This window comes from Dama dama, chromosome 3, assembly GCF_033118175.1.
Source record: "Dama dama isolate Ldn47 chromosome 3, ASM3311817v1, whole genome shotgun sequence".
In the NCBI taxonomy this organism is placed as follows: domain Eukaryota; kingdom Metazoa; phylum Chordata; class Mammalia; order Artiodactyla; family Cervidae; genus Dama; species Dama dama.
In genome coordinates, this window is record NC_083683.1 from 36,531,775 (window position 1) to 36,675,953 (window position 144,179).

General features: G+C 39.7%; 2 long non-coding RNA genes across 4 annotated transcripts; both read left to right on the forward strand.

Annotated features, from left to right (window-relative positions):
- Positions 1 to 8,863: 8,863 nt before the first annotated feature.
- Positions 8,864 to 21,457, forward strand: LOC133044177 (uncharacterized). Its single transcript, XR_009689894.1, has 3 exons — positions 8,864 to 8,951; positions 13,827 to 13,944; positions 21,335 to 21,457. It is a non-coding gene; the product is annotated as an uncharacterized LOC133044177 (long non-coding RNA).
- A 7,042-nt stretch (positions 21,458 to 28,499) lies between these two features.
- LOC133044188 (uncharacterized) lies at positions 28,500 to 89,741 on the forward strand. 3 transcript variants are annotated; one of them, XR_009689896.1, is made up of 5 exons: positions 28,500 to 28,579; positions 41,016 to 52,940; positions 71,442 to 71,496; positions 73,229 to 73,393; positions 77,572 to 78,897. It is a non-coding gene; the product is annotated as an uncharacterized LOC133044188 (long non-coding RNA). The 3 variants fall into 3 exon arrangements; XR_009689897.1 differs by lacking the exon at positions 41,016 to 52,940 and adding an exon at positions 88,938 to 89,741 and having other exon boundaries at positions 28,513 to 28,579; positions 77,572 to 77,740; XR_009689895.1 differs by lacking the exon at positions 41,016 to 52,940 and having other exon boundaries at positions 28,513 to 28,579; positions 77,572 to 78,912.
- Positions 89,742 to 144,179: the final 54,438 nt, after the last annotated feature.

The window sequence follows — 144,179 nt, forward strand, 5'->3', positions numbered from 1 at the left end:
CACTTCCACTTTTTCACTTCATGGTTGTTCTATTGTTAGGTTTCTGAGAAAACTTCATACTGTTTTCCATAATGGCTCACTAATTTATCTTCCCTCAAATTGACTACTTATTAAACTTTCTACAAGAAAACATTCTCCTAGTCTCTTCTGGGTCCTTCTGTAGATAATGTGATTTCAAATCTTTTGCGAACTTTCAGAATTAGAAACTCAGCCAAAAGAGTAAAAACTTGCATCTGAAGGATGGAAAACTTCTTTGGAAAAGAAATGAAATTAAAGTTATCCAACATCAATCTTAGTACCACAATTTGCAAGAGCTGATAAAATTCTCTTTCCTTTGGCTGATAAAATTCTCTTTTCCTTTCATCTCTTACTGGTTGCACAATACCAAATTGGTATCTATGCACCATTAAAACAAAACAAAACAAAACCATCTTAGTTCCCAGTGCTTCATTGGTATCAATCCATTCTGACTTTGGTGTGTTGCCAACCAGTTTGACAGATGCACAAGTCTGAGTGAACATACTCCAAGAACGTTGAGAGATGTTTAAATTGCTTACTGTCCACGAGTGGGTATTTCAGAATATCTCCCAATTTTTGATTACTCAAGTACTGCTGACCAAGTCAGGATTAATCATCTGTCACTTTTCAGATATATCACTAACAAATTGAGAAATGTTATTTTATGCTAATAAAATTCTTGGTAAACTTTGCCAGTCACTTTTCTTTCTAATAAATCAAAACTATCCTTTCACTTAAATGACTACTCATAGATGGGAACTGCCAACCCACAAACCTGCCCACTGCAGAGCTGGTGCTTTATCTTTGTCACTGATACCCAGAGCTCTATCTCCTCCCCAAAATTAAGACTTATCAGGGTGTTTGTTGAGAAGGTTGTGACCCTTCTGGCTCAGTCTGCCCACAAGTACTAGTGTTCTAGTGAGAGTTTCCAGATTTGGGAAACACTAGCCATCAGGCAACAGGGCAAGGGGCCCTTCAAATGAGGGGGCCTTATTGAGCGGAAAGGAATGATCCAGAGAAAATGATATTTTATGACTCTTCTTGCTGCCCTCCATGAACTAAAATTTTACAGAGATCACATCAGATTAGACAATACCTTCAGACAGCCCAAAAGAGGGAGGAGGAGGAATAAATCACATATATGAATGAATGGGATTACTCTATTCTCTACACTCTCATAACCATTTAAGAAACTTGTAGTTTACTATAACATATTTCCCTTTATAATTGGGTATGTTTGCATGCTTACCTCTTCTGCTGAGCAGCACTTCAAATTCAAGAAGGTGGAACATGGCCTCTTTTGCTTTTGTATTCAGTATACAGTTCAGCCTGGAGGAAGTCATGTCAACCCACTCCAGTATTCTTGCCTGGAGAATCCACTGGACAGAGGAGCCCGGTGGTCTATAGTCCACAGGGTTGCAAAAAATCGGACGTGACCAAAGTGACTTAGCGGACACGTACGCATACGGTTCAGCACAGTATCTGGTCAGTGGTGCTCAGTAAGGGTTTGTTGACTATGTAGCGGATGAGGGGGCATTATCATCCCTGTGGCCTTTGCCTTGGCCATGGTAGAAATTAAACGGTTCTTGTCAGAGTGTATATAAAAGCTACTACCTCACATCTATGGCATCTTTGCATTCTCCATCAGGCGTTTCCCCTCTCACTACCCTCTTGAAGTTACTGTCAAGCTGCCATGGCTGTCAGGGCATTTTGAACCATCAGACCAAATCTATTCACCCAAGGCTGCCATATTTTAGTGAAGCAGAATCCAAGATTCAGGACAAGGGAGAAATCCATGGCTTGTACAACATAAATTGGTAATGAACACCTCAGAAGGCAAGAGAAGGGGACATTAGCTTTACCAATAATTGCTTGGTGAAGTGACTAAAAGAAATCAGGTAGAGAGGCACAGAACAGGGGCATCCTGAAACAGAGGTGTAAAGACAGAAAGGGACATCCAACTACATACACACACAGACACACACCAGCATCCTAGTTCCAGGGCTGAGTCTGTAAGCATGTTCTTTGACTTGGCGTCTTCACGTGCTTTCACACCCCCTCCTGACTCCCAGTTTTTTAAAAAAGAGATACTGCATTTGAGCTTTCTTTTGCAGGAGTACTTTAAAAAGTTATTTATTAAAAAAACAAAAGCCCTGTCAAACAGGATGAGCTCCTCAGAGACAAATAACAGCTCTCATCTATGAGGTACTCCCTTGAAATTATCCTAAGTGTTAGACAGTGGTAAGAGATAGATATCTAGATAGAGTCTGGTCACCTATATGCTAAATAAGCAACCATCAGTGGCTAGATGAACTGCTTTTTTATTTTTTTGAGATACCCCCACAACTATTTCCTGTGACCCTTTCTCCTTAAAAATTCCTTTATGAAGGAAGTGAGGGTAGGAAAAGATCAGGTCAAGAAAGTAAAAGATTTTTTTAATGACACAAATTTACACATAATAACATCTTTTGATAAAGCTGTTTAAGGATAAAAGAGTCTATGAACATCTGTGAAATGTGCGTCTTGCAAAAATGAATAAATATTGACATCTGGCTGCTCTGACTAGGAAATATAATGGAAAAAGAAATCCTATTGTTTGAAAATTGGTTCTTATATGTGATTTTAAAGATTTGTTACTTTTTTTTTGTAGAAAGAACATGTAAAGTTTCATTTTAGAAATTTTAGTTTGATCAATTTTATAATTGATTAACTTTGTTACAGTTAACACATTTTATTGGAATGAAAAGAAAGGAATATGTGAGCATATATACAAAAAATAGTAAATTCTGAAGTACAAACTATGAAAAAGTTACCACTTATTAGTCTTTTCTAGGCGATTTCCAAATAATTTTCATCTTAAGTGCTTTAAGACTACATTTCTTTTCTTTTAGGAATGTGAATGAGACATTCCTAAAGTCTAATTTTGAGTGATCCTTTTACCACTATCAGAAGTAACAAACATCTTCTAAATATCCTCATCAAAAACTTGGTGATGCAAGTCAAATGATTTGGGAAGAAGAGGAGCAAGTTGTTAATTTGTGTCGTTTAGAAGAATCTCAACTGGAATTTAGGAACTCACAATTTGTAATTAATTATGATATTTTTGATGAATGGGAAAAGTGAAATAAGGGATTTTACCATCGTCTACAGATGCATGGAACACTTCCTATTTGTTCTAAAAGCAATTACAGATATCAGAGTATGTTCCTGAGAATTCATTTTCAGCTTGACTCTCGCTGTATCAAGATTTTTGTTACTAATCCATTAATTCATCATAATGATCCAGGCACAGAGGCAGTGAAAGGTCCTCAAACACACACATCCCCTTATACACACACACAAACACACCAAAAGTCATAGGTTCAAGTATTACTAATCCAGCATCCTTTAGGGTCCAGAGTTTCTTATGCGTGAAAATACCACATTATTCTCAGACTATATCAAATGTATTAAAGAATAATGGTTCTTATAGCTTAGAAAGACTTAAAAAATGAGGGTATTTAAATTAAAAAAATCCAGATATCCCTCAGTCAATCATAAGTACACAAATATACTAGGACATACCACTTTGCAAGCACTGAGGTTTTATTTGACCTCAATTCAATCTTCTGGTTTGGTTACAAAATAAAATACAAACAGAAGTAGCAGCTGTATTGAGAGCTACCACTTTTTGGGTGTCAGATCATCCTTGTACACCCGCCATGTAATTTTCATAATAGGCCTGTGAAGTTGAGGTTATTATTCTGTTTCTAAAGATGGAGTCAGAGATTCAAGAAGGTACAGAGCTGAATTTGAACTGAGTCCATTTCACTTCAAGCCTGTGCTTTGTGGTTTCAGAACTGTGGTTCTAAAACAGCAGAGGCAGTCATGCCCTATTTACTGGGATATTTGCATTTTAGCCAAGTTTGTTATAGAATGCATTTTTTCTGAAGGAAACTCTATTTTGCCAATGACTTATATTACACTATTTGAGACTGTTTACCAGTACACAAGTCTTACGAGGACTGAGACCATGTCTTTTTATTAATTTTCTTGCAGACACAGTGCTTGGCAGACAGGAGATATTCAATAAATATTTGTTAAATAAATTAACCATGGGAAACATTTTCTTGAATATATAATAAAAGCATAGTTATAAATTCAGAAAAGAGTTATGCATTTTAGTTTTAAAAAATGAATGTTACTCAAATATGTTTACACATTCAAAGTAGTAGTAAAATTCTTTGCTATACTTTAAACAATAAAGTATTTCTGATAGTCAAATATAATGTATATCAGGAATTTGGGTATTATGAATGCATGCTTTATGATTTTCTCCCATTATAAAGTAGTCAAGCCTTAGAAATTGAGCAATTTCAATGTGATTGAAATTGATCAACCTCAGTTTTTTTGAACATATATAATTTCAATTTCAGAATAAATTTCTTTAATTTTTGATATCACTGAAACTTGCTGAATTTTTTTCCATTCTGATAAATTTTATAACCTGCTTTAATTTGCCTAGGTAATCAATGACTTACATTCTGAATTCCATCTCTTTTTATGCTGTGTTTAAGATGTTCTATAAGCATCTTAAATTTAGGAACACTATAGTATTCATCATTGTATCTTTAAGACTCAACATGGATCTACTGTAGAGACTCAAGAAATTTTTGTGAAGAGAAAAGAAGGAGGAGAGTAAGAGATGGGGCGGGGGGTGGGGGGTGGGGACGAGAAGGGAAGGGAGAGGGGAGAGAGGAGGAAAAAAGAAAGTAAATTGGTTCTTGGATTAGAAGAGATAAAGCCAAGGATCAACAAGGTGGAATCCTTGCTTAGAAACAGAGATCTCCTGCAACATCTGCCAAGATGTTTATGTGTTAAAAAACCACCCAGAGTCTAACAAAGCCCATGAATAACTGCCACTTTTGAGTAAGACTTGTGTCTTTACTGATACTTCAAATCGGATTTTTTTATTGAGCCTAAGGAAGTGCTAATCATCCTCTGGCATTTCACTACAACCCATAAATTGCATTTTAGTAAAAATCGTTCAGAAGACTGTTGCCACAAGAAAACATTTATTAATTAGTAGCTATAAACCCTAGATTCTCCAGGTTTTAGGGGATGTAGTGAATTTTTGACTGGTGTTGTTTCACTAATTTTGACTCTGTATCATACACTCACAACACATGCCATTTGGTAATACTTTTTTTATGTGCATCTTAAGGACTCATATTTCCAGACCTGAACTTCTGTGTTGCTTCTATTGCTGGTACTAGCAAATATAAGGAGGCTTTTCAGAAAAAAAGGGAAAGGGAATAAAAAGCAGAACACAAATTTTGTGACAACAAATTATAGAATTTCTCACTAGTAAGAGACCATTTCTACCCCTCAAAATCAATCAGGCAGCAATCATTTATTGAAAACCTAAAGAATGAACTGTTTAAGGCTCTTAAATAGCAATAATCTTCAGGACTATTAATGCCAACCAAATACTTATTTTCTATGTCACTCAGAAGAGGAGTCATATAATGCCTTTCTGAACAGCTGATTAAAACACTTAACATTGATTCACCTTTTATCTAAAGATAAAATAAATTGAATGGGGAATTACTGAAGAGTTCTCAAATTTAGATTATGCATGTGTCTAGTGCTCTTATTCTTATTCTCAGGATGCAAACAAATAAGAAATTATTGAAGGGTCTTTACCTAGAAAATGTACAAGTAGTAAGTAAATTATATATCATTTTAGAATTCGAGAGTCATATATTTAGTGCCGATCATGCTGAGTAAGGATGTGGGACAGGGACATTGCAAATTTCATAAAAGTATCTGAAGCTCCTGTGAATATGATTTTTACTTTAATAAAATTTTAAGAAAATATTTATTTTTTTGGCTGCTTTGGGACTCAGCTGTGGCATGCAGATCTTTGATGCTTCATGTGGGACATTTTATTTCGGTGCATGGATTCTCTAGCTGCCTTGTGTGGGCTTAGTTGCTCTGCAGCATGTGGGATTTTAGTTCCCCAACAAGGGATTGAACCTGCAACCCCTGCATTGCAAGGTGGAAAAGCCATAGCTTTGACTAGACAGAACTTTGCTGGTAAAGTAATGTCTCTGCTTTTTAATATGCTGTCTAGGTTGGTCATAGCTTTTCTTTCAAGGAGTAAGCGTCTTGTAATTTTGTGGCAGCAGCCACCATCTGCAGTGATTTTGGAGCCCCCCAAAAATAAAGTCTGTCACTATTTCCCCGTCTATTTGCCATGAAGTTATGGGACTAGATGCCATGATCTTAGTTTTCTGAATGTTGAGTTCTAAGCCAACTTTTTCACTCTCCTCTTTCATCTTCATCAAGAGGCTCTTTAGTTCTTCTTCACTTTCTGCCATAAGGGTGGTGTTATCTGCATATCTGAGGTTACTGATATTTCTCCCGGCAATTGTGATTCCAGCTTGTGCTTAATACAGCCCAGTGTTTATCAAGCTGTGCTCTGCATATAAGTTAAATAAGCCGGGTGACAATATACAGCCTTGACGTACTCCTTTTCCTATTTGAAACCAGTCTGTTGTTCCATGTCCAGGTCTAACTGTTGCTTCCTGACCTGCATACAGATTTCTTAGGAGGCAGGTCAGGTGGCCTGGTATTCCCATCTCTTTCAGAATTTTCCGTAGTGTGCTGTGATCCACACAGTCAAAGGTTTTGCCGTAGTCAATAAAGCAGAAGTAGATGTTTTTCTGGAACCCTCTTGCTTTTTCAATGATCCAATGGATGTTGGCCATTTGATCCCTGGTTCCTCTGCCTTTTCTAAATCCAACTTGAACATCTGGAAGCTCACTGTTCACATACTGTTGAAGCCTGGCTTGGAGAATTTTGAGCATTACTTTACTAGCATGAGAGATGAGTGCAATTGTGTGGTAGTTTGAGCATTCTTTGGCATTGCCTTTCTTAGCAATTGGAATGAAAACTGACCTTTTCCAGTCCTGTGGCCACTGCTGAGTTTTCCAAATTTGCAGGCACATTGAGTGCAGCACTTTCACAGCATCATCTTTGAGGATTGGAAAGAGCTCAACTGGAATTCCATCACCTCCACTAGCTTTGTTCATAGTGATGCTTCCTAAGGTCCACTTGACTTCACATTCCAGGATGTCTGGCTCTAGGTGAGTGATCACCCCATAGTGATTATCTGGATCATGAAGATCCTTTTTTGTATAGTTCTTCTGTGTATTGTTGCCACCTCTTCTTAATATCTTCTGCTTCTGTTAGCTCCATATAATTTCTGTCCTTTATTGAGCCCATCTTTGCATGAAATATTCCCTTGGTATCTCTAATTTTCTTGACGAGATCTCTAGTCTTTCCCATTCTATTGTTTTCCTCTATTTCTCTGCATTGATGGCTGAGGAAGGCTTTCTTATCTCTCCTTGCTATTCTTTGAAACTCTGCATTCAAATGAATATATCTTTCCTTTTCTCCTTTGCCTTCTGCTTCTCTTCTACTCACAGCTATTTGTAAGGCCTCCTCAGACAACCATTTTGCCTTTTTGCATTTCTTTTCTTTAGGGATGGTCTTGATCCCTGTCTCCTGTACAGTGTCACAAACCTCCATCCATAGTTCTTCAGACACTCTATCAGATCTAATCTGTTGAATCTATTAGTCACTTCCACTATATAATCGTAAGGGATTTGATTTAGGTCATACCTGAATGGTCTAGTGGTTTTCCCTACTTTCTTCAATTTAAGTGTGAATTTGGCAATAGGGAGTTCATGATCTGAGCCACAGTCAGCTCCCAGTCTTGTTTTTGCTGACTGTGTAGAGCTTCTCCACTTTGGCTTCGAAGAATATAATCAATCTGATTTCAGTGTTGACCATCTGGTGATGTCCATGTGTAGAGTCTTCTCTTGTGTTGTTGGAAGAGGGTGTTTGGTATGACCAGTGTGTTCTCTTGGCAAAACTCTGTTAGCCTTTGCCTTGCTTCATTCTGTACTCCAAGGCCAAATTTGCCTGTTACTCCAGGTGTTTCTTGACTCCCTACTTTTGCATTCCAGTCCCCCATAACGAAAAGGATATCTTTTTTTGGTATTAGTTCTAGAAGGTCTTGTAGGTCTTCATAGAACCATTCAACTTCAGCTTCTTCAGCCTTACTGGTCAGGGCATAGACTTGGATTACTGTGATATTGAATGGTTTGCCTTGGAAACGAACAGAGATTATTCTGTTGTTGTTGAGAGTGCATACAAGTACTGCATTTTGGACTCTTTTGTTGACTATGATGGCTACTCCATTTCTTCTAAGGAATTCTTGCCCACAGTAGTAGATATAATGGCCATCTGAGTTAAATTCACCCATTGCAGTCCATTTTCGTTCACTGATTCCTAGAATGTCAATGTTCACTCTTGCCATCTCCTGTTTGACCACCTCCAATTTGCCTTGATCCATGCTCAGATATTTCGTTAAACATTATTCTGGGTATGTCTGTGAGGCTTTCAGAATGAGATTAGCTTGAGTCAATAGACTGAGCAAAGCAGACTGTGTTTCTCAATGTGAATGGGTTTTGTCCAATCCTTCAGAGGCCTGCGTAGAACAGGAGGGAGGGTACTGGAGAATTCTCTATTTTAAGCTGAGACACTGGTTTTGTCCTGTACTTGAACTGGAAAACTTACACCATCAGCTCTTCTGGTTCTCAGGTCTTCAGATCTGAAAGGGGTTGTGGAAAAGATGGTCATTACCTGGCAGAAGTTAAGAGAGCTGAGACTCATTTCAGAAGTTGAAGCTGGCAAGTGCAGGGTTGGGAACTGTGATGGGAACCTGGAAAATGAAGATTACTGCCACTTTAAATAAAGAAGTTCCAAATGGCCTAACAAGACTTCATCTTACAGGTTCATTTCCACTTCATTCTGGAGTGGAAAGAAGTCAGGAAAAACAATCAAAATATTGACAAATGGCAGAGGAAGGACCACCAGTTACAGTGAGTACCTCATGATGTGCCATTTAAAGAGATGATGGAGGTCTCTGTATCTCCACCCTGGTGCTACCCACTGAGACTTGTTCATCTATGAAGAGGCTATTTCACTTAATGGATTTCTTTTCAGTGCATCTCTGGAGTACTGTTGAGGTCAAACAAAGTAGTCCCTATACAGTTTGACAACTCTCTTTCCTCTTTGCCCTAGGAGAGCATCATCTACCAAAATGTGCTCAGTGGAATTCATAAGTGAAGTGTGAAAGTCACTCAGTTGTGTCTGATTCTTTGTAACCCCATGGACTATACAGTCCATGGAATTCTCCAGGCCAGAATACTGGAGTGGGTAGCCTTTCCCTTCTCTAGGGGATCTTCCCAACCCAGGAATCAAACCCAGGTCTCCCACACTACAGGCAGATTCTTTACCAGCTAAGTCACAAGAGATATTCTGTTGGGTAGAAAGGGGTTCTACTGACAGCCAGGTTTAGAAACAATAGGTTAACAAAGATAAATGAGTTTCATTATACCAGGTTTTCTCATATCTTTCAATACATCAGTGCACATTGTGAATCTACTTGGAACAGATATATCTGAAGCATCTTCCATAAACTTTTGACCCTTGCATTAGTCAGGATACTCTTAGTTTTTAAGTTACAGAGGTCCAGCTTCAATAGGTATAAAGCCATACTGGGAACTTACTGGCTCGTAGAACCAAGGTTGAATCACAGGCATGGCTGAATCTGGAGGCCTCAAATGATGTAACCAGTGTCTGTCTCTTTCCATCCCTTGGCTCAGCTCTTCTCTGGGTCAGTTTTGTTCTCATGAAGTCTTTCTCTGTGCAGCTCCAGGTTACATTATACCTAAAGTTGCATATGCCACTTTGGAAAAAATCTCCATAGAGGATAAAACTTAAGTGAATTGTTTTTTAATTGAGAAGTATTTATACCATAAGCAATTAATTTATAATTATGAGATATAAAATATAATTTCTGAAGACCTTGTTTTTGCATAAAAATCTTCTTGATGACAGCCTATGGTATTGGTGCTTGCTAATACTATGACAGTTCCTAATGAAAGCTGTTCCTCAGAGGAATGAATGTACTGGAGAACTCATCAATTGCTTACCAATTCCCTAACATTGTCATATCCCAAAAATAGTGCTTAATAATCTGTACAGTGTTTTCTTACTGCTTCCAACATCATTTGGAAACACCTTGGTTTAAGGAAGTAGGTTATCAACACATCAAGGTAATCATTTGTTGTTGTTGTGCGTGTGTGTTCAGTCAAGCCCAATTCTTTGTGACCCTATGGACTGTAGCCTGCCAGGCTCCTCTGTCCATGGGATTTTTCAGGCAAGAATACTGGAGTGAGTTGCCATTCTCTCCTTCAGTGGATCTTCTTGACCCAGGGATCAAACCCGTGTCTCCTGTGTCTCCTGCATTGCAGGTGAAATCTTAACCACTGAGCCATCAAGGAGGCACTGATTTAACAACTACATACTATAGTATTTAAAGTGGAACTGCGAAAAAATCTTAAGCTATTATTCTTATATTACTCTATAATCTCCAACCATGAACCTATTTAAATTGCATTGTTAAAAAAAGAAAACAACTACAGAAGATATGCCCATTTGAAAACTTTCATTAGTTGTTGACTTTACTATAAATTTATGACTAGACTGCAGATATATTCAACTGTGAATCACAGGATTCTTCATTAGTGTCTCAAATTGGCTCTAAATCATAAACATCATATCTCGACACTGGTAGGAATTGCTGAATAGTCAATATGAAAGAAGCTTCTCTTTAATTGGTCAACTAGTAATCATTTTAATTTTGAAGTGCATAATGGTAATGACTCTATTTTTACATATGGGATATTTTGAGGGATTTTTATATTTCTGACCTAAGGAAATTATTCCAGCAAGTTAGAAACTGAATTCCTTGGAGACGGTCATTACTTTTCCTATATATTTACTGTGTCTTTACAGTTAGGTAGGAAGAGAACTATAATGAAGGCAAAGCACCTTGAATTTTTATAGCTGGAACCATGAACACTGTTCAGTCTATTCCATGACACTGTTCAATGTTTTCTGATGACAATATTTTGAGAAATTTGAAGATTCTTTAACAGTTTCTGAATCATCAAAAGAGAGCATAGTATGTCTAACAAAAAACTAACAACTGAATATTATTTATAATATTGCTTGAAAGCTAGTTATCCATATTAGCATCATATGTGTAATTCTTTGAATTGTTTAATCAAACAGATCACTCTGAAACATAGTAGAGTTTCCAGCACAATTCTCTATCTTGAAGCGTTTGAATAAAAGGTTTAAGTGTTCTTCTATATCAAAATATCTTTTGGGGAACATCTAATTTGTTTTTCAGTCATGAAGTTGTGTCTGGCTCTTTATGACCCCGTGGACTGCAGCACGCCAGGCTTCCCTGTCCTTCATTATCTCCTGGATCTTGCTCAAACTCATGCCCATTGAATTGGTGGTGCCATCCATCTTATCCTCTGTTGTCCCCTTCTCCTCCTGCCCTCAATCTCTCCCAGCATCAGGATCTTTTCTAACGAGTCAGCTCTTTGCATCAGGTGGCTAAAGCATTGGAGCTTCAGCTTCAGCATCAGTCCTTCCAATGAATATTCAGGACTGATTTTCTTTAGGATTGACTGGTTTGATCTCTTTGCTGTCCAAAGGACTCTAAATAGTCTTCTCCAGCACCACAGTTTGAAAGCATCAGTCTTCAGTGCTCAGCCTTCTTTATGGTCCAACTTTCACATCCGTACATGACTGCTGGAAAACAGTGTTAATTGATAAATAGCTATTAATTGATAAATGCCCTGTTCATATAATGTAATTTAATCCTCACAATGACTTTATGAAAAAGGTAAGATTTTTTTCAAACCTAACTTTACAGAGGAGGAAACTGAGGCATGTGGAAGTTAGTTAAGTGCCTAATGTTACATACTTGCCAATGGCAGAGCAGGACTAGGGAATTCAACTCCAGAATCAGTGATAGTAACCACAGGTGATATAATGGTTGATCGCTTTACCTATGAGCAGATTACTTGACAACATGACCCAAGGCACAAGTACAATTCGAGCTTTATCTCCAGTGTAGCAGAATCCTAGACTGAGTGCACCCGCACATGTGGCAAGGCCTGCCTGATGGTTCAGCACATTATGGTTATTGCGTGGCTTTTGTTTTCTTGACTTTGGTTAAAAAGACTTTAACAAAGCTCCCATAAATAAGAGACCGAGTAAATAAAAATCTCATATTTGTACTGTTACACTAATAAGCTTAATAACAATGATCCACAAACATCTGCAATCATAAAATAAAAACTTCATTACCATTTCAATGCAGTCACTACAAATCTTCAGGTTAGCCAGTGCCCCAGCTGTGTCCTGGTGCTTCACAACACAAAACAGCAATTCATCCCAAATTACCGCTCTCTGTTAGTGACTCTTGCTCACTGGCTCCCATCCCAAACACTCCTGCTGTTCAGGTCTATTGTTTCTTCTCACTAGAAGCCTTTTATTTCCTGGGAAAGCTTGAAGGATTGTCTTCAAGAAAAACTAGGCCAGTCTTCTAACTTCTGATGTCCCACTATAGGTCCTTCCAATATTCTGGGCATACTTAGCCTTTCTTCCCCTCCATCCAGTTGCCTCTAACATCCATTTCTAGGAATGTGAATAGAAAACATTACCCAAAGAATGAAACTGAAGGAGTTAAGAAAGCTTATGCTCTTTTGTGGCTTTGTAAAATGAACTAGTCAAAGATTCAGATAATGAGCTTTAGTCTCTATTGGAGCTTTAGAGTTGAGAAAACTCTCTGTCCATAATTCCTGCCATGGGCCTCTAAGTCATCAAATTCCATATAAAATTACAGAGGACTTCCCTTTGAGAGTTTATGGCCTTGGAACAGCAGGTTAAAACCAGATTGGGGGAAAATGAAGGACTGTCTTTGAGCCACATGTAACACATATACCAGCTTATAGAAATTTTATACTACTTATGAGATTATATTTACTAGGCAGTTTATTTTTATGCCGCAAAATAATTATTTATTCTCGTTTATTTGCATCTTAAATGTTTTTGCGATCCTGAATACAATTGAAGAGAGGGAAAGAGAAGATATTTGATTTTAGCCTTACTGGTGATATATAAGATTTCAGGAAAACACTGTCTTTTGCACTAACTCTTTCAGTGTATAAACATAACTAAGAGATTTGTTTCTTTTAGGATATGGAAATCCAAGTCTACTAACTATCAAAAATAGTGGTCATTTATGATTTCTAGTCAGACAGTAGAAAGCATAGGGAGAATACTTTTTTTTGTTCTATCTTTTGTTTTGTTGTCGTAACCTAGTATCGTGTGTAGATGATTTCACGTTGTTTTTCTGGGGACTTGGGGATCTGTTTATAAAGCCCCTTTAGATTGTCATCTGGGAGCCTTTTATGGGGCAGGTAGATATCCTACTAGAGCTGTGAGCTGGCTTCAGAGACCATCTTCCCCTTGGAGTATGGTAACTGACTAAAATGAGATTAATCTAAAGCTTGTACCACAGATATTTCACCTCTTTGGTGATGTGCCTATTTTAACCCCGTCAATAAAAGAGAGCCACTCTGCCTGCTGACACAGAGTAGAACTGCTGAGAAGAAATGTGGCAGCCATTCATGAAACCATACACCCTTTCAACCTGTTACACAAATGAAATGTCTGTACATGGCAGATTAACAAAGGCAGGAGGTAAGAGAGTAGAAAAGACAGTCTACAGGGTTCCATTGTACATTATAGGGACAGATATTGGAGAAAAATTGGTAATAGACATGGTAATGGGCTCATGTTCATGTGAGTTCCTTAATCTTCTCTAGGGCTGCCTTTAAATCTTGACTGCAAATTTGCCGCAAAGAAGTAGAGGCACTGTGATATGAAGAATGTAGTAAATGGGATGCTCTGAAAAGTTGATTCATTTTGAACACCAAGCTAAGGGTAAGCTAACCTATTTCTTATTTCTATGTAATCTCTCTGGTAGCTAGCACATGGTTCTTGAAATATTTGTCAAGATAGAGAAATAAAGCAACATCTATTTACAGAGTTCACTGGCAGATCCACAAGTTGTGGGCTGTTTTGACAATTGGTTTCTAAAAATAGATTGAGGACAAATGTAGGCATTCTTTGGCCTGGTTAGAGTCATCACAGAATGCCTGCATGAGCTACTCCTGGCACCTGAGCGCCTATTTTTAGGAGGACTCAAGGACTGAGTTGTAGTTACTGTGTAGCCATCTATGAAGTCCCCTGTAATTATTAGATGATGGATTTCAATTCTGAACTCTCAGAAATAAGATTAAAGGACTGAAAACACTTATTAAGCACTACCTTGAACATTGTTTCACCATTCCAAGATATTGTATTATAACATACCATTGCACATTTCTGTGATTGTGGTTTTGAGTCTGTCCACCCTCTGAGAAGGATAAGAGGCTTTTGAAAGCTTCCTGATGGGAGAGACTGACTGAAGGGGAAAGGGGGAAACTGGGTCTTGTTTTGATGGGTGGGGCCATGCTCAGTAAATCTTTAATCCAGTTTTTTGTTGATGGGTGGAGTTGCGTTCCCTCCCTGCTATTTACCTAGGGCCAAACTACAGGCTTCCTTGTTAGCTCAGACTGGTAAAGTGTCTGCCTAAAATGTGGAAACCCAGGTTCAATCCCTGGGTTGGGAAGATACCCTGGAGGAGGAAATGGCAACCCACTCTAGTACTCTTGCAGTCCCTGTGGTTGCAAAGAGTCAGACATGACTGAGCAACTTCACTCACTTCACTTAAACTACAGGTGGAGGTAATGAAGATCTAAACACATGGACCACAGCCTTGTCTAACTCAATGAAACTATGAGCCATGCCGTGTAGGGCCACCCAAGATGGATGGGTCACGGTGGAGAGTTCTGACAGAATGTGGTCCACTGGAGAAGGGAATGGCAAAGCATTTCAGTATTCTTGCCTTGAGAACCCCATGAACAGTATGAAAAGGCAAAAAGACAGGACACTGAAAATTGAACTCCCCAGATCGGTAGGTGCCCAATATGCTACTGGAGATCAGTGGAGAAATAACTCCAAAAAGAATGAAGAGTTGGAGAGAAAGCAAAAACAACACCCAGTTGTGGATATGATTGGTGATGGAAGCAAGGTCTGATGCTGTAAAGAGCAAAATTGCATAGGAACCTGGAATGTAGGTCCACGTATCAAGGCAAACTGGAAGTGATCAAACAGGAGATGGTAAGAGTGAACGTTGACATTTTAGGAATCAGCAAACTAAACTGGACTGGAATGGGTGAATTTAACTCAGATGGCCATTATATCTACTACTGTGGGCAAGAATCCCTTAGAAGAAATGGAGTAGCCATCATAGTCAACAAGAGTCCGAAATGCAGTACTTGGATGCAATCTCAAAAATGACAGAATGATCTCTGTTCATTTCCAAGGCAAACCATTCAACATCACTGTAATCCAAGCCTATGCCCTGACCAGTAAGGCTGAAGAAGGTGAAATCGAATGGTTCTATGAAGACCTGCCTTGATGAAAGTGAAAGAGGAGAGTCAAAAAGTTGGCTTAAAGCTCAACATTCAGAAAACTAAGATCATGGCATCTGGTCCCATCACCTCATGGGAAATAGATGGGGAAACAGTGGAAACAGTGTCAGACTTTATTTTTTTGGGCTCCAAAATCACTGCAGATGGTGACTGCAGCCATGAAATTAAAAGACGCTTACTCCTTGGAAGGAAAGTTATGACCAACTTAGATAGCATATTAAAAAGCAGAGACATTACTTTGCCAACAAAGGTCAGTCTAGTCAAAGCTATGGTTTTTCCAGTGGTCATGTATGGATGTGAGAGTTGGACTGTGAAGAAAGCTGAGCGCCGAAAAATTGATGCTTTTGAACTGTGGTGTTGGAGAAGACTCTTGAGAGTCCCTTGGACTGCAAGGAGATCCAACCAGTCCATCCTAAAGGAGATCAGTCCTGGATGTTCATTGGAAGGACTGATGCTGAAGCTGAAACTCCAATACTTTGGCCACCTCATGCGAAGAGTTGACTCATTGGAAAAGACCCTGATGCTGGGTGGGATTGGGGGCAGGAGGAGAAGGGGACGACAGAGGATGAGATGGCTGGATGGCATCACCGACTTGATGGGCATGAGTTTGAGTAAACTCCAGGAGTTGGTGATGGACAGGGAGGCCTGGCATGCTGCGATTCATGGGGTTGCAAAGAGTCGGACACAACTGAGTGACTGAACTGAACTGAGGAAGACCTACAAGACCTTCCAGAACTAATACCCAAAAAAGATGTCCTTTTCATTATAGGGGACTGGAATGCAAAAGTAGGGAGTCAAGAAACACCTGGAGTAACAGGCAAATTTGGCCTTGGAGTACAGAATGAAGCAGGGTAAAAGCTAAGAGAGTTTTGCCAAGACAATGCAACTGGTCATAGCAAACACCCTCTTCCAACAAGACAAGAGAAGACTCTACCCATAGACATCACCAGATGGTCAACACCGAAATCATATTGATTATATTCTTTGCAGTCAAAGATGGAGAAGCTCTGTACAGTCATCAAAAACAAGACCAGGAGCTGACTGTGGCAAAGACCATGAGCTCCTTATGGCCAAATTCAGACCTAAAGTGAATAAAGTAAGGAAAACGACTAGACCATTCAGGTATAACCTAAATCAAATCCCTTACGATTATACAGTGGAAGTGACAAAAAGATTTAAGGGACAGGTTCTGATAGACAGAGTGCCTGATGAACTATGGATGGAGGTTCATGACATTGTACAGGAGACAGGGATCAAGACCCTCCCCAAGGTAAAGAAAAGCAAAAAGGCAAAATGGCTGTCTGAGAAGGCCTTACAAAGAGCTGTGAATAGAAAAGAAGTGAAAGGCAAAGGAGAAAAGGATAGATATATTCATTTGAATGCAGAGTTTCAAAGAATAGCAAGGAGAGATAAGAAAGCCTTCCTCAGTGATCAATGCAGAGAAATAGAGGAAAACAATAGAATGGGAAGGACTAGAGATCTCTTCAAGAATATTAGAGATACCAAGGGAACATTTCATGCAAAGATGGGCTCAATAAAGGACAGAAATTATATGGAGCTAACAGAAGCAGAAGATATTAAGAAGAGGTGGCAATAATACACAGAAGAACTATACAGAAAAGGATCTTCATGATCCAGATAATCACTATGGGGTGATCACTCACCTAGAGCCAGACATCCTGGAATGTGAAGTCAAGTGGACCTTAGGAAGCATCACTATAAACAAAGCTAGTGGAGGTGATGGAATTCCAGTTGAGCTCTTTCCAATCCTCAAAGATGATGCTGTGAAAGTGCTGCACTCAATATGCCAGCACATTTGGAAAACTCAGCAGTGGCCACAGGACTGGAAAAGGTCAGTTTTCATTCCAATCCCAAAAAAAGGCAATGCCAAAGAATGCTCAAACTACCACACAATTGCACTCATCTCTCATGCTGGTAAAGTAATGCTCAAAATTCTCCAAGCCAGGCTTCAACAATATGTGAACTGTGAACTTTCAGATGTTCAAGCTGGATTTAGAAAAGGCAGTGGAACCAGAGATCAAATGGCCAACATCCATTGGATCATCAAAAAAATGAGAGAGTTCCAGAAAAACATCTACTTCTGCTTTATTGACCATGCCAAAGCCTTTCACTGTGTGGATCACCACAAACAAAAAGAGATGGGAATATCACACCACCTGACCTTCCTTTTGAGAAATCTGTATGCTTGTCAGGAAGCAACAGTTAGAACTGGACATGGAATAGCGGACTGGTTCCAAATAGGAAAAGGAGTACGTCAAGGCTGTATATTGTCACCCTGCTTATTTAACTTATATGCAAAGTACATAATGAGAAACAGTGGGCTGGATGAAGCACAAGCTGGAATCAAGATTGCTGGGAGAAATATCAATAACCTCAGATATGCAGATGACACCACCATTATGGAAGAAAGTGAAGAACTAAAGAGCTTCTTGATGAAAGTGAAAGTGGAGAATGAAAAAGTTGGCTTAAAACAACATTCAGAGAACTAAGATCATGGCATCTAATCCCATCACTTCATGGCAAATAGATGGGGAAACAGTGACAGACTATTTTTTTGGGCTCCAAAATTACTGCAGATGGTGACTGCAGCCATGAAATTAAAAGACGCTTACTCCTTGAAAGAAAAGTTATGACCAACCTAGACAGCATATTAAAAAGCAGAAACATTACTTTGCCAACCAAAGTCTGTCTAGTCAAGGCTATGGTTTTTCCAGTAGTCATGTATGGATGTGAGAGTTGGACTATAAAGAAAGCTGAGCATGGAAGAATTGTTGCTTTTGAACTTGTGTTGAAGAACACTCTTGAGAGTGCCTTGGACTGAAAGGAGATGCAACCAGTCCATCCTAAAGGAAATCAGTGCTGAATATTCATTGGAAGGATTGATGTTGAAGCTGAAACTCCAATACTTTGACCACTTGATGCGAAGAGCTGACTCATTGGAAAAGACCCTGATGCTGGGAAAGATTGAGGGCAGGAGGAGAAGGGGATGACAGAAGATGAGATGGTTGGATGGCATCACCGACTCAATGGACATGAGTTTGAGTTAACTCCAGGGGTTGGTGATGGAGAGGGAGGCCTGGCATACTGCAGTCCATGGCGTTGCAAAGAGTCAGACAGGACTGAGTGACTGAACTGAACTGATTGCAAATTTAGTAGATTCACATGTGTGGTTTATATAGGCTCGGTTCAAAGTACACTATTCTGCAAAGGGGCTTGGAAAGTTAACTGACTTTGAATACCACCTCTCAGGTGGCAGGACATGTACCCGTGTCAGTGTATGACAGAAGAAGTCAGATTCTGGGAGGCAAGACAACTTTTAATAGTAATTCAGTCACTTATTTGATGGTTCCAGCTTGTTACAGGGTATGACACTCCGCACCTTGTGTAGACATAGAATAGAAAGAGTGGATAGCTGGATAACTTTTTCTGGATTATTTAGAATACTGAATTAAAAGCTGGAAGCCCCTTAAAGGAGACAGAACCCTCAAACAAACTCTTCACCAGGAAATATACTATGTCCTAAGTTGCGTCAGTCATGTCCGACTCTTTGCAACTCCATGGACTGTAGCCTGCCAGGCTCCTGTGTTTATGTGATTCTCCAGGCAAGAATACTGGAGTGGGTTGCCATGCCCTCCTCCAGGAGATCTTCCCAACCCAGGGATTGAACTTGTGTCTCTTACATCTGCTTCAGTGGCAGGTGGGTTCTTTACCAGTAGTGCCGCCTGAGAAGCTCAGATATACACACACACACATACACATACACACACATGTACAATATTTTTTGTGTAGAAAATATCCATATATTTGAGGTAAATTAAATATCTTCATGCACTTGGCAACCATCTAGGAATAATACATAATAAACCTAGCAAATAAAGTCCATATTAATCAGAATATGTGGTTTAGTTTAGAGGACAGGATACTGTTAAACAAAAAAGTGAGACAACAGAATTCTTTATGAAGAAAATCTTGATTCAAGTAAGCAAATAATGTTGACATTTTACCCAAGATAGGATTAGGTTCAAATTTCTTGTTTTTGTGATAACCTCTAACAAGTCTTTCTATAATTTGACTTTTTTTTCATCCTTTTCGCTCTTCACATGTTATCTTGACTTACATCCTGATATTGGTGATAAATACCCTTTGAATGCTTCCATTCTGTCTTATTGATCAGTAGATTTCTTTAATATAATCTCATTTTCCAAAGGCCAGGTAAATTGTTCTGTCATTAAAATGTCTTTTGATTTCTAAAGATGATTCATCCTAATTTGAAAATCATTCTCAACTCCTCAGAAACTCAAGGGTAGATTAATTTGGCAGTAATTGAAGAAAAAAAATATGTAGATGTTAAACTCAGCTAAAGACAATCTGGGATTTAGGGGTGAAGGCAGAACTGGAAGTGGGGGCAGAGGAAGGGGATAATTAAAACCACTTTGATTAAATTCAGCATATTGAAATATTTCAACAAAATGAGAATGATCATTCATGCCCTGAGGGAAAATTGCCATTCCATTCTGGATGGAATTCCTATTTTTGAGAACTGCAAATTTGCTAAAGTAGTAGATTCATCCAAAATTAGCTTGTAAAATGCTTGCAATAAGCAACATCTCCAAATCATGGTTGAAAGGCATTTTGTTCAGATATTTCATGATGAAATATCTCATGTAGGTTAAAGTACAATTATGAAAATGTCTTCTGTTTCTTCAGGGTTTTATAACCACATTTTGTAAATTAATATCATATACTGTGCTAATATTAGCCAAAAATAATATACTTCTAGGCCTGGCAAGGATATGCAGCTTCTGTACTTGAGAACCAAGGGAGGCTGTCCCTAAAAATGTGTGAGATTTTTCATCCAGTGAAACATTACTGACGTCATGGTTGGTCACCAGCCTCATAACTTATCTCAGCAAGTCAAATGAGAACTATTTATTAAATGATGGTAGTGTGTAAAATCCTGTATGATAATGATAAAATGACACAATATTAGTTTAATGAAAAAGAAAAGAAAAAAATTGTAGTACAGGGTGACATGGAGTAAAAGCTCAATAATGATTAATTTCTTTCCTTACTTATAATGGGGAAGGGAGGTTAGGATAAAGAGAAGTAGGAAGAAGTTAAGTGGCATTCAAGGAAAGGTCCCATGGTTTGAGGTGTTCTCGGGGTCAAGGAAGGGGTTAAGATCTATTGGTAAATCAAGGTGCAGGTTTACGCTATAGCCAGTTTGCCTTAGAGGTATAGTGAAAACAAAGATTGACCTTTCTCATGGGAACTGAATCTACCATCTTGTCCTCTCTAGTCATTATTTCAGTAAAATATAAGAGCAATATCAATGAGTGGTGGATTTAGAAATCATGCTTAACTTTAACCTTTTGACAGAGACATCAGTGTAATCCTCTCTCTTAACAACTATACCTAAGTGACCCACTATTCTTTCATTTGGAAGAATCTGTTGGAAAATTATTTAGGTTATTTTGACATCTATATAGATCAAGGTAAATCCCCAGTAGGGTTATAAACCACAGGTATTTTCAAACCTACATAGCCCCCTGATCTTTAAATAGTCCCAAGGGGCCCTAGGCCACCTGGAAGTTAGAATCCAACCTGAGCATCTGAGAAGTTCTCACTATTTTCCTGCCTTGAAGAAGATCCAAAAGCAGGGAGTCATGTCCTCTGGTCTCTGGTGGGATTGAATCTACTGAGGGAAGGGACTTCGTAAACAATGGAATTAGTGCCCCAACAATAAAACCTTTGATTTATTTCTCATTTTATAGATATGGTGAATTTGGTACTGTGATGGATCATGAAGAGAGAGCCTCCTCCTTGAATTGAGTTCATCTTGATATATTTTGGTGACAGAATGTGGTGGAAGTGATGCCATGTAATGATACCTCTTGGAACTTTGTAAGAGGCCCAAGAAACATGAAGAGATCTTGTGGAGGAGAACCCAGGTGCTCAAGCACAGACCCCAGCTGAGCTTCCAGCTGCGTGTGAGTGAGCCATCTTGGATTCCAGCCTAGTCCAGTCTGGAGTGCAACCCCAGCTGACAACATGTGGAGCGGAGGAACCACTTAGCTGAGGCAATTAACTCACAGTATCTTTGGGGAGAAAATGATGACTGTGGTTGTTCTGAACACTGAGTTTGGAGTGCTCTGTTATGTATCAAAACCGGTACAGACGTGAATACTCTACAAGTTTGCTTTGAGTCCAATGGCATTGATTTGAAAGGTGGCTGGCAGCAGAATAGCTATGTTTTTGAAATATTTTTTCTCAAATGTAATTGCTTAGAGTGGATAAAAATCAAATTTGGGGCCATGATGGGAAGAGCTCCATGCACACTTAAATCACTGGGAAAGGGGTGAAGACGAATGCTGTGAAGACGGTGAGTGCTGCTGGGGAAGAGGTGTCTGTGTAGGGAGGGCTGTGGCAGGATGATGTGGTCACTGTCATGGCTAGTACACCCTGGGCGAAGTCCCTGGACTTCACACTTCTGCCCAGATTTTTTGGGTTGCCTGAGTAGATCTTCTTTCTTTTATTATTTTCATATTGAATTAGAAGCTCTTTTACATAAATGTGATTTTCTTTAGCATCTGTTGATTTTTTTGGACCATGAAATTTAGCAGGATATTAAAAGCATGAAGACTTACATGGCATAATGCTGAGTTATGCAAGTTTGAAATAAAACTTTATCTAATTCTATCACAGAAGTCTGTGTTTCAGAAGCATAAGGCCTGCCAAACTCACATAACTCACATTTACATTTGTGAATGCCACCTCATTCTCCTCCCAAGATGCTTTTTTGTGCACCAGTGTGGTGGGCCAGTAGAAAATGCATTTGCCAAGAGCCTGGGTCAGGTGCCAGCTACTTTTGGGCTCCTCTGATACCCATGTCCCTTCTGGAGAGGACAGGTTGCCAAGGAAGTAGCAGAAGTCAGAACCGAGTCAAGGTCAGGAGACAATGGACATGGAATCAACTCTAGTGGAAATGAGCAGAGTTCACCACGGGATGCAGACATTAGGTACAGGGCCAAGAATTTGACCAGAACCATTCAGGCTGGTATTGAATTTTAGGGCCCTGAGTTTCCTATTTATCCTATGATGAAGCAGTTAAATTCTGCGAGAAGAAATGGGCTAGAAAGTGTATGAGGTTATTTTTGTGCCTACTTAGAAATAAAAGGCCAGATCTCAATGAAAGCTGCTGGCTTTTGAGCATTGAGACAAGAGGACTGATGGTGAAGTACTGGGTGAATAAGACAGGTAATAAAGGGAGGTGTGATGTGTCAGACCAAAGAAAGCAGGCTGAAAACAAGAATGCAACCAGTCATGAAGGAATGGCAACAGAGAAGACATATAATTCAAGTTTGTGAAGCAGAGCTTAGAAAGATTCCTGGATGCAAACTGGTACAAATCCTGGAAGATTTTAAAATGTCTATAGTCAAATCATGTGGGAAAGCAGGGAGCAAAATAAGCATCAGAAAGATTGAGAATCAAAAGGCTGTAATATAAACCTAGTATAGAAGCTAACTAGCTTGCTGACTTTTAGGAGGTCATTTTGTACCAAGAAATCAATGGCAGAATGAAAGGATTGGTACAATCAAGTAGTTGTATAACAACTGACTTTGAGTATCCATTTACTATTAGAATCTGTGCTGTGCTCCACAAGGATGAGCTTCTGAGATGAAAAGACTATAGATCACATATTCAGATTCTAAACAGAGTCCCATCTTTGTTGTCACTGAAATCTTCTTATATCTAAAACCCCATTTAGCTATGACTCTACATGCTTCCCTGGTAGCTCAGATGGTAAAGAATCTGCTTGCAATACAGGAGACCCAGGTTGAATCTCTGGGTCAGGAAGGTCCCCTGGAGAAGGAAATGGCAACCTACTTTAGTATTCTTGCCTGGAAAATTCCATGGACAGAGGAGCCTGGTGGGCTATATATAGTCCATGGAATCACAGACAGTTGGACACCACTGATAATGTCTACATGCTTATTTATTTATTCATTTTTAGTCTTGAACTTAGAAGTCAGAGTTAATTTTCATGATTGATTTGACTATCAACCTACAGTCTATAGGAAACAGTCTAATGTTATTGGCATTAGAAATGTGGAAACAACTCTTGTCCTCACTCAAGACCAGGATTCTTAAGTGTGGGTTAGAATCTGGGCATAGAGTCCTTGAACCATCCTTTATGAATCCACATGAGGGAGGGCTGCCATGATTGTGGGTCAGAGGGGTGCAGTCTACGAAAACTGGGGGATCAGAGTATATGAAGCTCAACTCTGTCTCTTGACAGTCAGCATGTAGGGACTTGTTTGAGGGTGAAGGATTGTGGATCTTTAGCTAAAAGACACACATTATCTGTAGGACAGAGGTCCTGATCCATCAGAGTTCTTCAGTAGTTCCCTTGAGACAGACAGGGAACACAGAGGGCAACTGTTTTATATAGACTAAGAAATATATCGTTCTATGTACTGGTTGTCACTTGTCTTCTGAGAGGCAAAAACGTATCCTACTCTTCTCTCCCAAATTCTGCATAGGAGTGTTCTGAGATGTGTATTAAAATGAAATAGTGGAGTCCCAGTTTCCTCTTCTCATTCATGCAGAAGATGGAAACACAGGCCCTGGACACAGACTAAACTTTGTTTTTATAGTTAACAAATATACTGTCAGTTTTATCAGTATATGCTTCTAGGTAAATTACTAAGGATCATTCTAATTATGGTCAGCAACATGACTGCAATTCCAAATTAAAGGTGCTTACTCCACCCCAGGCACTATGCCAAGTACCAGCGTAGTGTAACTCACTGAATGCGCCCAAGAATGTGATGCCATTGGTATCATAGTCCCTATTCTCATGTATGACTCAGTGGATGGGAAAATGCAAATTATTTAACAACCAGTCCCACCAGATCAGTGACAGATCTGAAGTGGTGCACAGATATCCTAGTGTTAACAGGTTGAAAGTTAGCCCTCTCTTCTTCTCGACTCTCTTCCCAGTTAAGATAAAATTCTTTTTTTTGAGTCTCAGTTTAACTATTACTTCTTCTAAAGGTGCCCGGCCACTGAGGGCCCGGCTAGTGTCCTCTCTGAATGTCCGCATAATACTGCCCTGTGAGTGAAACCCATCACATCCCTAACAGCTTAGGGTCTGTCATCCTCATCAGAACAATATCCTTTTAATTACGTTCCTCATCCTACCCCTCCTTTGATGAATGGATGTATTCTTGGGGGAGGGGTCTATCAGTTTTCATAAAGATTAGTTAAATTTTGTATTTTCATATGATTATAGCCATACACACACATATATATACAGATGTGTATGTATTTTTTTCCAATTATGTTGACACCAAATAATGGGCCTTGAGTTGTCATGGGTTAATGACAGTAAAAGAGAGGTGATCACAACATGTAAATCCCAGTATTTGTGCCAAGTGATGATCAAATAGTTTCACATTTATGCCACCTAAAGATTCATAGGTGTTCATGCAGAGAACATGTGTGGGAAAGAGCACACTTTTTTTAAGGTACTGGAGTACACTTGAGTCACTATTGGTTTCAAAAGAGTGGCTCTTAGGATATGTAGTGATGCTAATTTGAATTTTATTGGTGTTGAAGTTCTGCCTCCATCAATGCTGTAATTTTGATATATTTTTGTAAACGCAAGATCCAGGTGCACAATGTACTCATATCTAGTTATATATTTATATATTTTTATATACCATTGTAATATAATTAATTTAAATCACCACTAGGTGTCTGGGAGGATTTGTTTTTGCCCATAAAAAGGAGACACTGGATAAGACAGTAATTTCCATGAAGTCAGGACTTCTGTTTTCTCTTGTTCGCAGCTTTATTTCTACATCTAGTAGTCTGTGTAGTCTGTGCCCACTACTAAAAACATGTGTGCATACAGGGTAAGTCGCTTCAGTCATGTCTGATTCTGTGTGACTCTATAATAGACTGTAGCCCGCCAGGCTCCTCTGTCCATGGGATTCTTCAGGCAAGAACACTGGAGTGGGTTGCCATGCCCTCCTCCAAGGGACTTTTCTAACCCAGTGATTGAACCTGAGTCTCTCAGCCCTCTACTCTGGCAGGCAGGTTCTTTACCGTTCGCGCCACCTGGGAAGCCTACTGAAAACACAGTATGTTCTTAATAAGTACTTGATGAATAAATAGAGGCTAGATCTTTTGTCTTACTGATGAATTCTTTCTTTTCCTCATCTGTCCTCTTGCGTGAGGTCCATTCTCTGGGCTTCACAAGGAACGCGCATTGGCTTATCTGACTTTCTCTTCCTGCTAACCTGATGCCATGCCCTGTATTGTATCTGCTTCTGACAACACCCTTGGTAATCCCCACACTGCTTGCAGAACCTCTCAGAAAAAACAGGACATACTGCTTTATAAAATCAGTGATCACCAATCTCCTTTTCATACCAAACATTTTTAGAGCACTTTGTAATATGATCCAGTTTTCTGAAAGTTTTCAAAAACTTTCAAAGAGCACATTTTTGCATGACCATATTTAGAACACTGTATCTGGTGAAACTGAACATCATAACACAGGAGATTTCTTTGACATGAAGTCATTGAAGCACCCAAATAAGAGATAGAATGAAATGGGCTTGCTCTCTTTTAAATGTATTAATAGTGAGACACGTATCAAAAATATTTTACAAGTACACAAAATATTAGGAGACACAACATAAAAAACGTTTATAAAAAATGTTCTCTTTTCCACCAAATTTCTAAATAATCTGCATTGAAATAATCAGGTATTTTGTCTGTTTCTAGGGATTAAAGAATGTAGAGACAGTTCGGTGAACTTGCATTAAGTATTGATATACCGGTTGTTTCTAGACACTGAGTTTCTTTGGGTCTCTTACTTAATTTTCACATGGTTATTGTGAGATAATATATATGTGGAAGTTTTTTTTTCTACTGGAAAAGACTATATTTATTATAAATGTTTTAAAAACAACTGAAGTTATTTGATTAGCTAGCTCGTAATGAGAGCTGCTATTGACTGGTTCCTTTAAAACCATTTAAGTGACTCTCCTACCAGCTTTAAATGGGTTTAGTAATTATACCCGGGCTGCATGACTGTCACAGAGGTGGCCAGAAGGTGAAGTGCATTATGGTGCCCATTTCACAGGGCTTTATCATTGAGCTGAAGTATTGCATGTATAGTTGTTCCCCTGTCTATTTGGCATCCATTAAAATTGTTTTGGAGTTATTATTATATGACATCATCTAGATTATACAGATATTAAAAATGCAGATTAAAGTGTGAATGAAGTAAGGCAACAGAACATATCACATAGAAGGAATTTTTTCTAGAATGTGTTATTTCTCCTTCCCTATGAATGAGGTCTGTGACAGATGGGAGATGATAAGGGTCATCTGGTGGTGGGAAGCTGCCATTATGACAAACACCTGTTCTGGGGTGTCACCCTCCCCCTCCTCTTCACAGTGGTAGAGAAATCAGTTCAAAGGAAATATTTCAAAAGAAAAACACAAAGAACTACAAAAGAAACTTAGAAACAATGGAATTCATTGTTGCATTTTTATGTGGTTCTTACACTACCTGAATCACTGCTGTGGGGCAATGAGACCAATGGGATCTTCTGACAAAGTGCAGTCAAAAGAATTGTCTTCTGGACCACTCTGCCATTTACTATCAGAGATCTTGGGCAATCACTTAATTTTTCTAAAGCTCAGTGTTCTTAATCCTATGTCAAAGGTTCGCTGGGAAAATGCATATAAATTTTCTAAAGTGATATAAATTCTAAAATTTCTAAAAATTTTCTAAAGTGATATACAAAACCATCAAAGTTACAGAAGTGTATTGAAGCAGGATTCCCTAGAATGTGTCATATGCTAGCAATGTGTATTATGCAAGTCAAACAGAACTAGCATTGCGCATTTCTCAAACTTATTTGCGTAAGGAAGTTTTTCATCTATTAATATAATTGTGTTCAACCGAGACCACACATCAAAATCACCTGAGACGGCATGGTGGGCTTACCTAGACCCTCCCCACATTTCTTAAGGCAATGTGGCTAGTGCAGAGGTAGTGGGGAGCAAACCTCCCCTTGATGGGGAAAGTGTTTCAGTGGTTGGAGGGCTTTGAGCCATAAAGGGAAGACAGAACAAGAATTCGGAGAAAGTCCTACACAGAGTTTTCTATTTTGACATTTTTGCACCACCTGGGTCCTTAATATTTCTAATGGGAAGAGTTTTGAATAATGTTGAATTTATTATAATACAATCAGTCTTTAAAGGTATATAATTTTTAAATTTTGAAAAAAAAATTAAAAATAAGACATAAAAATACTGAAGTGTTCTGTGTAGTGCCTTTTTCCTGAGAATCCATGTTTTTTTTTTTCTTCAGGTTTTAAATGATTAACATTTATGGATGTGGGTTTATAACAGAATTCTGTGGCTCTCTTTCCTATTAACACCTTTCAAGGTAGTGAGAATTCAGGTTTATTTCCGTGTATGTGCACATCTCATTGATTCTTTATCCATTTTCCATATTTTGCTATAGTTTTTAAAATTTTAGGTTTTTAAGTGTATGTTACTATAAATTAGGTGCAGTAATCAGTGTCATGTGCCTCTGAGTGTATAGTTTCAAAACCTTATGGAAAGGCCCACAGACAGTTTCCATCTTGACACATTTAGAAGCAAATGTTTAATTTTCAGAAACATTTAACAAGATTGAAACTAAACACACTTGTTTAAGGATATTTTAAGTACTCAGCATTTTCAGAGAAATTAATAAAGTTAGTTATTTGATATGAGATTGTTTACAATGAATTCTCAGAGTTTACAGAGTAACCAAATGCATGAAGAAACACGAAATGGTTAAAACAGTGATTCAGCCGTGAAGATGACTCAAGTGTTTACTTTTAGCTTTGAGAGGCTCCATTGATCTGGCCATTCAAATCTGTAGGAGAGAACCTCCATTTTAAGCAGCCCGTCCCTGGCTTCAGACTTCCCTTGTGGCTCAGACGGTAAGGAGTTTGCCTGCAATGCGGGAGACCTAGGTCCAATCCTTGGGTTGGGGAGATCCTCTGGAGAAGGAAATGGCAACCCACTCCAGTATTCTTGCCTGGAAAACCTCATGGATGGAGGAGCCTGGTGGGCTACAGTCCACGGGGTCGAAGAGTCGGACACGACTGAGCGGCTTCTCTTCCCTCTTTCTCTTCACCCGCAGACTGTCAGCTGCTCCCCTCTTTTCCCCAATGTTCCTTTGGCTCTTAGGTTTATTCTCTGATCAGTGAGTGGCCAGAAATGATAAACAGTGCTGGCAAGCAAAATGCTATGCCAATTCCATCAGGAAATGTGCCTAATAAACAGAGTGGATGGCTAAGTAAATACTGGATGTCTTAATAAACGCTACATTTTAAATGTCAAGTATTTACAAGTATTTACAGGGAGAAGAGACCAAAGAATTGAGTGTTTTCAGTGGTAGAAGGATTCAAGCACAAAAACTGTCTTCGCTTCTGATAATGATTTAGTTTTTGGAACCTAGACCCAGGCTTCCTTTTGGCCATTCTCTAATCCTCATCCCTTCCTCTGCTTCTAATTCTGCTGGGTCCTCTCCCCTAGAAAAAAATGTGTTATCCAATCCCCCCAAAAGGATTGGATCAAAATGAGTGAATCTGTGACTCTCTGAAGCCACAGGTTCATTAGGAAAGGATCATCTCACAGATGGCCTCTGCAGGAGCCCTGAGTGCTATTTTCATAAGTTGTTTAGACCTAGTTCTATTTATATCGGTTATGTGGTCTGTGTAGTGTTTGGAAAACATTAGTGGAACCTGCCAGGCCCACCATTATTAGAAATGTGAAGGACTGGAAAAATTAGGTTGTTTTTTTAAACTGTTTTTTTCATTTCTAAGGATTCCCCATGCGAATATTTTCCAATTTGGGGGCGGAGGAAAGGAAAAATGTAGAAATTTTCCTGCCATATTTTTACCCAATCTTTGGGTCACTAATCATAATATGGATCATGTAGCAGTAACACCCCTCAAAATTTCCAGGGTAAATGTCTTCAGTGTGTTTGCCGTTTTTGTTTAAGGATGGCAATGTTAGCTTAGTTCTGTGGTTTCAGGGCAAAAAGCTGTTTTTAGAAAACACCAGATTCAGCCTTTATATTGGTTGATAGGAAATATGCTTGGAGATTCTGTTACTTCTGACAAAACAGCTGGCTACAGCTGTAGCCTAATTTATATAGATACGACAAGTCCAGCTGAGAAACTGCCAAACGTAATAGATTGAGCCTTGATGAAAACTAAGGCAAGACACTGCAGGAAAAATTCTCTGTTCACTGGGTGACCTTGTTCAAGTCACTTTTTAGAGGACACACTGGTTTTCTCTCTGGTTACTGATCTTCCATTGCCATTGATAAATATCCATTAAGGTCCACAAATTCTTTCTTGACGTTTTACTCCGCTTTCTAACTTCTCTGTCTTTACTTTTTTGTGTTACATTAATTATTTGAAGGCTTAAGACTGAGAGGAGGCTTATTTTCTTGGGCTCCAAAATCACTGCAGATGGTGATTGCAGCCATGAAATTAAAAGATGCTTGCTCCTTGGAAAAAAAGCTATAACCAACCTAGACAGCATATTAAAAAGCAGAGACATCATTTTGCCAACAAAGGTCCATCTAGTCAAAGCTATGGTTTTTCTAGTAGTCATGCATGGATGTGAGAATTGGACCCTAAAGAAGGCTGAGCGCTGAAGAATTGATGCTTTTGAACTGTGGTGTTGGAAAAGACTCTTGAGAGTCCCTTGGACTGCAAGGAGATCCAACCAGTCCATCCTAAAGGAAATCAGTCCTGAATATTCATTGGAAGGACTGACGCTGAAGCTGAAACTCCAATACCTTGGCCACCTGATTCGAAGAGCTGACTTGTTAGAAAAGACCCTGATGCTGGGAAAGATTGAAGGCAAGAGGAGAAGGGGATGACAGAGGATGAGATGTTTGGATGGCATCACTGACTCGATGGACAGGAGTTTGAGCAAGCTCTGGAGATGGTGAAGGACAGGGAGGCCTGGTGTGCTGCCCACGGAGTTGCAAAGAGAGACTGAACGCAGTTCTAACGCGTGTGTGCTCAGTCGTGTCTGACTCTTTGTGACCCCACAGACTGCAGCCCACCAGGCTCCTCTATCCATGGGATTTTCCAGGCAAGAATACTGGAGTGGGTTGCCGTTTCTCACTCCAGGCTCCAGTCTAGTACCTGTATTTTAACAGAAGAGAAAACTCGGCCTAAGAAGGCTCAGTGCCTTGTCCCACGGCACAGAGTTAGTTTGTGGAAGAAGCAGGACTCCTGTCTGAAGTGGACCTTGGTCTCACGTGGGAAAGCCCCCCCACAGACCGTGCCACAGGTGAAGGGTGCATCCCCCAGCTCTGCTTTCGTCACGCTTGCTGCCTGGGAGGCAGATACCAGAGACAGCACAGTGAACGTGAGAGGAGGGAGGAAGATAAGGAACAAGGCGATTGCTGTTTACCCAACTGTAACAAGGGCTACCTTTGCTTATCAGTCTTAAAGAAAGAACAAAGGTTTCTTTCAGTGGGAGTTATTTATGGCACTCTGAAGGCTTTGCCAGTTAGAAGGGGATTTCAGAGTTGAGTCTCCCTCTCCCTCCCTGCTTTCCTCTGAATTCTAAAACTGGGTTCTATATATATGATATGTTAATTCATATGACTCCAGTGTGGGTGTGGAGTTGATAGAAAGGTGGGAGATGCAGGCCACTGAAGCAAAGGTACTAAGAGAAATTTAGATGGCACATATCGGGTACACGGCTCTCTCCAGGGAGTTTCTGCTAGGACGTAAGGTCCCTGGGGGTGGAGACTGCTGCTCTATCCCCTAGTACGTAATGGATGTTAATAAATATTTGTTGAGTGAATGAATTAAGGAAATGGCCTAGGTGTAAGGATATTCACATACACACTGCTAAACAAACCCCAAACACACCCAGAACGTATATGTCTCTCCCACTGCACTCTTTTCCTCTTTCTTTCAACTACTCAGGCAATTATACGATGACAGTGATGGTTAAGAGCAGGCATTCTTTGGTCACTGAGATGCCTTCAGTTTCTCTGGAACCATGCTTCTCTGCTGACATTTTAATTAAAAAATTATAATTCCCCTTGAGTGGAATTGCAGTGATAGCAAATGAAGCCCTGCCTTTCATCAGGAAGGTCTGACGCTCTACCCTTCACTGATGCTCTTTCTGTGGGACCATTGTTCCATGGCTTTCCTTGGAAGCTTATTTTCAGTTCTATGTCCAACAGAAAAATGCAGAGTGACTGGTCTTCTATTTTAATTTTGCTTAGGAAACGAGTTCATGCTTGGGGGAGGCGTGCTGTGAGTAGGACGATTTTGAGAGTAGCCACCAAAAAAACATGTGTACTTCAGCTGACATTTAACAAAGTTCTAGTAAAATAAGAAAGAGACATTACTTTCATTACCAGCATATCAGTATTTGGGGTATTAATTGTGCACATGTAGAGCAACACAAAGGTACTTTTCTATTTGTGAATTAGAAATAATTTTACCCCTACAAGGCACAGATATTATGGGAGTTGCCAGAAGCCAAGAAAGGGCATAAACACTTCTGACTAGTGAGCAAACAGGCTCAGAGATGGGATATATTCCTGGGGTGAGCTGGCAAGCTTAGTTAACTTTCATAGTATCACTTCTTCCTCTTCACCAGGTTTCTTGAGAATGCAGAACTGGTACCCACAAGTATGTTACAGCATAAATCCTCCATTCCTTTTTGTAGGAGAGTCAGAAAAGCGATCTGAAGTGCCCTTTAGCAGACTGTTCCTGGCATCAAAGCCACAGGAACATGTTTTTAGATGAATGAGAGTTGGGAGTCCTTTTCTCGATCAGTAGAAATAGAAATATAATGTGAGCCAAATATACAATTTACAATTTCCTAATAACCACATAAAAAATAAAAAACAGGGGAAATGATGTTAGTAATGTATTTTATTTAACCTATGATATCCAAAATACTCTCAACATGTGTGCTTAGTCACTCAGTCATGTCCGACTCTTTTCGACTCTGTGGACTGTAGCCCGCCAGGCTCTTCTGTCCATGGAATTCTCCAGGCAAGAATACTAGAGTGGGTAGCCATGCCCTCCTCCAGGGGATCTTCCTAACTCAGGGATGGAACCTAGTTTTCCTGCATTGCAGGCAGGTTCTTTTCTGGCTGAGCCACCAGGGAAGCCGACTCTCAACATATTCTCATCATAAATATTATTAAAGAGATATTCTGCATTCCTTTTTTCATACTAGGTCTTTGAGATCTGGTGTGCATTTTACACACCAAATTTTACACATCTCATTTTGGACCAGCCATATTTCAAGTGCTCAACAGTACATGTAGTCCATGGCCGCCATATTGGACAGTGCAGTGTTAGATAGTCAAGGTTCAGTATGGCTGAGGTAAAATATATAGTCATTTGACATCCATATGGAGTTACCTCTTTTACTCCACTTGAACGTACACCAACTCTGAGAGTGGTTTTATAAGTTAGGAAACCAAGTTTAGAGATAGCAGTGAATTCTCCAAATCCTGGTGGTGACTTTTTTCTTCAGTTATGCGGCCTTCTAACTACTCATGTTCTAGAGAGCTGCCACATCATCTTGGAAACTCTGGCACAGTAGGCACTATAGATAATAAGTGACATTAAGACTATTGACAGGTAAAGATCACCTTGACATCTGTCAGCTGTTGGACACTGTACCAAAGGGTAGGTATTAACAGTCAGTAACCCATGGTAACAAACAGACCCAGCTAGGAAATGTAGAATGTGGGTTCTGTAGGAGGAGCAAATAACCTGCTAATATTTGGGATATATCAGCCTGTGGACAAAGAAATAGCAATGAACATAATTTCACTTATTTGTAGAACATGTCAGCCACAAAATGACAGATTTTGTGTTGGATACACAAATTATCCAGAGTTTACTGATGCTGATCACTAAATAAATAGTTGTACATAAACTCAGCACATTTCATCACCCACAGGTATGAACTAGATTCCATGGGAGCATAGAGGAGAAAGCTCTTTGCTTAGAAAAAGGGAGGAGATATATTTGAATTGAATCTTAAAGAAGATACATTTTACTAAGTGAACATGGCGGGAGAAGGTTTTTTCAGGCAGAGGCAACAGCAAGTATTAATGAAGCTAACACTTATCCAGTGCTTATATGTTCCAGGCACCATTCTAAGCTCTTTACAAATATAATCTAACTTTATTCTCAAAGCAACCCTATTAAACATTTAATTCTAAGTGCAGTAGGAAGCAAGTAGGTGATTCTGAATATGCTCTCTTTTATATTAAAAGAAAAAAAAAAAAGATTACTCTGGTGGCTGTGTAGAGACCAGACTGACAGTGGTTTGCCAGAACGAAACAAGGAGGCACATGAGTGTGAATTTCAGTGGTTGAGGCAAGAGGTGATGAGTTTTGGATAAGGAGTTTTCAGAACATCTAGGTTTGCTTTTTGAGCAGGAAAATCTGAAGTCAACAGTACACTGCATAGCCTAATATAAGGGGGAAGGAAAAGTGGAGGGTAAGTTTCAATGTTGGCTGACCAAAGTATTTTAATAAAACAGGGGCAGAATCACTTAAATCTTCTAAGATTTTGAGCTACCACCTGTGTCCAAGACAAAGAGTCAAAAGAGAATACATTGTTCTTTCATGTTCCCTAAAGCCCATATGATGGAAAAGAATTTAAAAAAAGAAAAACGAAAACATATACACAGTATTATATTTAAAGTAGATAACCAATAAGGACCTACTGCATTGCAGAGGGAACTCTATTCAATAACTTGTAAAAACTTAATGGGAAAAGTATTTGAAAAAGAATAGATACATGTATATGTATAACTGAATCACTTTGCTGAACACCTGAAACTAACATAATATTAAAAACTAACTATACTTCAATATAAAATAAAAATTAGAAAGAAACCACAACCACACACACAAAACAAAAACACTTGTATTTTGTTTTAAATGGCCACAATAAACTTGCTGTAGAAATAAAGTGTGTAGTTTGGATCGCCAAAGCATTACATCTCCCAGTTACTTGTTAGATAACAGTGGTCTTCCTTCTGTCACCATCATTGTATTGAGTTTCTACAAAGAGTAGTAACAGTTTGGATGCTTCCTATTGAAAGTATCAGCAGATCTGATTTAAATGGGCTCATGAAATAGAAACTTTCAGAGGCAGATTAACTTTAGGAAAGGCTTGATTCAGTGATCTATCAAGGTGACCAATGGCCTGGCTTCTTTAGCTTTCTGTCTAGAGATGTCCAACAGCAGGTCCCAAGGCCATTTGCTTTCTTGTTCATATCCAAAGCCTCCATGTCCCAGGATTTTCAATAAAATCTTAAGGTTCAGCAGACCTTCTTTATGTACCTGTCTCTGGACTCATCATGGAGGCAGGAAGATGCAGTCCTCTGAAACTAGGTCTGGGTCAATCTTACATGATTAATATGGTTGAAAATGGGTGAAATGAGGGATTGATTTCTCCGAGGAAATTTGGAATTCTCTTCCCAGAAAGTAGAAGAATAAACACAGTGGAACAAGCGTCCACTGATCCAAATGATGTCTTTTTATCACCATCGTACTTTGTCTCTCTACCTAATGTTAGCCTGTCTCCTCTTCTTTGAAAGAATCTCGTTCCTTGATTTCATGACACCCATCATTCCTATTTCTTGCTACTTTTATGACTGTTATGCTCATCCTTTAGAAGATTATCTTCTGTCTGCCTCTTAAACACTGATGCTCCCCCAAGTTTTCTTCTTAGCCTCATTATCTTCCTACTCTGTCCTTGAGTGGAGAGACCTAACCCAAGAGCCAACTGTCACTGGTGTGGAGAGTCTTGATCTGGGTTTTGGAAACTCTTAAGAGTAAGAGTAAACTTAAACTCTAAAAACTTAAACTCTAAAACAAGACTTTAAGAGGATAACTGTATGCACATAATATATATGTACACATACTGGGAAAAACTGATAGTTTTCATAAGTTTTTTAAAAAAAATTCATGAATAAAAGTTTAAAAATCATGCTTATTTTTGCCATTATCACCCCAAAATACTATCTCTGAATAGATCTCTCACCACAGCTCTAACTCTGCCTTTCCTACTGTCTCCTTCCTGATGTCCAGCAGGCACCCTAGTTCAGATTAACACACATTTTTTATTAAAAAATTTTTTTTAAAGACAGGGGCCAGTCACTTACTCTTTTAGGTTATTCAGGGCTAAGAAATTGTCCTTGCTGTCTGGTGGTTTTTAGTTTAGCAAATCACACTGATTCACTTTAAACTCAATATTCACTTTCCTAAACCTCTTTTCTTGTATTCCCTATATTATTTAGGAACCACAATTGACCTTTCTGCTCAGATCTAGAAACCCAGGAGCTCTTTAAGCACACTGACTCTAGTGAGGACAGTGGGAGTTTATAGTCTCTCTAGGTTATCCTGTAGATGAATATTTCTATTTTACAATAAAATGTAAATTTATATTTGAAAATCCTATTGTTTTGTAATAAAAACTATATAAATAAAATTTGACAAAATATTTCCTGGTCAGTAGGAATAAACTAAAGAGAAGTTGATTTTTAAGTGATAGGGTGGGGCATATTCCACTAGAGGGGTACATAAGAATTTGTTGGGGGGGGGGAAATGTAAGGTTTTTCTATTTATGAAAAAGGGATCATGAATTAAAATGGAGATTCACTCTCCTGGAATATCCCTTTAAGAACATATGTAACATAAAACTTGTCCTTCCTACATTCCAGATCTTTCTTGCTCATTGCTGCTGCTTGAGTCCCAGGTCCCTCTGCAGCATAATTTCCCTGGTCTCTGGTACTATTGGCAAATAGTACCCTACCCTTTCTGGCATCCAGTCTCATCCTTTCCCTTCCCTTCTCTCCACTCTACACAGAAGTTGAGAAAGATCATTGTTAATCATAAATCTAAATTGCTGTTATGCTGGTCACTCCAGCATAAAATCATTTTGTTGTTTTTCAGTTGCTCAGTTGAGTCTGACTCTGTGACCCCGTGGACTGCAGCACGCCAGGCTTCTCCATCCTTTACTATTTCCTGGAGTTTGCTTAAACTCATGTCCACTGAATAGATAATGCCATCCAACCATCTCATCCTCTGCCACTCCCTTCTCCTTTTGCCTTCAATCTTTCTCAGCATCAGGGTGTTTTCCAATGAGTCAACTCTTCGCATCAGGTGGCCAAAGCAATGGAGCTTCAACTTCAGCATCAGTCCTTCCAGTGAATTATCAGGGTTGATTTCCTTTAGATGGACTGGTTTGATCTTCTTCCTGTTCAACGGACTCTCAAGAGTCTTCTCCAGCACCACAGTCTGAAAGCATCAATTCTTTGGTGCTCAGCCTTCTTTAAGGTCCAACTCTCATATCCATACATGATTACTAGAAAAGCCATAGCTTTGACTACCCATTTTCTACAGGAAAATAGTCACATTTTTAAGCACATTGGATCACTTTATAAACATACAATCTGGTTTCTTTTCACCTTTCCAGCTTCCTCATCTCTTGTCTTTCCTTCCCTATTTAACATATATTCCTGAGCTTTTGAGATGCTCTCTTCAAAGGCAGCCATGGCCTCCAAAACTTATTGCATTGTCTTATCCTCTATCCATGATGGCATCTCCTCATTTTTCACATTATCAGTATAGAAAACCAAACACAACATAGTCCTTGCCAGTGGTGATCTAGCAGCAATACACTCACACTAGAGAGAGCATGATCAATTCCCTCATTCACAGAGGTCCTCTCTGGGCACTCATCTTCTAACTATACAGATGTGTCCTTACAGTTTCTGATTTGTATAATGAGTACAGGACACAGCACTTTTTTTCTCTCTTTAGTAACAAATTTCTGCATCCTGAAATTTGAAAGGGATCTACAGAATATTAACATTTAACTGACATCAGGCATTTTTTCCTTCTCATTAATCTTAAACTCTGAAGGATTTACTGAAGTCTCATATCCCTTGATCTGACACTTTAAGAGTTAGGGACAGCCACAAAGACTACAGCTGGGAGATAAGATGCAGATTAAAAGAACCATTAACTCACAATGGCATTAGAAAACCATAAGTGTTGAATTCAATTTGGATGCGGTTCAAAGCACCAAGTAAAGTGGGAGGAGGAGGCTGTAAATAGTTTTTAGTGCCCTGAAACTCAACTTTTTCCCTTGGAGCAGCAAGAGAGAAATCACTTTGCTAAAGATTAGGTAATTTGTTAGCCACTCTCTCCTTCTTCATGAACCACTACATTTCTGTTGCTTTATTCAGAGAGGCCATATGTCTAGCAGATAGGAGTGCATCCTTGGAACTCTACTGCTAAATTTGAATTCCTGAATCTTGACCTCAGTGTAAGACCTCAGGCAGGCACTTAACACTCTTGTGCTTCACCTTTAAGTGGGGATCATAGCACCTGCCTCGGGTGGTGCTGAGAAGTTTTAATAGACAATGTGTTTAGAGTCCTGAGGACAATGCCTCTCATACAAGTGCTTTACACGTTTGTTGTTTAGTCACTAAGTCATGTCCAGCTCTTTGCAACCCTATGGACTGCAGCACGCAAGGCTTCCCTGTCTTTCACTATTTCCCAGAGTTTGCTCAAACTCATGTCCACTGAGTTGGTGATGCTATCTAACCATCTCATCTTCTGCCTCCCCCTTCTCTTCCTGCCTTAAATCTTTCCCAGTACCTTTTCCAATGAGTTGGCTCTTCCCATCAGGTGGCCATAGTATTGGAGTTTCAGCTTCAGCATCAGTCCTTCCAATGAATATTCAATTATATGTTTAGTTTTTATTACTTTTGAATGAGGATTATGTCTTTTCAAGGGAATTTATCAATTATATTTATTTCCCCAGAGTTGTGAGGGTATACTAATAATAGTAAATACTTATGAAGATATCCCATGTACCAGGCACTGTCCTAAGCACATACATATATACCCCGGTCTCAAATATGAATAAACTGAAGCACACAGAGGCTATACAAACTTGCTCAAGGGGCTACAACTTTGAACCTGACTGTGGCGTCCATGCTCTTAACCACTGCAGTGAGGGAAATGCTGGAAGGGCACTTTGCATAAGAAGGAGTAAAATTTTGAGCGGGTCTCCCTGTTCTCATTGTGTCTCATTATGTTCTCATATGTTCTCATTATGTCTGATTCCTCCTCTTAAACACTGCAGTCCAGGCACCTGGACCCCAGCTGGGTAGATTATCGTGGCCATGGTCTCAGGTTAGGATTACTGACAAGATGCACCCAACTAGGGTACTCTGTAGACCAGTGTGCGCCCAAGGTGGTAAACACTGACCAGTATTAGTACACTAGTTTTAGACCTACTACTCAGAAGAGAAAGATTCCTTCCAAAATGTTACTGCTCATTGACAATGCACCGTCTCACCCAAGGGCTCTCATGGAGGTACAGAATGAGATTAATGTTGGTTTCATGGCTGCCAACACAACATTCTTTCTGCAGCTCATAGATCAAGCAGTAATTTTGAATTTCAAGTCTTATTATTTAAGAAATAGATTTCAAAAGGCTACAGCTTTCATATTAAAAAGCAGAGACATTACTTTGCCAACAAAGGTCCATCTGGTCAAGGTTATGGTTTTTCCAGTGGTCTTGTATGGATGTGAGAGTTGGACTGTGAGGAAAGCTGAGCACCGAAAAATTGATGCTTTTGAACTGTGGTGTTGGAGAAGATTCTTGAGAGTCCCTTGGACTGCAAGGAGATCCAACCATTCCATCCTAAAGGAGATCAGTCCTGAGTGTTCATTGGAATGACTGATGCTAAAGCTGAAACTCCAATACTTTGGCCACCTCATGCAAAGAGTTGACTCATTGGAAAAGACCCTGATGCTGGGTGGGATTGTGGGCAGGAGGAGAAGGGGACGACGGAGGATGAGATGGGTGGATGGCATCACCGACTTGATGGGCATGAGTTTGAGTAGACTCTGGGTGTTGGTGATGGACAGGGAGGCCTGGCATGCTGTGATTCATGGGGTCGCAAAGAGTCGGACACGGCTGAGCAACTGAACTGACTGACTGACTGACAGCTTCCAAAGATGGTGATTCTGAAGAACCAAAGCCAGATGGAGCGTTTAGCTGTCTCACTGGCTTGAAAGGTTAAGGGGTGGGAAGATGCTGGTCTATAGCAGGGCACAGTGGCAGAGGTGGGCAGTGGCACCTGGAATAAGGCCCTGGGCCTATAGAAGGCAGTGCCATCGTTGATTATGCAGTGGCATTGGCAGGGAGCAGAGAGAAACCCAGGAGGCACAGGGATTTGGCATGAAAAAAGTATTCCTGAGTATGTGCAAAACAAAACGCAGCCATAAATGTTCTTATATTTTTGAGTCATAGTACTAGCTCTCTGGGGATAAAGAAAAATCACTGTTTCCTAATATCCACAAAGACAAAAATGCAGGAAAAAAATGAAAAAAAAGACACATGCACAGAGATTCTCATTATAGCTGCTGCTGCTGCTAAGTCACTTCAGTCGTGTCTGACTCTGTGCGACCCCATAGACGGCAGCCCACCAGGCTCCCCCATCCCTGGGATTCTCCAGGCAAGAACACTGGAGTGAGTTGCCATTTCCTTCTCCAATGCATGAAAATGAAAAGTGAAAGTGAAGTTGCTCAGTCGTGTCCAACTCTTAGTGACCCCATGGACTGTAGCCTACCAGGCTCCTCTGTCCATGGGATTTTCCAGGCAAGAGTATTGGAGTGGGTTGCCATTGCCTTCTCTCTCATTATAGCATTATTCAACAAAATAGTGGAAAAGCTAGAAACTGCCTAAAAATTCAATAATAATGGAAATAACTAGTAAAATAAGAAAAGTACCAGGTGATTTAATATTATACAGTCATAAAAGTGGTAATGATAAAGACTATGGAATAGCAGAGAAGTATGCTTAAAAATATTTTAAGTGAAAGAAACAGGGCATAATACTGCATCTCTATAACCATGTAAAGTTACGTAGTGAATATAATTGGGGTTGTGAATGATTTTTTCTTACATTGATTTGAGCTTTTATTAGTACGTGTAGACCTCATTTTATCACACTTTGCTTTATTGCACTTTGCAGATACTGCATTTTTTAGAAATTGGTTTGTGGCAACTTTGCCTTGAACAAGTCTAGCAGTGCCATTTTCCAACAGTGTTTGCTCACTTCTTGTCTCTGTGTCACATTTTGGTTATTGTATTATTTCAAACTTTTTCATTATTATGATATTTATTATGGTGATCTGTGATCAAGGATCTTTGATTTTTTTGGAGCACCACAAACTGCACCCATATATAATGGTGAGCTTAATAAATGTGTGCGTTCTAAGTGCTCCACTAATTGGGCCATTTCCCCTCTCTCTCCCTCTCCTCAGGCTTCCTCATCCCTTGAGACACAACAATAATAAAATTAGGTCAATTAATGGCATCTATGGAGAAGGCAATGGCACCTCACTCCAGTACTCTTGCCTGGAAAATCCCATGGACAGAGGAGCCTGGGAGGCTGCAGTCCATGGGGTTGCTAGGAGTCGGACACGACTGAGTGACTTCACTTTCACTTTTCACTTCCCTGCATTGAAGAAGGAAATGGCAACCCACTCCAGTGTTCTTGCCTGGAGAATCCCAGGGACAGCGGAGCCTGGTGGGCTGCCGTCTATGGGGTTGCACAGAGTCGGACATGACTGAAGCGACTTAGCAGCAGCAGCAGCAATGGCCTCTAAGTATTCAAGTGAAAGGAAGAGTTGCGTTTCTCTCATTTTAAATTGAAAGTCAGAAATGAGCAAACTGAGTGAAGAAAGTATGTGAAAAACTTTGCCTCTTGCACCAATGAGTTAGTCCAGTTGTGATTGCAAGGAAAAAGTTCTTGAAGGAAATTAAAAATGCTACTCCAGTGAACACATGAATGATAAAAAAAGCAAAGCAGCCTTACTGCTGCTATGGAGAAAGTTGTAGTGGTCTGGACAGAGGAGCAAACCAGCCGCAACATTCCCTCAAGCCAAAGCCTAATCCAGAGCATCACCCTAGCTCTCTTCAGTTCTGTGAAAGCTGAGAGGTGACAAGCTGAAGAGGAAAAGTCTGAAGCTAGCAGAGGTGGCTTCAGGAGGCTTAAGGAAAGAAGCCAACTCCACAATCAAAGGAGAGGGTGAAGAGAGCTTCCCTAGGGTCTTGGATGGTAAAGACTCTGCCTGCAATGCAAGAGACCTGGCTTTGATCCTTGAGTTGGAAAGATGCCCTGGAGAAGGGAATTGCAACCCACTCCAGTATTCTCACCTGGAGAATTCCATGGACAGAGGAGCTTGGTGGGCTACGGTCTGTGGGGTCACAAAGAGTTGGACATGCCTGAGTGACTAACATTTTCACTTTCCATTTTTATAGGGTGTAGCAGCAAGTGCTGATGCAGAAGCTGCAGCAAGTTATCCAGAAAATCTAGCTAAGATCATTATTGAAGGTGGCTCACTAAACCGCAGATTTTCAATGTAGATGAAATAGCATTCTATTGGAAGAAGATACCATCTAGGACTTTCTTAGGTAGAGAGGAGAAACAAATGTGTGGGTTCAAAGCTTTAAAGTACAGGCTGACCCTCTAGGGGCTAAAACAGCTGGTGACTCTAAGTTGAAGCCAATGCTCATTTACTAGTGCAAAAATCCTAGGGTCCTTAAGAGTTACACTAAATCTATTTTACCTTTGCTCTAGAAATGACACAACAAAGCTTGGATGACAGCACAGTTGTTTATAACATGGTTGACTGTATATTTTAAGTCCCCTGTTGAGGCCTACTACTTAGAAGAAAAAGATTCCTTTCAAACTATTATTACTCATTGACAATGCCCCTTATTACTCAGGAGCTCTCATGGGGATGCATAATGAGATCAACATTGCTTTCATGGCTGCTAACTGTACAAAAAAAAATCTTCTTGACCCATATAATCACGATGGTGTGATCGCCTACCTAGAGCCAGACATCCCTGGGATGAAGTCAAGTGGGCCTTAGGAAGCATCACTATGAACAAAGCTGGTGGAGGTGATGGAATTCCAGTTGCGCTATTTCAGATCCTAAAAGATGGTGCTGTGAAAGTGCTGCCCTCAATATGCCAGCAAATGTGGAAAACTCAGCGGTGGCCACAGGACTGGGAAAGGTCAATTTTCATTCCAATCTCAAAGAAAGGCAATGCCAAAGAATGCTCAACTATTGCACAATTATACTTCTCTCACATGCTAGTAAAGTAATGCTAAAAATTCTCCAAGCCAGGCTTCAGTAATACGTGAACTGTGAACTTCCAGGTTTTAGAAAAGGCAGAGGAACCAGAGATCAAATGGTCAACACCCTTGGATCATCGAAAAAGCAAAAGAGTTCCAGGAAAACATCTATTTCTGCTTTATTGACTCTGCCAAAGCCTTTGACTGTGTGGATCACAATATACTGTGGAAAATTCTGAAAGAGATGGGAATACCAGGCCACCTGACCTTCCTCTTGAGAAATCTGTACAACAGTCAGGAAGCAACAGTTACAACTGGACATGGAACAACAGGCTGGTTCCAAATAGGGAAAGGAGTACGTCAAGGTTGTATATTGTCATTGTGCTTATTTAACTTATATGCAGAGTACATCATGAGAAATGCTGGGCTGGAAGAAGCACAAGCTGGAATCAAGATTGCCAGGAGAAATATCAATAACCTCATATATGCAGATGACACCACCCTTATAGCAGAAAGTGAAGAAGCACTAAAAAGCCTCTTGATAAAAGTGAAAGAGGAGAGTGAAAAAGTTGGCTTAAAGCTCAACATTCAGAAAACTAAGATCATGGCATCTGGTCCCATCACTTCATGACAAACAGATGGAGAAAGAGTGGAAACATTGTCAGACTTAATTTTTTTGGGCTCCAAAATCACTGCAGATGGTGATTGCAGCCATGAAATTCAAAGATGCTTACTCCTTGGAAGGAAAGTTATGACCAACCTAGACAGCATATTAAAAAGCAGAGACATCACTTTGCCAACAAAGGTCCATCTAGTCAAGGCTATGGTTTTTTCCAGTGGTCATGTATGGATGTGAGAGTTGGACTCTAAAGAAAGCTGAGTGCCGAAGAATTGATGCTTTTGAACTGTGGTGTTGGAGAAGACTCTTGAGAGTCCCTTGGATGGCAGGGAGATCCAACCAATCCATCCTAAAGGAGATCAGTCCTGGGTGTTCATTGGAAGGACTTGATGTTGAAGCTGAAATTCCAATATTTTGGCCACTTGATGTGAAGAGCTGACTCACTTGCAAAGACCCTGATGCTAGGAAAGATTGAGGGCAGGAGAAGGGGACGACAGAGGATGAAATAGTTGGATGGCATCACCAACTCAATGGACATGAGTTTGAGTAAACTCTGTGAGCTGGTGATGGACAGGGAGGCCTGGCGTGCTGCAGTCCTTGCAGTTGCAAAGAGTCGGACACGACTGAGTGACTGAACTCAACTGAACACAATATTCATTCTGCATCTCATAGATTAAGCAGTAGTTTTAAACTTTAAGCCTTATTATTTAAGAGATACATTTCATAAGGCTATGGCTTCTATAGGTACTGATTCCTTTGATGGATCTGGGCAAAGTAAATTGTAAACCTGTTTAAAAGGACTCAATATCTTGTCATCTACCCTGTCATATTCACCTATTGCCATCCTACTCTAGAAGCCATTAGGAACATTTGTGATTCACGGGAAAATGTCAAAAGATCAACATTAATAGGAGTTTGGACGGTTTTGATTCCAACCCTCAAGGGTGACTTTGAGGGAATCTAGACTTCAGTAGAAGAAAGAACTGCAGATGTGGAAATAATAAGAGAAGCAGAATTAGAAGTGAAGCCTGAAGATGTGACTGGACTGCTGCAAACTCATGATAAAAAACAGATGAGGAGTTGTTTCTTATGAATGAGCAGAGCTAGTGATTTCTTGAGATGGAAGCTGCTCCTGGTGAATATGATGTGAAGATGGTTGAAATGACAAGACAGAATTTAGAATATTTCATAAACTTAGTTGATAAAGCAGCAGCAGGGTCTGAGAGGATAGACTCAAACTGGAAAGAAGTTCTACTGTGGTAAAGTGTTATCAAACTGCATTGCATACTACAGAGAAATTGTTTGTGAAAGGAAGAGTCAGTCAATGCTGTAAACATCATTTGCTATTGTATTTAAAGACATTGCCACAGCCACCCCAACCTTTAGCAACCACCACTCTGATCAGTCAGCAGCCAACAATCCTGAGGCAAGACCCTTCATCAGCAAAAGAATTATGACTCATTGAAGGCTCAGAGGACTGTTAACATTTTTCAGCAGTAAAGTACTTTTTAATTAAAGTATGCACATTGTTTTTTAGATATAATGCTATTGCACACTTAAGAGACGACACAGTGTAGTTTAAAAGTAAGTTTTATAGGCACTGGGAAACCAAAAAATTCCTGTGACTTGTTTTATTGTGATGTTTGCTTTATTGCAATGGTCTGGAACTGAACCTTCAGTATCTCTGAGGTGTGCCTATATAAAACAGGGATGGAGTAGGTAGAATTCCAAGTAGAACATATAACAGAAGTATAGGATCATAAAGGTTTGTAAGAGAAGTAGAGTGGAGTGTAATGCAAAATTAGCATGTTCCAATCTGAACTCTTCTTTTCCCTAAGATATCATCAAAGATACAGTCACTAAGGTGCAAAGCCGGGAATCATCCTGGACGCTTTCATTGAATATCTACATCCAATCAGACACTTAATGATGATTCTACTCTGCAGCCGCCTGGACGTCAGTCCTTTGGTCTTGGCTATTGCCCTCAGTCAGGTCCACATCAATCCTTGTCATACTTTTCATCTCTGCCACCAACAATCCTCAACTGTTATCCAGTCTCCCAAATGTTGGCGGCTGAGACTTGCCAAATAGAAATTGGATTTCATCACTTTCTTGAAGTCCTCAGTGACTTCTTGGGCCAGTAGGGAAATGAACAACTCTCCAGCTAAAGGCCTCCCTTGGTATGCCTCTGCCTTCCCTCCCCAGGTAATAAATCTATAACAAGCCATGATGACTGGTCATGCCTCACCACTTCCGCTGACTAGAATGTGGTCCCCATCCTTTGAATGGCTTCATATACCCACTATCCCACACTTGGTCAATAGTTTGCCTGATATGTTAATATTAATAGGATTCCAGGTTGGATAGTTCCCCCTCAAAACTTTGAAGGCATTGATCCAAATTCTTCTCCCTTTTAAAGATACAGTTGAGAAGTCTGATGCCATTTTGATTTCTGATTCTTTGTACATGACCTGATTTTTTCCCCCCACTGTCTCTGAAAGCTTTTAAGGTCTTTATATCTAATGATCTAAAATATCACAGTTTTATATCCTTCTGTGGGTCTTTTTCACTCATTTTTCTGGCGATATATGGTGGATTCTTTTGATCAAGAAATTTATTTCCTTTAGATACGAGGAATTTTCTTTTATGATTTCTTTACTAACTTCTTTTCATTCATTTTCTCTTGTCATTTTTTTCTTGAACTCCTACTCTTTGGATGTCATATTCCCTAAATTGCTATTCTAATCTTTTCCTTGTTTTCCTATTTCCTTGGTGTTTACTTTTTCTTTTCTAGGTTTCCTCAATGTACCTTCTAAATATCTATTGACTTAAAACATTTTAAATTATATTTTTAATTTCTAAGAGTGATTTATAACTCTCTTAAGGCTTCATTAAAAATTCTATCTTCTTTTAATTTATGGATGGAATAGGTCTCTGAGAATATTAAGGACAGTTTTACTTTTCTTATTTTAGTTATTTCACATATTCCTTGTATTATCTCTGTTTCCTCTAGCTTTTTAAAATTTATTTTATTTTTTTCTATTTGTCTTGGTTTCTCTGTTCCAGGTTAGAGGCTTTGCACGTTTTAAGTATATTCCTATCTTAGAGTGAGGCACCATGAAGAACTGATTAGAGGCTCTGTGATTGTGTGTTTGTTGGTGAGTGTGTTTTGGGAGAGGGCTGGGTTTGATCCCTGGGTGGGGAAGATCCCTGGGAGAAGGGAAAGGCTACCCACTCCAGTATTCTGGCCTAGAGGATTCCAAGGACTATATAGTCCATGGAGTCACAAAGAGTTGGACACGACTGAGCGACTTTCACTTAAGGGACTTCCTTGGTGGCTCAGATGGTAAAAGTGTCTGCCTAACAATGTGGGAGACCAGGGTTCAATCCCTGGGTCGGGAAGGTCCCCTGAAGAAGGAAATGGCAACCCACTCCAGTACTCTTGCCTGGAAAATCCCATGGATGGAGGAGCCTGGTAGGCTACAGTCAATGGGGTAGCAAAGAGTTGGACAGGACTGAGTGACTTCACTTTCACAAGGCTTAGCTCTCTCATCTCTCTTGGTATATATTTTCAAAGGGTTGTTATGAATGAAGAGTGAGGCAATGTATGCATGTGTGAATACCTGTGCTTGTTAAATGGGGAGCTTTGATGCAGGATGATTGGATCAGTCCAATATCAGTACCCTTAGGTTTTTTTTTTTCCTCTCTGCAGAGAGGAATATTCCATTCTTATATTCTGGAGATAAAAGGTGATACCTGGCAGTATAATCCCTGGGGCCAGCACACTGGTAGATGATGAAAGGAAAGAGTGTAGAGAATCTCATCTTTTCTAATATGAAATTTCCCTGGATTCCCTTGGATTCTGTACAATGTCTCACCTCACTCTCAGCTTGCAGATTCCTGAGTGGTAATTGATACCTCCTTTCCTGAGCTTTTCTGGGGTTTGGCCTACTCATTACTATTCTCCTGCCTAAGCACTTTTAACTTTTCTTTGATCTGCAGTGTCAGCTAACTCATATTTATCTCTCTCCATTTTCCAAGATTTTGCAGATAAGTCTTATCAACTATTGTCTTTACTTTCTTTTTCTTTGTCCTTGTGGTTTTCTGTTTTTTACCTTAATTCAAAAAAATGTCTTTACTGTCACTCTAGATGGGTTTGGGTGGTGATGGTGATACATATGTATATTCAACCTGCAATGCCCTAGCAACAGAGGTCAATACCTCTATTGCAGGCCATGGTCAAGTCTGACATAGGCCTGATAATGCAGTTAGTGAAAGTCGCTCAGTGGTGTCTGACTCTTTGTGACCCCATGGACTATACAGTCCATGGAATTCTCCAGGCCAGAATACTGGACTGGGTCTTCTCCAGGGGATCTTTCCAACTGAGGGATCAAACCCAGGTCTCCCACATTGCAGGTGAATTCTTTACCAGCTGAGTCACAAGGGAAGCTTGATAATGCAGTTAGGAGGTACATAATTGTGGTCCATCAAGAATTTCTTGTATAGTAAATGGCTGAACTTACGGGTGATGATACAGTCCCTTCTGTTGCCTAAAAGTTTGCACATCTGAGACCTTGGGGTGTGGGCTCCTCTGGCCTTGCAGTTTCTTCTTACTAAGCACAGTGAAGTTTAGAACTTCTTAAGAAATAAGCAATTCATTTGAAGTAGTCTCTACTTATCTGTACCCTTGATTTTTTGCATATTATTGCACTCTAGTTGCAAGTTCTGGGAGCTAATCAAAGGGAAAGCAACCTTAAATTAAGTCTCCATCTCCATTATTAGCTTTTTGTCTCTGACCTAACTTAACCTCCCAGTTCTAGGAAAAAGAATTGGCTGCTATATTTTTTATTCCCTTTCTGCCTTGGTATGTTCTGTTCAAAATTTCTAACATTTAAAAAAGGTATTAGTTTTCATGTATTTCCTCTGTCTACCAGACTATAATCTCCTTGAAGGCAGGACTAAATCATATTCACTATCATTCCCAGTGACATCCTTGGCACATAATAGATGCTCAGTATTTATTTGTTATATGAATGAATACAGAGATTAATGACATGTCAGATGAAATACATAAAATTATCTCAGTTGTTCTGGTCATCTGCAAAGACTTACAGAGAGATGAGTATTTATGGTCCTTATTAGGAGAGCAAGTCATCTTCAAAGATTAAATAGTGTTTTTTAATTCTTTTCATTAAGAATTAAAGTCTCTGCTTCTATTTTTTGGCAGCATGTTTGTTTCTATATCTGTGTTAAAATGGATTTTATTCTGCTTAGTGTTACAGTTTGGCTATTCAACTACTTTCATAAGATTATAATTTACTTGAGGGCAGAGGTTGTACCAATAATGTCTGCCTTCTCATAGTGCAAAGAACAATGAACAGACACAATGAGCTTAATTCTTGCTTGCAGCTGAGTTGTCACTGTCCTGAATCTGTCACACATGCGAAGGTGAAATGTGTGCTGGTGAGGGTGTGAGGCTATCAGTGAATAAGGGAAGAAAATTAGCAGAGATTTGCTGTTCATTCCGAGTCACTATACTGCAAGAAATAGATCACCTAAAACTTTAATTTACTGAGCAGACTCATACTATCCTCTCCAACCTATCGGTTGCTTTTTTGCCCATAAAGAACCTTCTTGATGTCTCCATGTAACAAATACTTGACACATAAGTCAGTGATACATCGATATACCCTATAAAAATTGATAGTCCCCACCAAAGCAGCCAATGATTTGAATAGTTTTATCCTATTATACTTATTATACTTACATAGAATTGATTTTATTTAATTTTGGACAATATCATGGGAAAATACGATTTCCCCTCCACTTTCTTCTCAAAAGAAAGGAGCATATTGTGTAGAGCGAGTGGCACTGATTCCTTGAAAATACTGAATGCCAAGGAAAATGTGTTAACTCTAGAGTGAAGTGAGGATCACCTGCAATGATCAGTTTATGTGTCTGAAAACTCATCCAAGTGGGTGGCATGATTCAGCTCTCAAGTATGAGTTGAGGTACCTGCTCCATGTGGCATAAACACAGAGTCTAGGATGTGGATAGTTGTTTCTGGAACAATGTTATTAAGTTTCTTCAAACATTTAGAAAGTATATTTATTTTAATCACTGTAATCATAACAGGAATGTGTGTAGGTGCTTAAGATAATACAAATGCTATCTATATGACATAAGTCATACAAGTCACAGAGCAGTGAAAATGGTTTCCCAAATTGCAAAGAGCCAGGATAACCAATATATTTTATGTTGAAAATCTGGGTTCATTTTATACCAAGGAACAATTTAATGGTGACAGCAAAAAAAAAAAAAAAAAAAGGGCCTAAGGTTTAGCTGATTTCTGAAACTAGTTTATAACACTATCTTTAAAGTGTGATTGTGTGTGTGCTTGTGTATATAAATATAAGTAAATATAAATTTTGGATCAGGTATAAGCTTCTTTGAAAAAACACGTAACAGGAACAAATATTAGTTTGAGGATAATTAATAAATTGAATACTTAAATTTAAAGGCCCCTGGAAGTTGTAATGGCTAAAGATTTAGGACAATCCAGTTCAAGACTCTGTGGGGAAGTGAGCCAGCCCCATGGGCTAGGAGTAGAGCATGTGAGAGCCCCAGCATGCCGTGGTCCCAAGGCCATGAAGGTCATTCAGGTGCTACACTGACTTTCCTTCTTTCTCAAGGCTGTGTACCCTCCTGCACCTAACCATGGCTTGTTATTTGGGGCAGTCGGCCTGGAGCCTCCTCTAACTTCATGCATTTGCTCACTTCAGTTGTGTTCTCCATGCCTGTTACCTGACCCAAATCATGATCACTTGCTTTATTGGGTGGGTTTACCTTGGATTATACCTTAAGCTCATGAAATCTTTAGTGACTCAAGAGGACAGGTTAATTCTTTCCCTGGACGGTCCAAAGATTGCAGAATTTTTTATTTTGTCATTGAGGATAAATGGGGTAATTTGAATAAATATGGAGTAAGGATAGAGCTGGAGTCTCTGGGGAAAGTTGAGCCAGATAAAATGCAATGCTTCTTTCTGAGTTTTTTAAATCCTCAGTTATTAGAATAAAAAATACTTTCGATTTCTTCTAGGACTCTGTTGAGCTGTGAAAATGGATAGAAATAGGGTTGTTTTATAACTTTCATTTTCCTAACAAACGGTGAAAAATAAATAGAATTTTCTGCCTTTATCTTCCTGACACTTCCCAGGTCTGGCCTGCTTTCTGGCTTTTCATGATCCTCTGTGTCCTTAATTCTTTCATAACTCCAGGTACTTATTTCTACTGCCTACTGAATATCCTTCTGTCTATATTCACCTATATCCAAAACCCAGCATTTCTTTACAAATTCAACATTGTCTTGCTAAAACAGTCACTATCTTTTGCAGTCATCTTTGACCACACTCTCTCCTTTAGCCCTTCTATCTAAGTATAGTAGTTTCTACTAATTTTCATCTCCACAGTAGTTTATGTAGGTGTTCTAATTTTTAAAATCATCATTGTTCTCATTTACTGTTTGGATACTACTACTAGTCTGGTTCATGTAGGACAGACGTGATGAATGCTTGTTCCTTCACCATTATTTATCATCTTAATTGCCTATTACCTGGATTATTCTAGTACTATTCTAACTGACCTCCCTGCTTACCTCTCTGTCACTCCCCTAATTTACACTATATATAGCTGCCAGCTCACTCTTTCTTTCTTTTTTTGTTCACGACATGTGGCTCGTGGGATCTTAGTTCTCTGACCAGAGATCTTGGACCTGGGTAGTGAGAGCACAGAGTTCTAACCACTGGACTGCCAGGGAATTCCCTGGATCACTCTTCTTAATGCACTGGCCTGACCAGTTGTTATTATCTAATTATATCCAAAGCGGGCAAGGCTTTAACCAAATGTGATTCTACCTTTCAGCTGAAATTCCAAAAGTACTTTTAAGACACATTTCTGAAGGCAACAAAAATTGTTTTCTTCAATTTTTTTACATATATATAAATGATGCTAAACAAAATGAGTGGACCATATCTTACAATTAAGAGCCAAACTTCTAGTACCCACAGATGGCAAAACCAGTTGAGTCCCATTCTACAGTTAAACCTTAACAAGTCTTTTTTCTTTCTGGGCACACCATGAATATCATTTATATTGGGTAAGAATGCAATTTGTTAATCACCAAATGGACTCAAGAATTTTAACAGCTTAGATAATCAATTTTTATTCAGATGGTGCTATCTTCCTAGAGTACTAGCAACAAAAACAATGTAATATGTGATTCAATTAAAGAATGCATCATTAACTTTTTGGTAGAAAAATCTGTTTTGCTAATAGTTTTTTTTTTTTTTTCTAACAGAAGTAATATTTATTGTAAGAATTCTAACAATATGGAAGTGTGGGAAGTAAAATGTGGAACTTTCCTCCCTCCAATCTTACAGCCCACAGCTAATAATTGAGCTTAAATCTGTTAACATTTTTTCTATACACATACAAGCATTTTAAATGAATGAGCATTCATAGTATGTATATTATTTCTGTTACAGAACTAGGAACACACTAGTAAACATACTGTCTGCCCGCCAGATCCCTCTGGAGCCTGTTTACCTGCTCCGGCCATCCTTTCGCCTGGGTTTATTTCCTGTAGGCTGTCCTTGGGCTACTAGTGGGGCTTGGTGGTTCAAAGGGATGGACGCATTTGGGAGCTGATGACCGACTAGATCAGGCTGCAGCCTAGGGCTCCAGAGCTCCTTCCAGGATCACACTGAGGCTGAGCCCACCTAAATTCACACTCTATTCGCCTCTTCCAAGGCCTGCTTGCTCTACTTCCTGTGAGTTTCTGCTGGAGCCCTTCCTTAATGTGTCATTTGTATGCAAATCCTCATTTCCGGGGACTGTGGCCCAGAGAACCCAGTCTAGAGCAATCAGATATGTCAAATCAACCTTTCTGCTTTGTCACTCAGGGGTATTAAACAAGTCTTTCAGTAATCTCTCCTAGGTTCTCTGCTCAACGTCTTCATGCCCTTTAAGTGCTCACTTTCCAAATGTGAGAAAACTGCTACTGACCTAGCGTTTTTCTTTTGTTTTCAGAAAAGTGGTGAAATTAAAATTACAAATGTACACCAGCATTCTCTCACACACATTAACTAAACATTGAGCCAGGAACAGGGGTAAAGTAAACAGAAAATCTGAACGAAACTGACCCATGTGAGGGAGAATTTGTGACTGTCTCCATGGTCTCTAAACCAAATGACCTCAGGCCTTATATGGGGCCAATGAAATTTCAGGATCAGAAATGAGGTTAACAACTTTATAAGACCCTTAAAATTTTAAAAAGAGATTTTAGATTATGATAATTAAGATAAAATCAAACATAACGTATAGCCTTGCAACTGTTTTGTTCTCTGACTTTCAGAGAAACAACTAAAACAAACAGACCTAATTGCTGTTATCAAGATCCTCCAACTGCTTGCCATCCAGGAGGAGGTGAGTTTACAAAATAAGGAGGCTGAAGACACAACACATGATGGTCTGTAACCAGATTCACATGGACCATGTTGTAGACATTTAGAGAAGCACATAACTACTCTGTAGAGAAGTTATCAGGAAAAGCTTTATGATAAAAATGATGTTAGAATTGAGTCTCACAAGTTGTAGCACTTAGGTAATGGAAAATCAAGCATTCCTAGTGGGAATTTATGGCTAAATGCTAAGTCTGGAATGAGCATACTGAGTGTGCTTTGAGGAGAAGGAAGCACTAGAGGGAATTCTGACGGAAGCAAAAATGCAGGCTCACGAATCATGTTCTAATGGGGATTTACATAGTTGTATAGGCAAGGTGAGGTCTGATAATAAAGAATCTCAAATGCTGGGCTGAGGAGTTTGGACTTGATTAGAAAGGCCACAGTAGAAGAGTATAGATTTATAAGCAAGTAAATGGAATGATAGCAAAGGTTTTATAAAGATTAACTTAGCTTTGGTATATCAGAGAATTTATTGTAGGGTTTAGTATATTAGAAAGTGTACTACTAAAAATCTGTTGAAAACTGCAACTCTGTATGAAGATAAAGGCCTAGATTTGAAGAAATGGAAGGTAGAGATAAATACGTCTGTGCGTGCTCCGTGGCTTCAGACGATCCCTGGGTCAGGAAGATTCCCTGGAGAAGGAAATGGCAACCCACTTCAGTCGTCTTGGCCTGGGAACTTCCATGGACAGGGCAGCCTGTGGGCTACAGTTCACAGCGTCACAGAGGGGTAAGAGATCATAAAAGAAAACTGTGCCAGAAACGGGCAGTTGACGGTTAGGGGTTGGGTAGAGAAAAGACTGGGCTTCCCTGGTGTCTCAGCTGTAACGAATCTGCCTGCAATGCAGGAGTCCTGGTTTTGATCCCTGGGTTGGGAAGATGCCCTGGAGGAGGGCACGGCAACCGACTCCAGCATTCTTGCCTGGAGAAGTCCATGGGCAGAGGAGCCTGGCGGGTGGCACAGAGTTGGACACAACTGAAGAGAAGCGGCAGCAGCAGAGAAAAGACTAGAAGATGAGTCCACGTTTTAGGCTTTTGAGTACTTCGGAAAATGTGGGGGGGAGGAGATGGAGTTGCACGTGGAAGCTTACTCAGGTGTGGGCGTGCCTTAATTTGATTTTTAGACACTTGGGGTTAGAGTAGAATGGTCTGGTAGAAGTGTCCTGTTGGCATTTTATTTCCTGGAAATAAACACGGAATTAAAGCTTGACTGAAAAATTAGTGTTGGAGATATAAAATCTGTGTTCAGCAGGGTGGAGATGAGAATTTACGCTTTGGATAGAAGTGGATACATTTCTAATAATGGGAAACATAGAGGAAACAGCTGAAAATGGAAAAATGAGGTCTATTAATGGCCCACTGGAGTAATGCTTAGAGATATCATTATATCTGAATGGTCACTGGAGGTATATGCTAATTTAGCAAAAGACATAACCTATTTTGTTAGTTTATAATACTGTATGAAGCCAAGAACTGTAACCTTCTCCACAGTTCCCTTTTGCTTTGGCTGTTTAGAATTCCCTCATTCCTCCTTTGGGGAATATGGAATAGGAAAAGCAGAGGGGAGAAGGGTAGGACACATCTGTATTTACTCATTCTCCCACCTCATTGTCATACTCTCTTCTGCACACAATTGGATCTAGAATGAATCCTCATTGCAGTCAACATGTCAAGAACTGAGATCCCTCTTCCTTGGGGTAGTACGTGACTTCAGAAAACACACTCCTCAACTGTTGCTTTTTGTTTTTTTAAATCTGATTACTGAAGACAGCACCGCTGCTCCTGCTTCACAGGGACCTAGTAAGCCCTAAGGACAAAAACTCAGGCGTGCCCAGGACATGCATAGCTATGGATACTTCACAGTACATTCAGGCAGCTTATTGTCTTTAGTTCCAGTAACAATAGCCTATTGGGAATAAGTTCAGTCTATAGAATCTGGGGTTAATATAACATGACTCTTGATGTTGCAAAGGAATATGCTTTTGAAAGCCTCTCCAGAACTCAGATGTTTCATGAATATAGTGATGATAATAAAGCTAATAATTATAAATAATGATTCTGTGTTAAAAAAGGATCTCCCTCATGGTACAATTGTTCCCATGCTATTCCCCTAAATTTTAATTAGAACATGCTGCTTCTTTAAATTGGATAGAGGCAGTAGTTTGATAAGACAACACATATCTAAACTGTCTTCACTTCACACTTTCTTGGTTACAACCACTGTGTCATTGGCTTTCTTCTCTTCTTGCTCCAAACCCGACTGATTTTCAAGAGAGAAATTTCCCAGGTAGCTCTTGGACTCAAAAAGAAACCAGCAACTGATAAGACTCCTGTTGCAACTTCCATTGTGATTTCAGCACAATCCTCTCAGAAAGGTTTTACCATATGTAAGAATACAGTGACCCACAGGAAAATTTCAAAAAATTACACCACTCTGATATAACAAAGCCTTTTCAATCCTGTAATCAGTGGCTATTTAAAAAGAACAAATGCCCAATTTAGATTGTCACTCAAGGACTAAAATACCAAGGAGGGGATTTTAGATCTGCAATGTCTCTCCATAAATTATAAAATAACTTAAAAAAATCTAAGTCAGAATATATTTTTTACTTCTCCAGAGCAAGAACATAGTGAATCAAGAATTATAGTTATTAATAAGGTACAGACAAAAACTTAGCATTTAGAAAGCTGTGGTTTAGTTGCTCAGTCATGTCTGACTCTTTGCAACCCCACAGACTGTAGCCTGCCAGGATCCTCTGTCCATGGAATTTCCCAGCCAAGAATCCTGGAGTGGATTTCTGTTACCTTTTCCAGGGGATCTTCCTGACCCAGGGATCGAACCTGTATCTTCCACATTGCAGGTGGATTCTTTATTGTGGAACCACTAGGGAAGCTGAGCATATAGAGTAAAGTCTATGTTTTGAGTTTTTTATTCAAATATCTTATATTGACAAAAACCTGAGCTCACAAGAAATCTGGATTCAGATTCCCACTTGGTCACTTTCTGGTTTAGTGCCTTTGAATAAAATATCTAATCTTTTTTCATTCTTTTTATTTCTTAATCTGTAAAATAGGGAATAATGATGGCTTACTTAACAAGATTTATGCAGACTAACTAAATGTGCCCGGCACATAGTAGGTGCCTAGTTTAAAAAAAGTATTCCTTTGCTTTGATATATGAAAATTCATGATGATATTGTGTGATTTTTTTTCTCACTAAATCCCCATATTTTATAAGCTCAGGTAGTGAAGCCATCCAAGGATAAAAGAGCTGGATAAAAAGTCAATGTTTATTTTGCTTGAATAGCTGCAATATTACACAGTGAATGCATTTTTAGTAAATTTTGGTAAGCTGATCTGTAAAAAATGATAATGGGAAGATATAAACCACCCCAAAGTCTCACCATATGTGGCTATTTAGTTTTCGAGCTGGGTACTAAGTTATCTAAGTTATCACAGGAAACATTCTGACATTCAGGACTTTTGTATGAGCTACACAAATTCCTGGTTAATTTACAGGTGGGCACCTGCCCACCCTGTGCATACTCAACAGAAAGTTTTCTTCCTCCTTAGCCTCTTGCCCTTCCCTCGCATCCTTTCAAACTAATTACAGTTTATGTTCAGGAAAGAACATCTCTGTTCCTTTCTGTTATTATTTAGGTCATATACAGCAAGGCATACAGATGCTTTGTCACTAATTAAGTAATTGATCTTTATCTTTTGGGGCTTAAATTGCCTCACTGGTATTAGGTCATGCCTGTGTGTGTGCTAAGTTGCTTCAGTTGTATCTGACTCTTTGTGACCCTATGGGCTATAGCCTGCTAGGCTCCTCTGTCCATGGGATTCTCCAGGCAAGAATAATGGAGTGGGTTGCCATGCCCTCCTCTGGGGGATCTTCCCGACCTGGGGATCAAACCCGTGTCTCATGTCTCTTGCATTGGCAGCCAGGTTCTTTACCATAGTACCACCTGGGAAGCCCTGGTATTAGGTCAGTGGCTCTCAAATGCTGGTCCTGGGACTTAGAGTTCATTAGAATCACCTGGGATATGTGTTCAAAATGCACATCTCAGTCTTCTGACTCTCTAGGGCTGGGGTCAGGAGTCAATAGTTAACAAGATCCCCAGGTTATTCTATGTGTGGCTAGGTTTAGGAACCAGTAAAGTCTTTCCCTGCCTTTCCTGCTTGTAGATTTTCAGTTCAGTTCAGTTGCTCAGTCGTGTCCAACTCTTTGCGACCCCATGAACCGCAGCACGCCAGGCCTCCCTGTCTATCACCAACTCCTGGAGTCCACCCAAATCCATGTCCACTGAGTCGGTGATGCCATCCAACCGTCTCATCCTCTGTCTTCCCCTTCTTTTCCTGCCCTCAATCTTTCCCAGCATCAGGGTCTCTTCCAATAAGTCAGCTCTTCGCATCAGGTGGCCAAAGTATTGGAGTTTCAGCTTCAACATCAGTCCTTCCAATGAACACCCAGGACTGATCTCCTTTAGGGTGGACTGGTTGGATCTCCTTGCAGTCCAAGGGACTCTCAAGAGTCTTCTCCAACACTACAGTTCAAAAGCACCAATTCTTTGGTGCTCAGCTTTCTTTAGAGTCCAACTCTCACATCCATACATGACCACTGGAAAAACCATATCCTTGACTAGGTGGACCTTTGTTGGCCAAGTGATGTCTCTGCTTTTTAATATGCTGTCTAGGTTGGTCATAACTTTCCTTCCAAGAAGTAAGCGTCTTTTAATTTCATGGCTGCAATCACCATCTGCAGTGATTTTGGAGCCCAGAAAAATAAATGTGTTTATTCTCTTTGCCTCTGAGGGAGGCTGAGAGGCATGGTATATTTCTTACAGGGGTTGTTCAGCACAGTGTTGGCCACAGGAGAAAACTCTGTGAATCAAGCTGGGATGGCATTCTCTGGTTGGCCCCCAACTTTTTCATATATCAGTTTTCCCTCAGTTCTTAAGAGAGATGAATTAACTTTAAATAATTATGGCTTGAGGTTTTCCTGAATATATAAATATTGACAGTACATGAAGGTCTTCACACTGATTCATCATTTCTATTAATGATATGGGAACTTTACTTGATTTAGCCCTAGTTTCAGTTATATGTAGGGAAGCCACAGGTGGCTCAGTGGTAAAGAATCAGCCTGCCAGTGCAAGAGACACAGGAGACACAGGTTCAGTCCCTGGGTCAGGAAGATCCCCTGTAGAAGGAAATGTCTACCCACTCCAGTATTCTTGCCTGAAAAATCTCATGGACAGAGGAGCCTGGAGGGCTACAGTCTATGAGGTCACAAAGAGTTGGATATGATTGAGCACACACACACACCAGTAATACATATTAAAATACATGTGAAATTTGCTTTTTGTTGGAAATAGAAGTGCTTATTTGGGGAACAGATTATTCCCTGTGAACCTCTGATATGCCTGGTATTAATTTTTTCAGTTATCAACATGAAAGGAACACAGATACATTGTAGAATATTCAGAAAGTGTAGAGAATTATAAGGAGAAACACTCAAGACTTTGATGCATGTTCTTCCATTTGTGTTTGCACACAGAAGTATGCAAAGATAAATTTTGGGGATATTTGCCAAATATGTAGTTTTAATCCTTTTCTCCCTGCTTATTATTTTATATTGGACATTTTCTTATATCATTTAATGTTCTTCAAAAACAAACATAATTTAATGGCTGTATACAGTTTTCACAATATGAGTATATCATAATTTATGCAATAACCTCATTTTTATGTGTAGATTTTTTCTAACTTACTGTTTTTATAATCTTTCTATAATGAGCACTTTTACCAATACTTACTTGAATTTCTTATTATTTCTTTGGCATTTTCTCCTCTACAAGAAATACTAAAATAATCTGAATTTTTAAAGGTTCTTGATATATATTACAAACTACTTTTCAGAAATATTTAAAAACAAACACCAGGACTGTATGAGAGTGTCCATTTTCATAGTATCATTAAGGAGAGTTTTTATCATTAAACATTTTTTGCTAACGGAAATCCTTGTTTTAACTTGCTTTTCTTTAAATATTAAGAGGATTTGAATGTTTTCCATAAGCTTTTTGACCCAGTTTTTTTCTTGCACTACACAATGTCTTATGTTCTTTTTCTTTTTTTTAATTAGGGTTAATGCTTTTCCTAAATAATTTCTCTACACTAATTATACTGACTTTCAATGTCTTATTGTTTGCAAATATTTCATGGTTGGCTGGTAGACTTTTAATCTATTTGTGATGATGACACAATTTGCAATGGCGTTAGTAATCACGTTAGTACGTAGTGCTCCGTCACTCATCCGTCTGACTCTGCGATCTCGTGTTCTGTAGCCCTCCAGGCTCCTCTTTCCAAGGGATTTCCCAGGCAAGAATACTGGAGTGGGTTGCCATTTTCTTCTCCAGGGGATGTTCCCTACCCAGGGATCGAACTTGTGTATCCTGATCTCCTGCACTGCAGACGGATTCTTAACCGCTGAGCCACCGGGGAAGCCCATAAACGAGGTCTTATTCATGGAAAATGTAGCTCAGTCGGTAAGAATCCGCCTACAATGCAGCAGTCCACCTGCAATGCAGGAGACCCGGTTTCAATTCCTGGGTCCGGAAGATGCCCTGGAGAAGGAAATGACAACCCACTCCAGTATTCTTGCCTGGAAAATCCCACAGACAGAGGAGCCTGGCAGGCTCCATGGGGGTCGCAAGAATCGGACGCGACTTAGTGACTAAACGACCACCATGGAAAATATCTCAGTGGAAAATCTGGACAGTGTGGGCCTTTGCTACATTTAAGAAGTGTCTGTGTAATGCACATGGCCTTGATTTTTACAAACATATGCATCACAGAGCTAGATGAGTCTTCATGAACTGTCTCATCTCCTCCTCCCCATTTGGTGAGGTAAAGTAAGGCAATGCTCTGTCTTTACATGTTACACATTATTTTGTGTTTCATGTTCCAGAGAAAGAAAAACAGAGACATTATGTCCTTCCTCTGATTATGAATCTAATAAAACTTCTGATTCTTGGCTCCCATCACAATCCTATTGAATCAGAATCTCTGGAGCTGGAGCTGGAAATCTGCATTTTAACAAGTTCTGCTGGTGATTTGTAAGCATTCCAGAGTCTTAAAACTACTGGTGTTGGGGGAGCTCAGAGGATCAGTGGTGAGTTTTCGCTCATGCTAATAGCTCCTTCAATTTTCTTCCCCTCAGTGCTCAGGTACTCAATTTGCATTATGTTGGATTGTACTCGTTATATGTTGGTTTGAAAAACTTTTTAAGTGTGTGCCAGGAATCTGAAGCTGGAGTTAAACTCATACAAGGCTGGAGATGAAAAACCACTGCCCCCACTTTTAAAATCTCTTTTTAGACCACTTTGCATAATGCTGCAAAAGTTATTGACTCATAGGGATTCAAAATGCCAAGGAAATGGAGACATTCTAATATTAAAAAAATAAGCCTCTTCTTTACATTAGGAAATGGAGGCAGAGCTTTAAATGTCTTTCAAAATGTGTCAGGTTGCATGGTTTTTGATGTATTACTCTGTGTATGTGTGTGCGTTAGCTTGTGGATAATGAATCTTGACTTATACTACTCCAGTGATATTTTTAAAAGTGTTTTCATAAGTAATTTTAGAGACACCCTTTTTGTAGCAGAGAGATATAAGATAACAAATTAGAATCTTGATTCTGTGTAGTTCAGCAAGAATTTACTGAGAACAGTACTTAATCATAGAAAATCAAGAAAACGTTTTGCTTTATTTTCCATTGTGTCCATCTCTGTTCTCCAAACTCTGGATCTTTACTGTGGGATGGGGCACAACCCTGTCCTTGAAGGACTTCAACTTAATTTTTAGTATTGTTTTATTGTATATAATTTCAAACAACTTTATTCTCTGGAATTATATGTAGCATAATTATGTTTTGGAAATCCTCACATTGCTCTTATTTGTTTTAGTAATACTAATACTGATTTACATTTCTACCTAATTTTATGGTCTTTCCAAAGCATATTTATACACATGGACTTAGAGCTTAAAAAACTGACTGTAATATGTGCTTAGTCGCTCAGTCATGCCTGACTCTTTGCAACCCCATGGACTGTAGCCTGCCAGGTTCCTCTGTCCATGGGGATTCTTCAGGCAAGAATACTGGAGTGGGTTGCCATGCCCTCCTCCAGGGGACCTTCCCTTCTATCCTACCAGGGATAGAACCCAGGTCTCCCATATTGCAGGCAGATTCTTTACTGTCTGAGCCAGCAGGGAATCCAACTATAATATAAGTAATATTTATTGAGTGTACACATTTATTGAATGTATACTGCATTCCCGACTCCAAGTTTTCTATGGATCCCTGTGCTGGATTGTCACAAAATGCTATGAGGCATTCTGCATTATCTCCCATATATTAGGAATAAAAACAGAGCTGAATGAAGTTAATTTATGTGACAGGACCGGATTTTAGAAACCAGGCTGTCTGACTTAAGAGCCCATAGTCTTAACTATTAGACACACTGATTCTCCAGTGCATAGGTAATTATAAAATAATCGGACAGATAAGGACATTCTTGTCAAACTACTTCTACTGCTCAGATAGAAGGGAGCATACAGCTGAACCTTCTTGCACTGCTTAGCAGACTTAAGAAATCATGTTCCCTGAGAGCTATATAATAAATTTGCGCATTAAGAAACTAATAACTCTTGAATCAAAGAGAAAATAAAAACAGAAATTACAAACTGTCTTCAAGGAAGTAAAGAATGAGACATAGAACTCAAAATTTATGGAACATAGAAGAATTAGACTCAGATGAAGTTTATAGCTTTAAGCGGCATTGCTATTAACTGATGATTAAAAATGAAGGTACCATGTAGTCATTCTAAGAAATTAAGATATATATGAAATAAAACAGAATACACTAATAAATATATAATCTAAAATTTATGAATAGAAAATAGACAAAAAAGCTAGAAAGGTTAAATAAATAAACATTGACGTGAAAGCAAAAGTGAAAATCGCTCAGTTGTGTCCAGCTCTTTGTGACCCCGTGGACTATACAGTCCCTGGAATTCTCCAGGCCAGAATACTGGAGTGGGTAGCCTTTTCCTTCTCCAGGGCAATCTTCCCAACCCAGTGATCAAACCCAGGGATTGAACCCAGGTCTCCCGCATTGCAGGAGGATTCTTTACCAGCTGAGCCACAAGGGGAGCAAATAAACATGAAACCCAGCTATTCAAATAGGTTAATAAAATAAACAAATCTAAGTCTGATTAAAGGAAAAAGAGAAGGAGCAAAATATAAAAGACGAGAAAGGAGAAAGGAGTCATAACTATAGCTGTGGAAGAGACTAAAAGACCTAAGAAAATGTGTGGTAACACATTTGGTAACTCAGAGGAAACTGATATTATAACAAATATAAATCACTAAACTTGATCCCAAAGGAGGTCAATTTTAGTATACTTAATGCTTTATAAGATACTAGAAAGGTGAATAAAAAGAAGGCTTTAAAGAAGTTAATAGGACAGATGCCTCTGTGGCTAAGTTTAATCAAATCCTTAGAAATCATCCATCCAAATAGTTAAACTATTCTACATCATAGGAAAAGTTGTAAATCTTCCCATAGTTCATAAAACCAGCTTAATCTTAACACCTGCTAAAGATAGTACAGGTGAAACAATGCAATTCAACCTATTATAAATACAATAGCAAAAAATTTTATAATCAAACTGAACATAGCATTATATAAAAAAATATAAAATACAATACACTATTACTGAGTAGAATTAATCCCCCAAATGCAAGAATAGTTCAAAACTATGAAAATTACTAGTGTAATTTTATATGCTGAAGGAGCGAAATCATGTGATCTTTACAAAAGGGTAAAATGCTTAGAATGTATTTGTTAACATTTGTCTGGCATTCTCAATAAAAACTCTACATGAAATAGGAAAAGAAATTACTTACCCATAAGTAAAAAGTTCTAAAAAGCCAACAACAAAAATTTAAAATTGTTCATGCTAACCATTTCATAACATAAAAACAGCACAGCAATATTTACCCTCAAAAAGAAAATGAAATAATTGGCATAAATTTGAAAAAAAGATAAAATTAAACCTTCTTGGAAACATTATTATGTATTTAGAAAAACCTAAGAAATTCCAGTAATATCAAATAGAAGTAAGAGGAAAATGTGGTAAACTTATTGGCATACCATATTTCAAAAAATTTATGATGCCATGAATTTTAAGATATCCTATTACTTTACATACTCCAAAGAAGGAAAAAAGTTGCCAATTATAATTAAAATGTTATTATTATAGGACACATCTCATTTTCAGAGATGTTAAAATGTGTTTCAGAGTTGATGAAATAAGATAGGTATGAAAAAGGCAATAGTTTTTCAATGTATCAGAATTTAATTTACCTAGAAATGAAAATTTAAAACTATATTATCTTCACTCTAGTGACAATCGATGAAATACTTAGGAAAGAATTCATCAAGAAATATAGCCACATATGGTAGAAAAAAAACAAATTGTTCTTTAAAGACAAAATTCTCCGAACAAATGGAATAATATGCCATAGTTTTGGATGATAAGAGTTAAAATGTTAAAACACCCATGCTCTCAAAATTAATATATAAATTCAGTGCAATGCCAATTAAAAAAACAAGGATATTTGGGGGAGAATTTAATAAGATGTTTTAAAACTTATATTAAATAGTAAGTATTTAGAGTAGCAAATAAAATTAAGAAAACAGGAATAGTAAAGAGGGATTATGCATAATAGATAATAAAGTATTCTGTAAAGCTGTCATAATCTAAATAGGCAGATTGTTGTTTAGTCATCAAGTCATATCTGACTCTTTTCTGACCCCATGGACTGTACCCACAAGTCTCCATTGTTCATGGAATTTCCTAGGCAAGAATACTGGAGTGGGTTGCCATTTCCTTCTCCAGGCGATCTTCCCAACTCGGGGCTCAAACCCTCATCCCCTGCATTGGCAGGTGGATTCTTTACCACTGAGCCCCAGGGAAGTCCAAATTAGCAGGTCGCACAGAGTCGGACACGACTGAAGCGGCCTTAGCAGCAGCATAAAAATTGGGCTTCCCAGGTGGCACGGTGGTAAAGAATCTGCCTGATAAGGCAGGGGATGTGGGTTCAGTCCCTGGGTCGGGAAGATCCCCTGGTGAGGGAATGGTTACCCACTCCAGTGTTCTTGCCTGGAGAATCCCATGGACAGAGGAGCCTGATGGCTACAGTCCGTGGGGTCACAAAGAATCGAAAACAACTGAGCCTGTGTGTGCGCGGGCGCACAGCATAGAAATTACAAAGTGATCAGGGGCAGGCAAAAAAAAAAAGACATTGTATTTTAAATTCAGTGGGAAAGGAATAGTTTAGTTCATTCCACCTGATAGAAAATAAACTTTGACCTTCATTTTTCGCCATATAAAATTCTAGATAAAGTAAATCATGTAATAATCAGAATAAAGTAAATCAGATAAAGTAAATCATGTAAAAGAACAAGAAAATGTAAAAATCAACAGTTTAAAAAATTTTACAACATAGATGACAAAGTGCTATTATCTGAAATATAAAATGAGAGTTTGCACATTGATAACCATAAGACAAAACATACCCAAAAAATGGACAAAGGATTTGAATGGATAATTCATAAAGGAACAAGTCTAGATGAGCAGTAAACAAAAAGATATTTAATTTCTTTTTACTATTTAGGAAAATGTAAGCTAAAATTTAAAAGAAACAACATCTCACACACTGTTTTGAAAATCTTTAAAGGAAGATTACACCTACAATAGGTGGGAATTTAAGGAGAAGGATATCCTCATGCATGATTGGTAGAATGCACTTTTCAAAAAGCACTCTGACAATACTATTTAAAATAAAAAATACACATACCGGTAAACTCAGCAGTTTCATTCCTGTAATTCTGTGCCATAAAATTGAAAGTCCTAGTCTCTAAGGATCTTTGTTGCAGCTCTGTTTGGAGAGGTACAATACTGAAAAACAAAGTGAATAGTCATTAACAAAGGAATGAGTAAATTGTGGTATATTCAAAACATGGAGTATTACAAATTTACCAAAAGAGTAAGGTAGCCCTATTCACCTAATTCAAAAGGATGTTATACACTATTAGGCACGGAAAGGAAGATGTAATTCTTGCATATAATATCATTTTGGTAAAGCAAATGATTCACCTCTCATCTGTACATGTCTAAGATATAAGCATGCAGAAAGGTGAAAGGAGGCGTTGAACACTGGCTATCCACACGTGAGGTGGAGAGACGGGGAAGGAAAGTGGGGTAGGAAAGAGGGGGGAAATGCATTATAGTATGAAGGATCAACTTTGAGCAAGAATATGAGAAAAAAGAGAGGGAACCCCCCCCCACCCCAACAACATGAGCAAATCTAAGAACTCAGAGGGCTTCGCAGGGGGTGCTAGTGGTAAAGAACCCGCCTGCCAATGCGGAAGACGTAAGAGACTTGGGGTTTGATTCCTGGGTGGGAAAGATCCCCTGGAGGAGGATATGGCAACCCACTCCAGTATTCTTGCCTGGAGAATCCCACGAACAGAGGAGCCTGGCGGGCTACAATCCATGGGGTCCCAAAGAGTCAGACATGACTAAAGAGACTTGGAATGCACAAGAGCTCAGAATTAAATGCCCTGATAGACGAACTGATCATTATTTTGGGACAAAGAGGGAGGGCTGGAATAAGTCTAGAGAGGGAGACACAGATGAAAATTTTAAAAACTAACAGAGTCTTCATTTAGAGATGCTAGTTAAAACCCCTTGCAGATGGAATTAGGGACTGATTTCAGAACCCACAACTATGATCTTTACTTTTAGTTATATGTGTAACTTTGGATGATAGAACAGTTTTGGAGGTCTCAAAGATTTAATTCTAAAATGTGATAATTCCTTAGTTTACCTATAAGCTAAGTATCTGTCTTCATCTGGTAAAATTAAATAAATGAAAGAACATTTTTCTCATGCCATTTTCATATTTAGATTATAGTGCACTATCAGTTTATTTTGGAAACTTCCTGATACTCTTCAGAAATAAGAGTAAATATAATCTGTTGCTGGTTTTCATAATATGCCTTGCACATAGTAGGAACTCAATACAAAATTTGTTGAACAGGATTATATTGCACTTTTTCTGAGTGCTTTCCAATTGAGATAAATCACTGATGGCTAATAAACAAGAATTCCTAACCCCAGTGTACCAAGCATTCCTTCCTTCTTTCTCTACATGTAGGAAAGAAAGAAAGTTAGTTTCACAGTCATGTCCAACTCTTTGCAAACCCATGGACTGTAGCCTGCCAGGCTCCTCCCTCTGTCCATGGAATTCTCTAGTCAAGAATACTGGAGTGGGTTGCATTTCCTTCTCCAGGGTGCTTCCCAACCCAGGGATCGAACCCGGGTCTCCTGCATTGCAGGCAGATTCCTTACCAACTGAGCTACTAGGGAAAGTAGCTCTTACATATAGGAGATAGACTTTTTATTTTATGTAAGGGCCAAAGATCTGACGGGCTTCTCTGGTAGCTCAGATGGTAAAGAATCTGCCTGCCAACACAGGAGACCCAGGTTCAACCTGGGGTCAGGAAGATCCCCTGGAGGAGGAAATGGCAACCCACTCCAGTACTCTTGCCTAGAAAACCCCATGGACACAAGAGTCTGGTGGGCTACAGTACATAGGATTGCAAAGAGTCAGACATGACTGAGCGACTAACTCACACACAAAATCTGCAAGTACAGGACATAAGTCACAATGAATAATACCAATTCTACCTTGTCCCAAGTGTGTATTTGGCCAGTAACAGGTGATTAAACTTATCACTGTATTACTTTGCTAACTGGAGGTGCTTACCATATTCTGCTGGTTTCTAAGGCAACTGATGGAAGAATTTAAGAACTGAGGTTTCATTTAGGCTGATGCCCTTGGAAAGGTAGAATTTCTTTTCCAGGAGGCCGTACTGGGAGACAAGGCTTATTTGTTTTAATGTTTTCCATGTCCCTGAATTTCACAACATAAGGTACTCAGATACCTTTTGGTAGAACCTACTGGAAAATGTTACCAATATAAACATGTACAGCTCAGTTTTGCCAATCCAAAAAAACCCTCAGTGGGATTACTGGTAAATAGGAGGCAACTCAATGAAGAGTCTGTTTTCTTTTTTAGCTTCACTTTTTATTTACTTCTTTGCAGCACAAGCTGTAAACAGTGATATTGATGATGTTGGGCCAACACCTCTGTGAAGGGCTCTGCCTTACAAAACTCAGGGCTTTGGACTGGTCTAATACACACAGGCATTTCATGCAGTTATGCTGTTTGGCCTTGACACCCTCTGTGATAAACTGCCATTGACATTGAGATAAATTCAGTGTTCACTGGCATGAGTTTTTTTGGCTTGCAAAATGGTCTCCAGTGAGAGTCAGGGCTTGCTTCCAATGGGAGGGTAAGAGGATTCCCCCCCACCCTCCACCAAACTTGTAATCAAGAGGCATACCTAGTCTGAGATCTAACCAGCAAATTGTTTATGTACTTCCATAGTACTTCCAGTCTTGGCCACAGCCTTCCTTTCTTTTTGTGGATTAATTGCCCAAATTTCTGAAATGAAATGATTTTTTTTTCATTAACTCACCGAGGTATAACATGAGCACTTCATTGCCACATAAAAGTTACTACCTTTTTTCTTTTCTCTTGCAAAAGAAATGCTAAACTGTAGTTATCAGATGTAAAAGGTAGTGCTTGCTATTCTTTGATGCAAGAATAATGTTGATCACATTTCCATACATTTTGGAGGTAATGTTCTTATGACTCCAAGTTTTAAGATAACTTCAAAATCGCAATAAATCCACACATCTTGTGGAATGACTCCAACATGTAAGGATCACACTAGAATATAAAGTCTTAGATCTTACCTGTTGGGCTCACCACTATATCCCTGTGCCCTTTACGGGTGGCTGGTCACTCAGCAATGGAGAACTTCCTTCGTATTAAATCCCTCTCACCTTCTGAATTTCTCTGGCTGGTTACAACTCTCTGCTTTGAAAGGGCCCATGTGATTAGAATAGGACCATTTGAACAATCTCCCTATTTCAGCCTAACTGATCCCTAAAGTTAATTGCACTGCAGAGCCCCCCCTTTTCTCTATGTAAAGTAACATGAGCATGGGCATGATAGCCCATCATATCATGCCCCTGGGGAACAGTCCTGGGGAATAGATAAGAAACCTTGGGCAGGCTGTCTTAGAATCCAGCCCAGCATGCAAGGGAGCCATTATGACTAGAATAAAGGCAACAGTGGGGATGCCAAGATCCAGTGTGTTGAACTCTTGAAATTTCCCTGGCTTTAGGTCAGATAGAGTGAACTATGGATTTAGGGTTGGCTGTGACTAAACCAAATCACCAACCCTGACTCATGCTGGGCCTCTTGCAGAAAGATCACCAGCAAGGTGGCTTCGGGGAGTGAGGATAAAGCAGTGCCAGCATTTATACATGATGAGCTCATTAGATCCTGACATCCGTGAGGGATGGTACGAGAGGTGTGTGAATACCCTTGACATAGGGAATTTTGCTGGTGGAAGGGAGCTGTATGATGATGATGAGAATATCTATGTCATCTCTGGCCTTCCCTGAAACCCATACCTGTTCATGGAAAAAAAACGAAAATGTTTTTGCCCAAAGGCCTCTTCATCTGTTCCCAGTTGTCATTTTAGCGTCAGGAAACAGGCAGGGGACTCTTGCCTGTGGAGTGAACAGCCCTCACCTGACAATTGGCTCCAAAACTAGACATCCTGACATTGAGGAATGATAATTTACAAGGCCTTTGCTATTTTTATTTCTTTATGTGGCAGAAAAAGAAAACTCTGATTTTTTAGATTAAATCCCCTCCGTTTAGGCAGAGAACTTTTGCCAAAGGCAACAACTAAAAATAAAATCTTTTCATGTCTGTATTCCTGGGCTTCCTCACTTAATCAGAAGATTCTACAGGGACAGTGAAATAGACCATGAGCCTAGAATATTTCAGAATCACTGAATTCCCTAGCTAGTGCAGAAACTGCATTGTACTGAGCACCCTAGCTCACCTATTTGTAATATATGGCTTAAAAAGCTGTTTGAATGAGACAATTTAATATTCTTGACAGAATGAAATGTCAGCATCAGGTGTTGGGCAGAATTCAGATTTCCTTCCTCCCACCTTCAAAACATGTTTTATTTTTTGTTTTTAGAGAAAAGTTAAGCTCTGCATTTTCACTCATAATCAAATGGAATAGATTTGGCTGGTCAGTTCCTCAGAATAATTGCTAGGCTCTTTAAACAAGCAGCCTCCCCAATTAACCTGTAGCGGATGGATGTCAGAGGACAGGCCTGGTTCTCTGGGCAGACAGCAAGTTAATAGGGATAGTTCCTCATACACTCTATTTGCATATCTGACAGTGAGAACATATATTGCTTTTCTTGGCCCTGCTATTTAATTTCCACCAGTGAACTAATGGGAATAATAAACCTTCTTTGTATTATGCAAGACTGTGTTGATAAAAAAACAGCTGCAGTACCTAGGTTGGGATAATGATTTTGGTTTACAAATCCACTATTTTAATATTTCATCTTCAGGACAACAATGCAGGGCGATATCTCGGGAAGGTGTTCGGGCACAATTTCCTTCGCGAGGCCCTGGTTTTCCCAAGCAAATGCTACTTTGTAATGAAATGTATGAACTGTATGTAATTTAATGACAGATCAAACTGTCCCATAAAGTATGTGAAACTGATAAGCCTTAAGTACGGAGCTAAGTGGTGGTCAGCACTTCGACTTTTAGGTACTAACATCACATTTGAAATGAATGGGTGCTGCAGCTTTTAACACCACGTTTCATTTTGTTTCGACCAGGATTCGATCCCTGGGTTGGGAAGATTCCCTGGAGAAGGGAATGGCTACCCAGTCCAGTATTCTTGCCTGGAGAATCCCAATGCACAGAGGTGCCTGGCAGGCTACAGTCCATGGGGTTGCAAAGAGTCGGACACGACTGAATGACTTTCACTTTTCTCTTTAACTTTTAATAGATTGGAGAGCTCCAGTGTCCCTGCCAGCCCATTTTTGGCTTGCATGGCCATCCTCCTCGTGATGCCACTCCAGGTGTTGGGACTCTGCTCAGGGAAGGATTGATGGGTATTCCTTGGGGCCTCAGGACAGGCCCCCAAACTGTACCACTGCTAGTGTGCCAGCCAAGACGGATGGAAGTCCTCTTTCTCCTCTGGTAGGATGCGAGGAGACATGGTTGTGTCAAGGATACAGACAATTTCACTCACTGTGTTAGTTTCCTAGGGTTGCCTTTACAGAGTGCCACACACTGAGAGGCTCAATACAACAGAAATGGCTAAAATGCTGAAACTGAGGAGTTAGCATGGCCATGCTTGCTTGAAAGTCTGGGTAGAATTCAGTCTTTGCTTCTTTCTAGTGGCTGGTGGTGGCTGTCAATCCTTCGGGTTCCCAGGCTTGCAGCAGTAACATTCCAGTCTCTGCTTCCTTCATCGAATAGTTCTTCAGTGTCAGTGACAGGGCCTTCTCCTCTCTGTGTATGTATCCAAATTTTCTCTTTTTATAAGGACATCAGTCATATTGGGTCATGGCCCACCAGACTGACCTCATCCTAACTTAATTAAATCAAATGCCCCATTTTCATATTTGATCACATTCACAGGTTCTGGGCTTTAAGACTTCAATATATCTTTTGTGGGGGGGGGGGGGAGACACAATTCAACCCATAACATTTACTCTTCTTACTTTGATGTAAATTAAAGTGAGACAGGAATGGTGAGAAAATGTAACAAAAACCTGCTCTTTGAATACAGAACCTCTACTTTCTTCCCCACAGTGTCTCTGGAAGACAGGAGCAAAGCAAAATTGATTAAAAGAAAAACAAAACATTTTCTATAAACCAGTGTTTCTATGTAAAGACTTGCTCAATAAGAGGAAAAAAAAAACTTCTTTCAATTCAACATTTGCAATGAGAAAATGAGTCTTTAAAGGAATTCATATGAGCACCCCATTTTATAGATGAGAAAACTGAGGCTCAGATAACTTTAAACACATTGGTGATGCCTATATTTAGACATGGTGTTTCTGTTTAGTTTATTTAAGGAGACAGCTAGTAGCCATGTAAGTTCCCTGAGTTCATATACCTAAGACAGAGGAGAATGCAGTTCTTTGGACTTCTCATCTGCTGGTTTGGGCCTACACACTGTCATTTTTGACCCTGTAGTAAGAATATATTTCTAAGGCTGTAATCTCTGTTATACTCTTCTCTGAGTTGACTTCTTCAACCTGTAATGGAGTTCTTTCTTTCTGAAAAGGCCTACATTATGGTAAACTAAATACTCAAAATTTGATAATTGTCATTGATTATTTGTCATCTTTTATCTTCATAGTCACCTAGGAACTTGATTGAGCAGATTCCCAGCTCCTACCCATTGGAAAATCTAGGTATGTGATTGGGGCCCAAGTCTTCATTTTTTAGGAAACTTCTCAGGTGGTTTTTTTTTTTTTTGTCCAGAGGAAAATTATTTTATTATTATTTTTAACATGATCAACAGTTTAATGAGTTTGAGTTTATTTTTATTTATTTTTTCAAACAATTATTTTGTTTTCCCCCATATATACAATGGAATATTACTCAGCCATAAAAAAGAATGAAATAATGCCATTTGCAGCAACATGGATGGACTTGGAGATTATCACACTACGTGAAGTAAATCAGGCCAAGAAAGAAAAATAGCATATGATCTCACGTATATGAAGAATCTAAAAAAAATTATACAAATGAGTTAATCAACAACACAGAGACTCACAGACTTAGAGAACAAACTTATAGTTACCAGAGGGAAGGGACGAGGGGAGAGGGAGAATGGGAGTTTGGGACTGACATGTACACATTGCCGTATTAAAAACAGATGAGCAACAAGGACCCACTTTATAGCACAGGAAATTTCTCAATATTCTCTAATAACCTAAATGCAGAAAGAATTTGAAAGAGAATAGAAAAAATTTAAAACAAACAAAAATCCCAAATAATTGTTTCAGATGTTTTTGATGGCAACAGGATTTAGGAATTACTGGACCAGGTGCCTGTAACATATCCTCCATCTCCAAGCACTTATAATGTCTTCACTTTGGATCCTGCTTCTGTCCTCTGGCTAAGGTTTAAAGTAAAATGGAGAGCGCCTTCTGGCTCCACAGCCCTATAAAAATTCTGGTTGAAGCACATCAGAGGCACCAGGTTAACATACCTTTGGCTCATCTTGCTCTACATCTTCTAGAAATCAATACACACAAACACACACACATACACACCCTGGACAGAGGCCTTTGGCCCTCACTGAGACTTCTGAAAGAAGCAGAAGGCTTTTCCTTCCAGAGTTGAACCACAGCAGCTTTCCCACCAAGAATCGGAATTCAGACACAGCATCATCTACACAGGAAAATGATTTTTTTTTTTTTTTTTACAATGCTTCTTTGGAAGTGTTTAGTTAAGAAAACAACATGATAGTTGAAATAAGCAAGATGGCTTTTTTTCTCTCCATAGAAGGTCTTTGTTTGGATTATTTTGGCAAACAAAATGGCATTTTAAGGGTATTTAAATTGTATACATCTGGATATTTGGATGTTTCCATGCATAGTGCCTACTCATTGCCTTGCTTAGAGTAAGTGCTTAATAAATATTTGTGGATATAAGATACAGTTTCTAAACAGTTCATTGACAGAAATACAACTTGTTCCTTGAAAGTCAAACACAGGACTTTGGCTTTGGCAATCAGCATTTTTCAAATATTATATTAGTTCAGAGAGTTTAATGAGATCTTTACAGGCATTAAAATTCCTTCTACTGATAAACCTCACTGCACCTACCACACCTTCTTATGACCTCAACTACACTCTATCTGAAGGGTGGGGAAAAGTAGAGAGTGATTAATGTCATGATACTTAGTTAACATTGTCAACATCTTATTAATAAGTAGTCAATTCATATCAATTCATAAGTCTTCATTAAGTATTCATTCTGTTCCCTGCTCTGTCCTAGGCAGGGGGAGAAAGTAAAAGTGGACCCTTCCTTGATAGAATTTAAAATGTAGCCAGATATCTTTATAATTAAGGAGTTTGTACATTCTCTGCTTTTTCCTTCTTTCCTGTTTAGTCTCTTTCCCATGTGCCTCTCTAGTTCCCCTCCTGATCGCCCATGATTCATCACTTCAAGCTTGCCCAGCAGTACGGCCAGTTTTCACTGAGCCCAAAAGACAGCATGCAGGAGCAGAGACGGTATAGAAGATGAAGAGGACTGGCTTCAAATCCCATTTCTGCCACTTGTTGAATCTGGGACCTCGGGGTAAATCCATCAAACTCTATGAGCCTAGTTTCCTGATCCTTAAGACTGAGATAACAATACCCACCTTACGTTTATTACATGGATTATATATCATTTACACACTGTATTTAAAGTGTTACGCACATGGTAGATGTTTAATAATGTTAACCGGAGGTTCAACTACTGTGAGTGTTAAATGTTAGTTAGAGAAGCAACTAGTGTAAAATGGCTCAAGGACTTCCTGGTGGCCCAGTGGTTAAGAATATGCCTGCCAGTATAGGGGACAGGGATTCCATTCCTGGTTGGTGAAGGGCCCACATGCCATGGAGCAACTAAGCCCATATGCCACAACTACCGAGCCTGGGAGCCAAAACTACTGGGCCCACGTACCACAACCGCTGTAGCCCTCCAGCCCAGAGCCCATGCTCCACAACGAGAGAAGCCATTGTGATAAGAAGCCTGAATAACCACAACTAGAGGAAGTCTGCATGCAGCGATGAAGACTCAGTGCAGTCAAAAATAAATAAATAAATTAATTAAATGGGGAAACAAACAAACAAGAAAATGGCTCAAATGCCAGTCAATACTTTTGAAATGTCATTAGGGCAACAGGACATTTATGTTTGGTCATAACATTTAGCTTGCTCCTGTCCACACCATTATTGTTATTAAATAATACTATTAGTTATGGTCATTGTTATGTCTACTTCCCATCCCTCATAATTATTCTCACAAGGAGAATGAAAAGAAAAAATGGGAATGTGCTCAGAGAAAATACCTGTCAGGCTCTCTTGAGAGCCCAGAAAGTAAGTTAGATTTTGTTTATTCATTCAACAAATATTTAATGAGTCCAACTCCAAGACTAAATGCGAAAAACAGCAGGACATGGAGTAACTGGAAGGGTTTTGCTATGGCTGAGTTGAGGGCAGAAAGTGATGAGAAATAAGACTGAGGATTTAGGCAGGGGCCGGATCACCTGGAGAATTCTAGACCATGTTCTAAATTTGAACTTTAAGGTAGAAGCAAAACATGACATCAAACGGCTTTAGTAAGGGAGAAGGTTAGCATTTTTGTAAAAAAAAAGAAAGATTATTTTGACTGCAGGTGGGAAATGGATTTGAGGAGGCAACAATGAGAACTGGGGGATAGTTAGGGAGCTGCTATTGCAGTCTGGCAAGAGATGATAGTCACTTTATCCAAGGGAGAAGGGGTTGGAGAAAGTGAGAGGATTTGGAGAGTTATTTGGAACATACAAGTTCATAATCCCCAGGATTTGCTGAGAGCAGCATTTTTTTTTTTTTTTTTTGGATTTAAGAAGTTTTTGGATATTTCTTGAAGGATACTATGATATGTACAAAACATACTATATAGTACACTCAGGAAGTTCAGGCCATTAATCAATATATCAATATCTTCACAGTAAAGCATACAAATACTCAAAATAAATGAGATGAATTAAGACTATGAATAACCCTCCATTCCTTGGTGGCTCAGACAGTAAAGCGTCTGCCTACAATGCAGAAGACCTGGGTTCAATCCCTGGGTCGGGAAGATCTCCTGGAGAGGGAAATGGCAACCCATTCCACTAATCTTGCCTGAAAAATCCTATGGATGGAAAAGCCTGGTGGGCTATAGTCCATGGGGTCACAAAGAGTCAGATACGACTGAGCAACTTCACTTTCACTTTTCACTTCACTTCAGAGCAGGTTTTGTTGCCAAGTGAATTATAGAGAATCTTTGAGCTTTTAGAGTCTTTTGTTTTGAAATGTGGGTAAGTAAAATTGGTGATTAATTGTCTAAGGTAGATGGAATAGGCAAAATGGTGAATTAAGGTCAATACTTGGGTTTCTGTTTGGGGAATGAGGTGGATGGTGGCATCATTAAGGTAGAGGAGGAGCAAAGCAAGAAAGCACACATTTGTGGCCGTAAGGTGGGGCTTATTTTGGGGTAAGAGCCAGCAGTATGTTTGGGGTATTTAGGAAGACAGCAATTACCAGCATTTCAAGTCCAGAGAATGTTTATCAATGCCAAAAGTCAGAGACAGAACACAAAAAATGAGGACTTGTGTGTCCCTTGGATTTAACTAGTAAAGGGCTATTGATGATCTTTGAGAAAATATCAGTGGTATGGCAGAAGAAAGAAATGCAAATATAATGGGTTGCAAAGTATAAGGAAGGTAAGGAGACAGAACAAGCAAATACAAATACATCTTTAAGTTTACTACATATTAATATGTCTTGCTGATTAAAATGGGATCCATCTTATGTGTCAATGGGCATTAGACTTGTAGCTACCTATAAAAAATATGAGAAGATAAATAAACCATGTTCTTAAACAGGGCTTCCCTGATGGTTCAAGCAGTAAAATATCTGCCTACAATGCAGGAGACACAGGAAATATGGGTTCGATCCCTGGGTTGGGAAGATTCCCTGGAGGAGGAAGTACTGGCAACCCACTCCACTGCCTGGAAAATTCCATGGACAGAGGAACCTTGTGGGCTACAGTTTTATATAGGGTCACAAAGAGTCAGACATAACTGAGCGTGTGATGGACAGATTCTTAAATAACCCTTTAAGAATCTGGCACAAAAAACAAACCAGGAAAAAAAAGTTATACAATTAAGTCTCTCAAAAGCAGCATTTTTTTTTCTTTTAAATAAGGGTACCACCTAAATTCCTATGGACTTTTAAAAATACACCTATCCTTGAGGCTCTATCCTTGAGCATTTTTATTAATTCAGTCTCAGGTGGAGCTAGAAATCTACATACTTAGTAAATTCCAAGGTGATTCTGACAAAAAGGACCTGGATCAGATTGAGGAATATAAATTTAGAAAATAGCCATAAAGAGAGAGTAAGAATGCGGAGAAGAGACCAAGGAAAGCTGACAGCAGAACCTACATTTGTCCTGTTTTAATTAGAAGGACAACTGGGAGGGGGATATGAGAAAAGACCATATAAGGGAACGGGAGGGCTTCTCAGGTGGTGCTAGTGGTAAAGAACCCACCTGCCAACACAGGAAGAGATGTGGGTTCGATTCCTGGGTTGGAAAGATCCTTGGAGGAGGGCATGGCAACCCATTCCAGCATTCTTGCCTGGAGAATCCCCATGGATAGAGGAGCCTGGACGGCTAGAGTCCATGGGGTCACAGAGACTCAGGCACGGTTGAAGCAACTTAGCACGGACGCACGCAAGGCAATGGGAACCACCAAGTGCTGTTAATCATGAGGTGGCACGATCGTTAGACAAGAGAAGGACTTTGAAAAATATTGAACTACAGGAGAGTTATTTAAAAATGCATTTTGCTGTCTTTGTTCTGATTATAAATGCTACAGAAAAGTAAAACTAAGAAAACCAAAGTCCCTTGTAGTTCTGTATCCTGTGATATCCACTGTTCACGTTTTAGTGAATATCCTCTGTGTCTTCTGGCAAGTACTTTTAAGACCTTTGATGAAAAGAGTAGATATTTATTTAGGTTGACATTAGTTTTAGGCCAAAAAGATACTTTCCAAATAAAAGCTTAGGGTGGATTGGCTGTTTTTGACTGTGACATGTTGTGAGATAGCTTTGGAACCTTTCTGGGTGGAGCTGTAGCTGTTCTGAAAGGTTGGAGTGGAAAGTGTAGACCACGGGTTGGCAAACTAGGGCCTTTGGGCCAAATCCAGTCCTCTGCTTGTTCTGTAAGTTGTGCTGCAATACACAGTCACCCATTCGTTTATGCAATGTCTATAGATACTCTTCTGCACAGTTTAGTACTTTTGATAGAGACTACCTGGCCCGTAAAACCTAAAATATCTATGATATGGTCCTTTACATAAAAGGGTTGCCAATGCCTGGTATAGACCAGTATTTCCTGAATTATGTTCCAAGGCACATTAGTTTCCCATGAAATGTTAATAAACATTCTTGAAAAAGGGCTCTTTGTTCAAAGAAGTTTGGAAAATGCTGTTTTAAACAAAGTTAACCAGATTTGTCTACAGTTGGGAATCTGATAACATTTAATATGCTCACTGATAATCAACAAGAACAGGGAATATTATATACAGCAGTCCTCAAAATCATTTGGTCATAGAACCCATTATTTTCCAGGAACATCTATGATCATCATGTAGATTGGAAAACCTTAAATTAGTCTGTTTCAGAGGTTTTTGTCAGGGTCATAAAATGGCATAAATTTAAGATTATGGTGTTTTATTTCTAGAATATATGAACAGAAAGCCTACTTGATTCCGGAGTTCAGAAAACCAACCTCTACTATCACCAGAGCTATCTTTGAACCTCTGTAAAGGAAATTTTAGCCTGAGGCAAAATTCCCAAGAGTGCTATACAGAAATGGAGACAAAAGGTAGATATATAAAGCTTCTGAGATGGTAAGTAGGGCAAATGAAGCATTCAGGTTTCTATGCTTGGGGTAGCATTTCCAGAGCTGTAATATGACTTTCATGGGTATTGGGCATTTTTGCCTTTTTTGGACTTTTTCTCCATTACAAACTGGTAAAAATTATATTTAATGACTGTGGTATAAAGACAAATGTAATCCAGACTAGACGTGTTCATTTTTTTCTTCTTATTTGAAAAGATACTGAAATCAAAACATTTCATGGATCCTAAAAGTACTGTGGGCTCTAGACAGTGCCTATCGTGTCCAGTGGGAAAGGCAGTCCTGAGAATTGCCAAAGTATATTATTGTCCCTGCCAGACCATAACCTTCTTGAAGGTGAGACCACGCCTTATGTACTGTACTCCCCTCCTCCTCAGCCACTTAGAATCTCTTGGTTGAATAGTATCTGTCGAAAGAATAAATGGGCAATTAATTTCAGGGTTGTCAAATATTTCATTAGAGGATAAAAGTAATAACTTCACTGCAAGAACTTTAGGTTTCCTCCAAAGATCTAATCAAATTAATACAAATTACTAAAATATATCTAAGTACCACCATGTGATGGAAAGAACTCTTGAAATTATGTCTAGCTGCTAAGTAGCAGTGTAGCTAGTCATTTCATAACTTTGACCTTCAGCTTCTTAATGAGTAAGCGAAAATATTAATTAAAATGAAGGGATTCTATACACAGTTCTAATCAGAAGTCAGAACAATAGCTAAAATTTTTGTAGTAGTCAGGTCATGAAATACCTAATAGGCTTTCAAAACAGTCCCAGTGGTAAGCTCCCCAGTCCATTTGAAAATTAAACTCTTTCAAAAATGTTAATCATGGAGGATATGGTTACAGACTGCATAATATGCTTTCAAAGGACAATGGATGGGCCCTTTCTAGGAGTAAACAAATCAGAAAGTTCTTAAAATTCAATAAAAGTCCTAATAAGCCACCTAACTTAATTTTCTTCCAATACAGGCCTCTCCTTAGAGAGTATTCTTACCTGTTTTTTGTCATATCCTATTTGAAAACCATAATACCCTGGGCCACAGTATTTTGTCTCTTCCAGGAATTTTGCCCAGTTCAACTTACAACGTGTATAAAAGAGGTTGTGGAGCAGTTAATGTATCACCAAATCAGCAACACTCACGTAAGAGTGTAAGTTAGAAAGATTTAAAAAACAAATCACTAGATATGTAGACTGCTGTTTGGCATAAAATCAGGAATAAGAAGTAATATTTTATTTGACACTTGTTTCCAAGTGAAAAAGACAAGAAACTACACCCCCATGAACAAGGGAAGTTGGGCCAGTTACCTCTAAGTTCTAGAAATTTCTTAGCAATGTCAGGATGTCTGCTGATGAGAGACACTTGGGAGACCTGACTCCCTCAAAGGCCCTGTGTACCTTCCTGGCACAGAGTCATAGCAGGGTCTGGCTCAAATGACCTTCCCCACTCTGCATCAGGAGTGCGGGGGTGGGTAACTGCTGGTCCCAGGAAGATGGCCTGCTGCTCTGAGCTAACAAGGGTGCACATAGGCCTGGGGTTCCTGGACATCTGAGTGCAGGTGGGGCCAGGGGTGGGGGTGGGGCCGGGGGTAGGGGTGGGGCTGGCGGTGGGGGGAGAGTGTGCATGCACTTATCATACTGCTTTGGCCGCCAGACTCGCTGGGAGCCATATCCCAGGTCTGGGCCCTGTGGAAACTTGTGTGAGGTGAGACACCTCTCCTGAACAGACTTGAACTGACTTGAACAGACTGAATTCCTCTCCTGAACACACTTGCTAGTTCCCCTAATGCCATAGCTCCCGGGACCTCTGACACCATTCCTCGGCCCACCAGGGCTATATGGAAGGGATATACCTGGGAATCCTGTTTGCGGGACAGGCCCCAAGTCCAATAAGGTTGGCAAGACCATATGGAGCAAAACAGTAAAAGGGAAAAAAAAAAAAAAAAAAAAAACCACAAGAAATTTCTGTTAGTTTCTCCTATGGACTTATACTTCACTCTGGAAAAGGCCAGGCAGCACACTTCTGAAATATAGCGATAGATATGTATACTATGACCTCCAGGATTCCCTGGTGGCTCAGTTGGTAAAGAACCCATCTGCAATGCAGGAGATGTGCAGGTTCTATCCCTGGGTCAGGAATATCCTCTGAAGGAGGAAATGGCAACCCACTCAAGTATTCTTGTCTGGAGAATCCCATGGACAGAGGAGCCGGGTGAACTGCAGTCCATGGGGTTGCAAAGAGTCAGACACGACTTAGTGACTAAACCACCACCACCACTATGACCTTCAACCAAGAGTAGGCAGAAGAAATAGAAATAACTGAAATTTGTTTGGTTTCTCTCACAAATAACCTTTCTTTGTTGAGTATGCTTCCTAGAGAAGAGAAGAGTTCAGAGGACTGGCAAAGTCCCTTGCCAGTACTCTCATCCCTTCTCTGCCATTTCCTCCAGCCTGGATAAAGAATAGACCATGATCTGATAGGTGGTGTACGATGGCGGAGGACAAGGATGTGCACTCATCTTCTCCTGCAAGAACTCCAAAACTACAACTCACTGCTGAACAACGACTGACTGGAGAATGTTGGATCCCACCCCCCCAAAAAAAGATACCCAATGTCCAAAGGCAAAGGAGGAGCCATAGCAAGATGATAGGAGGGGCAAAAGCACATTTAGAATCAAACCTCTTACCCACCAGAGACACTCAGAGGGCTCAAACAAATGTTGCGCACACCAGGACCCAGAAACCCCACAGAGACTGAGCCAGAATGCTGAGTATCTCCTGCAAAGGTATGGGTAGGCAGTGGCCTGCTACAGGGGCAGGGGCTCTAGGTGCAACAGACCTGGGTATGGCATAAGTCCTCTTGAAGGAGGTCACCATTAACTGCACCATAGAGCTGCCAGAACTTACACAGGACTGGGGAAACAGACTCTTGGAGGGCACAAACAAAACCTTGTGCGCACCAGGACCCAGGAGAAAGGAGCAGTGACCCACAAGCGACTGACCCAGACTTGCCTGTGAGTGTCCAGGAGTCTCCAGCAGAGGCGTGGGTTGACAGTGGCCTCTGTCGGGGGCACTGAGTGCAGCAGTGTGTGCATGGGACTTTTTGAAGGAGGTCACCATTATCTTCATTACCTCCACCATAGTTTGGCCTCAGGTCAAACAACAGGGAGGGGACATAGCTCCACCCATCAACAGAAAATTGGACCAGATTTACTGAACATGGCCCCATCCATCAGAACAAGACCCAGTTTCCCCTGCAGTCTCTCACATCAGGAAAATTTCATAAGCCTCTTATCCTTATCCATCAGAGGGCAGATAGACTGAAGACTACAGTCACAGAAAATTAACCAAATCGAACACAGCCTTGTCTAACTCATTGAAATTATGAGCCATGCCATGGAGGGCCATGCAAGATGGGCAGGTCATGGTGGAGAGTTCTGACAAAATGTGGTCCACTGGAGAAAAGAACGGCAAACCACTTCAGTATACTTGCCCCATGAACAGCATGAGAATGCAAAAAGATAGGACACTGAAAGATGATCCCCCAGGTGGGTAGGTGCCCAATATGCTACTGGAAATCAGCGGAAAAATAACTCCAGAAAAAAATGAAGAGACAGAGCCAAAGCAAAAACAATACCCAGCTGTGGATATGATTAGTGATGGGAGTAAGTCCAATGCTGTAAAGAGCAATATTGCTTAGGAACCTGGAATGTTAGGTCCATGAATCAAGGCAAATTGGAAGTGGTCAAACAGAAGATGGTTAAGAGTGAACATTGACATTTTGGGAATCAGTGAACTAAAATGGACTGGAATGGGTGAATTTAACTCAGATGACCATTATATCCACTACTGTGGGCAAGAATCCCTTAGAAGAAAGGGAGGAGCCATCATAGTAAAAAAGAGTCCAAAATGTAGTACTTGGTTTCAATCTCAAAAATGACAGAATGATCTCTGTTCAATACCAAGGCAAACCATTCAATATCACGGTAATCCAAGTCTATGCCCTGACCAGTAAGGCTAAAGAAGCTGAAGTTGAACAGCTCTATGAAGACCTACAAGACCTTCTAGAACTAATGCCCAAAAGAGATGTCCTTTTTATTATAGGGGACTGGAATGCAAAATAAGAAGGTCAAGAAATACCTAGAACAATGGGAAAATTTGGCTTTGGAGTACAAAATGAAGCAGGTCAAAGGCTAACAGAGTTTTGCCAAAAGAATGCACTGGTCATAGCAAATACCCTCTTTCAACAACACAAGAGAAGACCCTACCCATGGACATCACCTAAATCAGACTGATTATATTCTTTGCAGCCAAAAATGCAGAAGCACTATACAGTCAGCATAAACAAGACTGGGAGCTGACTGCGGCACAGACCATGAACTCCTTATTGCCAAATTCAGACTTAAATTGAAGAAAGTAGGGAAAACGACTAGACCATTCAGGTATGACCTAAATCAAATCCCTTACGATTATACAATGGAAGTGACAAAAAGATTCAAGGGATTAGATCTGATAGACAGAGTGTCTGAAAAACTATGGACAGAGGTTCGTGACATCGTACAGGAGACCGGGATCAAGACCGTCCCCAAGGAAAAGAAATGCAAAAAGGCAAAGTGGTTGTCTGAGGAGGCCTTACAAATAGCTGTGAATAGAAGAGAAGCAAAAGGCAAAGGAGAAAAGGAAAGACATACCCATTTGAATGCAGAGTTCCAAAGAAGAGCAAGGAGAGATAAGAAAGCCTTCCTCAGTGATCAGTTCAAAGAAATAGAGGGAGAAAATAGAAGGGTAAACACTAGACATCTTTTCAAGAAAATCAGAGAACTTTTCAAGCAAAGATGGGAACAATAAAGGACAAGAATAGTATGGACCTAACAGAAGCAGAAGATATTAAGAAGAGGTGGCAAGAATACACAGAAGAACTATAAAAAAAAAAAAAATCTTCATGACCTAGATAACCACGATGGTGTGATCACTCACCTAGAGCCAGACATCCTGGAATGTGAAGTCAAGTGGGCCTTAGGAAGCATGACTATGAACAAAGCTAGTGGAGGTAATGGGATTCCAGTTGAGCTATTTCAAATCCTAAAAGATGATGTTTTGAAAGTGCTGCACTCAATATGCCAGCAAATTTGGAAAACTCAGCAGTGGCCACAGGACTGGAGAAGGTCAGTTTTCATTCCAATCCCAAAGAAAGGCAATGCCAAAGAATGTTCAAACTACTGCACAATTGCATTCATCTCATGCACTAGCAAAATAATGCTCAAAATTCTCCAAGCCAGGCTTCAATAGCACATGAACTGTGAACTTCCAGATGTTCAAGCTGGATTTAGAAAAGGCAGAGGAACAGAGATCAAATTGCCCACATTCGTTGGATCATAGAAAAAGCAAAAGTGTTCCAGAAAAACGTCTATTTCTGCTTTATTGACTATGCCAAAGGCTTTGACTGTGTAGATCACAATAAACTGTGGAAAATTCTGAAAGAGATGGGAACACCAGGCCACTTGACCTGCCTCCTAAGAAATCTGTATGCAGGTCAAGAAGCACAGTTAGAACTGGACATGGAACAACAGACTGGTTCCAAATCAGGAAAGGAGTACGTCAAGGCTGTATACTGTCACCCTGCTTATTTAACTTTTATGCAGAGTACTTTATGGGAAACGCTGAGCTGGATGAAGCACAAGCACTTGCTCTTTGGAAGAAAAGCTATGACCAACCTAGATAGCATATTAAAAAGCAGAGACATTACTTTGCCAACAAAGGTCCATCTAGTCAAGGCTATGGTTTTTCCCAGTGGTCATGTATGGATATGACAGTTGGTCTATAAAGAAAGCTGAGTGCAGAAGAATTGATGCTTTTGAACTGTGGTGTTGGAGAAGACTCTTGAGAGTCTCTTTTATTGCAAGGAGATCCAACCAGTCAATCCTAAAGGAAATTGGTCCTGGGTGTTCATTGGAAGGGCTGATGCTGAGGGTGAAATCCAATACTTTGGCCACCTGATGGGAAGAACTGACTCATTGCAAAAGATCCTGATGCTGGGAAAGATTGAAGGTGGGAGGAGAAGAGGACGACAGAGGATGAGATGGTTGGATGGCATCACCGACTCGATGGACATGAAATTGAGTAATCTCTGGGAGTTGGTGATGGACAGGGAAGCCTGGCATGCCGCAATCCATGGGGTTGCATAGAGTCGGACAGGACTGAGTGACTGAACTGAATTGGATAAAGAAAAAACAGATTTATTAGTGGAAAATGAATATAAATCTGAAAGTCATTTTATCCTCTAATCCTCCTGAAATCATTTCCTAGAGTCATCCTCTCTGGTAGGGAAATCGTGTTTTAGATATTTCTTGGAGACATTTATTTGGACATGGAATTAGTACTGTGGTAAAGATGTTTACCTAAGCCAATAACACTGCAATTATGAACTGAAAAACATTTTACTCTGAATTTTCTGTTATATTTACTGCTAATAGTCAAGGCAAATTGGACCATACAGAGATAGTATCTGAGCCTGGTATTTGCAAGTTTATTTTTTATTAGTTTTTTTTTTTTTTTTTTTTTTTGCCACTCTGTGCAACATGTAGGATCTTAATTTCCCTCGGCAAAGGAAGCTTGGAGTCTTAGCCACTGAACCACCAAAGAAGTCCTTATTAATATGCGGGGTCTGTAGCTCAGTTAGTAAAGAATCTGCCTGTAATGCAGGAGACCCAGGTTCAATCCCTGCATCAGGAAGATCCCCTGGAGAAGGAAATGGCAACCCACTCCAGTATTCTTGCCTGGAAAATCCTATGGACAGAGGAGCCTAGTTGGGTACAGTCTATGGGGTCACAAGAGTCGGACACGACTTAGTGACTAAATTAATCAACAACATGGATTTTATGTATTCTGTTTCACTGCCAGGCATGCATTCTGGTTGTTGTAACCAACAAAAAATGTAAAAGAAGATCCATTTACTTCAGAACATTTCTAAGTACCTAGAGCATCTCTGGGTTAGATCTGGGGAAAGTATAGCATTTACCAGAGGTCTGGGACATTTAAAGGAGAAATTTCTCATACATATGATTCTAAACTGCATATGCCTGAATGGATCTGCTTTTTAGTTATCAATGGACTCCACTAACTTAGTCCATTTCGTGAATGCTCAAGGCGATTTTGTTTTGAAATGTCCAAGGAGCGCTTTAGTGAAATGCATTCTTTGTGTCCAAACAACACTGAAAAAGAGCTGCTGTCCTAAATGGATCCTTGACCCTATAATCAAGATTATCTGGGCCCTTTTTTCCCCTCTCGAGGCAACAGCTTGTGTTTTGTCATGGAAAAAAAATGAGAACAATTAGAATGTTTTCTAGATTAGATACCAGGTGTCGGAATACAGAAGATGTCTGTTCTGGCAGACTGATTATTTTTCCAATGCTAAGTACAGTCCAAAGTTTCGGGTTTACAATTCTCGCCTTCCCAGGGGCCACGACAGTTTCCCTGAAAGTTCCATACTCAGAACCTGAAGCTAGCACTATTTTAATACAGCCTCAACATACGGGCAAAGTTCTGTTTCAAAGGTCAGACTATAATGACACAGGAAGAACCAACTTCTAGGAAGATATAAAGTCCTAAGGCCATATCTGAATGGTTCTCAAGCTGATATTCTGAAGGGAAACTTGCATTTACTTCTGTTTCTTTTTTCTGAATTTGATTATTAGTGAGGCTAAGGGTGCTGGCCTCAAATCAAAACTCAGCCCTGGTGGCTTTGGAAGCTCCGGAGCACAGTTGGGTTCAGGAGATGTAGCTGGCCTGTGAGGTAGCTAGAGAAGTCATCACAGGTTGTGGTGTTACTGTGTGGCCCGATTCTGATGACCTGGTGAATTTTCAGAAGAATGTTGTATATGGGATGAATCATGGAGATATTAATTCACTGGACACCAGAGGTGGGAAATGTTTAAAAAGCCAGGGAAATGTTAAAATCTAAAAATAGAAATTATAGGTTACAAAATAAGAGAAATAAACCTAAAAATAAAACAGTTTCAAAAAGATGATGAATGCCTTCTTAGAATTTAAACAAACATGATATATATTATGGATGAGATGTCCATGTACATTAATGTGTTTGATATGATGTGTAACAGGATGTCCAGAGTAAGAGGATTTGGGGCCAGTGGAGCTCTGAGTGTGAGCCTGGTCCTGGAGAATACTGAGGGCAAGCAATAGATGCTTCTGGGTTTAAATAAACACAATTTTTTTCTGCTTAGAAGTTTGTCATTTCTGGTTTTGCTCCCTAGCAAGAGATGCTAGCAATACTAACTAAAAGAAAACTTAAATTTCATGTGGTAGCAACCTAACAGTGTCTTCAAATTTCCACCATTTTTAGGCTAAGCATGATAATTCCAGCTGAACCTGTCTCTTTTATTTAGAGGATTGGCTGTGTGACTTCAGAGAGGAATTTTGGCAAGACAAAAGTGGTGATTCTAATCCTGGTAGCAATCTTTGGGCTCTCAACAGCTCTTTGTATGGGTTCTCCCCTTCCCCCTTTTAAAACTTGCAATTAACCCTGGTTTAGGCGGCTTTTTATTGAAATTTACTTGAGGGACCCATAATTTAAATGTACATTGGGAAAAAACAGAGACAGAAACTAGGAGTTTTGCCAGACACCTGGTAACAACTCTATATTATCACAGAATCTTCAAGTTGGAAGGACTTTAGAAATCTTCCTGCTCAGCAACCCCCTGCTCTACAAATGAAGGAAGGAAGGCTCAGATAAGAAATGACTTACTAAAGTCTTGGAGGTAATCTGAAGCAGAGGCGGGATTAGCAAGGAGGCTCTTTGCTTTGTCTCTTACTCCATGCTGAGAGTGGAAGGAAAAATAAAGTCCACTCAGGTGTGGAAATGCTTTCTACTAAGATTAGAGGAGAACAAATCACTGGGATTTTTCTTTTGAAATAATGATTCAGAGCTAACTGCAAAGAGTATACAAGATACAGAGAAACAATAGACTTCTGGGGCCAACTGTTTATATTGTGGCTATATACCAAGTGTGTGCAGGCACGGAACCTTTCGGTTCTGCCTGTTTAATAGTTGTACTTGATCCTAAGATCTCCCCAGCCATATTCTGCTAGGTTATACACCTTACAATTTGTGAAATCTCCTTTTATTAGTGTGAGTGGAACCTTACTGTATATAGAGAAGAGCTGGTTAATGCTTTGCTAAGGGAATCTCCAGTCATTTACACTCATTGCTAACATGTGAATAGTGAAACTATTCACAAATATTGCAATATTATTCACAAAAAATGCAACTTCTAAAAATGAAAAGCATTTTGTAATATGAAATATTATTTATGGGTGAATGGATAAAGAAAATGAAGTATTGTACACATATAATAGAATTATATATGTATTTAAGCAAAAGAATATCAGTCAGCCTTAAAAATGAAGGAAATTTTGCCATTTGCAACAACATGGGTGAGTCTAGAGGGCATTATGCTAAGTGAAATAAGTCAGACACAGACAAATATTTCATGTTCCCACTTAAATGTGGTGAATGTTAAAAACAACTCCCCTTCCCCCATAGAGAACGAAGAGCTACAGAGATTAGAATTGTGGTTACCAAGGGCTGGGACATGAAGGAAAAGGAGACATAAAAAAGTAGAATGATAGTTGCTAGAGGCTGGGGAGAGGGGGTCCTGGGGAGAGTTTTTGTTTAATGGTACTGAGTTTCAGTTTTGCTAGATGAAAACTATTCTGGAGATGGATGGTAGAGATGGTTGTACAACAACACGAAGGTACATAATACTACTGAACTGTATACCTAAAAATGACTATGATAGTGAGTTTTATGTTACGTGTATTTTAATACAATAGAGAAAAATATTATCATATGCAGTTCCCCTATATTTAATTTTTTATTTCAGCTTTGTAATAGCAACAGCCAGGAGTTGGCAAATCCTTAAAACTCTTCTCTTGCAGATAAAATATCAAGGAGTAAACTTTAATTTTAGGAATGTCAGTGGAGGATTTTAATATGCAGCTTTCAGCTCCTCTGTCTTGAGGCCATTCCATCAGGCCTATAGTTTGTAATCTAGTGCTTTATCGACTGTTTTGTTCCAATGCTTCTGCACTTTTTCCATTAAGTGTTAAATTGATTTGGATGCCTCACTTCTGCCTTTTCCTAAAGCATATCTTTAGGTTTCAGTGATGGAAAGCCTGGAAGTTCTCTGCTGGGGCATCCTCTTGCTTTCAAACCCTACCTGTTATTTAGGCGACAAAAATATAATTCAACAGAGGGAGATGTTACTCAGGGCTAACAGTCTGCTTTTCAGAGACATTCTTCGCAAAGTACTGACAGAATGCCTGCAAACTCTGGAGCAGAGCTTGGGGAGATGGATTTCATAAGAGGCAGCGTGTTTTCTTCAAAAATCTCTTCGGCAAACCCAAATTATCTTTTACAGACTGGAAGATAACAGTTTAACTAAGATAAAAAGCTATAAATGGTTATTTATCTACAAAGGCTATTACTTTTGTACCAGGACATGATTTTCCACTAAGCCCGAACCTGTTCCAGAGAACTTGCTGATTTCTTTCCGTTGAATGAAAGTGCAGGGCTGTTTTTTGCCAATATAACAGTGCTTCCTTTGCAACAAACATCAGAAAAAAAAGCCTGGGTTTTTTATACTCTTGTCCCAATGTAAGTTGTTTTTATGGCACAATGGATGACACAGTTGTCCTCTTCCTTGTGTCTTTAAAAGTCACACTTTTTCTAATTTGCTAGGAACTACTCAAATTTTAATTTACTTCATAAACTCAACTGAAATAATAAAATTACTGCTTTTCTGTTCCTGAGGGATTTGGGGCTCTTATAAAAAGCATTTACTGTCTCTGTGACCTACAATTTCCTCATTTAAAAAATGAGAATAACAATAAAATGATCAAAGCATTACTGAGAGTTTTAAATGAAATAATTGTTTTTGACAAAGTATATATTAGTTTCCCATTTCTTCAAATGAAAAACAATTTGTTCAGTTGAAACTCAAGTTGGTTTAAGTTTAGCCCTTGATCATACATTTATGAAAATCTCATGGATACAGATGTTCAATATCTTTCTCCCTATATATGCCAACTATCAGGCAGGTTGGTTCTGTATGTCATTTACAATTATCTTCATCAAACATATTTTCAAAATTTCTTTTCACTTCCATGCAGTGAGAACTAAGCTATAAACTCCAAGAAGTTCATTTTTGAAGCAATATAAGAAAGTTGGGGCTTCCCTGATGGCTCAGCAGTAAAGAATCTGCTTGCAGTGCAGGAGACTCAGGTTCGATCCCTGGGTCAGGAAGATCCCCTGGAGGGCGAAATGGCAACCCACTCCAGTATTCCTGCCGGGAGAATTCTATGGTCAGAGGAGCCTGGTGGCCTACAGTCCAAAGTGAGTGAGCATGAGAACATAAGAAATTTAGTCATAAAATAAAGTGGTAAAATCAAGAGACTTATTTATTTTAACCATTTACAGCCATGCAAATAAAGATTAAAATGATTGACAGAACACCTACACTGAAGCAATAAAACATTTAAGTGGCCATTTGCACCCGAGATTAGACTCCACCTAGAAGTAATTTGGAATAAAGTGAGTCAAATTTACCTGTTGACTCATAATCTGGGCAAGAGACTTTCAGTCTTTCCTTTCCTGTAGTTTGCTGATTTCCCTAGAATACTTTCTGCCCTTCAGAATAAGTAGGCTCCTATGGTAACCAGTCAACTAAAGGGACCCCGTTGCCAGGAAAGGTACATGAAACAAAACCAAAACAAGGCAGGCAGGAAGACAGGGGCTTCCCCAGTGGTTGCACTGAGAGATGTCAGGGGAAACACAAAAATAAGATTATGAAACAGCTCAGTGAAATGTTTTAACACTGACAATGGTAGTAATAAAATATGAATTAATATGTGGTAGGAGCTGCATTCTTTTTTTCTCCATTAATACTTTGCTTTTGATCATGTAAACACAGGTTTCTATGACTCTGTCCAATAACTAGCATCGACTGAGAACCAACAATTTTTCAGAAATTTTACATTTAAAAAACTCCTGAGAACCCCCTGACAGGTAAATATGGTCATGCTGCACTTACAGATTCTTTCAAACTCAGTTTAATGACCAGCCTTCCTGGATGACTCTTCACCTAGGTCCCTCAACCAACATGGTCCAATAAAATTCTCTTTTTATAGCACATGATATATTTGTTACACAATGAATGATCATGACATTTAAAGTTTAAAGTTCATGGCCTGCTGGCTCATAGAGGGGGCAGGCAGCATGTGTTGTTCCCAGCTCTATGTCCCCTAGAGTCTAGGATAGGACCTGGTACACAGTGAATGCTCAGTGGCCACTGGAATGACTGACATGAGAAGAGGGAAGTGGCTACATTGCACACAACTGCTGAAATCACAGCAGGGCCTTTCCACTAAAGACTCTGCCTGAGATGCTCTTCCTGCCCTACAAACTTAGAACTTGCCTGAAGAGTACCTAGGTGTTCTGTACTATGAAGTACTAATGACATTTCAGTAATCTAAAAGGAAGGAATCCTATCTTTCATTTTAAGACAGTTTCTTGGCACATGGTCTGTAATAATAAATAGGTTGATGACAATAATAACAACAACAGTAATGAATTACAAAAATATGAGAGAGCTGCACTCCTAACCTCTAGTGGCAAACAAAGATTTCTCCCAACTTTTCCTCATATTTTACTGACTTTTAAAAAAATTTTTTTCCAGTGAATTTCTATCATAATTATATATTTGTCAGTTTTTTCTATTAGACAACAGGCATTTTGAGGGCAGTGACCCTATCGTCTTTTCTCCATATTCCCAGTGTAGATTCTTGCACTTACAGAGCAGCACCTCAATACGTACTTGTTAAATGAATGAACTATGTTGCCAGCTTTCTTATGACTGTGCATGCTTGTTATAGTTACTTTCCTCTTTATTTGTATCTGTCAGAATAGTCCAAATTATGCTGTGATAACAATCCCCAAATTTCAAAAATTATTTCTCATTCGCAGTATCAGGGTGAGTTTTACTTATCACAGTCACATAGTGCGTGCATGCTAAGTCGCTTCAGTCACACCTGACTCTTTGCCACCCTATGGACTATGGTCTACCAGGCTCCTCTGTCCATGGAATTCTCTAGGCAAGAGTACTGGAGTAGATTGCCATGCCCTGGGGGATCTTTCCAACCCAGGGGTCGAACCCTTATCTCTCGTGTCTCCTGCATTGGCAGGCGGGTTCTTTACCAGTAGTGCCACATAGGCAATCACATAGGGACTAAAGTTAAAGGAAATTCCAGCATCCATGACACTGCCCTTCACTCACTAAGCTTCAGAATCCACAGTAGGAGACGTGAAAGAGTTGGCAAGTCAAACACAAGCCGTAGAAAGCCTAATCCAGGGTGCGATTCACATTCCTTTGGCCAGAACTATCACATGACCGCACCTATCTTCAAGGGGGACATGGAAATGACTAACCCAAAGCAGAGAAGAATTTGACCTTGGTGAACACTTGATAACTCCTGTCACACAACCAGACACTATGGCTTCAGGTTTTGTGAAAGAAGGGAAGAAGATGGCAGATAAGAGGTTTAAAGAAAGAGAATAGAATGTCCAGAAAGGAAAAAAAAAAAAAAAAAAAAAAGATGTTAAAAGGACAAAGAAAAAAATCTCAGCTGCAGGGCTCTTCTGGCTAGGTCACGTCCTGTTCTGAGGCAGAATTTAAGCCCTCAAAAACAAAAAAAACAAAAAAAAAAACCAGTCTTATTTTCTCAATACCTCTCTATTGCTCATCCACATGACTCATTAGTAAGTTGATTGTTCTTATACCATTATGGATCATGTTTCACTTAGAAGGATAATCACTAAGGTTTCCTGGATCATCTCTCATGCACAAGGCACAGAAGTATAAAAACATCTGCCTTCAACTTTAGGGAGGTGTAAACAATTAGGAAATAAACAGAGCTGTCTCTGACACTAAAATACATTAATATTCTCTTCCTTATCTTTCTCTGTCACTATTTAAAGTCTCTTACTATTTTCCTTCCCTGTTAGGGTAAACACCACAAAGGAAAGAATTATGGGTGTCTTATTTATGGTTGCATTCCCAGAGTCTACAAACACAAGGCACATAGTTAGTGCTCAGTAAATATTTGTTCACCCAATGGTTTGAAAGGGACAACTTAGGGGGGACAAACAACAACACTTAAACTAAAGGTTAGTTTAGTTTCCTGAACTGGGCCCTTTGAAAAATTACAGAAATACTGAAGTTGCCATTCTTCTGATTTGTTGAGTTGTAGGCAAGTTAAGAAGGAAAATGGTTTTTAATATTTGGGTTCGTCCTTGGTAAGATCTGCCCAGTCATTTTTTTCCATTTGGTAGTTGGGAAGTCCCAGCAGGATAGCTTATGGCTGGCAATCAATTAGTTGTGAATTTACTTTTAATCTTTAGCAAATGTCCCTTGTGAACAAGCACAGGATGCATCATAATTATCATCAAGTACTATTTCTTCAACTCCTCTGTGTGCCTGGCAAAGTACTGTGCAAAACAGGGACAAAATATAGTTCTAATCTAAAGCTGACAGAGCAAATAAAGATCACTAATTTTTTACTCTCTTAAAAATAATTATTTATGCAAAGGGGTGATTTTCATATTCTCTGATAAAATGCTTCACAGAGGCTATGAGTTTTAAAGATTCTAAAAGAAAGAGGAATGATGGTAGTGCTTACAAATGACCAAAGGGGTTCTTTGATAACTCTACAAGTTGAATAATGAGCAAATAATCTGATTACCAGGGGGTGATGATAGATTGCTAAAGAGAAAAGAGAGGAACATTTTTGGTAACATACTGGTATTTCTGTATGCTCATTTAACTGTCTAACTGCTTTAGAGTTGATCTCAAATATATATTTGATAGTCATTATATAGTTAATTATCAGGCTCTTTGATTTATTAAGAAATGAGGAAAGGAATAGTATCTATGTTTGTTATACACAGAAACCCTTTCCTTATTTCCAATCAGGAACAAACATCCACCTGGATTGAAAATAAACTTTTGAAAATATACCTCTACTTGATACAAAAAAATTTTTGGCGGCATTGACTTCTATCTATGAAAAAAGTGAAAGTTACTTAGTCATGTCTGACTCTTTGCAATCTCATGGGCTGTGTAGCTGTCCATGGAATTCTCTGGGCAAGAATAGTGGAGTGAGTTGCCATTTCTTTCTCCAAGGCACCTTCCTGACCCAGAGATTGCGTCCATGTCTTCTGCTCTGCAGGTGGATTCTTCACCATCTGAGCCACCAGGGAAGCTCCATCTGTGAAAAGATATTCTCCAATTTAAAATTTATTGGAATGCCTTTACTTGAGAATAAATGGATATTTGACTTTTAACTGATTTCTAACATTTGAATAGAGGGTTATTTTTGCTTTCTTCACCTATTTGTTTGTGTATGTGTGTGTTATATAGATATCAACTAATTTACTGGCTGAAGAGACTGATAATGGGTATTATTATGATATTGTATCTGCATTCATAGTCCCAAAGATATTTCTTGGGCAAAAATACCTGGGAAACATTCAGTTCAGTTCAGTTCAGTCGCTCAGTCATGTCCGACTCTTTGCGACCCCATGAATCGCAGCACGCCAGGCCTCCCTGTCCATCACCAACTCCCGGAGTTTACTCAAACTCATGCCCATCGAGTCGGTGATGCCATCCAGCCATCTCATCCTCTGTTGCCCCCTTCTCCTCCTGCCCCCAACCCCTCCCAGCATCAGGGTCTTTTCCAATGAGTCAACATTAATAATTAGTAAAAAGCAAGTAATTAAAAAATACTCATTAATAAAGGACTATCATCATTTCTTTTCCCATTTTTATCCTCTTGATAATCAAAGCTCACTTTTGCTATGTGCAAGGGGAATACCTATACTTTTTTTTTTCCTGTCCCTGAAAAAGGATCAAATTTAACATAACTGTAGGTGTCCTATAAAGAACAGGCTATCCTGGGGCTGGTTCCATATACAATTAACTCCAGAAAAATCATGAAGGTAAGAATGAACAGAGTTACCATGTTTAACAGCCCCAGGAAAAGAAAAAGATGAATAAATTGTTTCTCACAACCTAAGGACATAATAAAGAAATACTTAGACTCACTAGAATCTCATATTTCCATATCTTTTTAAAATAAGAAACTTTAAGGTGCACTTTTTTATGTGCAACTGTGATGAGATTTAATACAGAATACAATATTCTGTTATTTCAGAAATATGACTAAAAAGAGAAAAAGATCTGTTTGGAATGAAATAAAGGACACAGCCCAAAGCCATACAATGGCAAATATGTGTGAATGTAAGCACATTTTAACTTTTTCCTTAAAATTAGACTAATGGCTGAAAGTCAGCTGCTCTGCTTCAGGGGTGTAGTTTCCTTGCTCCAGTATGTGACTCTGAGGTGACCTTCTCCAATTTACAAAGGGAGAATCTCCCCACCAGCTTACATTTTTCTCCACTCTTAGGCGGACAGTGTAGTGCTCAGAGGCAGAAGGATGGGGAAGTAAAAAGATTTAGAGTTCTGGAATCTTTTAGGTTGAAGCTGAATTCCTAACTCTCCCATTTCCTCACCATGTCATCTTGGGTCTGTCCCTTAAGCACTCTGAGCTCCAATTTTCTTATCTGTAAAATAGGAATAACACTATTTTCTTTGTAGAAGTTTTGTGAGAATTAAATGAGACAAAATATGAACTTCTTTTAGTAGAATGACTTGCTACTGTGTCTGGGTACAATGTGATCATTTGTGAGATTTATTTCCTCATTTATTCATTCATTTATTACCAACTTATTTGACAAATATGAACTGAGGTGCTGCTATGTGCAAGTTTCAGTCTACAGGGGTGAATAAGATAGAAATGGTTCCTATTCTTACTTATAAAATTATTGAGGTCAATGACATACAGGTAAACAATTATTACAGTACAGTGAGATGTACTAGATTTCAAGTAACTTGTAAGCAGTATACGGTACTGAAGTTTGAGGACAATTTACTTTTATCTAAATTGACATGAATTGAAAGTAATACTTATTATACTTTTACTTTGATTTATTTACAGTCCACTAAGCTTTTTTTTTATTCTCCTCAAAAGAGGGGAAGGTAGAAACATTATGCAGAAATATATTTTCCCAGGAACATCATATGCTAACCAAGCATGTAGTTAGTATTAAGGAAATAGTTGTTATAATGATGAAGAGATGGTGATGGTGATGATGATGAAGTGCCTTGAAATAATGCTACTGAGAATGCAATTCAGTGTTTTATTGAGACTGAATGTTACAAAAGTTAATTGTAGGACAATCCAAGTATTCTGTGTTTTTCTAGTCTGTAAACTCTAATTACAGAAAGATTTATTCCCCCCTGAAGAAAGCAATATGATTATCTCAATAGATGCAGAAAAAGTCTTCGACAAAATTCAACACCCATTTGTGATAAAAACTCTCCAGAAAGCAGGCATAGAAGGAACATACCTCAACATAACAATAGCCATATATGATGAACCCACAGCAAACATTATCTTCAATGGTGAAAAACTGAAAGCATTTCCCCTCAAGTCAGGAACAAGACAAGGGTGCCCACTCTCACCACTACTATTCAACATAGTTTTGGAAGTTTTAGCCACAGCAATCAGAGAAGAAAAAGAAATAAAAGGAAGCCAGATTGGAAAAGAAGTAAAACTCTTACTGTTTGCAGATGACACGATCCTCTACATAGAAAATCCTAAAGACACCACTGGAAAATTACTAGAGCTAATCAATGAATATAGTAAAGTTGAAGGATATAAAATTGACACACAGAAATCCCTTGCATTCCTGTACACTAACACTGAGAAAATAGAGAAATTAAGGAAACAATCCTATTTACCATTGTGATGAAAAGAATAAAATACTTAGGAATAAATCTACCTAAAGAAACAAAAGACCTATATATAGAAAACTATAAAGCACTGATGAAAGAAATCAAAGATATGACACAAAGATGGAGAAATATACCATGTTCATGGATTGGAAGAATCAATAGAGTGAAAATGAGTATACTGTCCAAAGTAATCTATAGATTCAGTTCAATCCCTATCAAGCTACCAATGGTGCTTTTCACAGAACTAGAACAAATAATTTCACAGTTTGTATGGAAATACAAAAAACCTCGAATAGCCAAAGCAATCTAGAGAAGAATGGAACTGAAGGACTCAACCTGCCTGGCTGCAGACTATACTACAAAGCTACAGTCATCAAGATAGTATGGTACTGGCACACAGACAGAAATATAGACCAATTGAACAACATAGAAAGCCCAGAAATAAATCCATGCACCTGTGGACATCTTATTTTTGACAAAGGAGGTAAAAATATACAATGGAGAAAAGATAATCTCTTTAACAAGTGGTGCTGGGAAAACTGGTCAACCACCTGTAAAAGAATGAAACCAGAACACTTTCTAACACCCATACAAAAATAAACTCAAAATGGATTAAAGATCTAAATGTAAGACAAGAAGCTATAAAACTCCTAGAGGAAAACATACACAAAACACTCTCTGACACAAATTGCAGCAAGATCCTCTATGACCCACCTCCCAGAGTAATGGATATAAAAGCAAAAATAAACAAATGGGACCTAATTAAACGTAAAAGCTTTTGCACAATGAAGGAAACTATAAGCAAGGTGAAAAGACGGCCTTCAGAATGGGAGAAAGTAATAGCAAATGAAGCAATGGACAAAGAATTCATCTCAAAAATATACAAGCAGCTCCTGCAGCTCAATACCAGAAAAATAAACAACCCAATCAAAAAATGGACCAAAGAACTAAACAGACATTTCTCCAAAGAAGACATACAGATGGATAACAAACACATGAAAAGATGCTCCACATCACTCATTATCAGAGAAATGCAAATCAAAACCACAATGAGGTACCATCTCACGCTGGTCGGAATGGTTGTTATCAAAAAGTCTACAAACAATAAATGCTATAGAGGGTGTGGAGAAAAAGGAACCCTCTTACACTGTTGGTGGGAATGCAAACTAGTACAGCCACTATGGAGAAAAGTGTGGAAATTCCTTAAAAACTGGAAATAGAACTGCCATATGACCCAGCAATCCCACTGCTGGGCATACACACTGAGGAAACCAGAATTGAAAGAGAAACATGTACCCCAATGTTCATCGCAGCACTGTTTACAAGAGCTAGGACATAGAAGTAACCTGGATGTCCATTGACAGTTGAATGGTAAGAAAGTCGTGGTACATATACTCAATGGAATATTACTCAGCTACTAAAAAAGGATGCATTTGGATTACTTCTAATGAGGTGGATGAAACTGAAGCCTATCATACAGAGTGAAGTAAGTCAGAAAGAAAAACTCCAATACAGTATACTAATGCATGTATATGGAATTTAGAAAGATGATAATAGTGACCCATATGTGAGACAGCAAAAGAGACACAGATATAAAGAACAGACTTTTGGATTCTGAGGGAGAAGGCGAGGGTGGGATGATTTGAGAGAATAGCATTGAAACATGTATATTACCATGTGTGAAATAGATGACCTGTCCAAGTTTGATGAAACAAGGCACTCAAAGTTGGTGCAGAGGGATGGGATGGGGAGGGATGTGGGAGGGGGGTTCAGGATGGGGGACACATGTACACCCACGGCTGATTCATGTCAATGCATGGCAAAAACCATCGCAATATTGTAAAGTAATTAGCCTCCAATTGAAATAAATTTATTTTTTAAAAAAGAACTAGAAGATGTATCCAAAGAATACTCAGTGTAGAGTGACAAAGATAGAAGACAAAAAGAAATGTGAAATTGAAAAAAAACTGATGTTTTAATGTGTATTTTATAAGCTTCTCTGAAAAATAAAATGAAAGGGAAAGTTTTAAGTAACAATTGCAGAACAATGTAACTAAAGCAAAAACTGAATATAGTAATTCAGGAATTAAAAACATAAAAAGTTGAACAAAATATTAAAAACATAAAAGTTGAACAAAACAACATATTCATAATCAAGGAAGTTACAATTCTGTATATCAGGGTAACATAACCTTCTCTGTGCCTTTATTCTTAAAAGGTACTCGAAATTGCTCCTTATAAGGTAAAAGCTATTCATTGATTTACTAAATACTGCGTCATGAATTTGAAGCTACAAAATAATAAAGATTTATAAAACAAACAAACAAAAAAGAATATCATTGTATTAATAGATGTTATAAAAGAAATTTTGGAAACAGAACCAATATTCAGAAAATGTGCCCTTTTAAAGGAGATTATTCGAGGGAGGAGCCAAGATGGTGGAGGAATAGGACGGGGAGACCACTTTCTCCCCTACAAATTCATCGAAAGAACTATTGAACACTGAGCAAACTTCACAAAACAACTTCTGATCGCTAGCTGAGGACATCAGGCGCCCAGAAAAGCAGCCCATTGTCTTCAAAAGGAGGCAGGACAAAATATAAAAGATAAAAAGAGAGACAAAAGAGCTAGGGATGGAGACCCGTCCGGGGAAGGGAGTCTTAATAGAGGAAGTTTCCAAACACCAGGAAACCCTCGCACTGGCGGTTCTGGGGGAAGTTTTCGAATATTGGAGAGCAACTTAACTGGGAGGAAAAATAAATAAAACCCACAGATTACGTGCCTAAAAGCAACTCCTAGCAGAAAAGTACCCCAGATACCCGCATCCGCCACCAGCAAGTGGGGGCGGAACGGAGAGGAGAGGGCGGCATTGCTTAGGGTAAGGACCAGGCCTGAGTGCCCTGAGGGCAATCGGAGGGAGCTTTTGTGAGATAGCAACTTAAACTGTGGGACAGCAAAAGAGAGAGAGAAAATTAACCGGCCCAAACACACTGCCGGCCGTTCGCAGAACAAAGGGACTGAGCAAGTCCAGAGGAGCTAGCTGGCTGCAGACCAGCCCATCCCTCCTGCCAGAGGCAGGAGGCAGGGGGGAGGGGAAAGGGGCAAACTTGGCCCCAGAGACGGCATCCCCTACCACACTGCAAACAGGCCTCCAGTTTCTAACCAAAGACTTCCTGAGATTCTGGATGGTTGACATCTGCCGGGAGGGTCACGGCTAAACACAAGGCACACGCACCCGACCAGCATGGGTGGGGACTGAGGCTGGGGCCGCGGAGGGGAGAAGGCTCACGCACCCGGGGAGAGTGTGCCCATCAAGCTCCTGGCTGCCTGAGCTGCTCCGACGGGGAAGGCACAAAACGCAGGCCCAACCGAATCCACGCTTTTGTGGAGTACCCAAAAACTGGAACCGCATGCAATGCAGGGCCCGCTCCATATAGAGCAGCCGGGAGCCTGAGCAGTGTAGATGGGGAAAGCACACACACCCGTGAGCGGGGGCAAACCCAGTGTGGCCGGAACACTGTGAGTGCTCCCTACGCACAGCGATATCTGCCTGCAGCGCCCCTCCCTCCCCGCAGCAGGACTGAACTAGCAACCTGAATAAGAGACCACCTCCACCCACCTGTGTCAGGGCGGAAATTAGACACTGAGGAGACGGCAAACAGAAGCCAAATACACAAAGGGAACCGCTTCAGAAGGGACCGGTACAACAGATTAAAAACCCTGTAGGTAACACCGACTACACCAGAAGGGGACTATAGATATTGAGAAGTGTAAGCTGGAACAAGGAGCTATCTGAAACTAAACCAAACCCACACTGACCGCAACAGCTCCAGAGAAATTCCTAGACATATTTTTATCTTTTTTTTTTAATTAAAAAAATTTTTTTTCTTTTCTTTTCTTTTTTATTTTTTCTCTTTTATTTTCTTTTAAAATTCCCTATTACTCCCCCATTACTCCTTAACTTTCTTTTAAAAAAATTTTTTTTTTCATTTATTTTTATTAGTTGGAGGCTAATTACTTTACAATATTGTAGTGGTTTTTGTCATACAATGACATGAATCAGCCATGGATTTACTCCTTAACTTTCATTTTCATATATTTTTATGATTTTTTTAATTAGGAAAAATTTTTTTTTCTTTTTTTTTTTGTTTTCTTTTCTCTTATTTTCTTTTAAAGTCCTCTATTACTCCTCTACTACTCCTTAATTTTCATTTTCATTTCACTATAACCTTGCAAAAAAAAAAGAGAGAAGCCCTATTTTTAAACTGAACTTCATATATATTTCTAAAATTTTTTGTGTTTTGTTTTTGTTTTTAATATTGTATCTTTAAGAGTCTAACCTCTACTCTAGATTTTTAATCTTTGTTTTTCAGTATGTGATATAAATTTTGGACATTTAAGAATCCAATATTCAGTTCCCATTTTTATTCAGGAGTGTGTTGATTACTCTCTCCCACTTTTGACTCTCCTTTTCCTACCTCAGAACACCTCTATTTCCTCCTTTCCCCTTCTCTTCCCAATCCAATTCTGTGAATTTTTGTGGGTGTCTGGGCTACAGAGAACACTTTGGGAACAGAGAACTGTGTAGATCTGTCTCTCTCCTCTTGAGTCCCTCTTTTCTCTTCCTGCTCATCTCTATCTCCCTCCTCCCTCTCCTCTTTCTCATGTAACTCTGTGAACCTCTCTGAGTGTCCCTCATGGTGGAGAATCTTTTCACCATTAACCTAGAAGTTTTATTATCAGTGCTGTATAGTTGGAGAAGTCTTGAGACTACTGGAAGAATAAAACTGAAATCCAGAGGCAGGAGACTTAAGCCCAAAACCTGAGAATACCAGAAAACTCCTCACTACATGGAACATTAAGTAACAAGAGACCATCCAAAAGCCTCCATACCTACACTGAAACCAACCACCACCAAAGAGCCAATAAGTTCCAGAGCAAGACATACCATGCAAATTCTCCAGCAACGCAGGAACATAGCCCTGAGCGCCAACATACAGGCTGCCCAAAGTCACACCTAACACATAGACCCATCTCAAAACTCATTACTGGACACTCCATTGCACTCCAGAGAGAAGAAATCCAGTTCCATGCACCAGAACACTGATGCAAGCTTCCCTAACCAGGAAACCTTGACAAGCCAATCGTCCAACCCCACCCACTGGGTGAAACCTCCACAATAAAAAGGAACTACAGACCTCCAGAATACAGAAAGCCCACTCCAGACACAGCAATCTAAACAAGATGAAAAGGCAGAGAAATACCCAACAGGTAAAGGAACATGAAAAATGCCCACCAAGTCAAACAAAAGAGGAGGAGATAGGGAATCTACCTGAAAAAGAATTTAGAATAATAATAATAAAAAGGATCCAAAATCTTGAAAACAAAATGGAGTTACAGATAAATAGCCTGGAGACAAGGATTGAGAATATGCAAGAAATGTTTAATAAGGACCTAGAAGAAATAAAAAAGAGTCAATTAAAAATGAATAATGCAATAAATGAGATAAAAAACACTCTGGAGGGGACCAAGAGTAGAATAATGGAGACAGAAGATAGGATAAGTGAGGTAGAAGATAAAATGGTGGAAATAAATGAAGCAGAGAGGAAAAAAGAAAAAAGAATCAAAAGAAATGAGGACAACCTCAGGGACCTCTGGGACAATGTGAAACACCCCAACATTCGAATCATAGGAGTCCCAGAAGAAGAAGACAAAAAGAAAGGCCATGAGAAAATACTCGAGGAGATAATAGCTGAAAACTTCCCTAAAATGGGGAAGGAAATAGCCACCCAAGTCCAAGAAACCCAGAGAGTCCCAAACAGGATAAACCCAAGGCAAAACACCCCAAGACACATATTAATCAAATTAACAAAGATCAAACACAAAGAACAAATATTAAAAGCAGCAAGGGAGAAACCACAAATAACACACAAAGGGATTCCCATAAGGATAACAGCTGATCTATCAGGTTCTATCTATCCCTTCAGGCCAGAAGTGAATGGCAGGACATACTTAAAGTAATGAAAGAGAATAACCTACAGCCTAGATTACTGTACCCAGCAAGGATCTCATTCAGATATGAAGGAGAATTCAAAAGCTTAACAGACGAGCAAAAGTTGAGAGAATTCAGCACCACCAAACCAGCTCTTCAACAAATGCTAAAGGATCTTCTCTAGACAGGAAACACAGAAAGGTTGTATAAACGTGAACCCAAAACAACAAAGTAAATGGCAACGGGACCATACCTATCAATAATTACCTTAAATGTAAATGGGTTGAATGCCCCAACCAAAAGACAAAGACTGGCTGAATGGATACAAAAACAAGACCCCTATATATGCTGTCTACAACAGACCCACCTCAAAACAAGGGACACATACAGACTAAAAGTGAAGGGCTGGAAAAAAATATCTCACGCAAACGGAGACCAAAAGAAAGCAGGTGTCGCAATACTCATATCAGATAAAATAGACTTTCAAATAAAGGCTGTGAAAAGAGACAAAGAAGGACACTACATAATGATCAGGATCAATCCAAGAAGAAGATATAACAATAATAAATATATATGCACCCAACATAAGAGCACTGCAATATGTAAGCCAAACGCTAATGAGTATGAAAGAGGAAATTAATAGTAACACAATAATAGTGGGAGACTTTAATACCCCACTCACAACTATGGATAGATCAACTAAACAGAAAATTAACAAGGAAACACAAACTTTAAATGACACAATGGACCAGCTAGACCTAATTGATATCTATAGGACATTTCACCCTAAAGGAGACTATTCTGATAAATTATCCTGATAAATTTTAAAGGAGATTATTCTGATACTGTTTATGGGGTTCTCAAGGCAAGAATACTGAAGTGGTTTGCCATTCCCTTCTCTAGTGGACCACATTCTGTCAGACCTCTCCACCATGACCCGACCATCTTGGGTGACCCCACATGGAATGGCTTAGTTTCATTGAGTTAGACAAGACTGTGGTCCTGTGATCAGATTGGCTAGTTTTCTGTGATTATGGTTTTAGTGTGTCTGCCCTCTGATGCCCTTTCACAATACCTACCGTCTTACTTGGGTTTCTCTTACCTTGGATGTGGGGTATCTCTTCACGGCTGCTCCAGCAAAGCGCAGCTGCTGCTCCTTACCTTGGACGAGGGGTATCTTCTCATGGCTGTCCCTCCTAACCTTGAACGTGGAGTAGCTCCTCTCGGCCCTCCTGCGCCTGTGCAGCATGCAAAATTAGGAGTCAAGAAACACCTGGAGTAATAGGCAAATCTGGCCTTGGAATACAGAACGAAGCAGGGCAAAGGCTAATAGAGTTTTGCCAAGAGAACCCACAGGTCATAGCAAACACCCTCTTCCAACAACACAAGAGAAGACTCTACACATGGACATCACCAGATGGTTAACACCAAAATCAGATTGATTATTTTCTTTGCAGCCAAAGATGGAGATGCTCTATACAGTCAGCAAAAACAAGTCTGGGAGCTGACTGTGGCTCAGATCATGAACTCCTTATTGACAAATTTAGACTTAAACTGAAGAAAGTAGGGGAAACCACTAGACCATTCAGGTATGACCTAAATCAAATCCCTTATGACTCTACAGTGGAAGTGAGAAATAGATTTAAGGGATTAGATCTGATAGACAGAGAGCCTGATGAACTATGGACAGAGGTTCATGACATTGTACAGGAGACAGGGATCAAGACCATCCCCATGGAAAAGAAATGCAAAAAGTCAAAATGGTTGTCTGAGGAGGCCTTATAAATAGCTGTGAAAGGAAGTGAAAAGCAAAGGAGAAAAGGAAAGATATTCCCATTTGAATGCAGAGTTCCAAAGAATAGCAAGGAGAGATAAGAAAGCCTTCCTCAGTGATCAATGAAAAGAAATAGAGGAAAACAATACAGTGGGAAAGACTAGAGATCTCTTCAAGAAAATTAGAGATACCAAGGGAACATTTCAGGCAAAGATGGGTTCGATAAAGGACAGAAATGGTATGGACCTAACAGAAGCAGAAGATATTAAGAAGAGGTGGCAAGAATACACAGAAGAACTGTACAAAAAAGATCTTCACAAGCCAGATAATCACAATGGTGTGATCACTCACCTAGAGCCAGACATCCTGGAATGTGAAGTCAAGTGGGCCTTAGAAAGCATCACTACGAACAAAGCTAGTGGAGGTGATGGAATTCCAGTCGAGCTATTTCCAATCCTGAAAGATGATGTTGTGAAAGTGCTGCAGTCAATATGCCAGCAAATTTGGAAAACCCAGCAGTGGCCACAGGACTGGAAAAGGTCAGTTTTCATTCCAATCCTTAAGAAAGGCAATCCCAAAGAATGCTCAAACTACTGCACAATTGCACTCATCTCACACGCTAGTAAAGTAATGCTCAAAATTCTCCAAGCCAGGCTTCAGCAATACATGAACCATGAACTTCCAGATGTTTATGCTCGTTTTCGAAAAGGAAGAGGAACCAGAGATCAAATTGCCAATATCCACTGGATCATTGAAAAAGCAAGAGAGTTCCAGAAAAACACCTGTTTCTGTTTTATTGACTACGCCAAAGTCTTCGACTGTGTAGATCACCATAAACTGTGGAAAATTCTTCAAGAGATGGGAATACCAGACCACCTGACCTGCCTCTTGAGAAACCAATATGCAGGTCAGGAAGCAACAGTTAGAACTGGACATGGAACAACAGACTGGTTCCAAATAGGAAAAGGAGCACATCAAAGCTGTATACTGTCACCCTGCTTATTTAACTTATATGCAGAGTACATCATGAGAAACACTGGGCTGGATGAAGAACAAGCTGGAATCAAGATTGCCAGGAGAAATATCAATAACCTCAGATATGCAGATGATACCACCCTTATGGCAGAAAGTGAAGAGGAACTAAAAAGCCTCTTGATGAAAGTGAAAGAGGAGACTGAAAAAGTTGGCTTAAAGCTTAACATTCAGAAAACTAAGATCATAGCATCTGGTCCCATCACCTCATGGGAAGTAGAAGGGGAGACAGTGGAAACAGTGTCAGACTTTATTTTTTGGAGCTCCAAAATCACTGCAGATGGTGACTGCAGCCATGAAATTAAAAGATGCGTACTCCTTGGAAGGAAAGTTATGACCAACCTAGATAGCATATTAAAAAGCAGAGACATTACTTTGCCAACAAAGGTCCATCTGGTCAAGGCTATGGTTTTTCCAGTGGTCATGGATGGATGTGAGAGTTGGACTGTGAAGAAAGCTGAGCACTGAAAAATTGATGCTTTTGAACTGTGGTGTTGGAGAAGACTCTGGAGAGTCCCTTGGACTGCAAGGAGATCCTACCAGTCCATCCTAAAGGAGATCAGTCCTGGGTGTTCATTGGAAGGACTGATGCTGAAGCTGAAACTCCAATTCTTTGGCCACCTCATGTGAAGAGTTAACTCATTGGAAAAGACCCTGATGCTGGGAGGGATTGGGAGCAGGAGGAGAAGGGGACGACAGAGAATGAGATGGCTGGAAGGCATCATCGACTCAATGGGCATGGGTTTGGGTAGACTCTGGGTGTTGGTGATGGACAGGGACACCTGGCGTGCTGCGACTCATGGGGCCGCAAAGAGTCGGACACAACTGAGTGACTGAACTGAACTGAACTGAACTGATTCTGATAAATATTTTATAAAGGTGAACATGTGTTTTGGGGACCTCAGTAAAGGATTTCTGGGACCTCAGTATACCTGTCTTAGAGGGGCAAGGGAGGTAACACTGCTGGACTTCCTGCCTGCAGCTCCACTTTGGGGCCTTTGGTACATCACTGACCCCCAGATCTTGGCAAACAAGCAACAGAGAGTACTCATCTGTCCTGGCATGAACATCACCCACTTATCCACAGTAAGGAAGCACTGGACTTAAACTACATGTTAGACCATGTGAACCGAGCAGTCATACAGAAATTCTATCCAACACCAGAAGACACATTCTTCTCCTATTTACATGGACCATTCTCCAACATAGATTATGCCACAAAACAGCATGAATAAATTTAAGAAGATTGAAATAATATCAAACATTTTTTATGACCACAGTAGTCTGAAAGCAAAATTCAATTACAAGAAGAAAACTGGAAAATTCACAAACATGTGGAGATTAAGCCACATGCTCCTAAACAGTCAATGGGTCAAACAAGAAATCAAAAGAAAAATTAAAAAAAATCCTGAGACAATAAAATTTACTAAAATCTATGAAACAGCAAATACAGTTCTAAGAAAGTTTATAGTGATAACTGCCTACATTAAGAAAAAAGAAAGATCACAAATAAACAACCTAAATTTACACCTCAAGAAGCTAGAAAAAAAAAAAAGAGAGAGACAATCTAAGCCTATGACAAACCCACAGTTAACATCATACTCAATGGTAAAAAGCTAAAAGCAGGGATGGCTACTCTAGCACTTTTATTTAATGTAATACTAGAAGTCCTAGCCAGAGAAATTAGGCAAGAAAAAGCAATAAAAGACATTCAAATTAGAAGGAAAGAAATAAAACTGTCTCTGTGTATGGCATGATACATACAGAAAATCCTTAGGGCCCCACCAAAAAACAATTAGAACTAATCAATGAATTCAGAATTAATTGAAGTTGCAGGATCCAAAATCAATATATAAAACTAACTGGCATTTATATATATTAATAATGAATATCACAAAGAGAAATTAAGAAAACAATTTCATTTACAAAGCATCAAAATGAATAAAATATTTGTAGACAAATTTAACCAAGGAAGTAACACAACTGTATACTGAAAACTGTAAGACACTGATAAAATAGATTGAAGAAGATGCAAATGAATGGAAAGATATACTATGTTTATGAATTGAGAGAATTAATGTTGTTAAAATGTTCATACTGTGCCAAGTGGTCAAGAGTCAACACAATCCCTATAAAGATTCCAATGACATTCTTTAACAGAAGAAGAATATTTAAACGTAATATGTGTATGGAATGACAAAAGATCCTGATTGGCCAAAGTAATCTTGAGAAAGAACAAAGCAGGAGGTATCACACTTTTAGATTTTAAACTGTGTTACAAAGCTCTAGAAATCAAAGTATCATCGGACCAGCATAAAAATAGACCCATAGGGCAATGAAGCAAATAGAGAGTCCTACAATAAATTCATACATATATGGTCCATTAATTTTTGACAAAAGAGCCAAGAATATATGACTGGCAAAGGATATTTTTTCAATAAAGGTTTTAGGAAAACTAAACAGCCTCATGCTAAAGAATAAAGCTGGATTCCTATCTTACATCATACATAAAAATCAACTCAAAATGGATTAAAGACTTGAATGTAAGACCTGAAACCATAAAACTCCTACAAGAAAATATAAGGAATAAGCTCCTTTGATGTTGGTCTTGACATTGATTTTTTTGGATATGACACCAAAAGGAAAAGCAATAAAAGCACAAATAAACAAATAGTACCACATCAAACTAAAAAACTTCTACACAGCAAAGGAAACCATCAAAGAAAACAAACAAAAAAAACAACCTATAGAGTGAGAGAAAATATTTGCAAACCACATAGATGATAAGGGGTTAATATTCAAAATATACAAGAAACTCATACAACTCAATAGCAACCAAAGCAGAATCAAAATCAAGACAACCTAATTAAAAAAGAAACAAAGGACTTGAATAGACATGCTTCCAAAGAAGACATACAAAGACCAGTAGGTACATGAAATGATGTTCAACGTCACTAGTCATCAGAGAAAAGGAAATAAAAAATCACAGTGAGATATTGCCTCACATCTGTTAGGATGGCCAACGTGAAAAAATGACAAAGATAATAAATGCTGGTGAGGATGTACGAGAATAGGGACTCTAGACCTGTTAGTGGGAATGTAATCTGGTTACAGCTACAATGGAAAATAGCGTGGAGGTTCCTCAAGATATGAATAGTAGAACTACCAAATGGTCCAGCAATTTTACTTCAGAGTATATATCAAAAGGGAATGAAATCATTATCTCAAAGAGATATCTGTACTGCCAAGTTTATTGCAGCATTAATCACAATAGCCAAGGTATGGAAAAATCCTAAATGCTTGTTGCTGGATGAATGAAGAAAATATGATTACATATATGAATCTATACAATATTATTCAACTTTAAAAAGCTGAGAATCCTGAAATTTGGGACAACATGGATTAATCTGGAAGACATTACCCTAAGTAAAATAAGCCAGCCAAAAATGGACAAATACTACAGAGTATCACTTACTTGTGGAAATTTTTAAAAAGTCAAAATCATAAAGACATTAAATAGAAATGTGGTTGCTAAAGGCTGGGACTTGGGGAAATTAGGATTGATAAAATGTACAAATTTCAGTTATAAGATGAATAAGGCCTAAAGGAATAATGTATAACATGGTGATTACAGTTGATGACTGTGTATTGTATAATTGAAATTTGCTGAGAGAGTAGAACTTAAATGTTCTATTCCCACCACCCCAGCCTCAAAAAGTAAGTATGTGAGGTGATGGATGTGTTAATTAACTTGATGGAGGATGGGGAAATCCTTCCACAATGTATATGTATGTCAAATCACAACATTTTACACTTTAAATCTCTTACAGTTTTGTCTGTAAGAGACTGAAAAAAAATCTATTTTTCTTTCCCCCAACATTGACTGTCCTGTCCATACTGTGACATGTACCGATTGATATCAGCTAGTATTGTGCATCCTTCAAGAGGATTAGATTTGATCTAATCTTTTGCTCCCAATTAATAGTCAGCAAGCGTATCCTAATTTTCAGATATCTCCTGAATTCCCCTCTCATTTTCTGATAGTTGTACTGTGTCTATATTATCTCATTTCTGTACTATGCTTTGAGCCTTTATTTTATCATAGGACTACAAATATGCAGTGTGGTTTGTTCTCTTCTGCTTGAATTTCAGGATTCAGGCAATTCTTTGTCACTTAGTTTTGTTGTAGATGTTTTGGTATCTTAGTTTCTAAGTCTATTTTTAAAGGAAAGAGATTGAAAAAAAAACTATGCCACCACCATCTCCTTAAAATTCTCAAGGTCATTTGAGTATTTAGTGGTTTTCCCTTAACTGTTTGTTTTACATATGCTCAATTATTTTTAGTTCATGCTTTTACAGAATGTGCTGTTTTTTAGGAATGCATATATGACCTGACACCAGAAATGCCTATCATAGCAGTATCATACTCAGATTTTAACAGAAAATTTTGGAAGAAATAAAGTATTTTAAGCATTTATAAAGTACTTTGAGCATTTATCACTAAATAAAGTGTTATTTCTGTATTGCTCACAGTTTGCATTTCCAGAAAATGATACATTTTTTTGGGTATGTAAATGTTAAAACAATTAGTTATAAGAAGAAAGAGGAGAAAGAAAAGGAGAAGGAGAAAATGTAATATTATACAAATAAGCCGAGCTTTACTCATGACTTTAAACTTTGTTCAGATAATTTATCAGTTCTTACTGGAGCAATAAAGCACTGAATTCAGGATCATCGGTACTTATAATGAGATTTCTTCCTTTAAGCAAATCCCTTCTTTTAGAAGAAAAGTAAAACGTTAACTCTTAGGAATCATTATGCAATAACTAAGAGAGCAGTAAAATTTTATAGGAGTTGGACCAAGTCCAGTGACTTTCTAGTTGTGAAAAGTTCAGTGAAAATTGAGTAAATGGCTCATGTAATAGGAAGTTTAAGTAATAAAATGGGGTAGTGGAGAGATGAAGATCACCCCACACTGTCCCACTCCATGTACATAGAGTTTTTGGTGACTGTCGCTTGATAATATTGTGCTCATCATAGTCATATGCAGATTATCACAGTAAGGTGTTAAAACATAAAAATCCATGGTGTAGGGTCTTGGGGCTTAAATGAAAGTTGGGAGATATTATTATTCATATTGTTTTCTAATGATCCTCATCTTTGTTTTCTTGGTACTTAGAAAGAAAGCATAGTAGTAATGTGAATTATTAATACTATGTGTTAGGTTCTTACCATGCAGCTAAGAGCTAAGGGTGCTACCCACATGGGTCTCATTTGGTACTCTCACCTATGAGGGACATAAGTGAGGAAAGAGATGCACAGAGAAGTTAGATGACTTGCTTAAGGTTACAGAGCCTGGTGGAATGGTGGAGCCTGGGTTTAAACTTGTTAGTCTGATTCTTGACCTGTGCTCTTAGCCACTGTTTGAGTGTGTTTAAAAAACCACATAGTTTAATGTGGGAAAGTGAATCTTTTTAAAGGGTTTCTATTCCTATCCAAGCTAAGCTCCATTTAGGGAGCCTGAGGGTGCACTCACTGTGCAGAAGATACAGTTCTTGCCTGAGGATATCATAGTTCCCATTCAGTACGTATTCTGCAGAAGATCAATTCAGTTGCTCAGCTGACTCAGTTCTTCTCAGTGCCACACGATGTACCAGGCTTTAGGAACATGAAAAGGGATGAGACATAGCCTCAGTCCTTGGGTTCTCTGGAGGGGCAGCTTTCATAAAAACCTTTCATAGAAACTCAGTTCTAGATAATTGCTTAAGTCACCTTCAAGCTGCAAGTCTGAGGAGGGCAAGTAAGGGAATGATGAGTGATTACCAAAGGATAACCAACTCCTCTTGGTTTGCCTAAGACCTTCCCACTTTTAAGACCGAGATCCCATATTCCAAGAAGCATCTCAGTTGGGAAGACTAAAATGGCTAGTTACATAGATTTCTGCTAGTTTGGAACATAACCAGTTTCACTAGGGAACTAGTGAATCCCTAGTCAGTCCTACTAGTGAAATCAACATTTCTAATCATTATCCCCAAAATCATGGTCTACTTTTCTATGAGCAAAGCTTTAATAAAGCAAACCTGATCTGCTGCCTTATTCGTATAGTAAGTTCAATGAGTTTGTTTTGTTCTTATCTGGTAGGAATTCATGTTGTCATCAAAGACTTTATGAACCCAACTCTGAAGACAAAGGGACTCTTATATAGCCCCAGACAAGATAACAAGTACACACAGACTGCTTGTGAGGGAACCACCTGTTTAGTGAATAAGGAACCAGGTGAGCAAGGCTCTGAGTTCAGAAACCAACTGGCAGGGTTCCAACAGCATCATCATCCCTAGAGGAGCCCTGGGTGCGCAATCACATACTATGTCAGCAGGATCACCAGATTAAACGTGCCCCCTTACAACTCTCAGGGCATGGGGCTTGTCGTATGCTTCACCAAAGGCATTCTTTTATTGTTTGGAACTTTAGAGAGTGTTATTTTACAACAAGGCTTGCCTTGTCATATTCCCACTATAAAGATGCCCAGAAATTTAGACAATTGCCTTTTAAGGTATCCTATCACACATTTATTTATTTATTTATTTTTATTGTTTAAGTGCATTTTATTTTTTTTATTTTTTCCCATTTATTTTTATTAGTTGGAGGCTAATTACTTTACAATATTGTAGTGGTTTTTGCCATACATTGACATCAATCAGCCATGGATTTATGTATGTTCCCCATCCTGATCCCCCCTCCCACCTCCCTCCCTATCCCATCCCTCTGGGTCATCCCAGTGCACCAGCCCTGAGCACTTGTCTCATGCATCCAACCTGGGCTGGCGATCTGTTTCACACTTTATAGTATACATGTTTCGATGCTGTTCTCTCAGATCATCCCACCCTCGCCTTCTCCCATAGAGTCCCAAAGTCTGTTCTATACATCTGTGTCTCTTTTTCTGTCTTGCATATAGGGTTATCTTTACCATCTTTCTAAATTCCATATATATGTGTTAGTATACTGTATTGGTATGTATCTTTCTGGCTTACTTCACTTTGTATAATGGGCTCCAGTTTTATCCACCTCATTAGAATTGATTCAAGTATCCTATCACACATTTAAAATTTTGTTTTTCTCTTGCCCTTTTTCCTTCCTCCCCTCTCTTGAGACCCCTTCTCATTCCAACTTTTCCTTTTTTCCTTTTCTCTCCTCTCCTTTTCTACCCCTCTCTCTTCTCTCTTTTGCCTTCCCTTTCTCCCTCCCTCCATTCCTTCTCTTCTCCCTCTTGTATCTAGTTTTCCACCCATCCTCTGAAGGAACAAGCAATTTTGATTCTCTTCAGATGCAGGACTCATTCCCTCTAAGGTGCTTCTTATCAAAGATAACTAGGAGGGTGACTTGCTGAGAACCTAACTAGAATTTTGTTCTCATTGCTGTAGCAAGAAGTCTCCTCCCTGAATATTTCACAGCACAGTGGGTAGATGAAAAGTGATATTCCTATTACTAAGGAATAAAGCTCTTCCAAAGAATACAGGGGTTGAGTTTTTAATGCTTGAGTGCTTCCTGAAAGTTCCTTAAATTCTAATATTGGTAAAAAGAATAGCATGAATTCTTTTGTGTCAGAATAAAAAGAGACGGAGATAGATGGTGAGGAGAAATGAATTTTTTTTTTTTTTAAGGAAGTGGACAAGTTGGGAGAGAAGGAAAAGAAGAGCAAAGCTTAGGGATGGGGACAATTCTAATACCTATTCTTAAGTTAATTCTAAAATTGTTGGTGGTTCCAGAGTGCTAGGGTCACTGACCCAGGAATAGGACAGCCTTGAGGGTCCTCTTATGAGTTGTTGTTCAGTCACTAAATCGTGTCCATCTCTGTGACCTCATGGACCATAGCACGCCAGGCTTCCCTGTCCTTAACTATCTCCCAGAGTTTGCTAAAACTCATGTCCATTGAGTTGGTGATGCCATCCAACTATCTCATCCTCTGACATCTCCTTCTCCTCCTGCCTTCAATCTTTCCCAGCATCAGAGTCTTTTCTAATGAGTAAGTTCTTCGAATCAGGTGGCCAAAGTATTGGAGTTTCAGCTTCAGCATCAGTCCTTCCAATAAATATTCAGGGTTAATTTACTTTAGGATTGACTGGTTTCATCTCCTTGCAGTCCAAGGGACTCTCAAGAGTCTTCTCCAGCACCACAGTTCTAAAGCATCAATTCTTTGGTACTCAGCCTTCATTATGGTCCAACTCACATCCATATATAACTACTGGAAAAATCATAGCTTTGACTATACAGACCTTTGTCTTGTGAATGCCCTGCTGTAATTTGATTAGAAAACCCATCCCACTACCCCATCTTGGAGACCAACGAGCATCTTTGGCTACTCTAACATGGCAGCTGACTCCTTGTCTGATCTGTTTCTGGAAGTCCCCTGTGAATCATCCTGCCACCTCATGAAGACAAACTCTAGCAATACTCCAGAGAGAGCACTTAGTGGCCACTGGACAATTAAAAGGCTAAAGAAGGGGCTTGGTTCCCTATAATCCAGGAAAAACAAGTGGCACACATTCCCGCATCTGAAGAGGGCTATGGAGAGCTGTTCACCTCTATAACACACCAAACACTCACAATTTTGAGCCAGATGAGCCTTTATACAGACTGTCTGTGTTAGGAGTATGGGAGACTGGAACCTGGCAATGGAAAGGAAGAGGTGACATTTTAGCTCTGTTCAAATCCAGCTGCTATTGACTTGCTCTGTGAAGTTGGCAATTAACTGAAACTCTCTACTCTTTTCTTTTTCATTTGTGATATGATCTTTTTGAGTCTCTTTATAGTCATTCTTCCATTAATTCAGGAGGCAGGCACACTTCTGGTGAGGTAGAAGATTCTTTAAAATAAAAATTATATTGAATTTAAGCCAGTTAGACTTTTTAGACAAATTTTTAAACCTCCTACTTCACGTGTATCTCTAACCAACCTTTGGGATCTGAACTGATTGAATTCAGATGACTCAGTATGTCCCTTGGATAAAGCACAGAGCTTGGGGGAACAAGTGTGAGCAAGAAGAGTTTTTCTTTACTCATTATGCCACGTGAGCCATGATACTTCACTACCTTCACACTTACTTGACTTCATAAAAAATATACTGCCTAACCTGTTTAACCAGGCAGGCCTCCAAGAAGTGACCTTTTTTCCTTTTAAACCATAGTTTCTTGACTAACTTTTAAAAGAAGAAAACCAGTTCCTTGCCAAGGGACTTTATGACTATGTTACTAGCCAATAAACCAAGGAACTATGAAAAGAAGTTGTTCCATACCTTTACTAGGAGAGCAATGGAACGCCCAGCCAACACAGTCATTATGGTACACTCACAATTTTAACTCTAACGACAATGGAAAAATTCCTCCTCTGTCACTGGAACATTATTACATTTTATTTAAATTCTCTGTAGGATCCTTGAGAAAAATACCATCTCAGACTGCTGTATAGCACAGGGAACTCTATTCAATACTCTGTGATGACTTATATGGGAATAGAATCTAAAAGAGCGGATATATGTATATATATAACCGACTCACTTTGTTGTATGGCAGAAACTAACACAACATTGTAAATCAAACTAAAGCACATTTAGAATAAGCATTTTGAATAAATAGAATATCGCTTTATAAGGTTGTATGTTTCACTTTTTGGAAAGTAGCTAGACACAGCATGTTGGGTAGCTCTATTGCTGAAGTGTTGATTTAGGAAAGAAGAAAACTGTAAAGAGACAATAGAGAAAGAGAAAACCCTTTTCCTAAGAAATCCTAATGGAGGAAAAAAATCTTCATGCTCATAATGTTGTAAGGCCCTGGTCCTATATTTTTTCAGATATATAACAAGTAGTAGCAATAAAATAAGATATGTTAAAATTAGGAATAATGGGAGCATACTGACTATAATTTAAGACTTAAACTATGTCTTAGGCCAAGAATGTTTATTTGTATGACTTATAGTATAAGAAATACTGAGTAAAGAAGATACAAAAAAAAAAAAAAAAAAAAACCACCCATGAATGATAGCTTGACACTAATGTTCTTCAACTAATTTCTAGGATGTTCTTGAGTATTATACACTGACTCAAAGTCCCTTAATTTGTGTCTGTTTCAGGTAGTAAACTAGAAATAAATGTCATCTCACTTGTGGGAGAAGAAATGAATAAAATATTGAAATGTCTCCCTTTCTTTCCACCCGCTGAGAAATTTTCTTTCTGGGAACATGTAATATTCAACTAAAAAGAAGTAAAAAACCAAAACCAAGACTTGGATCTGAGATCCTATGGGAAAAATATGGTAACATAAACTTTTTCCTGATATTCTCAATGCAAACATTTAAAATTCTAAGAGACATTAAAATTTTTCTCTTGGATAGTCTATCTAGAAACATAATAAAATTAAACATATAGATATGCTGTTAAAAACTAAAAAATACTGATTATTTAAAAAGTTCTAATAATCTTTGCTGATAACATATTGACATACTTATTATATATATCAAATGTTATATAAAGAGCAGGGATTAGGTGAAGGAAAGCTAAAGAATGATTAAAAATATGGAAAATTTTCCTTAAAGAATGTAATCAAAATCAGGTTTTGAAGGGACACAACTTCTAAAAACACAGGAAGAAATAGGTAAATTACAGTGTCCGTGATTTTTACCCTTTCTTCCTCGTTTTTCAGCACTGGACAGCACAGTGACCCTACCCTTGCGCAGGGAGATGGAATGCAATTCTTTCCAAGGCTTGAAAACTTCAGAAAGTGACTGCTTTGAGTTGCACCCACTTCTCTTTATGCATATAGACCAAGAACAGAAATTAAATTCATTCAGTGGCATCTCATTATGTTGCAACATACACAAAATATCTTGCACAATATTCAAAGGTAGTTTATGATGGAAAAAAACCTTTATAGTGGCAATATATAGATAAGCAGAAGTAATTTGGAAAATGCAGGTCACACTAGGTGCAAAAAAAGTCTTGGCTTTGCTGACTTTATAAAAGTTATCATACTTTATACTTCTTGAGGAAAATGAAAACCCTGTGATGTTTTTGATGAAGGGAGTGAGGTGTGGAAGAGTTTCCTCTTTCATGAAATAACATGACCTTTTTCTCCGTCCCTCCTTCCTTCCCTCCTTCTCTTCCTTCCTCTATCTGTCCCTCCCTCCTTTTCTTTCTTCTTTCCTTCCTTTCCCCAGTCTGCTTCTTTTTGATGTTTATTTTTCAACAACCATTTGTCAAGCAACTGTACATCTCATGCATCATGTTAGGTTCACTGTGAATGAAGATGGCTGGAGAGCAGGATGTGTGCCAAGGCAGAAGGGAGAGCTGTCTGGAAAGATAGACTGATTTTCTGCTGTTGAGGACACTGAATGTCAGATTAAATTATGATAATAGCTAATATTCATTGAGTGCATGACTCTTCCAAATGTTTTACATATTTTGATAATTAATCCTTTCAAGTATCTTGTGAGGTAAGTACTATTATTACTTGTTTTATCGGAAAGGAAACTGAGGCACAGAGAGTTTAAATAACTTGCCCAGGGTCCCACAGAGGTACATGGCAGAGCTAGAACGTGGATTTTAGGCTGTCTGGTTTTACAGTTTGTGCTTTTAACCATGAGACGACCCTGTGAGTGGATGTCAACTTTATTTTGCAGGCAGTCAGGAGTCATTTTGTTCTTGGGCTTGCAAAGTTAAGATAATAGCAAAAATACCTACCTCAGAGTGTTGTAGTGATTTATTATTTAGTAATAACAAATAAATGATATTTATTATTAACAATAATATTTCAGAAATAGTTTTCAAAAGTTATAATGTGCCATATAGTATTTTTGGTATTCAAACAATAAATATAAAACAAGTATTCAAATAAATAAAATCATGGGTAGTCACTATTTACCAGTGGGCATAACCCTCACTGATATTATCAGCCAAGTACTGGACGTGATGAAATGAATGAAAAAAATTCAAGAAGGAAGGGTGAAATGAGTGAGAAAAGATAATGATGGTCATCATAGTGATACTACTGGAGAAACTATGATCCACGTAGCAAGTATTATTGAGTGCTTATTCTGATAATGGGTGCTCAATCAGATTCCAAAGAAGGTCTCTGCCATCACATGCTTGCAGCGATCATTAAGATTTGTACCACACTTCATGATTTATGAAAGGTTCTCAAAACCTTTACTGCATTTGATCCTATCATTCCTTGAAAAGTCTGCATGAGAGATAAAATTATTCCCCTTTTCTAGGTCAGGAGTTGAAGCTCAGGGAACTTGAGTGACTTTTCTAGTGTCACATGAGGAGAATGTATTAATACAAGAGGCAGGACTCCAACCTAGATCTCCTGTTTTCTAGATCACCATTCTTTCTGCAAGACCAGGCTGTCTCATATCATAATAATAATAGTTGAGCATTCACTGTATGCCAGGTATTGTTTGAAGGGCTTTATATAAATTAGCTCATTTAACACTCACAACAAACCCCTGCAGGACACGTCCCGTGTTGCTTATGGGAAAATAACAGACCATTTGTTAAGTAATGTATTTTGACACACATTGGCAGACTTCTCTTAGCCTGATATTGCCTCTGTTAGGGCATTCAGTTCTGTGATTAGTGAATCTGCACACTTATGATGAGGGAGTTAGCCTCGAGCAGGTAATTCTTTCTGAGCTGGTCTGAGAGTAACAGTGGGAGAAAATGTTCCTTCCTGTTAAGGGGGAAGAAAGATTAGCACCGTTGGAATCCTCTTCTGAAAACTTAGTTCTGTGTTTCTCCCACGGCAGTAGTAACCTGTCGAGATTCCTACAGAATGAGTCTAATGACTAAGTCTGCCTCTTTAGTCTGCCTCTTTCACAATCGAGATGTGAGAAAGTTGAGATGACTCCCTCCCCTGATATACTAGCCTGGGTTAAGTCTAGAACATAAATAGCAGAAAATGGAATGAGTGAGTGATAGCACCCAGCTGGAAACCAGAAACCTGGCACCCTCTGACCTTGCTGTTAGTAAATGTTCTTTTTTAGAAACAGAAAGATTGTTCAAGGGGAACAGCAAGAACTGATCATTGATAACAATTCAACAGTCATAAGGAGAATAAAAGTTAAAAAATAAACTCTAGGAATTTATATGAGGTTTTCATGGGGGTGAAGGTCACAGACTGTATATAATAGCACTGGTTTTTCAAAGGCACTTAATAGGAAAGAGAAACTAAGGAGATATTTGATCTTTTCTTCACTCTAACTCCCCAACCTTGTAACCCTAGGACTTCAGCTGTGGAATTGCATACCTCAAATCAGGTGGCTCAAACTGGCCTGATGGTTCACTCCTCTTTTTTTTCCCAGTGAATAACTGAGAGTTGTATTCTCATACACCCAGCAAAGGGCTTCCCTGGTGGCTCAGATGGGAAAAAATCCACCTGTAATGCAGGAGACCTGGATTTGATCCCTGGGTGGGGAAGAGGTCCTAGAGAAGGGAATGGCTATCCACTCTAGTATGCTTGCCTGGGAAATCCCATTGACAGAGGAGCATGGTGGGCTACAGTCCATGGAGTTGCAGAATCAGACATGACTGAGTGACTAACACTTACTTTCACATCCAGCAAATGCCATGTTTTGAGTTTAGAATATCAATACATTGTTTTCTTGAACAGAACATTCTATTCCTATTACTGGAGCTTTGTGTGTGAATGCACACGTGTGTTTTTTGGTGGTGAAGAAGGTAAAAGTGGGTTTGAATCAGGGTAGGAAAAAAGATAGTTCTCCACATAAAGGTAAGTTTTATTTTTTGATTCTATCTTTTATTTCTCTAAGCATACAGTTTTCCTTCTCACTAACAGTGTTTCTTAGGAATTAAAGCAACAGATTAACCACACTTTTAAAATGTTCAAATTTACTGACACGACAGAAGGGAAGGATGGAAAAGAGAAAGCACTTTCCTCACTAGCAGAAAAGTTTATGAAGTTTTTGAAAAATCACTTCCAGTGAATAAGCTGTAATGACTGGTTGGGACATTGAGGTTGTTTTTGTTTGTTTGTTTGTTTGCTTTTTTAAAAATAAAGATAGCTAATGCAGACATTTGACAATTAATAAAGAGATAACGCTGGAGCCAAAATGATGTTGGGCACTCAAAGTGGATTTCAGTTTAAAAAATAAAGGACAAAGAAAAACTCCAGATACTCTGAAAATGTATTTTATGAGAAAGAAGAAACACTGAGACAATTAATCAAGTAAAATAACTTATAGATGCACTTCAGTTTCCTCTGTAATAAATAACCAGTAATAAACTGTTAAAACACAGTTGTCTTCCTGGGCCTCTCTGTATGGTACAGATTCACCAGCCTTTTCTCTTCTCTCCCTAATACTTATGTAGTAGGTGGATGTTGCCTTTGATCCCTTTTTCCATCCTCTTCTCGTATAGGCATTAGTGCAATTTGAATTTAGCTGCAAGGTGGACTCTGGCTAAATTTCATGCCCTTTGCTGGTGATTGCCTTGAGAACCCAGAGCTAAGCCAACCTTTACACAACTTTTGCCTGGTGCCTTTAGTGAGCACCTTTGAACAATCAGATTGAGGAAGGACCTTTGTTCCATGACTGAGAAAGAGACACACTTCATTTTCCTCTGCATGTGAAAAAAAGAGCATGTAGCCTTGTTTATCACTGGCAGTTCCCTTGCAGTCATTGGGCTTCCCTTGTGGCTCAGCTGGTAAAGAACCTGCCTGCAATGTGGGAGACCTGGGTTCCATCCCTGGGTAGGGAAGATCCCCTGGCGAAGGGACAGGCTACCCGCTCTAGTATTCTCTAGTATTCTGACCTAGAGAATTCCATGGACTGTATAGTCCATGGGGCCGCAAAGAGTCAGACATGACTGAGCAACTTTCACTCACTTTGCACTCATTAGGCTGGGGAGAAGGAAAGGCTCTAAGTCCTTGATGACATCATCAACTTGCTGGATTAAACTACTGTGATGTCTGCTCTTCACCAGACAGCCATATACTTGAACCAATATGCGTCTTTGCTGGGTTTCAGGCACTTGTTTCTAAAACCATTTTGACACATATAAATACTACAAGTCTTTCCTCTCAGTGATGAACACTGGGGATAAAGAGAGAAACTTAAAATTCATGCAATGCTTACACTTCTTTCTGTGAAAAACAAATAAGTACAAATGAAAATTTTATTTTAATTTAAAATTTAAATCTTTGCCCATTTAAGATTTTACTCATGAGAGGAAGGGACAATATTAAAGTATCTTTGTGTTCCCAGTGCTTGCTTAAAATGGAAATTGAATAAATGAATTATCCTATATAAATAGTGTCTCTATCACACGCAGTTTAACTAATACAATACTTATTTTTATTTATGTTTGTGTCTGATTCTGTGACACTATGGACTGTAGCCTGCTAGGCTCCCCTGTCCATGGGATTCTCTAGGCAAGAATAACAGAGTGGATTGCCATGCCCTCCTCCAGGAGATCTTCCCAACCCAGGGATCCAACCCATGTCCCTTATGTTACCTGCATATAGCCTATATGAGCTAAGTGGTTTGCAATCTCTTTAGAATTGTGACATTTGATTGCTTGATTTTTGAATACATGCAACTCTCAGTGAGCTCACAGCCTAGTGGGGGAAGACAGATATAAATAACCATTTATGATATAAAGAAATAGACTTAGGAATAAATGCTCCCAAGGCCTGGAGGAAAAGAGCACCTGGATTTGACTGCAGTGTGGTCTTATCGAGAAAATATTTCCAGATAATAACATTCTTAAGAGTTGTGTAATAGTTTGCCTGGCAAGCATGAGGGCTGGGGTGGTGAGAGGCTGCATTCTAGGCCAAAAGAATAGCATGTGTGAAAAGAGTTATGTGGAAAATAAATCGTGGTGTGTTTAAGAAAATCTCAATACTAGAACATTTCTGCAGAGGAACAGAAAGGAATCAATATTTGCTAAGCAACTAAGTTGTGCTAGGGCCTGAGCTAGGTTAATATATATGATCTTATTTAATTCTCATGACAAACATTTCATAGATTAGGAACAGAAGGCTCAAGTAGCCTTGGTGATTTGGTTATTTCTACACATTTGGTAAACAGTGCAGCTAGGATTTGAATATGGATCAGTCTGAGGTTGATATTCAGGCCTTTCTCACTAAAGTGTGATGCCTATATGAATCTTAGGGCACACAGAGGCCACAGCAGGAGATAAATCTTCAAATTTAGGGATGTCAGATATGAGGAGACCTGTGTTCCTTACCAAGAAATTTGGATCTAATAGAGTATGTGTGTACTGAGTTGCTCAGTCATGTCTGACTCTTCACAACCTCATGGTCTGTAGCCTGCCAGGCACCTCTGCCCATGGGATTTTTCAGGCAAGAATACTGGAGTAGGTTACCATTTCCTTCCAACCCAGGGATTGAACTTAGGTCTCCTGCATTGCAGGCAGAGTCTTTAACTTTCTGAGCCAACAGGGAAGCCCCATACTTAAAGAGTATGGAGATATCCAATAGGGAGTTGGAAGTACACGGCTGAAATTACTTAGATGGTGACAAAAATTTTGTCGGTTATCATAATTCTGGTTGTATTCATCACATATGCAGTTAAAATCATTCAGTGATAATTTTAGGGTTTAAAGGGAGAAGGCCCAAACAAAGCTTTGGGATATAATATTTAGGGGCATTTATGAAGAAAACAGCCAAAGAAGGAAACTAAAGAATGTCCCAAGAATTAGGAAAGAAACCAAGAAAGGGTGGTGAGGTGGAAGTCAAGAGAGTTCAAAATTTCAACACAGCCGTGGTGAAAGTGTTAGTCGCTTGGCTGTGTCTGACTCTTGGCAAGCCTATGAACTGTAGCCCATCAGGCTCCTCAGTCCATGGAATTCTCCAGGCAGGAATTCTGGAGTGGGTTGCCATTCCCTTCTCCAGGGGATCTTTCCAACCCAGGAATTGAACTAGGGTCTCTCGCATTGCAAGCAGATTCTTTACTGTCTGAGCCACCAGGGGAGGCCCTGGGACCTGTGATCGTTAAGGGTATCAAATATTTCAGGAGAAAGTAACAGTTAATCAAGCTTCAATAATGTAGGTTACCCCATCCCTATTCCTGCTGTAGTCCAGTAAGTGATGGGAGGCAGGGGATGGGTATGATTGAAAAGCAGCTTCTCAGGAATTTACTGGTGGTCCTTCTGCTGCAGGGGTCATGGTTTCAGTCCTGGGTCAGAGAACTAAGATCCTGCAAGCCATAGAGCATGGTCAAAAACAAAAGAAACTTCTCACTCAACTTTATAAAAACATTCTTACAAGAGTGGTCCCCTAATGGGAACATATATTGTGGGAGACAATGACATTGAAGTCTGAGTTGGAAAAAACCTCAGAAGTTGCTTAGCCTCTGTCTTACATAATGGATGAACCTGGTTGTATCCTCATGCCAATATTTGCCCAAGTATACAAGAGACTTACTCCTGGTATCACTGAGGTTAGAGGTCTATAAAAGACCTGACTTTTCTTGTTTATGTTATTCATTTCCTCTTTATAATGTATCACTAAAAACAAGGATAATTCACATATTTGTATTATATTTATGACATCTTGCAAGCTTCAAAGCACTTTCACACATATTTATAATTTAATTGCCTCCATAACGTGGGAAATAGGCAAAGAAATAAGTGTTCCATTTTACAGATAAGCAAACAGAGCCTTATTGTGGTTAATAGAAATTAACCCAAGATTCCTTAGAGATGATTAATGAGGTGAGAAGAAAAAAATCAGCCCTGATTCCTAGTCTTCCCTCAGTCACAGTACCATTAGCAGGTGATTATATATTGGGTTCTAGTATCTCCCTCTTTTTCATTTTTTTGGATAAAACTTGTTTCTTCAACTCTGCAGTAATCCTCAAAGAATGCATTCCAGATTTACATTTCTTCTGACTGAATCTTTTAGTAGGGATAGCCCACGGGGCTGAATCTTTCAGTGGAGATGACCCATGAGCAACAGTTCTTTCCCAGGTCAGTTACCTGGCATTTGGACCACATGCCCAGACCTGCAGTGAAGATTAAGGGACAAGTGTTGCTTATTTAGATGAGTAAGCTCTCCTTTATAGCTGGATAAAATGGTGCCACAGTTCTATATTCATAGCATTGAGACAAGGGATTAGAGAGTCATCTGGGTAATTGAACCACTATAGAAAGTCAATCTGTTTATTTCAGGCCAGTTGAGTAGGTTTCCCTTTTGCTTGAATTCTCCATACAATTCTCTGTCCTGGTTAATTGATGAGAAAGCTGCTGAGCTGGCTCTTTGCTGTGTGCAGAGAAGGTATAACAGAACATGGAAGTCTGAGGCCTTACAAATCAAAAAACTCATACCTAAAGATAGACCCGACTTTTTGTTTTTCTGATTTTTTTTTCTCTAATGTAAGAGCAGTGCTTTCATGTTTTGACATTTAGAGGCCTAGAAACACATAGAATTTATAATTTAAGAAAAGTGTGCAGAAATGTAATTTCTATAGATAGGGATCTTCTAATGAACCTATCTCAGGGGGTGAACTTGTGGTTTACAAGTTGTCTGGGGATTTTCACCACAGGTGCTCTGTCCCTGCCTCTGCTCTTTTTTCTTTAGAGGCACTGTTTAGAGTAAAAAAGGATTATGTCTGTGATGAATTGATGATTTATCTATCTTATACCTAAGGGCTTCCCAGGTGGCTCAGTGGTAAAGAATCTGCCTGCTAATGCAAGGAGATGTGGTTTCGATTCCTGGGTTGGGAAGATCCCTTGGAGGTGGAAATGGCAACCTACTCTAGTATTCTTGCCTGGAGAATCCCATGAATAGAGAAGCCTGGCAGGTTATAGTCCATGGGGTCACAAAGTGTTGGACACGACTGAATGACTGAGCATGCACACACGCATCCTATACTTAAAGATATTTGATCTTTCTGCCAGAGTATCATGTCCTTATCTAACTGTTCCAACACATATGCTCTCTCTCTCTCACACACACATTCACACACGCACACAGATTGAATGAGATTCCCATATATACTATGAATAAAAGGAAGAAATTGCTAAAATCGCTTCTATTCTCATTGACTGTGCTTGCCTTTTTATGGATATGCATGACAAAAGTCACAGGCTTTAGAAAGGAACAAACTGCTTTCCTTCCATTCTATTTTATTTTGGATTAACTCATTGTACTTTCCTTGACTCCCCCCCTTTCCTCTCCTTATAAACTCAGCACCAACAAATGTGATCTGCGTACAATGCCATTCAAGTTAACCTCTTTTAGTGCCCACCCAACAATTTGGTTTCTCTGAGAGGGTAATCTGAATGAGGAAATATCTACAAGGCCATTTGGCAAGACATGAGATTTTCCATTCTTTTTGAAAACGAATGAAAAGGCAATTATTGCCTCATGCTGTTTCACAAAGAACTGCTCTCCGCTTCCTGAACAGAAGCCTTGGCTGCTGCCTTTTATCCTCAGCCACTCCCTGGCTTCTTGGCTTGATGTTATCTGACCAACATTGAGACAAACATATCTTTGGGTCTGAGGAAGTGAATGCATTTTTCCAATGGCAACTGTCATTGTACAGGCAGAGAACACTTGTTAAGTGTGTACTATGTACCAGGAATGAAAGGATATAGAGGTAAATGAGACAATCATGCTCTTTGCATAGAGCGCTCTGTCTAGTAGGTAAGACTACTATGAGAGTAAATTTGATCATTTCCATTTGTGAGACCCTCAAATCCAAAGAAATTCATGTTACATATAGAGATAGAGAATATGTAATCAGCTTTGGTAAAGAATCTGCCTGCAATGTAGGAGACCCAGGTTCGATGGGGGAAGAACCCCTGGAGAAGAGAATGACAACCTACTCCAGTATTCTTGCCTGGGAAATCTGATGGACAGAGGAGCCTAGTGGGCTACAGGCCATGGGGTCGCAAAGAGTGGGACATGGCTGAATGGCTAACAACACAAACAACACAGTGGTGAACAGGGAAGACCTTCTGAGCTACGTTTTGAAAAAGCAAGCAATCTCCAGAAAAATATCTACTTTTGCTTTATTGACTATGCCAAAACCTTTGCCTCTGTGGATCACAATAAACTGTGGGAAATTCTTCAAGTAATGGGAATACCAGACCACCTGACCTGCCTCTTGAGAAATCTGTATACAGGTCAAGAAGCAACAATTAGAACTGGACATGGAACAACAGACTGGTTCCAAATCAGGAAAGGAGTATGTCAAGGCTGTATATTGTCACCCTGCTTATTTAGCTTATATGTAGAGTACATCGTGTGAAATGTTGGGCTAGATGAAGCACAAGCTGGAATCAAGATTGCCAGGAGAAATATCAATAACCTCAGATATGCAGATGACACCACCCTTATGGCAGAAAGTGAAGAAGAACTAAAGAGCCCCTTGATGAAAGTGAAAGAGGAAAGTGAAAATTTAGCTTAAAACTCAACATTCAGAAAACTAAGATCATGGCATCCGATTCCATCACTTCATAACAAATAGATGGGGAAACAATAGAAACAGTGAGAAACTTTAATTTCTTGGGCTCCAAAATCACTGCAGATGGTGACTGCAGCCATGAAATTTTAAGATGCTTGCTCCTTGGAAGAAAAGCTATGACCAACCTAGAGCATTTTAAAAAGCAGAGACATTACTTTGCCAAAAAAGATCCATCTAGTCAAAGTGTGGTTTTTCCAGTAGTCATGTATGGATATGAGAGTTGGACTATAAAGCTGAGTGCTGAAGAATTGATGCTTTTGAACTGTGGTATTGGAGAAGACTCTTGAGAGTCTCTTGGACTGCCAGTCCATCCTAAAGGAAATCAGTCCTGAATATTCATTGGAAGGACTGATGTTGAAGCTGAAACTCCAATACTTTGGCCACCTAATGGGAAGAACTGACTCACTGGAAAAGACTCTGATGCTGGGAAAGATTGAAGGCGGGAAGAGAAGGGGATGACAGATGATACGATGGTTGGATGGCATCATTGACTCAATGGACATGAGTTTGAGTAAGCTCTGGGAGTTGGTGATGGACAGGGAAGACTGGCAAGCTGCAGTCCATGGGGTCACAAAGAGTTGGACATGACTGAGCAACTGAACTGATGTTTTCAAAGTTAAGTATAGATTGTCAGATGGATAACAGGGAAAGTGGGGTTGGGGTTGTAGGGAAGGGCTTGAAAGGAAATGAGATTTGTGATAAAGACAAGGGTCAGTGTATTATATTTCTGGGAACATGACCACATTTGCAGTTAAAGACATCATTTTGACTCTACCTGGATGATGGATTTGAATGCAAGTGCTGGAAACAATTATGTATTTATTTAAATTTGGGGTTGCCAAACTACCTTCAGACTAATTCAGGCCCAGCAACAATCCATTTTTGCAAATAAAGTTTTATTGGAACACAGATGCATCCATTTGTTTATGTATTGTCTATAGCTGCTTTCAGGAAATGGTAATCCACTCCAGAATTCTTCCCTGGAGAATACCATGGACAGAGGAGCCTGGCAGGCTACAGTCCATGAGATTGCAAAAGAGTCAGACATGACTTCACAACTAAACAACAACATAGCTGCTTTCATACGAGGGCAGAGTTGAATACTTGCTAGACAGATTATATGGAGCAGAGAGAAAAACTATCTGCTGTCTAGTTCTTGACAGTAAAAGGCCAGAGTTAAGGTAATCAACGTTAATGGCTTGAACTGAAGCTGGGGTAGTAGGAACAGAGAGGAGTAGGTGGTTCAGGAGCTATTTAGGAGGAAGCAAGGATAGGATTCCATGAGTGATTGGACTGGAGGGACGGGCAGAGACATGAGAAACACAGGAGTCTGGGGAGATTCTGGGTCGCCATTTAACAGTTTTAGCATGTGTCTTGCATGAAGATGCAAAAGAAGCTCTTTTTCCTCAAGGAGCTGCACATCTAGTAGATGAGATTATATGTGTACATAAAAATCTTTAAAACAAAAGTGAAAGAAATGAGGTCATGGAATTTCAGAAGAGAGAGATGCTGTTTAGATGATAATCTACTGAAGGCTTAAAAGCAAAGCAATGGTTTGAGTTTTGAAAATGATGGAAGATTTGGGCACAGGGATGAATAGGAGCAAGGGCCTCCTAGAGAAAGAGGATGCAGGAGCACACATAAGGATGTGGGCACCAGGGGAGGAAAAGATGGCAAAGCCCAATCTAAGGAGTATGGACTTTATTGGATAAGCAATGACAATCTGAAGGTTTTAAGCAGGAGAATGATAACATCAGAGCTGCACTTTGGTTATTAGGGCAATGAGATTAGAGTTATTGAATAGAGAAAGACCCCCTAAAGGAAAAGAAACTAATATGTATCTTTCACAGCTTAACTGTAATGATCTCTTGGTAAATATCTGTCCTTAACTTCATGCTCCCATCACACCCCAGGACTTCTAGAATTAGAGCATTTATTATGCTGTGTTGTAATTGTTTACTTGTCTATAGAACATGAGATGGAGAAGGCAATGGCACCCCACTCCAATACTCTTGCCTGGGAAATCCCATGGATGGAGGATCCTGGTGGGCTGCCGTCTGTGGGCTTGCACAGAGTCAGACACGATGAAGCGACTTAGCAGCAGCAGCAGCAGAACATGAGAGGCCAGGGACTGTGACATTCTTAGAGAAAGCACCTGTGGGTTTTTTTTTTAATTTTTTTTTTATTTTTACCATTTATTTTTATTAGTTGGAGGCTAATTACTTTACAATATTGTAGTGGTTTTTGCCATACATTGACATGAATCAGCCATGGATTTACATGTATTCCCCATCCCGATCCCCCCTCCCACCTCCCTCCCCACTCCATTCCTCTGGGTCTTCCCAGTGCACCAGCCCTGAGCACTTGTCTCATGCATCCAACCTGGGCTGGTGATCTGTTTCACCCTTGAAAATATACATGTTTCGTTGCTGTTCTCTCAAAACATCCCACCCTTGCTTTCTCCCACAGAGTCCAAAAGTCTGTTCTGTACATCTGTGTCTCTTTTTCTGTTTTGCATATAGGGTTATCGTTACCATCTTTTTAAATTCCATATATATGCGTTAGTATACTATATTGGTCTTTATCTTTCTGGCTTACTTCACTCTGTATAATGGGCTCCAGTTTCATCCATCTCATTAGAACTGATTCAAATGAATTCTTTTTAATGGCTGAGTAATATTCCATGGTGTATATGTACCACAGCTTCCTTATCCATTCGTCTGCTGATGGGCATCTAGGTTGCTTCCATGTCCTGGCTATTATAAACAGTGCTGCGATGAACATTGGGGTGCACGTGTCTCTTTCAGATCTGGTTTCCTCGGTGTGTATGGCCAGGAATAGGATTGCTGGGTCATATGGCAGTTCTATTTCCAGTTTTTTAAGGAATCTCCACACTGTTCTCCATAGTGGCTGTATTAGTTTGCATTCCCACCAACAGTGTAAGAGGGTTCCCTTTTCTACCTATGGGTTTAGACTTGTCTGGGCTTGACTTTGACTTGTCCTTACCCTCCCCATACCTTGATATAAGGGCATCATAATAATTATAACTCACCTGAACAGAACAATTGTAACTGCTTCTACAATGAATAATAATTGTAATGACTTGTTATGATTATTAAATGAGTTAATATGTGAAAGGCACTAATAACAGCACCTGGCAAGTAGGGAGAGCCAAGGACCAATAGATGCTATTGATTGTTAGGCCTAGTACCCAGCTCAGAGTTTGGAAACTAATGAGGATTTTGTTCAATGAGTGAATGTAAGTGCCTACAATAAGCCAGATGCTTTGTGTTGGACATTTTGGTTTATCCTCACCACAACCCTATGAAGAAGACATTATTTCTAATTTTAGGGAAGATGAAAGAGCTCTGATGGTAAATACAGAGCCGTGATGCAGACAGATATACCAAACCCAATTTAATATGGAGCTGGCAGGAAAGGGAGAATTTAAAGAGAGGAGGGTAATGGATGGACTCAAGTCTGGAGGAGGTGGGAGATGGGCTGGGTCAAATGTACAGATGAAGGTCCTCAAGTGCTTTCCTGGAACAACACAGAGGAGATACTCTGGAGGATAAGGAGAGGGAAGTGAAACCACTAGCTGAGGGGAGGTGGGCAGGGATGGGAAGGCTGCTAAAGGGAGAATTGAAGAATATTGTATATTCTTGAGCTTAGATGACTAGAGAAGTGATGCTGCCATTTGTAGAGATATAAATATGCAGATTTGTTTTAGGGGGTATGAACTTGAGGGTTCAGTTTAGACATAAAGCACTTGATGCTCCCACAACACTGAGCAATGAGTTGAAAATGTGGCTCCAGAATTGGAGTGAGAGGTGGGAACTGTAGCGAAACCTAGGGATGTCATCTGACTGGAGGTGAGGGCTAAGTCATAAGCATGGCATCTCTGAGTAGAGCACCGGGTTAGTCAGACCCGCAGACTGATTCTTGACTCAGCTTGGACAAGGGCTGGCCAACCAGGATCCCATGCCCATCCCTGGCACGTATTCTCAGGTTGATTTGTGATAGTGGGTGTCCTCACTGGCCAATAAGGACACAGAAAGGGACCAATGTGCAGAGTCCTTTCTCAGGTTCTTCATGCAAGAATGAGAAGCCATGGGTGGAGACAGGTAAATTCTGATGAAGGGGAAGAAGAGACAGGAGGGGTGAAAATGGGCCTGAAAGCTCAACTTCTTATAGCCTTTGATACTGGCAACAGAGCCCAAACTCTCCTGATGTTACCAGGCACAGAGCTTTAGAAATGAATTGAATCTGCTTAAAACAACACCCCCACCCCCCACCCAGAATCCAATGCAAATAAACTTATTTGGTCAAAGAGGGTCATAAACACATCATAAAATCTGACCTTTCCAAGAGGGGATTATCTATAAATAACTGTGGTGCTAGGCATAAGCCTGGTGGGGGTGCTGAGAGGAGGGTAATTTCCTCTACTCCCCGGGCATCTCGCTGAGAGTTGGCAAATGGCAGAAGGGCTTTGCAGAGGCTCAAGCGTAAGCCCCCGGGGTCCTACCCCCAGTCCCCTCTGGCAGGGCGGCTGCCACTTTGACAGGGCTCCCTCCGCTTTGCTGAGCAATGGAATGTGGCTACCGGGAAAAGAATATTAAGATTTCTGTTGCTAAATATGTCACTGGTGAAGCGCCTTGTAAAATATTAATTGTGGCAATGTTGGAAATGCATAAAAGAACTGACAATCATGCTTGTTCAGACCACAGAAGGTTTAATTTCAAAAATGTGGTTTTGAATTTTTTTAAATTTCTGCCTGTAAGCTATGGATTCATCAAAATCTTTTCTTCTGAATAAAAGAAGAGCCCTTAATGGTACCCATTCAGTGTCATTAATGTGGAGGGGGTGAGTGATATAAGAAGGGTCTGTATTATTTATGATCGGCCCATTTGTGAGCCAAGTGATTTCACTAAGGCCCTTGTGCTGATGGTGGGGGTATAAAAAGACACAGAGAGGAGGAAGTGGAAATCCACTGGAGTGGTTCCTAACAGATCCAGTCTCTTCCATTTCCAAGACAAGAAAGCATCTACCCTGGTTTTTTTAGGGAGTGTTAGTGGTAAAGAACCTGCCTGCCAATGCAGAAGACACAGGAGTCATGGATTTGACCCCTGGGTCAGGAAGATCCCCTGGAGCAGGGCATGGTAACCCACTCCAGTATTCATGCCTGGAGAATCCCATGGACAGAGGAGCCTGGTGGGCTACAGTCCGTAGGGTTACAGAGTCGGACATGACTGAAATGACTTAGCTGCGTGCTTGCATGATCACTCACATAGTTACTCAGTAACCAATGTTGATGAAACCTTTTGTTGTTTGCTAGATCTGTAGTTCATTCCCTCTTTGTAATTTCCATCTAGTAATCCTAAATATAGACTCTAGAAAGATGGTGCTGAGGAACCTATTTGCAGGGCAGCAATGGAGATGCAGAGATGGAGACCAGACTTGTGAGAACAGTGTGGGAGGCAGAGGACGGGACGAACTGAGAGAGTAGCAAGGAAACATACATGTTATCACATGTAAGAGAGACCGCCAGCGGGGATTTGCCATGTGACACAAGGAGCTCAGCCCAGGGCTCTGTGACAACCTCAGGGGTGGGATGGGTGAGAAATGGGAAAGAGGCGACTGATTCATGTTGATGTATGGCAGCAACCAGCGCGATGTTGTAAAGCAATTATCTTCTAATAAAAAATTTAAAAAAATGATTGCAATCATGGGATCTTACAACTGGGAGTTTTGTAAACCTGATGGCATGAGAGAGATTGTAATTTCATTGAGAGTAGGGACCATGTCTCATACTTTAAAAAAAGCTGTTCTTTTTTTTAAAACTCCAGTACTCATAGGACCTGGAAAAGGGTTGTTGCCTTTAATAAAGATGTAACAAATGTGGTTTAGAACACTCTTTCAACAGGAGGAATATCATGCTCAACTGGATAAAAATTAGTTTTTGTGGGTACGGGTGACAATGTCTTAGATATTACAGTCTAAACTCGCCAAGGCTCAGACCAACGTGACATATTAGTACTTATTTCATGGGTGTGGGGGAAGCCATTAGGGGAAAACATGTCTAGAAAGGCTCTCTGGGGAAGGGAGGTTTTCATTATTATTTTTAAAAAGTTGAGAAGCACTGGCAGCTGGAGAGGAAGGAGCTCTGTTCTCTGGAGTCAGAAGCTTTCTGGAGTCTTCACCCACCAGCTACCAGCATAGCTCATCATGTCCCGAAGTGTCAAGTCTTAATCTGTGACATGGTAATCATGGTACAAGGAGGCGGACAACCTGCCCAGTTTGCTAAAGGAATGAATGATTCTCCCTCAAAGGTTGTTTGATGATTAATTCATTGAGATGATGACTGCGAAGCTCTTAACTTAGTACTGGGCACATTTTTGGTGCGCAGTCACTGACAGTTGCCTTTCTTCATCCCCTCCTCCCTGACTGCCCTCCACATACTGATTTCACAGGTGCAAACATAAAACCTAGACAGGGCAGACAAATCACTTTGCTGATGTCATACAGCAAGCCTGTAATCCTACTAAGAATTCGAGTTGGCTCTCTTAGCACCCGTGGAGCCTTATTTGATTAATTATTCTTATAATTGGGGCTTCCCTGGTGGCTCAGAGGTAAAGAATCTGCCTGCAATTCAGGAGCTGCAGGACATGCTGCGGGTTCGATCCCTGGGTAGGGAAGATTCCCTTGGGAGGAGGGCATGGCAACCCACTCCAGTATTCTTGCCCGGAAATCCCATGGACAGAGAAGACTGGCAGGCTACAGTCCGTGGGGTTGCAGAGAGTCTGACATGACTGCAGTGACTTAGCAAGCAAGCAAGCATTATTATAATTATTTTCCTAAAACATTCACCGAGTTCTCTATATTCTTGGAAAGGTAGTTCTTGCACCACTGAAGTATAATCAAACCTGATCCAAATTGATTTCAATCGGGCACCATCTGGATGCACTAAGCACAAATTTACACGCCTGGAGCAATAGCATAAGTGCTCTGCCCTGCCAGTAAGTGGGTCCTGAAAGGGCTTTGGGGAAGCATTGTGCGAGGCAACCTGACACATGGCACTCTCTCCAGTGTAACGCACAGACACTTTTGAGAGGAAGGCTGCTAGGCATAGCAGAAGGGTTTAGAAAAGCTAGGCATTCAGATGGCAAGGGGCTGGGCATTCTGATGGCAAGTGGCAGGATATATGAAGACACACCATCCATACTCCAAGTGTCAAATTTATAAACCCTGCTCCATATAACAAGAATAAAAACTCACAGCATTAGGGAAGGTGGAATCTCCTCTAAGAATTTTTGAGCCATCAACTTCAGCAGCAATTCAAGTAGTAAGATGAGTGTTCCTCTACCCTCCTGAAGATCCTGCTTCCTTCTTATTCCATTTTAGTATTTGGTAGCTCTTTATGCTTTTACAGTTTTTAGTAGAGCAATCTGGAGGGGAGAGTCTCTCTGTATCTTAGGCCCTTCATATACTCACCCTGTGTTTTCTTACACTGAATATAGAAGATCCTCAAAAATGCATGTTGAGCCAATTAACATATTCACAGTTAAGAGGGAAAGAGGGCAGGTCTAACACTGATCACCTTTTATGTTCTAGGCAGCATATGATGCACATTACAGGTGTTATTTCATTTAACCTTTACAATTAAACTCATCAGTAATTTGCCCAATGTCACAAAATCATTAAGTGGCTGAGACTGGAGTCAACTAAGGTTATTTCAGACCCCAAGGACTACCCTCATTAAGAAAAAAGAAATCTTTGAGCAGCCGTGAGAATGCCCTGCAAAGACCTTCCACTACAGGGAGTGTGACAGGCCAAAGGGCCCAGCATCAGCGACCAAAGGCCCAGCTGCCGTTGTCAGTCGTACTCTGACAGCTCTCTCGGCTCTTACAGAGGCCGCGTTTCCCATTGGCAACTCTCCAGCCAGTAGCTGTGGGCAGCGTGGATGATAAGACAGGCGGATTTGGCTCAAGGACAAACATTCCTTAGGCTGCACGGTTGCACCCAGCCCTCCATCTAGTCCATCTCTCTTTCACTGGGGTCAGACTTGCATTGTGATCTGATGTTTCTTCCTGTTTCTTCCTACTTCCTCCTGGTTTTCATTTTATAGACCTTGGCCCTAATGAAGAGCTTGCGTGTTTACTACCTTCTTGATGACTGTTTTTTAGAGGATCAGATTAATAGTGTTCTAAATACTTTCTCCATTCCAAGGTATGGAGATTCATAGCTTAAGTTAGTTTTCATCGAACGTTTCCCCAGTACACTCCTAATTTAGAAGAGAATCGATGTGTGATCTTCATCTCTGGTGCTTTGGGGCCTGCCACAAGTCAGAGGTTTATGCGCAGCTTATGCTTCATTCTGCAGTTATTTGTCCAGCGTTTGTCTTCACTATAAGATAACAGGCCCTGGGAATCTGGGTCTGCAGCTATCTTGTTCACTGCTATACCTGTTGCCTAGCATAGTGACTGGTTCATAGTAGGTGCTCAATAAATAAGGCCTGAATAAATTGGGGGAAAATTCCTATTTATTTTTATACTGCATTATATAACTATATTTCTATGACTTTTTAAAAAGGAAAACCTCTTATCCTTAGCCACGCTGAGATTTAGATACCATTTTAAATGTAATATTTAGCCTTTACTCTTTAGCACATTGGCGCATACTCTGGGGGTTAAAAATATCCCTGTTTGAAAGTTATGCGTGAACTAATTTGCCCAAAGACCAACACTAGGAAGAGAACCGAGACCTTTCAACTACTAGTTCAAGGTGATTTCCTTTCTAGGCACAATGCTCTTTTGTATTTATACCTTGCTATTACATTCCAGTTTGAGACTTTTTTTTTTCCTCCCACTTTGTCACTGTAGGCATTCCTATTGTAACTAACTTAACCCAATTTGTTATTTTTCTCTGTATACATTCTGTTCCCTGCTACCTTTATTTAAGCTATGCCTATTCTGATTCTTACTTTTTAGTTTTTAGAGTATTTGGAAATTTGGGGAAGGAGGATTAGGGCAGTCCTGGACATCCTCAGGCATTTTCTCTTCTCTCTGAATCACTGAGCCCATCTTTGACTCTGTCTTTGCTGAGGATGGAGTTTTGTTCTCCTTAAGCTGTGGAGAAATGCCTCTTTGTGGTGCAAATGGGTCATGCGGAACAGTTGTGTTTAATTACCCTCCTACCTCCACGCAGACCCTAACACATAGAGATGCTCAAAATGTTCTCATTCTCTCTTAGCTGAGGTGAGTTGGAGAGTGCCAACTCTGTCCTTCTAGTTCTGGCTAAAACTGTCCTCAGAGACATACTTGCCTCCCTTCCTCGCATAACCCTTATCCAATCTATCAAGAACTCCTATTGGTTCTATCTTGAAAATTTATCCAGAAACCAATCAATTCTCACCACCTTCACTCTGCCTTCCGGGAATAAGAGTCATCTCACCTCCACCTCAAGTTGTGCTGGAGAAGACTCTTGAGAGTCCCTTGGACAGCAAGGAGCTCAAACCAGTCCATCCTAAAGGAAATCAACCCTGAATATTCATTGGAAGGACTAATGCTGAAGCTGAAGCTCCAATCCTTTGGCCATCTGATGCAAAAAGCCGACTCACTGCTAAAAGACCCTGATGACTGAAAGCAAAAGGAAAGACTGAAGGCGAAAGGAGAAGAGAGCGGCAGAGGATGAGATGGCTAGACAGCATTACTGACTCAGAAGAGATGAATCTGAGCAAACTCTGGGCGTCAGGGAAGGACGAGGAAGCCTGGGGTGCTGCAGTCCTTGGGGTCGACTGAGCAACTGAACACCTCCGATTATCACAGCAGCCTCCCAGCTGGTCCCCCTGCTTTCACCCACGCCCCCTTACAGTCTCTTCTCAATACTTTCAGAATGGAAGGGAATGGTACTAGTCTGTTCCAAACCTCCACTGGCTTCCTGCAAAAGTCCGAGAGTCCTTAGGGAAACCTCCAGGGTGCTACCCAACTTGGATCTCACTTCACTCTGCTCCGGCCACACTGGCTTCTTTTCTGTTTTGAAAAAATGGCAGCCTGGGTCTAGGTCGCAGGGACTTTTTCACATACTGTTCTTTTTGCCTGAAAGCCTCCTTCCCTAGATATTTGCATGGCACATTCCCTTACTTCCTTCAGGGCTCTGCTCAGATGTCATTATCTCAGAAAGGGTTTCTTTGGTCACACTACTTAAACTAGTAACTTTTTCCACCCTTGATACCTTCTCTTTGTTTTCATAAGCGTAAGTCTTACACTCCATGGAAAAACCACATATTTTACCTATTTATGTATTTGTTTTTAAATTACTCTCGTCTCACTATAATAAAAGATTCACGAGGGCAGGAAGTTTTTGTTTGATCATTGCTGTATCCGCAGCACCTGGCATGCAGGTAGACAGGCATTCAATAAATATTTGTTCAATGAAGAAATGAAGATTCTGCCTCCTCATTTACCCTTTCATTCCCCACTCAAATATGAAACTGTTATCTGTTCTGTGAAGCCTTCCCAGCAATCATGACCACCTGCTTGTCCCCTTCTTATAAATGGAGTGCTTCCGGGTGGCTCAGATGGTAAAGAATTCGCCGGCAATGAAGTTGACTGGGGTTTGATCCCTGGGTCTAGAAGACCCCCTGCAGAAGGGAATGGCAACCCACTCCAGTATCCTTGCCTGGAGAATCCCATGGACAGAGGAGCCGGGGAGGCTACAGTCCATGGGGTCACAGAGAGTTAGACATGACTGAGTGCCTAAGCATTTGGATACATGTATTATAGCATCAATCTATGCTGTGAATGCCGTGGCACTTTTTTTTTTTTTGTCCTAAAACTAGAAGCAACTCAAGGGAAGCAAAAGTAATTTATTAATCTCTGTACCCCTAGCATTTAGAACAATACCTGGCATGTAATATTCATTCAGGAAATACTTGTTAGTTGAATAAATTAATGAATAACTGGCCCAAGAGAAACACAGCTATCAGTAAACATGTTTGCCATTTCAAGTGCACAATTACCGTCATTGTTAGTGATAACAGAGATGCTGATACATCTTTGTTTCAGTCATCTTTGAGACTGAAATGGGGCATCTCCAAAATTTTCTTTGAAGACATTTCCTTGAAAGAAAATTTCCTTGATTGGGTTTTAGTTTCTTGGCTTCCATCTCATTATGGCAGAGGATTAGAACAGGGGTCTCCACAGGCCACGGACTGGTACCAGGTCACAAAATGTTAGGAATGGGGCTACACAGAAGCAAGTGAGCAGCAGGCAAGCAAGTGAAGGTTTATCTGTGTTTCCAGCCATTCCTCATCATTCACACTACTGCCTGAGCTCCACCTCCTGTCAGGTCAGCGGCAGCATGATCAATGCTATGCACGTGAATCATTCTGAAACCACCCCCGCCCCCCAAGGTCCATGGAAAAACTGTCTTACAGGAAACTGCTCCCTGGGGCCAAAAAAGTTGGGGACCACCAGACTAGAGGGCTGAAAATCAGTTCCACTAGCTCATACAGTTTCCCAGTAAACTGGAGAACATGCTTTGTGAGGCAAGACTAGAAGCCTTGATAAAAATAGTCAAGATAAATTGGCATTATCAAGATTGAGCAAGCATAAAGGCATTAACTATATTCCTAAGATTACTCGGATCTGACAAGAAAGGCAATTAGGTTAGTATGATTAGATTATTCTAGTAAGATTTTTCTCTTTTTTTGTGTGTGTGTATTATGTGAAAGAGAGGTATTTCTCTAAAGAAACAAAGCTTTGGATAACTTTTTGGGGTATTTTTCTAAAACAAATCTATAGGCCTAGAGAACATATGCAGTGACATATATATTTAATGAATGTTCAAAGTTGCTATTGCATAATAAAGACCAGGGAGATGAAGCGTCATGTCATGAAATGTTATCATACTACCAAGAACCTCAGAAGATCTGGCAGAATTGCTAGTGTCTCTGTGGTGATGGAAATGTCATATGTTCATCTGACAAAGGTTGGCAAAAGGCTGGTGCAGTATTTCAGCAGAAGTGAATTTTTAAAAGGAGGGTGAAAAATGCCATTTTGATTTTTGTGTTTCAACAGGATCATATATTTATTTGGTTTTTGCAACTCTGGTAGTCGTTAAGTTTCCCCCAAGAGAAACCAAAATCTTTTCCTTTGCAGAACCCAATTCCCAAGATGGGGTGAAGAAACACAGGAGCCCAGTCAGGAAAGGAATTCTGTATTTTAATGATGCTCTACGTTTCCATTTTCTCTCTATTAAAAATTCAGCTTCTGTTGAGTACAGAAAGTAAAAACATGCCACTTCACTGATGTGTATAATGAAGTGGTCCTGAAAACAAAAGGATACATTGTGATCTGAAAATATTCCACCAAGTTAGGAAAGCAAATGATTCCTTGCCAAGGGAATCAGCTATAAATTCAAGAAAAAAAATACTTTGCAGAGTTCAGTGGAGGTATTAAATCTGTATTTTGCAATAGCACAATGTGTGGTGTGTGTCTGTGTGTGTATGTATATGCGTTTATATATTTATATCTAGACTATAAATAGTTCTTTGCTTCTCATTAAAAAAAAAAAAAACAAGCAATACAGCGAGAGTAAAAATGCCACCCCAGATGGTGTGTCCATCCGTGTGGACAAGTGTCATGGGGAAGACTAAAGCACAGCCTGTGCTCCTTGTCCACCTACTGAGGGCCCAGCCCTGGAGTGACTCTCTGCTGTTCTCGATCATACCTCCTGCGTGTGACACTGTCTGTTCACCTCGTGCTCTGTAGGCTTCCCTTGTTCCAAAGACACTCTTCTTTTTCTGCTTGCTGCAAACCAGGTTGGATGGCCCGGCTGTTGCTTCCTGGCAGCTATGTGCTATACCTTGGGTAGCCGCACACCCTTGGCACACTTCCTCAGCCCCTTCTGCTTGTCATTTGGCCACCTTTGACACCGGGGCTGGTTAGTTCCCTGACTAATGAGAAGTGTGGCACCTAGGGAGGCTAATGAAGTGGCTCAGTAAATTGCATGTGAATCTTGCATGACAATCTGGCACCCTGGCCACAAGCTGCACTAAAGGTTGGCTTCTCCAGAGACATAAAACAAGAGATTCTTTAAAAATCTTCTTTTCTGATCTCTCAGCCTTCATGCCCCTTCTCCATTCTCACCATTCCTAACTTCCTGCTTATTATAGGCTCCTCTGTCCATGGCATTCTCCAGGAAAGAATACTGGAGTGGGTTGTCATTCCTTTCTCCAAAAGGATAAAGGTGGGGTAAAGTCTGGAGGAGACCAGGTACAAGCTTCCTATAAAGAGCGTTCACTTCGATGGTCATAGTAAGCTTGTTATTCTCATCTATCACAGAAAGAAACAAAATTTTCAGATGCTTGCAAACTGAGCACTCTGCTGGAATCTTTCTGGGGAGCATCATTTTGACATTCATTTATAACATTTAAAGATTTTGAATAATAACCCAGAGACCTGACTTATGTTATACTAGGCCAAGCTGTGTATTCTTTGCCCATTCTTGCTGAGTAGATCGGATGCTCTTAGCTGATAACCTGGGCTAGTCTCTCTCCCATGGAAATGCAGACAGACTCCAAGATGCTCTCTAATGGATGGCCTCATGTAGACATCTGAAGAAGATCATTTCTATTGCACGTTGGGGTCCCTGGAGGCTGTGGCATGGTTCTTGGAATTGATGTTTGTGGCCAAAAGTAACTGTTTGAATATAATCCTAACCAGGAAGTGGTATTATTATTTTTATCATTATCTAGCTAGAGCCAAAAAAGGGGAGGGAGATGCTGTGGAAATGGATACAGGTGCTGTTGTTCCCTTTTCTTGAGAAGAAAACAAGCAGTGATACTATTCTTAAAACTATGGCATAATGCTGAGCCCATCCTATGCACCTGATAATTATCTGTGGAATGCTGAAACATGGAAACATCCTCTCTCTGTATTTAAGGGTGATGAGCAGATATCACTGCTGTCTGAAAAGCCTGTATCATCTTACCCCAGCAACAATGTCCTCAGATTCAGAGGTTTCACACTTCCCAGATCCAGACCACGGTATTAAGTTTAGGCATTCTCATTTTGTCCATTTCCCTGAACTTCTCAGGGCCACATGAACAAAACAGATGAGATAACCTGGGGACAGCTGAAATGCTGCCTTGATGGCTTAAGAATTTCTATCCCAAGGGGTGGGAAATGGAATCCTCTTACTGGCCCTAAAGAGAGATTACTTCCATTGAGCATCTTCTACATGGCAGGCAGAGGGTAAACTTCTTCTTTAGCCCTTTTCCCTCAAATCCAATTGCATAGGAATGATTATCCCCAATCTACAGATGAACTGAGTGTTGTGTGCTATACACACTTGATCTCCTTGACTTCTCTCAACAGCCCGAGATTAGTGTTACCGTACCCATTTACAGATGAATAAACTGAGGCTTAGAACTCCTGAATAAGTCATATCCTAACTTTCTACACTAAGGATTTTACTTTGTAATCATTTCAAAATAGCCGTGGGTAATCATTTCGAAATAGCCGTGGGTTCCTCAGCCATGGTAATACTGCCTGCACTTCACAACTTGGTTGTGTGCATACACGTGTGCTTATGATTCTTTTAATCTCAGAGGAAGGCGACCTTCCCAGGGTGGATAAGGAGTTTACGAAATAGGAGAAAATATGGAATTGGAGGGTGGTTGGCAGGACCCCTTCTAAAGTATTCCTTGGGGGGTCTCAAAATTTGAGTATCTCTTACTGAATGTAAAACAAATAGTCCTTGACTCTTTGCTGACTTTTTAAAAATATGCCTTAGGTCTTCTGTGTAAGGGAAGAAAAAAGGATGAGATGATAAACGCATGGTTCATCTGGAAATAGATTGTCAGAATTCAGGTCTGAGTACAGAATAAGCTGGTGTCTAGAAGAACATTTTCAAAAACATGGAGTCTACCCTGCTCAAATGGGGACTTTCTCGTCTGAGGAGCTGGTGTGTGCTGTTGTTGTCCAGCTGTTTACAGATGCTTCCACCCAGTAGGAACGTCACCCTGAGTTATTAAGTTAATGGCTTGGCTGGCACGTTATGATTTATCAGTGAAATTGCTTCTTTGAGGGCAGAGCCTATAAAAGGATGGTCAGCTCATAAGTCATGCTGTTGCAGAGCAGCAATAATTACGGGTAAGAAGGACCCTTTAGAAAGTAAGCTTGTTAGTAAAATAACAATGCTCTTTCCTCTGTACATGTCATGATGCAGTCTCATGGACAGTGCGGCATCAACTATTTAAATGCAGTGTAGCCTTTGTAAACAGCAAATGTGTTAGCAGAGATCCTGAGAGATTATTTGGGATGTTGGATTTTGCTTTATGGCTTCTCATGGTCCTTATGCTCTGCCTGAATTATTAGGTTGGGGTTTTAGTTTGGGGTTTAAAAAGAGGATCAGGCCTTTTCTCTTTGCAGTGACATTTGATTATAGGCTGACCTCCGAATGTGCCTGAATAAAAGCAACTCCAAATTTGGGAGGATGATTGGATTATGATAAAGCTTTCAGGATAACTCCAAGCACCTCACAGCAGCCGAAGGATTTTCAGAGCCACAGGGACACACCGTAACTGGCTCTGATTCTTTTCTCTCTGGCTTAAAGCCTCTGAAGAAGCTTAATAATTAAAGAGGTATGCCATCAGAGAGTTTTTAAGGACTTGCATGTGACTGCTTGTTTTGGCCTCATCTAAATACCTGACAGGTTCCAGAGAGAATGGAAGGACAAATGATCTAAACAGATTGTAAGGCTAGGGTGTTATTATCCTGGTTGCCTGTTTAGAGTGCAGAGGTTGGACTACAGAGCTATAGATGGCTCCATTAGCATGTACTTGCTGGTCAAGACGGTGGCACACCCATCCCTTCATGGAAAGAGACTCACCCATTTTAAGCCACCCGCAAATAGTTTCCTTGGCTTATTCAGGACTTCTGCCTACATTTACATGTTTTTCTCTTACAGACCACACAGCATGTCCTGTGGATCAGGAGAAATATGGAGAATGTAACAAACACACTTGCTTCCTACTGGAATGTGTGCCTTCTGTCCAGATTTCCTTCAGTTACCAGAGTCTGACCAATTCTATTGAACAGGAGATTTTTTGTTGTTGTTGTTCAACTCCTCTTACTTGGATTCCCTGCTTAAGTGTGCTAGGTAGCCTTCTAAGATGGTCCTCAGTTTTTCCCAAGTCCTGGTATGCATACCCTTGTGTAACCCCCTGTTCTTGAGTGTTGATGGGCTTAATGACTGACTGCTAACAAACAGAATGTGGCAATAGTAATGGGATATCACTTTTGAGATTAGGCTATAAAGACTGCTGCTGCTGCTAAATCGCTTTATTCATGTCCAACTCTGTGCGACCCCATAGACAGCAGCCCACCAGGCTCCCCTGTCCCTGGGAGTCTCCAGGCAAGATCACTGGAGTGGGTTGTCATTTCCTTCTCCAATGCATGAAAGTGAAAAGTGAAAGTGAAGTCGCTCAGTCGTGTCCGACTCTTAGCGACCCCATGGACTGCAGCCTACCAGGCTCCTCCGTCCATGGGATTTTCCAGGCAAGAGTACTGGAGTGGGTTGCCATTGCCTTCTCCATTATAAAGACTGACTTCTAACTGCTGTTCTTAGGCTATCCCATTCACTCCGATGAAGCCAGTTACCATGGTTTGAGCTGCCCCATGGAGAGGCCCATGTAGCAAGGAGGGGAGGGTGGGCAGCCTCTGGCCAACGGTCAATAAGTCATAGAGGCCCTTAGTCAAACAACTTGCAAGGAGCTAGTCTTTCTGACAACCACTGAGTAAGCTGGGGGTAGATCCAGCTCAGCTCTAGCTGAGCCTTGAGATAACTGATACTTGACTGCAGTCTTGTGAGAGACCCTGAGCTAGAGGACCTAGCCATATCCAGATCTGTAACTCAGAGAAACTGTGAGGTAATAAATGTGTGTTGTTTTAAGCTGCTAATTTTGGGGTGATTTGGTAAACAGTACCAGGAAGTGCTTCCCAAAGTACCCAGAAAGCTTCCCAGGTAGCTTTCTGCCCACAATGCGGGAGACCTGGGTTCAATCCCTGAGTTGGGAAGATCCCCTGGAGAAGGGAAAGCCAAGCCACTCCAGTATTCTTGCCTGGAGAATTCCATGGACAGAAGAGCCTGGTGGGCTACAGTCCACAGGTTGCAAAAAATTGGACACGACTTAGTGACTAACACACACACACCGGAAAGTAACATATGAGGCAAAGAACCAAACTTTCCCCTCTCCTTTTCTGCCTTCCCTCCTACCTCTGCTTTTTCCGATGGTGATTAAGCATCTTCCATGTGCCGGGCACCGTGGCACACATTTTGAATGCAGCACTGGACATGACAAATGCAATGACTGCACCCATGGGGCTCACTCTCTTGTTGGGGGGATAAACCCTGAACAAGTGATCTAGCGAGTGGCTTGATGATAAAAGCAGAGTACTTTGGAAACATGACAGGGAGGGTCTGAATTATTCTGGGAGAGACTAGTCATTAGTAAAGACTTCTTTAGCCATGAGACGTGAATGGGGTGGTTTTAATTTGATTTCCTATGCAGTATGCTCACTGAAAGAGAACCCCCTTCCCAGAAGGCATTTAGCCATAAAACAAAGTGCAAGTCACTCAGTCGTGTCCAACTCTTTGCAACCCCATGGCCTATTCAGTCCACGGGATTCTCCAGGCCAGAATACTGGAGTGGGTAGCCTTTCCCTTCTCCAGGGGATCTTCTCAACCCAGGGATCAAACCCAGGTCTCCCACATTGCAGGTGGATTCTTTACGAGCTGAGCCACAAGGGAAGCCCTTGTGGAGTACTGGAGTGGGTAGCCTATCCCTTTTCCAGCAGATCTTCCTGATCCAGGAATTGAACCAGGGTATCCTGTGTTGCAGGTGGATTCTTTACCAATTGAGCTATCAGAGAAAGACACACCTATATTTCCATACTGTGATAATATGGCATCTGAGACTAGAAATACAGTAGCCCTTTATTATCTACAAAGAATTTGTTCCAGGGGCCCCTAAATTTGTGGATGCTCAAATCTTTTACATGAAAAGGCATAGTATTTGCATACAAGCTATATACATTCTCTTGTATATTTTAAATCATCTCTAGATTACTTCTAATGCATGATATAACGTAAATATTTGTCAACACAATGTAAATGCTATGTTAAAGTTTTGCTTTTGGGGACCTTCTGGACTTTTTTTCTGAATATTTTTGATCTGTTGTTGGTTGAATCCATGAATGCAGAAACCATGGATATGGAGGTCAGCAGTATATATGAAAAATACGTAGCCATCTGCTGACGCTCAAATGCTCTTTTTCGTTAAATAAATAATTCTTGCTTGTGTGTCATTTAACTTACCTTTCATTGAATTTATTGCTTGAGGGCTGGTTCCCCTGCATTGCGCCCACCACCTCCAGGTAGTGTGTCTCTGCATTTCAGTAGGACATTTCTGTAAATATTTGTTAAATTACAAATAGCTAGGAACTTGAGAGTGTTGCTTGAAAGTGTGTTGCAAGAGCAAACATAATTGTTGATTATTTCTGTGTTTTTTTAAGAGTAAAAAGAAATCCCCAAAGGTCAACTGATAGTGATCATGAAGGCCATTTCCTATCAAAACACACAATTGAATGATATGAGGATGGCAACTTGCATGTATTTATTTTCAGAACATCAAACTCAATCTACAATATCCTTTTTGGCTATCCCAATATTCCTAGGCCCTGGAACTCACAAAAAGGTCAGTGTAAAAGGACACTAAAATTTAACTTAAATTTGATATTCCTTAAAACATTTAGGATAAAGGACTTAGAGTAATGTAGGTGGATGTATCTAACGCTGGAGGTGATAAATGACTCTGATGAAGGTGGTAAAAAAAATTAAAAAGATGGGAGTTTATTCAACAGGGGGGACAAAGGGTGCTTTCTAAGGAGGGGAAAGGATGGGAAGTAGTTGATAACATAGAAATCACTGCTGAAGACCAAGGCTGTGGACGTTCAGAGTTGAATATAATCATAAAGTTGCAGTGTTTCCTCACAGTGATCTGGGAGGCAAGTGTGGAGGAGACACTAGGGCTGGTTCTCACAGCCATTGCTGGGTTAAGCAAATACAAAAACAGGATGGGGTCCATAGTTCCAGGTCAGGATGATGTCCTTGGCAGAACTGTGTGCAGTGTTTCTGAG